Source organism: Grus americana, chromosome 14 (assembly GCF_028858705.1).
Source record: "Grus americana isolate bGruAme1 chromosome 14, bGruAme1.mat, whole genome shotgun sequence".
NCBI lineage: Eukaryota > Metazoa > Chordata > Aves > Gruiformes > Gruidae > Grus > Grus americana.
Window position 1 is genome coordinate 20,938,132 of NC_072865.1, and position 109,801 is coordinate 21,047,932.

At 56.0% G+C, this 109,801-nt stretch overlaps 12 protein-coding genes and 1 long non-coding RNA gene across 19 annotated transcripts; 6 read left to right on the forward strand and 7 right to left on the reverse strand.

Moving 5' to 3' along the window:
* Nucleotides 1–14,171: 14,171 nt before the first annotated feature.
* Nucleotides 14,172–18,747, reverse strand: LOC129212791 (protocadherin-10-like). Its single transcript, XM_054841877.1, has 4 exons — nt 16,246–18,747; nt 15,017–15,075; nt 14,848–14,936; nt 14,172–14,594 (listed from the first exon to the last, which is right to left on the reverse strand). The coding sequence occupies exons 1-4, from the start codon at nt 18,730–18,732 to the stop codon at nt 14,335–14,337; spliced, it is 2,895 nt and encodes a 964-aa protein (XP_054697852.1). The 5' UTR covers nt 18,733–18,747; the 3' UTR covers nt 14,172–14,334.
* A 9,649-nt stretch (nt 18,748–28,396) lies between these two features.
* On the reverse strand, nt 28,397–37,911 carry ZMAT2 (zinc finger matrin-type 2). The gene is made up of 6 exons (XM_054842119.1): nt 37,798–37,911; nt 34,747–34,840; nt 34,102–34,225; nt 32,967–33,040; nt 30,752–30,897; nt 28,397–29,249 (listed from the first exon to the last, which is right to left on the reverse strand). The coding sequence occupies exons 1-6, from the start codon at nt 37,813–37,815 to the stop codon at nt 29,106–29,108; spliced, it is 600 nt and encodes a 199-aa protein (XP_054698094.1). The 5' UTR covers nt 37,816–37,911; the 3' UTR covers nt 28,397–29,105.
* Nucleotides 37,912–37,982: 71 nt separating this feature from the next.
* On the forward strand, nt 37,983–43,517 carry LOC129212933 (histidine--tRNA ligase, cytoplasmic-like). 4 transcript variants are annotated; one of them, XM_054842162.1, is made up of 12 exons: nt 37,983–38,204; nt 38,296–38,415; nt 38,841–38,936; nt 39,673–39,798; nt 39,966–40,073; nt 40,232–40,330; nt 40,634–40,727; nt 40,879–41,006; nt 41,107–41,349; nt 42,166–42,282; nt 42,558–42,704; nt 42,953–43,517. In XM_054842162.1, exons 1-12 carry the CDS (start codon nt 37,998–38,000, stop codon nt 43,007–43,009), a joined length of 1,542 nt encoding a protein of 513 aa, XP_054698137.1. In that variant the 5' UTR covers nt 37,983–37,997; the 3' UTR covers nt 43,010–43,517. The 4 variants fall into 4 exon arrangements, with proteins under 4 accessions (XP_054698137.1, XP_054698138.1, XP_054698139.1 ...); XM_054842163.1 differs by lacking the exon at nt 38,841–38,936; XM_054842164.1 differs by lacking the exon at nt 42,166–42,282 and having other exon boundaries at nt 42,953–43,506.
* Nucleotides 43,518–43,680: 163 nt separating this feature from the next.
* On the forward strand, nt 43,681–58,515 carry LOC129212935 (histidine--tRNA ligase, cytoplasmic). The gene is made up of 13 exons (XM_054842167.1): nt 43,681–43,808; nt 44,697–44,786; nt 46,663–46,782; nt 46,973–47,068; nt 47,640–47,765; nt 49,835–49,942; nt 51,302–51,400; nt 53,961–54,054; nt 54,206–54,333; nt 54,434–54,676; nt 55,987–56,103; nt 56,857–57,003; nt 58,009–58,515. The coding sequence occupies exons 1-13, from the start codon at nt 43,731–43,733 to the stop codon at nt 58,066–58,068; spliced, it is 1,506 nt and encodes a 501-aa protein (XP_054698142.1). The 5' UTR covers nt 43,681–43,730; the 3' UTR covers nt 58,069–58,515.
* A 373-nt stretch (nt 58,516–58,888) lies between these two features.
* Nucleotides 58,889–62,973, forward strand: DND1 (DND microRNA-mediated repression inhibitor 1). 2 transcript variants are annotated; one of them, XM_054842172.1, is made up of 5 exons: nt 58,889–59,045; nt 60,251–60,368; nt 60,489–60,950; nt 61,675–62,073; nt 62,337–62,973. In XM_054842172.1, exons 1-5 carry the CDS (start codon nt 58,962–58,964, stop codon nt 62,351–62,353), a joined length of 1,080 nt encoding a protein of 359 aa, XP_054698147.1. In that variant the 5' UTR covers nt 58,889–58,961; the 3' UTR covers nt 62,354–62,973. The 2 variants fall into 2 exon arrangements, with proteins under 2 accessions (XP_054698147.1, XP_054698146.1); XM_054842171.1 differs by having other exon boundaries at nt 61,675–62,973.
* A 6,352-nt stretch (nt 62,974–69,325) lies between these two features.
* WDR55 (WD repeat domain 55) lies at nt 69,326–71,603 on the reverse strand. The gene is made up of 8 exons (XM_054842173.1): nt 71,552–71,603; nt 71,339–71,481; nt 71,110–71,210; nt 70,944–71,031; nt 70,575–70,754; nt 70,344–70,443; nt 70,074–70,243; nt 69,326–69,918 (listed from the first exon to the last, which is right to left on the reverse strand). The coding sequence occupies exons 1-8, from the start codon at nt 71,567–71,569 to the stop codon at nt 69,597–69,599; spliced, it is 1,122 nt and encodes a 373-aa protein (XP_054698148.1). The 5' UTR covers nt 71,570–71,603; the 3' UTR covers nt 69,326–69,596.
* An 805-nt stretch (nt 71,604–72,408) lies between these two features.
* IK (IK cytokine) lies at nt 72,409–81,481 on the reverse strand. The gene is made up of 20 exons (XM_054842161.1): nt 81,393–81,481; nt 80,638–80,704; nt 80,333–80,425; nt 79,791–79,850; nt 79,062–79,229; nt 78,861–78,975; nt 78,561–78,631; nt 78,402–78,448; nt 77,973–78,136; nt 77,745–77,853; nt 77,250–77,289; nt 76,631–76,856; nt 76,250–76,268; nt 75,674–75,752; nt 75,317–75,397; nt 74,721–74,778; nt 74,212–74,300; nt 73,791–73,899; nt 73,094–73,128; nt 72,409–72,658 (listed from the first exon to the last, which is right to left on the reverse strand). The coding sequence occupies exons 1-20, from the start codon at nt 81,406–81,408 to the stop codon at nt 72,631–72,633; spliced, it is 1,674 nt and encodes a 557-aa protein (XP_054698136.1). The 5' UTR covers nt 81,409–81,481; the 3' UTR covers nt 72,409–72,630.
* Nucleotides 81,482–81,582: 101 nt separating this feature from the next.
* NDUFA2 (NADH:ubiquinone oxidoreductase subunit A2) lies at nt 81,583–83,088 on the forward strand. Of its 2 annotated transcripts, none has more exons than XM_054842175.1 (3): nt 81,583–81,713; nt 81,850–81,956; nt 82,891–83,088. In XM_054842175.1, exons 1-3 carry the CDS (start codon nt 81,607–81,609, stop codon nt 82,980–82,982), a joined length of 306 nt encoding a protein of 101 aa, XP_054698150.1. In that variant the 5' UTR covers nt 81,583–81,606; the 3' UTR covers nt 82,983–83,088. The 2 variants fall into 2 exon arrangements, with proteins under 2 accessions (XP_054698150.1, XP_054698152.1); XM_054842177.1 differs by having other exon boundaries at nt 81,850–81,914.
* Nucleotides 83,013–90,892, reverse strand: TMCO6 (transmembrane and coiled-coil domains 6). Its single transcript, XM_054842166.1, has 12 exons — nt 90,780–90,892; nt 90,007–90,131; nt 89,654–89,763; nt 89,329–89,512; nt 87,468–87,572; nt 86,720–86,805; nt 86,049–86,165; nt 85,269–85,380; nt 85,006–85,180; nt 84,766–84,860; nt 84,024–84,191; nt 83,013–83,572 (listed from the first exon to the last, which is right to left on the reverse strand). Exons 1-12 carry the CDS (start codon nt 90,862–90,864, stop codon nt 83,408–83,410), a joined length of 1,527 nt encoding a protein of 508 aa, XP_054698141.1. The 5' UTR covers nt 90,865–90,892; the 3' UTR covers nt 83,013–83,407.
* LOC129212942 (uncharacterized) lies at nt 86,173–90,511 on the forward strand. Its single transcript, XR_008579322.1, has 4 exons — nt 86,173–86,595; nt 87,805–88,141; nt 88,268–88,507; nt 89,138–90,511. It is a non-coding gene; the product is annotated as an uncharacterized LOC129212942 (long non-coding RNA).
* A 156-nt stretch (nt 90,893–91,048) lies between the features above and the next one.
* On the forward strand, nt 91,049–96,393 carry CD14 (CD14 molecule). Of its 2 annotated transcripts, none has more exons than XM_054842169.1 (2): nt 91,049–93,043; nt 93,962–96,393. In XM_054842169.1, exon 2 carries the CDS (start codon nt 93,972–93,974, stop codon nt 95,325–95,327), a length of 1,356 nt encoding a protein of 451 aa, XP_054698144.1. In that variant the 5' UTR covers nt 91,049–93,043; nt 93,962–93,971; the 3' UTR covers nt 95,328–96,393. The 2 variants fall into 2 exon arrangements, with proteins under 2 accessions (XP_054698144.1, XP_054698145.1); XM_054842170.1 differs by having other exon boundaries at nt 91,049–92,921.
* Nucleotides 96,394–103,705: 7,312 nt separating this feature from the next.
* Nucleotides 103,706–105,618, reverse strand: LOC129212939 (probable UDP-sugar transporter protein SLC35A4). The gene has a single exon (XM_054842174.1). The coding sequence runs from the start codon at nt 105,616–105,618 to the stop codon at nt 104,671–104,673; it is 948 nt and encodes a 315-aa protein (XP_054698149.1). The 3' UTR covers nt 103,706–104,670.
* Nucleotides 103,706–106,874, reverse strand: LOC129212941 (SLC35A4 upstream open reading frame protein-like). The gene is made up of 3 exons (XM_054842178.1): nt 106,827–106,874; nt 106,603–106,680; nt 103,706–106,398 (listed from the first exon to the last, which is right to left on the reverse strand). Exons 1-3 carry the CDS (start codon nt 106,839–106,841, stop codon nt 106,201–106,203), a joined length of 291 nt encoding a protein of 96 aa, XP_054698153.1. The 5' UTR covers nt 106,842–106,874; the 3' UTR covers nt 103,706–106,200.
* Between the last annotated feature and the right edge of the window lie 2,927 nt (nt 106,875–109,801).

Consider the following 109,801-nt stretch of genomic DNA (forward strand, 5'->3'; position numbering starts at 1 on the left):
GCTCACGGAGGGAATGCTGGATTCTCAGAAAAGCAAGTACAGCCCAATGGCAAACACCAGCCGTTCGTCTCCTGACATTCTTTAGACAGCAGAGAGACAGACAGACTTTTCCAGGGATATTTGGCAAGCGTTCGACTCCTGCTGAACTCAAAGCAGGACTTCAGTTATGGGCAAAAGAGAAAAGCAGCAGCTCCAGCAGAACCGCTGCTATGACAGAGGACACCTCCAGCTTCACCATCCCTGAGGTGCAAAGTGCCGCACAGCAGCTTCAGATCAGCCGGCTCAGGGCAACTGTCCCCGTTGTCGGGGATCCGGAAAGAAGAGCCCGTCCTCTCCTGAAAAGCAGGCGAGCCCTGAGCTCACATTATCGGATTTGTATCTTCCTGCCAAGCGGCTCCTTCACGCCTCTTTAATGCAGTTCGGCGGTTAGAGCACGGCACAGAAAAGCCGAGGTCTGGTTTCAAAGCCCTCCTGAAACCGAAAGCTTTTAAAACAGCCTCTCCCACCATTTAAGAGTGCCCTAATGACCGAGAGAGGGACCGCCGTATGTGGTGCCACCGGTCCTTCAGCGGGGCAATGCCGGCGGAGAGGCCGGGGAAGGGGATGACATGGTCGGTCGGCGGCTGGAGCCGTCACCGCCGCGGAGTTTAGTCCTCGCTTCTGCACATCACTTTCAGCGACCACCGAATACCACGGGGTCAGGCTCAGACAGCAAGGAACGGACACCAAACCCACCCCTTTCCGCCTCTTTCTTCAGGACGCTGGCAGAGCTGGAGCCAACCTCCCCCGGCGTTTCCTGGGAAGCTGCCGGCGATGCCGGGTGCTTTGCACCCACCCGCTGCTGGCGCTCGGCCGGTCACTCGGCCGGGCACAGGACCCGTCCCTCAGGCGGGCTGCTGCCGGCCCCCGGCCGCCCAGCGCGCCCCGACAAGCCCAGCGCCTGCCTGCGAGCCCGGCTCCGTGAGCCTGGAGCCGCTCCCGGGCTCCCGGCTTGGACGGGCTCTCCCGCAGCCATCCGCGGGAAGAGCATAGTGGTTCCGGTCGAAACGCGCATTAAAAAGAAAAAAAAAAATCTGCCATGTCCAAGCCAGCGGGAGGGTGCGAAGCCGCTTCTGGATCCCGGCAGGGCCCCTCGCCATTCACAGGCCCGCCGCGGAGCCCGGCCGCCGCGCCCCTCTCGGCCGGAAGTACCCGGCGGTCTTTGCTTCCGCAGCGGCGCGCCGGGCCCGGCGTCCAGCGGTCGGCAGTAGGACGCCGGGCGCGACCAGCGGGCAGCCCCGCCTCGGCCCGCAGCTCCGGGGCCGGGTTCTCCTGCGGGGACTGGCAGCCGGTGCTGTCGCCCCGAGCGGTTCCGGGCTCTCGCTCATCCCCCTCGGAGGGGGAAAGGAGGATCGTGCCCGCTCTCGGCCGCTGTTGGGGCAGGGGCGTACAGACCCCGCGACCCCGCCGGAGCAGCGGCCGCGCGTGTCGTCTTCCTGCCTCTCTCCTGTCGCTGTAGGTTTCTTCCTCAGCCGGCCTTTATGTAGGCTGGAGTGCCTCCGAGTGGGGTTTATGGCAGCCCGGTTTTTCTCACGTGTGAAGAGTTTTAGGGGCTGCCCGATCCTGGGTTCTTCCTCTAAGGGAAGGCACGTCTGCTCTCACAGACCCCGACCGCTGTCAGGCGGAGATAGCCTCCAGCAAGGAACATTTTGGCTATTCATCCCGCGATGAGAGTTCTTGTGATAACCCCTACGCGCCCCCATCCTTCCTCCGTTAACATAACTGACCGCGAGGCATTCGCAGCACCCCGCAAGTCCCCATTTTCCCGGGGGATAGCAGGCACCGACACCCGGCGGTGCGCTGAGGGCTGTAGCGCTGCCCTGCCCGCAGTCACGGCCGCGCTGTGTTACAGCCAACCCGCCCCAGCGTTGGGAGGAGCTGAGCTGGAAATCCTCGCCATCTGCTGCGAGAAAACACATCAGGCACCCTTAGAGGTGGAGGATAAAACGTGGAGAATAATATTTATGGGTGGCAATTAGCACTGACCGAGAGGAAGGGCGGGGGAGATTGGTTTCCCCGTCCAGGGATGAGTAGGGGGAAACAAGGCAGCCCCTGTGAGCGGGGCTCTCCCTGGCCGAGGACCTTTTTGATTTCTGGAAAGGATCTCGAAAAAGAGGACGATTTTCCCGAGAGCTGGCCGAGTCTGCGAGCGATTATGCCCATGTTCGGCCTGAATCCCAGTTTTCTGCACATCTGTGCGGGATCCTGTTCCGGGGATGGGGGACCCCCCGTGTCGTCCCACCCTGGAAAAGCTGTGCGGAGACCAGGCACCCCGGGAGCCCGGCTGGCCGATCCCGTTGCCTTTCACTTGCTAAGTTCATTCCCCAGACACCATTAGGACTACCGCTCGGGAGCAGATGGTTCCCCTCCGTCCCGAGGTTCATCCCGGACAGATTGCATACAATTTATTAATAACCCAACAGATGCTCGGGCACTTTCCAGCCCAGATTATATTTCCTGATTGCTCAAATCCCGGCGTGGGGGACTGTTCATTTATCTTCCGCGGCTCCTCTTTGTGCCTTACCAGCACCGACCTGATAACGATGGAAAGGGTGAAATCCGTGTGTCCCGCCCCGATCGTCCGGGAACTGAACGGGGTCTGATGCCAGCCTTGGTTTGGCTCTCCCGTCCCCCGTGTCCCGGGGAGAACCACCGCTGCGTGCTGCCGGGGCCGCCCCGCTCCCCGCGGGCACAGCACGGACGAGCCGTCGGAGCCCTCCGGTGCTGCTTTCCGCGGTGGAGCTGGAAGATGAGACGCCCTGCTGGCAGCCCACCTCGCCAGTGTCTAGCAGGGAGCGACATGTCATGACTCCTAGTAAACAGCAGGAGTCGGGACTTAATGCCCATTGCTTCCCAGGGTTATGTTATTTGGGTTGCGGAGAGCCAGGTTCCCCCCTCCCAGAGCCGCTTTCCGAACGTTGAGATCTCTGTATCGAGGTGAAATTAAAACAATCCTATGAAGAAAATCGATACTGCCCTTGACACGAACTCCCCCAACCTTGGGCAGTACGGGTAGCGAGACAGGCAGAGTTGAGGGCCAGTGACCCTATCTCCCTCCCGGACACAGGGTCTTAAGAGAGGAGGGGGATGTACGGGAAGAAACTGCTTGTGTCCTGCGAGACCCCTCCCGGAACTAGGAAAGATGCTCTGAGCTCCAGAAAAAATCCATCACAGACCTTTCAGCAACGCTATGTTCAATTTTAATGTATAAAATGGGCTTTTCCTTGCTCTGTAGGGAGAAGCACAAAAGCAGCAGGTTGTTTATACTACTGAATAACCTAAATGCAGGTCTCTCAGGGATCTTATGCAAACCACTTACCTTGAAACACAACCCCACGGGAAAGAGAGCAACGGAGAGATGCATGGTTAATGTTTTACATCTTCAGAGCAGCATCCAAGTGGCTGGCTCAGCACCGATTAGCAATAGGTATCATGGAAGGTAAGGGCTGTGGTTATAATTTCGAATGTAGAAGTCACTTGTAAGGTATAAATAGCAGGATATTTGGGGTTGAAGTTTAGTGGAGCATGATGTAGGAGTTAACTGTAAAGGCTGAGGGCTTAAATTAAGTCTTGAAGCTGAAGGTTAATTGTTAAAGTGAGAGTTTGGAGGGAAACTGCATTTATTATCAGGATGCACGCTATAGTATAATTTCAAAATAAAAATAGGAAGCATGGAAATCTTTTCTGCTCAGTGGCAGCTGGACTCAGTAAAAGGCACTTCACTTTCTGTGAATGCAGGTGAGAGACACTCTTAGCAATAACAGCAGAAGAATATTAAAGTCTTTTACATTTTTCATAGCTCCTGACATTTGCAATATAATTCCACTTCCTTGCCTTCACCGTGCTCCCCATGCCCAACAGATTTAGTGCAGGGGTGAGTTTTCTTCATTTCAGCATCTGTAAATAAAGCGAGAGAATTACTTAGTTGCAGGAAAAAATATTCCTTCCTCCTTGCTCTACAGAAGTAGGGAAGAACTGCATGAAAAGATGCCAGCCAGGCTTGCTGCAGAAAGGAGAATCAGGATGTAAAAGCTGGGGATGTTGCATTAAGATGGACAGGGAGTATGATGTGAAGGAAAGTTGTGGGCTATCAGAGACTGAGCTCTTTGCAATTTCAGGTGGAAACTATGTCATACCTTACACCCTGCTTACACAGCAATTTTCTTTCCTATCCATAGGTTCCCCTAATACCACAGATTCCCTGAAATGTCCACCAGAAAGGGAATGGAGGGAAATGCCAATGCTGGTACAGGGTTCCTGGTCAGATAGCAGCTATTTTATCCGGTTTTCAATGATCCGCCCATCTTTCTTCTTTCTGTAACAACAACTACAAATATTATCCCATGGCAAAAACTCTCATAGGCTGTTAAATTAGACAAATCTCCCACTATAAAGTTTTTCTTTCTCTTTCCTTTGCTGCACGTCAGCTGTGCAGGTCCTGAATGCTATCTTTTTTTTATCTTTCACAAACCTCCTAAATCCATACATCTGCAATGAGTTTCCTAGGCCAGGTCACAGAATAAAGCAGAGAAGGAGCAAAACCAGCAGCAACAGCAACAAAAATATTTTCTGGGTTGATAAATGTTCTTCAATCACTCACCACTTTTTGCCTCTGACAAATTGTCACCACAATGAGTAAATCTTTTAAAATAACATACAAATTCTTATGGAATATATAATTATGTGATCTGTTGATGTTTTGCTAATTTGCAGTCCCAACCTCCTCATTCTGAACTCAAAAAAGGCGAAATATGAGGCCTATCCAAAATAACAAAAATTGCAAAGTAGAACTTTGTAACAAAACAACCAAACAAACAAAAGTCAGAAGGATTCACTTCCTGCATTTTTTTCTTTCCTTTTTTTTCCCCCATCACAATTGCCTTAAGAGTGAAAGGATCAGCCATACTCTTCATCACTTGGAGGACAGACATCCCAATAAAGACAAAATGAAAGTGTGCTCTGATGATCAGCCAGCATATACATGCAAAAGAGAACTCATTGGGGAACTTCAACTCTCCCCAGAGCAAGGGTATGTGGAAATATTTGGGGAAGAGAGAAAGAGATGGGGAACCAGGGCTCATGGGGCACCTACTTGAAGTAGGAAAAAGTACTTCATTACCTGCAGACTTTGCTTCTGCCTGTACAGATTTCTAAACAGGTACCAGTAGTGATGAGGGTGCAGGGTCAGGCCCTGGGAGTTGTCCTTGTACAGTTTGACAGGAAGGCACAATCCTCCCATCGCACAGGTTTTCTCTAAGGTACAAATCTGGTACAAACCTCTCCCCACATTGCAGACAGAAAGGGTTGAATTATCATCAATGATTCCAAGGGCCTGGGCAGTTTGGAAAACTGCTGGGATGAGCTGGTTTGCTTCCACCTCTCCTAGGTCACACCACCTAGTCTTAACTAAAACCTCTTCTCTTCTCAATGCCTCATATTCCTCAAACTTCCAATGTTTAAGCTTAGGTGAATGATCCTGGGCATTGTCATGGCAAGACACTTGCTTCTGCTCAAGCAGTACTAAAATTACGAGGTTGCCTGATGTTTGAGGTGGGAGACCAAAAGCCGGGGCAGCCAGCAAAGCCTGGCTGGTGTGCAGCCAGTAGCAAGGCATGGTTAGTAGAGGCTTTGCAAGGCTCAAAAAAGCTTGGCTCCAAATGAGAGAAACAGAAACTGGTTTGCTTGGTAGCTGTGCAGAATCTTGCATATGTTGTAAACAAATGTGATGCAAATATGGAAATGTCCAAATTGTCTGCTTTCTTGCTGTGGCCACAGCAACATGTCCATCTCTTCTGAGTTAAGGAAAAAGCTGTGATCACAGAATAGTTGTGTTTGGAAGAGATCTCTGGACAACCTCTAGTCCACTCCCCCCTGCTCAAAGCAGATCACCCAGGACTGAGTCAAATCAGTGATTTCACTCTGCATGTTTCTTTCCTTAGGATCAGCTTTCAGCATTTGGAAGCTGAAAAAGTGGATTTGTTTGAGGAGTTTTTTCTTGGTTTGTTTTGTTAGAGATATGTCTGCATCACTCTTGTTTTGGAGGCCTTTCTGTGTACATGAGCTTAAAAATGTTCTCTGTCTTTGTCAAGCCTGCTGTTCTCTATTCATCTTTAAGGCAACAACCAGCTGTATGTGTGCCAAAAGATTTTGCTGAAAAAAACCACATAAAGCAGCAAGCAATCCAGTTAAGCCAATGAATGATAGCCCCACAACCCCAACCTAGAAAACACTGAAAGCTGCATCTAGATTGATACTTAATTTGCCACCAAAATATATAAATAAATCAAGCCTTAAGCACCATGACGTTCATCAGGGAAACAAAAGCTAGTGCAGATTAGCAGCCTCCTCACTTGGAACTAGGGGGAAAAAAAAAAAAAGATAACTGAAGCCTGACTCAGCCCTTGTAGCAAATCCAGATAACAAGGTCCACTATATTTTGCAAACTGCAGAATACCAGGGACTGTAAGTTTCCATCAGCCACCTTGGTTAGACTTGCAGTATGGATACCTGTCCCCGGTGTCTAATTTTTTTTGCCTTTCTCAACCTTTTGGTCTCTTTTGGGCAGAGGCACACTTCGACCCGTCCCACATGCTTATGAGAAGATCTGATGTCTGTGATTCCTGCACAAGGTCTTACTTTGGCCAAAGGGCTTACTAGAAAGCTGTAGCTTGGAGGATTCTGCAGCTGCTTTATCTGTTCCCAAGGACATCGGGCAATGCTGTTCCCCGTTTCTCTGCTAGTACAAGCTCCTTGCCAGGCTCAGTCCACTGCCTTGTTTACCACTTCTTGGCTTTTCCACTGAATCCCAGAAAGAAACTGGGCACATGGTCCTAATGAAAAGCTCGGCATGTAAAGGGAGAATTTATATTTCACTTCTTGCCTTTGCTATTGGTTTTACATGTGATTGCTCATCAGAAACCAATTACCCCAGAAAGGCTTGGGTTTGGGTCCCTACTGATGTTAGCAGGATGAATAGCCTCATTTACAATCTCTCAACTGGAAAACAAAAAGTAATGATAATAATAAAAAAAAGTCTTTTCTAATTCTCTCTGCCCCTGTTGTAATTCACAAGAAAATTAAACTAATAACTCTCTCTGTGAGCGTGTTATGCAGATGCCAGGAGTCAGGGATAAATGGATGAAACTATCTTGGGCAAAGTCCCTGGGGAAGGAACCTCTGAGCAGGCAACTGTTATGCCTTGCAAGATTCAGAGCTTCTCCAGCAACGCAATCTATGCAGAGAGGAGGCTGTTTCATTTTTCTTTCTTCCTTTCCCCGCTTCTTTTTCACTTGAATTCCACCTGCAGGCAGCAAAAAAACTTCTGCGATTTTTTTGCTGGGCTCATTTCCCACTCCATCTCCCTTTCCCTTTTGCATATAGAGGTCTTTTGCGAGGAAAATTCTCCATGCCAACAGAATCAAGCTTTTCACAAGCGGCTCCCAGAGTGGTGTTCCCTTCAGCAGACAGACAGTGCTTTACTAGACAGAAAGCCTTGGGGAAAGACACAAGGGTCCCCACTGTGTTCCCAAGCTCTGTGCTGTGATTTGTCCCTACAGCTCAGATCCAAGTTTTTAATTTATTTTTCTCTTTTTGAAGAAGATATAACATTAAAACAAAGTCTGTAACTAGCCCCTGCTGGTCTCCAAGATAGGAGGAGCAGAAATGATCTTCTAACTCCTCCCTTGTAAGTTTGGAAGTGTTGTGCTGGTCAGCCGTGATACCCCGTGTAGATCCACCCTGGTTTTCAAACACCACAATGCTGCACACAAGACGGCTCAGTAGACTCATCAGATAGGATGGTTTTGTCCCAGCTGGGTGCTGGTGGTGGTGTGCATCATGTGGGTAACATGGAGGGGGCAGTATTTCACTAGGGATTTGGCAGTTTGCAGCATGGTGACTTCATGGATTCAGGTGATGACTGAGTCTGAAAGGGATGCCTGGAAGTGATTGGATCAAGCTTCTGCTCAAAGCAGGGTCAGATTTGATCCAACCTCACTAGGAAACTATAGCAGATATAAAACTCGAGCCAAAGGAGAGGCAGAAAAACGAGCATGATGGTGGAGCCCACAGCAACAGGAGGAGCATGCTGAAGTCTGTTCAAATATCAAAGGAACATGACCATCACGGTCATGGGGCATTGAGGAAGTCAAGTGGCTCATGTCATGTGGCACAGCCAGCCAAGAAGACTCTTGGGGAACATGGGAAAAGGACTCAACCCCAGTTGTAGATCTCCTTACATACTGGGGCAACTACCAGACTATTTTACCGGGGGAAACCAAGAGGAAGAAAAGATAGTTTAGGCAAACAAACTGAATGTAACATTCCATTTCCTGGCTACATAAAAATTAAACTTCAGTTTTAGGATCTGATTTCAGGACTACTTTCCTGAAGTTTGGTCTTCTAGGGAAGATGCAAAGTAAATAGCAAATCTGTTCCTCTGGTCTCTGATAAAATCTCACTGACCGTCAGGTGCTGGGCATATAGGGCTTTATGTCCACTTCTGGTAAACGATTTTTAAGGAAGATCAAGGAGGAGACTGGGGACAAGAGGGATCCTGGAGGTGGGATTCAGCCCCACGTCAAACTCCTTACATTTAGATACCTGGGTGGATATGTTCCATCTGTACTCGGGAGCTTTGGAGATTTAGTCAATATAGACTGAACAACTGTAGAGCAAGAGTTGTGATAAACTGGGTGCAAAAGAGCAGCAGCTCTTTGACAGAAAAATTAAGCCTAGAGCCCTTGGTCCTCACCCTTGGCAGTATGAAAAAACCTTTCTGTTAGTTAAAACACCAAGAAATGCGGACTTGGACTTGAGAGGAGACTCATCAAACCAGCCAGGCTTCCCTGTGATGCTAGAATCTAAAATAACCTCTGAATTTCAGATAGACTTCAGCTGAAAAAACCCCCTCTTTAGAGATCTGAGTTATTGTTTGCACCATGATGAACTCCAGTGCTTTTTAGGGGAAGATTTGGATACAGAAATTCAGTGACTCATTGCAACAGAACAGAACAAATTCAGACAGCTCATCTTTTCTCTGGGTTCACATAGCAATTTAATCCCAATTTTTCTATTTCTCGTGCATCTTGCTATCACAGAGTCTTTGAATCTTGGGCTATCAGAAATCCTACTAATGCTCATAATGATTTTCTTGATTGATGGTTGCTTTTCTTGCTTCTCTTTCCTTCATATAAGTATGATTTATCTTCTGTGCAGGCAAAATATATGATAAGACATTTCTGGAGCTATTTAATGATATTTTCTGTTGTAGACATTATTGCAATGAATGGATTTGATGTGAAGACCTTAGTGACCCTTCTGGGAATCTTCTCTCTCACTTCATTTTTTCTGATGTATTTTTTCACCTGTTGTTGCAGATATTCCTAGCAATGAATTAAAATAAATATCTCATCACAAATGCCTGCAGATCCTCTGGATGTATTTCTGATGGTTGACTGCACAAATGTTTTATTTTTCAATCCGTTTAACATGAACTTGTTTGCCCTGCTTCCTGGCATTGGAGAAACACTTTGAATTCCGACTGCTGAAATAAAAATCACTGCTATTGTTTAAAAAATGCAAAAATGTATCATTTATTCAAATGGAAGATTTGTAAATCATTGAATTTCATGGGAGACAAATCATTAGGCAAAGTGCAGACTGCACTAGAGGTCATATTTAATTTATTTTCAAAGCCTTCATTCATGCTTTTTGGTCCAGTATGTCATAAGTTATTCAATGCACAAAGGTGTCTACTTATGTCTCACAATAATTAAGCTGATTAAGTCATATTATCACTAACAAGAAGCATTAATTCCACTTGAGTGAATGCTGCAAACAGACTCAGTGACTTTTCCACCACTTAGTTTGAAAACACATTATAGGTAAACTGGGGAGGCAAAAGCCTTGCTTAGCCCAGGCCTGTTTCTTCATCTGATCTCTACGGAGGAGTTAGCAACTGATGTTTTCAGAGCAGTAAAAAAAAAAAAAAAAAAAGAGAGAAGGTGAAAAGGAGCAGAGAAAATCAGCACGTGACAATCATGCAGACCATTTTTCAGTGTGGTTGAGGCTAAATTATTATGGCAAAAGCTAAAGGATGTTTATTTCTACAAAACATCTACTGAGATCAAAAAGGAAGCAGGAGGAGGAGATCCAGCCAAGAACAGCGGTCTGTTCTGCAGGATGAGTCCAGGGAGATATTTAAGACACTGAGGCAATGTGAACAGGAATCAGGATGGACATTGACCCAGTCCTGGCTAAATTAAGGCGTGTTCATTCCCGCATCATCTTCAAGCGAGAAGAAAAGAAAACAAAGTCCTGGTATCTTTGGAGACTGTAATTAGCCACTAAGTGCCACAGACTTCAGTGTTAATTAACCACTGAGTGCCACAGACGTCAGGCTGGATCCAGAACCCTTCAAGGTCAATGTGCAGGCTCCCACTGGTCCCCGTGAATTTTAGCTCTGTCCTACCGATACCAGTCCCTTGGGGGAGCTGAGACTGTCTGTATTCATGGCTCTACCCAGCCTAACCTGACTGCATGCAGAGTGCTGTGTCCCTGCTAAGGTTTCCTGGGGGCTTCACTGGCTGCTGTTGGACTCCACATGTGGCAGATCAGAGTAGAGCTGAGTACCAGCCCCCTCTGGGTCCTTTCTCTCTGGCCTCTTTTCTCTCTACCTCTGGTTTCATTTTGTCTCTCTGATACACACTTTCAAGTCATTACAGAGATATAAATAATGTTTCCATCCAAAGAGTCTATTCAGCAACAGCAAGAGCATAAAAACCTTGCCTATTCGTGCTGGTGCCCAGAAGCACTATGTGCCTGCCTCGCATGGCCTGCAGCATTTTGCAGCCAACTGCACCACATGGCAGCTTTCCCGCTGTTGTAGAAGCAAATCTCAAGCTGGCTTGCAGGTCCCTGAAAGCCAGATTTGCCTCTGGATCTCTGAGAGCACTGGAATGTATGAGAGGGGTATATAGAGAGCGTGCCATTGAGTATGTCTCCAAAGTGGCTCTCATGCCCAGTGCATTACCAGAATACAGAAACCAGCTAATGCTCATGAACTGTGCAGGAGAGTAAGCACAGGAAGAGTTGTAAAAATAACTGGTTATAGGGCAAAGACCTTGCATTTTTAATGACACCCTGTCCCTGCGGGAAATCTTCAGAGGAGATCTCATCTATTAGATGGACGACTCTGACCAGGCAAGCCCTTTGAAGAAGGGATAGTAGTGTGGTTGAATTAGGTTTAAGCAAGTGTCCTCTCCCTTAAAGCAAGTCCCTTTTTATTGTCCTTCTTATTGACATGTTAATTGAGAAGAGAGATGGAAACTGAGCTCTTGTCAGTACAGGACTTCCTTCAACTAAGCAAAAAGAGATCCTCAGGGAATGTGAGAGGGGGTGTTGGGGCCTGGGCTGGGTGCTGTGTTGACCCTCAAATCCCTTTTGGAAGAGCTCTGACCTGAGCATGCAAACCTGGGGATCAGCAAGGGGTGCAGGGGTGTATGTGTGTGTGTATATCTATCTCATCTCCTGGGCTGAGGATGTCCAGGAGTAATGGAGACGAGAGGGAGGTAATTTACTGTAGGTTGGCTGAGCCTTAGTTGTAGGGGTTAAAAAATGCCAACAGAATACACTGGAGAGTGACACACGCAGTAAGGTGGCAAAAGCTGTCCTCTTGGTTGCTCGTCTCCATGAATTTCCAAAGACAGGGATGCAAATATGGTTTTGGGGATCAATTTTGAGACCTCCCTTTGGGAAGAAACACCTTGGAATCTGAAACAAAACGCCAACTCCACACACTCATTTAGATCCTGGATACCATGAAGCACGTGTACAGGGCACTTTTGCTGCGTGAGCTAAAACACAGCTAATGGCTTGGCCCTGCTGCAGAGGGGCTACAGTCCTCTCCTGATGCCTGACCAGCACCGCCTGAAGATGGCAGGGAAGATATTGCCAGAGCTAATCTGGGAGAGGGAGATGCTCACTGCCCCCGTGGGGAGTCAAGTCCATTTGATGCTTTTATTACTTCTTGAGATGTTATTAATTTTATTGTATCACTCTACATAATTCACTTGCTCTTTTGAAGCAGTGAAACAGGCGAATGCTGTACAGGGGTCTCAGGCAGTGGTGGTTTGGAGTTCTTTTTTTACCCTTAACACTCTGCAGAGACCACTGAAGAATGCACTCAGCAGCATAAAATCCTTTGTCCTACCGTCTAATTGGGACAGGGAGTATTTCATCTACTGACAGGCAGATGTGAGCTGGGACTGAAGTCACCAGAAGCAGCCAGGTCCCTTTCATGTCCAAAGCGCAGTCCTCCTGGGTCCCTGACTCCCATGGGGCTCTTTTGAGTGTTCCCTGCCCCTTGCTTCCACCAAAGAGCATGTTACCCACTTGTAGACAAGGACTTTTCTGGGTTAATCCCAAAAGCCGCATTGCAGCCTCCCCAAGCCAGTCACTGAGCAAGCAGGGGCTAAGAGAAAGACAGTCACGGCGTGGCCATCTCAGGACGTCATCCAAAGGTGATCTGCTTCCCACATCAAGAGGCACCCCACCAGCAGATATAGGCTTGCCTATTCCCAGGCAGTTGGTCCCTACACCTGGCACACACCCAAGTTATCTCTGCAACTCCTGAGGCAAGCTGGTGGGTGGCTGAGCATCTAGGGGAAAGCTTAAATGAACTGTAGAAAACAATGCTCAATAACCACAATAAGTCACTGCTACCAGATCCAGCCCCTCTCCCCAGTGGTTCAAAGACCTTTACGCCCACCCCTTGGTGCAAAGCCCTGCAGAGTCTCTGCCCAAGCTGGAGCATGGAGCAGGGAGCTGTGTGGCATCTCCAGCACACAGCTCCTCCTGGCCATGACCCCAAAGTGCTCCTGAGTCCAGGGAGGGAGAGAAGGGAACTTTGATCCCCCAGCATCCAGGTGAAATGAATAAAATGAGCTCTCCTGAGCTCCTCCAGCAGCTAAGGAGGCCAGAGGAACATGTATGTCTGCTGGAGCTGAGAGCCCTCCTCCAAGAGTTGAGCAGTGATTCCTGCTGTCATGTGCAGCTCAGGGACAGCCAGGAGCCAGGGTGAGCTATTAAAATACAATTTATTGGTACAAATCAGACATCATGAAACAAACTTGGTTTAGAAAGAGCTGTCATGTTCTGCACAGATGGATTGGAAATGAACTGTCCTGTGACAGGAGCAATTGGCAATGCTGGCAGACAGACTGGGTGGACAGGTGTAGGGTGAGCAGGACAGAGGAGAGAGTGTTCTGGAGCTGGAGTCCTGCCCTTGAGAGCTCCTGACAGCCAGCTAAAAGTCCTCAAAGAGAAGCAGGGTGCAGTGGGAGATGCCTGTCCTATGCAGGTGCGACCCTCAGTGCAGGGGTTCCCCCAGGCATTCAGGACTTGGGGAAAACAGAGATCCAGGTGAGGGAAGGGGGAAGAGGGAAGAGGACCGTCACCTGTGCTGTGGCCCCTCCAATGGCTGGAAACTCTTTGAGATGATGTTGCCTTGGGCTAGAGAGTTACCCAGCATGGTGTCCCCTTGTGCATCTCTCAGCTGCTTAAGCTAACAGATCTGCTGGCTATCCAATCTGTGTGTGCTCCAGCCCATGCTGCTCCGGGAACAAAGACTGGCTGTGTCCTAGACCCTGGCCATGTCCTGGACTTTGGGTCGAAAGCCCTGCAAGCGTTGGGTCAGGGTTTGAAGGAAAGCACCCATAATGGCTGGGCTCTGCACTCAATTCCCAGAGAAGCCGGACACCATTGGCTGCTCTGGACGTGCAACACTTCCCACTGGATCTCAGGGACAGAGCAATGGTCACTGCCCCAGCATGTAGGGTCAGGCTTGACTAAACCAGGCTTGGTCTGCGTATGTTTTCCATGCCTACTGGGACAGAAATACAGGCATGCAGCTCAGTACATTCACACAGCCAGACAAGACAAAGTGACAACGTTTACAGAGATGGACGGTCCCTAAGGGGACATGGGAATGGGTAAACTCAAGGCAGATTTGCTTAAATCTGGTCATATGGACCCCAAACAGCACCTGCTGCCAATACAGCTCTGCAGGATGACGTGGGAGAAATGCCTCCCCCACCCTGCCTATCTTTATCACTTCTCAGTCTCTTGTTCCTTAAATCCTTTCCCCACATCCTGGTGGGCCGCTATCTCAGCAGCCCCAGAAAGTCCTGAGTGGTCCATACATGGAACTGTGTGCTGTGGGTGGACCTAGCAGCTGAAATAATGCGAGTGATTCCCAAGGCCTTGGGTAGAACCATCCAGGCCCAGCACTGGTCACTATTTCAGGTCATTGTTGATGACCACACTATCATGCATGTCATAGTAAGTTGTCATCCTCTTCCTCTTGCCAAAGGTGGAGAAGCTGTTCTTGTTCTCCCGGCCCAGGAAGAGGGGCCCATCTTTGCTGGAAAGCAGAGTGGGGGTGCCGGGAATGTAGACATTGTGCTGATAATCCAGAGCTGGGATGCGCCCCGGGTACAAGGGGCTGTACTGGGGTGTCCAGATGCTGTCGGTGCCTGCCGAAGCCTTCTGAAACTCTGGAGGAAAGATGAGTGTGAGACTGGCTCGGGGTGGGGGTGTCACGTCCATAGCTCAGTGAGACAGTCACATCCATGTCCCAGGGTGCAAGCCCATGGACATGTGTCACCAACTTCCCTTCTGGAGCCTGGACAACCATTCCACCCCACGAAACTCTACCACTGCTAGAAACAGGGAAGTGTCCCCCCCACTGCATCTCCACCAAGTAACAAGAGGGTCTGGTCTTCCCAGACTCAGTGCCGCAATACTAACCAGAGACAGGTGTCACCAGGGTGCACAGCCTCTCGTGATCCTTCTGGAGGGCTCTGCGGATTTCCCCCACATCCTCCAGGCTCTGAGAACTAAAGAGAAGAGACCAATTCAATGCTATGTTGGAGATAACCACTCCATCCCCACGTTCCCCTTCCACTGGATTTGGTACCTCTTCAGCGCAGGTCGCTGCATGCTTGGAGGCAGACAGTCCGTGTTGGGCTGCTTGATCTGGAAAACACAGGGAAGGGTAAAGCTGGTTATCGGGACCCTCTGTACATCAGCCCAGCCCTGCCAGCACCGTGCTTCAGTAGCTGGGGATACAGGACTCCATATCCTCTTTCCCCATGCCCTTTGTGGAGAAGCAAGCACCACATTCCCATCTTAGGGAAACTGAGGCAACGCTGAACAAGCCTATTCCCTTCCGGACTGTCCCCACTTTCCTGCGACACTGGAGTTGTCTGGGGCTTGCTCTCCGTCTCTGGGAGTTTAATTGCCAAGGTCTGTCCTTCTGGGGAGAGAATGGGGCTTTTCCTATTTCTGTTAATTTTAAAAAAACCTTTTTTTGCAGATGGGATGTTAACTTAGCCCAGGTCTCAGGCACCAAAGGGTGAGAGGTGCACCCAATGTCCCAGGGGGGTTGCAAACAACTAGGGCAAAATCCCATTAATATATTAAACAGTGAGTCCAGCGGTGCTGGAGACGTGCAGTGAGAGCCGGTTGGCAGCGAGTCTTGGGCTCTCCTTGGAAGGGCTGTTTTATTAAAAGTCAAATGTAAGTGGATTAGACGCCTCATCACTCTCCATCCTTGTAATCGTGTTTTGGAAAGAGTCTTTTATTGGGAAAATTAAATGTTCTTCATTTCAATACCTAACAAACATTGACATCAAAATCCCACCCTGAACACCCCATTCCCTCCCCAGTGGCGCAGCGGCCAGCCCTGAGTGCCAGAACTGGGGACACAAGCAGTGCTGGCAGGGCTAGGGCCAGCCCCGGGGTGCAGCAGCGGGACACTGCAGACCCAGCCGGCATGAGGGAAGCAGAACAGCAGTGATGCTCAGGCTGTCCCAGCGTGAATTGCTCACCCACACAAAGGAGATGCCACCCCCACCAATCCTACCTCCCCTGGGGCATCTCTGTTGCCTCTAATGGGTGCAAAAGGCAGTGGGAAGGGATTTCCTCTTGCCTCAGCCCAGCCAGCAGTCCCCCAGTAATTAGACCCGTTGGGAAGCTCGATGGAGAGTTTCCCGCTGCCTGACGGCTCCTAGTTCCCGCACTGATCAAAGGCGCCGTTTTTTTCTCCGGGAAAAGCCGTGCCTGGTTTCTCTCATGGCAGAGGTTGAGGGAGGGGGCTGGGGGGACCTGTGGAGCACCAGTAAGCACCACCAGGCATGTCATTACCTGCTTGGAGACCTGGAGATGCTGGCCTGGCCGAGACTGCTTCCCAGGGTCCTTCTCGTTGTTCCGGGGTGGGCTGCAGGGTTTGAGGAACATGAAGTCACTCTGGGCAGACTCAGGACCGAGACAGACCTTGTAGCAGTAGCCCGGGGGGCCACCCCCAGGCACGTCGAGGCAAGTGGCAGCCGTGGTCCCGGCAGGGGGCTGCGCCATCAGGTTGGATGTCTTCAGGCTGTCAGGGGAGGGCCTAGACCCAGGACAGCAGTGGCAGCGGGGCGGTGAGCAGCCATTACCTTGGCGGGAGTGCCGCTCTCCGCGGCACCGAATGGCTGTGAGGATGAGGATGGCAAGGAGGAAGGTGAAGGAGATGGAGCCCAGGGAGACAAGGAGGTAGAGGGTGAGTGGAGAAGATGAGGAGGCCTCTGGAGGGAGGCTGAACTCGCTGAAGTCGGAGAGAGTCTGAGGCATCGTCTCCACTACCGATAGAAGGAGGGACACAGTGGCAGAGAGGGCTGGCTGCCCACCGTCACGCACCTGCACCACCAGCCTCTGCCGGGTTGCATCCTGCTCCAGAAAGGAGCGGAGGGTGCGCAGCTCACCCGTGTCTGGTGCCACGCTGAAGAGGGTGAAGTCAGTGGCCTGGAGGAGCTGGTAGGAAAGGCGAGAGTTCAGCCCTGCGTCTGCATCCACAGCTGACACTGTGCCCACGAGGTAGCCAGGCCCAGCTGATCGCGGCACCAGCTCAGTGGCCACGGAGCCATTACGCGGCATGGGGGAAACAATGACCGGAGCATTGTCGTTCTGGTCCAGCACAAAGATGTGGACAGTGACGTTGGCGCTGAGTGGGGGAAAACCCGCGTCCTGTGCTTGCACCTGGATCTGGAAGCTGCGGATCTGCTCATAATCGAGGGAGCGCAGGGCATACATGTGCCCACTGTCTGAGTTGATAGACACGTAGGTGCCCACAGGCATGCCATGGATGTGCCCATCAGCAATGGAGTAGGACAGGTAGGCGTTTTGTTGGCAGTCAGGGTCCAATGCGCTGACAGAGCAGATGGAGGCACCTGGCGCGTTGTTCTCCATCACGTAGACGCTGTAGGAGGGCTGGAGGAAGCGTGGGGCATTGTCATTCACATCAGACACTGGGATGGTAAGGGTGCTGCGGGTCAGCAGGGCGGGTGAGCCCATGTCCCGTGCTGTGATGCTTACGTTGTACTCGGGCACAACCTCCCGGTCCAGTGCCTGTGTGGTGACCAGTGTGTAGTAGTTGCGGAAGGAGGAGCGGAGCTCAAAGGGCACATCAGGACCAACCTCACAGCTCACACGCCCGTTGTCCCCAGAGTCCCGGTCCAGAACACTGATGACAGCGATGACGGTGCCTGGTGGGGCATCCTCCAGCACAGGCGTGGACACAGAGGTGAGGGTCACCTCTGGCGCATTGTCATTCACATCAAGAAGGTGCACAAGCACCCGGCAGTGCACGGCCACGGCCGAGGGTCCACGGTCCTTGGCTTGCACGTAGAGCTCATGGAGGCTTGCGCGCTCATAGTCCAGGGGGCCCTTCAGCAGCACCTGCCCACTGCGGGGCTCCACGTGGAAGAGCTCCCGGACACGCGGTGGTGCGTGCCCACTGAAGGAGTACTCGATCTCCCCATTGGGGCCCTCATCCAGGTCAGTGGCATTGAGCTGGATGACCAGGGTGCCGGCAGGGGCATCCTCAGGAAGGCTCACGCTGTATGAGGGCTGGTCGAAGGCAGGCACGTTGTCGTTCGCGTCCAGCACTGTGACAAGGATGCGAGCTGTGCCTGAGCGCTCGGGGACACCGCCGTCGAGAGCGGTGAGCAGCACTTGGTGCGCGCTTTGCTGCTCGCGGTCGAGGGCACGCTCCAGCACCAGCTCTGCAAACTTGCTGGTGTCACTGCGTGTCTGCACCTCGAGTGAAAAAAACCCATTGGGGCTGAGCCGGTACGTGTGCACCGAGTTGGTACCCACATCAGGATCCTGGGCACTCTCAAGAGGGAAGCGGGCACCGAGCACAGCGGATTCAGCCACCTCCAGCACATACTCTTGCCAGGGGAAGGTGGGCGCATGGTCATTGATGTCCAGTACCTCCACCTCGACGCGGTAGAGCTCCAGCGGGCTCTCGACGAGGAGTTGCAGGTGGAGCAGGCAGGTGCCCCCGGCTTCGCACACCTCCTCCCGGTCAATCCGCTCGTTCACAAAGAGGATCCCATTCTCCAGGTTCACCTCCAGGTACTGCCTGACCCCAGCCCGTGACACGATGCGGAACCGCCGCGCCGACAGGGTGGACACATCCAGTCCCAGGTCCTCACCCAGGTTGGCCACAAAGGCTCCATGCTCCAGCTCCTCCGGCATGGCGTAACGCAGCTGCCCACCCGCCGGGCGCGGTGCTGGGGACCCGGCCAGCAGGAGGAAGAGGAGGGAGCGGAGGAAGAGCTGCCCCTGCCCGGAGCCTGCCCCGGCCCCCATGGTCCCACAACCCTCCCAGGGACGCGGGGTCTCACCCGCGCCGCCGCGTCTCCCCTGGCCTTTGCTCACCCCCTGCACTTCCAAAGAGTTTCGGGCTCCCGGGGGCGGCGGGGGAGGGCCCTGCCCGGAGCTGGGGGGGGGCGATCTGCGGCCACCGGCGGCCACTTAACCCTTTCCCTGCCGGCTCCGGGGAGGGGATGCAATCCGGGCCCCGGTGCCACACCAGAATCGGTCTACCGGCGCCCGACGCACCTGGGGAGGGGGCTAGCCCCGGGGACGTCCCGTTAACGGCGGTGGGAGCTCCAGCGAGACCGATCGCTGCCCGGGGTACCGGTATTACCCCGCAGATGCCGCGCTCGTCCCCGCGGTAGATTAAGAGGAGCCCGGATCGCGGCGGCTGCCAAATCCCCCGGCCGCGTCCCCCGCCGTGCTGGTCCTAACCTTTACCAGATGGTTAAGCCCCTCCAGACTTGATTACATTTCCCTGCACACCGTTTTCCTTGTAATGCGGAGTTTTTAATTACCGGAGCAGGGAGGATTACAGCCCTGGATAAAGCTGAGCCCATCCGCGCGGAGGCAGAGACCCCCCTCCCACCCCCCCCCCGCTCCTTCCCTGCCTGCTCCCACCTCCGGCACCCCGCCTGCCCACAGCCCCGCGCCCCTAATCCCCGTCCCCCACCGGGCACCCCAGTGCCAACCCCCTCGGGCTCTCGGGGCACGACCCCACCGGACACCCGAGGACCTGCCCCTCCTGTCCCCCTCCCCTCCACCGGCAGCTCCCCCCGCGGGCACAAACTTTCCGCTGGGGAGGCGGGCGCGGATAAGAGCCTCGGGTCCGCTCCGGCCCCCGGAGGGCGACAGACGGAGCCCCCTGCGACCCTCCCCACCCCGGTACCGATCACGGTCCCTCCGCCGGCCGATCCGTTCTCCCCGCAGACCGGTCTCCAACCGCCGCCGCGCCCGGGCAGCTCCGCGCGTCGCCTCCCACCGGCGCCGTCCCCGGGGGCGCTCGGTAACGGGACGGGGTGGCCGCCCCCCCCCGCCCCGCGGCTGCTTAGGGCGCGGATAATCCCCTAACGATCTAGTTAAGGGCTCGGCGGGGCTCGGAGCGGCTTTAGCCGTGCAGTGATATTTCACCGCCTTTGTCTCTGCCTCCCGGTCGCCGGTGGGAAGGGAACCGCCGGCCCCAAACGCCCCCCCCCACCTCCGCTCCCCAGCGGGGACCCGCGTGGGAGGCAGGATCCAGGGGCGACTGGGAGACCGGAGGAGGAAGGAGGCGGCGGGGCTGGAGGGGTTTGTCGGGATGGGGAAAGGGGATTTGGTCCCTGGCAGCGCGGCGCGACCCACGCGGGACGTGCCGCGCTCGTGGGGCCGCCGGTTAGAGAGAGGCGCGGGTAAGGGCGGGGTGGCGCCGCGGGGCGAGCAGGTGGAAGAAGCGGCGCGGCTGGGTCACGCGTGGGCTCGGGCCGCTCACGGGTGGAATCGGGACGGCTCCCGGTAAGTGAAGCCCAGGCTTCATCGGAAGCGTCGATCACGGCCGGCCCGTCCCCCGCACCATCTCCCACGCCAGGGACACCCCTGGAGTCGTCGTTGTCCCCCCCACCCCGCGATCTCTTTCTTTCTCATCCCACAATCCTCCCGCCCCCGGCCCCCCCGGTCCCCCTCCCCGCCCCGCGTCACCGCCCAGCCCTGCCCGGGGCTGGGACCCCGTCGGTGGGATGGCTGGGGTAGGGCTGCTCCGGGAGCCCCCCGAGGGCTGCTCAGACCAGAGGGGGATTTGGGGGGGGACGGACACTGGACACAGAGGTTTTCGGGGGTCTCGTTTCCTCACCCCCCCCGCCCCCGTCCTTCCCCGTCTCCGACTAAGTGCGTTCCGGGAAGATCCTCGGAGCGGTTCTCGCCCTTTTGTTGGATTCAGATTAAAATATTCATTCTCCCTCTTCCCGGGTGCAACCTGCTCCTGGCAGAATCCGTGCACCCCCCCGCCCCCCCTACCCGGTCCTGCGTGTCCTTTTCCGGCTCTGCTCGGCGATGCCCGCTCCCCCCCCCCCCCCCCGCCCCGCAGCTCTCCATCGCTGCTTCCTTGGGGGGGATCCGTCCGTCCCCCCCCCGCATTGCTCCCCTCCCCTAAGGGAGGTCACGGGATAGTCCCATTCTGTTCCTTTTCCCCACTTCCCCAAACCTTGAGGTCCTCCCTCCCCCCCCCAGCTCCCATGATTCCAGGGAACCATGGTCAAAAGTGGGGGGCTTGAGGGGGGGCACAGGCTTGTTCCGAGGATCCCTTTTACTGAAGGGACCTGGCACAGGCTGAGGGTTCTGCAGAGGGATGAGGGATCCAAAAAAGAGCCTTGTTTGGAGGGGCATAGGAGAAGAGGGTGGACAGCAGGATGGGGGACCTAGCAGTCCAGAACCCCTGCTAACACCCCACTTCATGTCCTGTAGATTTTAAGTCCCCTCTTGTGACCCAGGGGATGGTTTGGCTGCCAGTCCTGTTCCCTCTGGGTAAGGAATCAGGACACAGCTAGAAGCTTGTTTTTTGAAGATGCTGGAAGCTAGAAGAAGCGGGGGGGGGGTGGTGTATCTCTCTGAGATGTCTTGGCACGGGCGGGCAGGTGGCCAGTTGCCGCAGGTCAGCACTGATGTGCCTTGGCAAGGCCAATCAGAGAGATCAGGGTGGGAAGTAGCAGGAGATGCCTCAGGTTGAGCCGCCTTGGAAAAGCAAAGCAGAGAGCAAAGGGCTGGGGGACTGTCATCCAGCTCCCCGCAGGCACCAAACCTTGCCCAGCCACCGCCGTCACTCTGTTTTCCTGCCCGCTGTGTTCTGGGGCAGCAGAAGGGTCTGCAAGAAAAGCTGTCCCTGCCAGACCGCACATCCCTTCCCCCAGCTCCCCAAGGCACCCGTCTGCCCAGCCGTGCATGTGGGTTCGCTGCTCCCTTCTTGCTCAAAGCAAGAACAGTTATAGTTTGCAGTGCCCAAGAGGGGAACCGCGGTGGGAGGAGGGTTCTCCTGACTGAAGATGGGAGCAGCCCTGGCCCCGCAGCTGGTAAGTCACTCCCGGGTTGTTTGTGCAGGGTCAGGCGCTGGGGGCTTGGTCTTTGAAGCCACAAAGCTCTGTGCCCTGATCCATGTTCCTTCCCCTCTGAAGCTTCAGCTCCCTGCCTTCCCTCTGGAGGAAAAACCAGTGCCCTGAAGGGGATGGTGGCCATCTCAGTGTGTTTATCAGGGCTGGTGGGGGCACTCTGCCTGCCCTTGGGTGCTGCAAAATATGAAACGTGCCCTGTCTCCTTTCAAAGACACACAGGGAAGGGATGAGAAGCTACAGGCACGAGCTGGAGAAGGGAAATTCATGTTAGGTATTAGGGAAAAAAATCTTCACTGTGAGGATGGTAAAACACTGGCACAGTGTTTATTCCAACCCCTCCTGCTGGGATAGCTGGAGGCTGAGACGCAGACCCAGCTCTGCATGGACACTCCATAGCCAGTATTGACTTTTGAGCATTTTCAGGATATGGGGTCCAGTCCCATTCAGTTTCTGGGTGAGCCCGTTCTGACACCCTGTAGGACACAGACTTCACTGACAGCTCAGGAAGCCAACATCTCTGCTTTTGCTTCAGAAGTGGGGATTTTCTTGCAAGCTCCTGCAAAGGGAGCTGCTTTCACGGCTGGTGTCTTGTTCCCCTTGAAGTAAGAGACCTCGGACCCAAATCAGAAGAAGGGCTGTGTCCCCATTATCCTGAGAGCTGGGACTCACCGCTCTGGGCACCTTCTTAAAGCCCACCTCAAAATGTCCTGTGGGAATGTCTCCTCTCCCCTGGGAAGGACTGAGAAAGAAAAGGGGTCAGTAGCAGGAAAGTAAGGTTGGGCAATGGTGGGATGCTTGCATGGGGGAAGAGCAGAGGATTTGGGAGAGAGGAGGTAGCAGCTCTCCTCCGTCAGGCACCGGTGTGACTGATCTTGTAATACTGTGCACAGCACCTGCGTCTGAAGTTTTCAAAGAAGATTAAAAACTGATTTAAGGCTTGGGAAAATATCTTACAGGGAAAGGAATAAGTGAAACTGCCTGATCTCTGTGCAAAAGAAGCTGGAGGAGGTTTGATGGCAGGGTCAGGGAGGTGGCACAGAGAGGAAAAGCTGGGGACAACTTGACAGTTAAAGGCATGCAGACCCCTGGCTTGAGCCAGGCAGCTTCATGCACTGGAGAGTGAGAGGGGATTGAGCTGATGGTGTCTATGTCTCCTGGTGTCTGCAAATCCATGCGGAACAGAAGATGTGGGTTCATCAAACCCAATTTCCCCAGTGTATCTTGATGAAATGGGAAGACTGGCCCTGGGGAGAGGGGTTCCGATTGACCTCACCTCCTCCAGCAGAAAAACCACTGCAGCTCTCCCTCCATGTGGGTGATCCTACAAGGAATTTGACCTGCTCTTTCCTATGAGAAGAGGGTCCTGTAGCTCCCAAAGGGCTCCAGGGAAGGGACCATAACCCTAATATAGCCCAAACATAACCCTAACAGCTTCCCTTGGCAGGACGCCATGATCCTGTGCTTAGATCCTGAAATCTTTCTCATCTCCTCTCCTCTCCTCTGGCAATGTGCTAAATAGCACCTGCAAATGTTGGAGTTGCGACCCCAACAAGGAGGCCAAGGGGCAGGAGTTGGGGTGGAAGTTTCCTTGTCCTCTCCCCACACACATCTCCTTGCCCAAACAACAAATGGGTGTCTGCATTTCACTTTGAAGTCCCACATCCCTGGACTGGGTTGGTGGTTTCAGGAGGGAAAGGTAGAAAAAGGCACATTCTCTTTTGTCCCCGTATCTGGTTTTTAGCCATCTGCTGCTATGGAGCCATCCTGGATCTCTGGGGATGCATCTCTGGAGAAGAAATTCCATTTCTTCCAGTCCTGGAGAGACATGAGGATGTTTCCTGCTTCCCTGTCCCCCGTTTCACTTACTTTGATTTCTCTAACCCCATTGCCAGGATAGGGACCACCTCTACCATCCCACCCTCCCTTAGCTCCTGCCAGGGGCTATGCGACCCCCTGAGACACCCCCCCCACCCCCCCAATATCCCCATCTGCTCCTGGGTATTTTGCAGATCCTCCAGGTCTCCCTTTTCTCCCCCACCAGCCCTACTTCTTTCCTCTCTGTCTGGGAGATCAGTCATTGAGGGTGTCGACACACATGCACCCGACTCCCCCGGGGAGGATGGGGAGCGTGAAGCTGGGGGTGGTGTTCTGCTGCAAGAAGGCAAAGCTGCCATCAGCAGGCGCTTTGATCTACAGACAATTACAGACGAGTGTAGGACCTCGCTCCGCTCAGCCAATAAATAATGGAATTTGTGCGTTGACACAGACAGATTTCCCCCAAACTGTCAGAGAAAGGGAGACAGAGAGTGAGCGAACAGGAGCCTGAGCGGCTGGAGGGAAGGGGAGAGAAGGGGAATGGATGAGGAGGGCCTGTGGGAAACAGGGAGAAGGGGCAAGGGAGCGGAAAAAAAAAGAATGTTTGGGAAGGCAATGCTGATGGGGAAAGCTGGGCAGGGAGGAGAAGGAGCCTAAGGAACACGTATTTGTAGAGGGGAAGGAAGGAACTGTGGGTGGAAAGGAGGGGGAGTGCTGCATACACAGCAGGCTGGAAGCAGAGGGAAAAAAATATCTGAAGGTGGAAAAGAAAGAGAAGGAGGAACAAAGGCATGGCAGCGCCCCTGGGGCTCCCTGGCTGCCTGGCAGATCACACACTCTCCGAGCAGGGACCATATTCCTGCAGCCCTCCACAGAGCGGCCCTGACCCCGCCGGGCGCTCAGCACCAAGAAGCTGGCAACAGGGAGGCACGCGTGAGTTGGTGAAATGGTGCCACTGGTGTGCAGCCAACAGCAGAAATTCGCTCTGAGATCACAAGTCCCCAGAAAACCTCCTGTCCCCACACTCCCCCTGCTCCTCCCCATCTCCCTCTCTCACTGATCCTTCTCCAGCCCAGAGCTGTTTGTTCTCTGGCTGATGATGTTTTTTTTTACTTTGCTTGTGACAAAGAAATACCTCCCCTTGGCTCAGGAGTTCCACCGCCGAGCCCAGCAGAAACCATCCATCCTTCCAGCAACCCTTCAGCCCAACCTGGCTGCGGCAGGAGATCCGACAGGGATGGGGGCAGCCACTGGGGCTGTCTCCTTCCTCCCAGTTTGTTCCCTCTCGGCCCCATCTGTGGCCTGACCTGGCTCAGCCCCAAGTATTGAGCGTGCAGAGGGTGGCCCAACTTGCCAAGGTCTCCAGGCCAAGCATCGCTTCGCTGTAGGTGCCCCCTGCTCAGCCCTTTTTGGAAAAAACGGGTGTCCAAGTTTCCCATCCAAGCTCCAGATGGGAAGCAAACAGCCCAGGGACCCCCCCCTACAAGTCTCTACCTCAGCCTCCCATCCCTTCCTACTCCTTTCTGCAGAAACACCAGCTCCAACTGGGAGCTGGACCTTTGCCCTGGCACGGATCGGGCTCTCCCCTGGGGACACCTTGTCCCCCTCACATGAGGAAAGCAGGACAGGATACAGATTGGGCCAAGGGTTGACTGCTCGGGGTGGCACTTAGCAAACGAGTGTCTATAGAGCTGGGGGGGAGGGGCAGCAATACTGGCTCCAGGGTTGTGTGGGATGTAGCAGAAGGTCACCCGACAGGCCATGGGACACCTGAGAGCCTGGCAGCCCATCCCCAGCAGAGCAGCAGTTTGGTGGTAGATCCTCCCGGCACCGCCGTAGTGGGTCAAAGTGAAGCAGGAGGAGCAATTTCTGGGGATATCGCCTATGGATGTTGTGTAGCTTCGTGATGGCAAATGGCAAGAGCAGCTGCCTAACTGGGGCAGCGGTAGCTTATGGCCTGAGCAGTGGGAGGACTAGAGCTCCTGCCAAGCTCTTAAACCTCTCTTTTGGGAGGGCGGGATGTAAAACTGGTGTAAATTGCTAAAAAGCTGGGTCTTTTTGCTAATAAAGTTACTGAAGCAGGTAATGATTCAGCTGGCCAAGGCAGAGTAACACACAGGGCCAGGCTGGGATCCCTTCTCCTCCAGAATCACTCTGGGTCCCTGATCACCATCATTTTACTGGGATGGTGGGAATGCTGGGCTGGATCGGGTTGCTGCTGCTGCAGTCCTGAGCAGGACCTGAAGAGAGTGAGAGGAAGGTGGGACAGCAGGAGAGGGCAGGGAGGAGCGGGGCAAGCAGCTCAGTTAGTGCTCAGCCCCTCCACGAGGCTTCAGTCCTCCCTCCCAGGATGAGGCCAAGGAAGATGACAGCTGGGAGAGAAGCAGCTGTGGGGGCAAAACAGATTTGTGTTTTCTCTAGGATCTGCTGTGACACCTGAGTGCTTCTCCAAACGCTGCCATCAATATTTAATGGAATGGAGCCATAGTAGTCCGGCTCAGGCTGAGCATGGTCCCCAGCCTGGCTGGAATGGAGGGCTGCAGGTAACTGGGAGATCCCCCGTGCCACAAGGAACTGCTCTGTGGCCAGGACAGAGCCTAGCACCCTCTGCCCAGGCACCAAGAACAAGCACCAAGCTGGCTCCAGGTACCTCAGAACCCTTTCACGGTGAGACCAGGCAGGATACCCCGGCCTGGATATGACAACCACAAGAAATGTCCCCTCCTTACTCCACCATATCCCAGTTTTAACCCATGGAAGAGCTGTGTCCCCTTTTGGTAAGAGCAAAGTGGGAATCAGCAGGCACGGAGCACCCCAGCCCTGTTTGCTGCTGGGAGGAAGCAGGAAGGAGAGCTGTGGAGCTGGGGCCTCCCTCCCTCCAGTTAAAACCCCAAGCCCTGACCCGCACGGGCACATCCAGCCTTACAATTCAGCACGGAGATGACGAGTGCTAACAAAAAGTCACAGAAACCACTGCTCCAGTGCTGGGGGCAACGAGCAAAGGGTTAACACCCCACAGCAGCACTAAGCAGCAGTGGAAGCAAAGGGTTAACGCGGCGGGTGCAGGGAATGTTATCTCTCTCTTCTCTAAATATTATTTCCTCCTATGAAACCAGCTTTTCATCCTTGGCTAGAGGCAGCTCCCGCTGCTGGGAATCCAGCAAGAGCTTGTATCTGCTGCCGCACACACCACTGCTCCCAGCAAGCAGCCGAGACAAAGAGCCCAGCTCCCCCGGCGAGAGCAGCCCCAGCACTGGGACTGGGTGGCAGCGGTGCAGGGATGCTGGGGCTGGGGCTTCAGCCCAGGGGACGCAGATGGCCTTGGGATGGAGTCTGGGTACCAAAGAGGAACCTCCTTAATGACAGCCCTCTCCCACTCTGCTGTGCCACGGAGGATTTTCCTCCCCATCTCCCAGGGACAGAAGCAGCAGGCAGAGCCAGGCAGGGCCCTGGGAAAGGTGGGGGCAGATGCGGGCAGGGTCCAGCTTGCGGCAGGAGCCATCCCCAGCTCCCCGGGAAGGTTTTTTGGGGGCTGCCCATTTCACACCTCGCCCCTTGGGTGCGGCGGGATGGACAAGAACGGCGGGATGCTCTGTGGGGAAACTGAGGCAGCAGCCACTGGCTTCAAGGTCACAACCTGGGAAAGAGGGATGGTGCAGGGCAGCCTCTGTCCCTTCCCCAGCACAAACCAAATTCAGGCTGCAGTGAGCGTCTGGTTGTCTGCAGAGCTGGTGGCTGGGATAAAATGGCCGCTGCTAAATCTTCTCTGAAATGTCCTAAACTTTTAATGCATATGAAACCACAGCAGCATCCCTTTCGCACCCCGGAGGGCACAAAGGCACAAGCGTCTCCTCTCTCCCATTCAGCCAGAGCCACGTGCTGCAGTCTGAACAGCACTAGGTACGTGGCTGGAATGAAAGTCGCCCTTCCAGCTCGTGTGCTCAGAGAGCGTTTGCCGAAGTCAAAGGATTGCCAAGTTAAAAGGGTCAAACCTCCAAGGACAGTTGTATCTGACTGGCTATATATCATTTCAATAGCATCTTCAACGGGGATTATAATCTGAATTGAAGCGGAAAGACCTGGGGCAATGAAGCTGTCAGCAGTCTAAGATTAAGGAATTAAAACAGCAGCAAAGCATTACAGGATTTGTTCTAGATGTATTCGAAAGAGCAGGCTAAACACATTGCAGCCTTCCCCGCATCGAAAATTTCATACAAGTACAGAGAAGGGCAAGAGCAAGGATCTCATTAATATACATAAAGAGAGAGGAGAGTGAGACAGAGCTATGAAAACCCAGCCACACAAAATATAAATCCTAACTGTAGATGGAAATGAGTCACACAAGGTTTGACTGAGGTAAATAAAAGCAGAAATGAAGTGGATTTAGGGGAGGGCAGAGGTGAAAAGACACCGATAGCCAGTAGACAGGAAAAAAATGGCCCTTAATATACTAAAGCTGGTAAATGCTGGAACGCAGCCCAGCCTAATGGAAATGCAGGTCCCAGTCCTGTCCTCCCTTTCCTTTTCCCTTTCCCTCCCATGTTCTTACACCCATCTCCAGAATTACTTAGAAAAGCCATGAATGATGGCAAGTGCCTGCATAGGGCAGCTGGGCCAGGGGGTGTGGGCACAAGCCTTGCCTTTGCCTCCTTCGGTGGCCCCAGAAGGCCACCACCAGCTCTGCGCAGCTTGGGAGAGATGAGCAGCTCTTCTCAGCGGGAGGCAGAAGCTCTCAAAACAAAGAAGGAATCAAACTCCCACCAAAGGACCCATTAAAACAATCCATTTATTTCTGGCAAATTGCACACACCTTTGTTTCATTTGCTCTATCCTAGATCAGTCCTGGGAAGGAATTTCTCCCCTGCCTTAAAGATATCAAAGTTATGGGACGAATCACAGAGAAAAGCAGTGAAATATCCTTGAGGATAAAATACACAGGAAAGTTTTGGCAACCCAGACTCTGTGCAGCCACCAGCTCTGCTCAGCACAAGCCATAAAGATGCAGGTTGTACCGCTCAACACCGCGCGCTGTGGCACGTTTCCTTCAGTTACGTGATCCAAAAAGAAACGGAATCACTCCCTGCGTCTCACACACACAGCCCGGTTGACAACATTAACACCTAGGGCCCAGAATGACGCCTGGTTGACAACTAGATTAATCCTGAACCAGGCCATCTGTACAGAACTGTTGCACTTTATTGACACAAAAACGTACCCAGCAGAACACTTCCCTGCACACACAAGGCCACAGAGCAGTGATGAGCAGCCAGATCTAGGACACAGAAGGAGATGGGAAGCTAATGACAGGTGGAGCTTGTTCTGCAGCACAGGTAGAGCATGGAATCGCTTTTTGACTCCTCCAGCCAACTTCTACCGGGAGATTTACATACAAGTCCTTAATCAAGTCTTTTAAGAGTTATCCAGAGTCCCCTGGGTAAAAACAATTTTTCAAGAAAGAGGAAAGTCCAGAGCTGCTCAGTGATTCTTTTTGGTTGAGCCAAAACCAGAGAAACCCATCACGGCTGCCATTTCATCATCCTCTTCAAATGTCAGGTCTTCCTCTGCCCGCCTTTTCTTCTCTCTCTGCTTCTCCTTCTTGTAGGCTTTGGCCTTCTCCTCCTGCAGCAAGGGACAGAACAGCAAAATAACGTCAACCTCCTGAGCTGAGTAAGATTTTGAGACACCAGGCACTGCACAGTTAACCCAGGTCGAGTCTGAGGAAATAACAGTCAGCAGAAACCCTGGCCTGCAGTCTCCCAGGGGGAGGTTTCCTATGGTCTACAGACCACCCCAAGAACAGAGTCACATGCACAAGGTGTAGCCAAAAAGAAGTGTCACGAAACTCTCTCTTCTGACCAAACATCAGAAGTTTCATCTGGAATCAAGGCTGAGGCAAGAAGGAGCTGTTTTTAAAGCAGGAGGCCTTTCCCCCGTACGATGCCCTATTCCAGTGACTGCGATGCCGAATGTTGCTGCCTGTTGGCTTTCAGCCTGGCAGAGTGACAGCTGCTCAGTGGAACAGAAGCTGAAGCTCTGAGCGGCTTTGGGGGGTTTTGGCATCAAAGAGTTTGTGCTGCTCTAATCAAAGTGTTTTGCTCTGCAAGGATCACAAGCCCTGGAACAGTGCCAGGCTTGTACCGGGCGACACAGAAGCATGGCTTCGCCTCCCAACTTAGCAACTGCTCCTGCCATTCCCATCACTGTCCGCTGTGCCGCAGCTACCGAAGACAGCCATGCCCTGGAGAAAGCTATGCCAAAAGTTGCCGCCAATTTCTTTGTTGCCATACATTGACTGGGAGTTGCTTTTCAACCCACAGCACTCCCTGTGCTGCCGGGGTACCTGTCTCCTACCTCTCCCCCGCAGATCAGGCTCAGCAGCACCAAAGCCTGCTGGAGAGCAGAGCACAGGGCTGCTCTGCATGCATGCCAACAGAGCACCCCTGTGGAGAGGCAAAGCTCAGGGCTTGGGCAATGAGACTCAAACGGGCAGTGATTGTTAACATTTGGTTGTTATGTGGCTGCTGATGGAGGAGAAGCACCCATAGAAGCTCCTCGACTGTCAGAACTTTGTCGGGTTTTCAAATAAACTTGATATTCATGTCAAAGACCTGACACCTAAGCCAGGGTTTGAGAGGAATCTGCTTTCACTGCCTCCACACACATCTCACACCACAGCACACCACTCACAAAAGCCTTCCACACTTGGGGAGGCCACACAGAAGCAACATGCCACGTGGAGAAGGATGCCAGCAATCCTAAGAACCATGGAAGAAAAGGGACAAAGACACAAATCTGCTTATCAGAGCACACAAATTCAAACACAACTAATGGGAGACAAAAACCAGGTGCACTGTCAGGGCTGTGCTGCACTCAGTGGAAACCTGAAGCATCAAAAGTTATCCTCACACAGAAAGAAGGGAAAGGGGTTTCCAGGGATGGCAGCAGCAAACTTTTTAAAAAACAAACAACAAAGAAACGAAACTCGCTCATAGCAGCAGACAAGCAGCCCATGCTACCAACAACAAGGCTTCTGTAGAACAAGATTAGGAACCAGAGTTGATTTTCTCACAAAATATGTTTCGGGGGGGGGCTTTGCTTTGTCAGCCGTTGCCCAGACTCACCTCCTCGCGGAGTTCCTTCATCCTTTCCTCAAAGTCATAATCCTTCTGCTTCTCCTCCATCTTCTTCTTGTTCACCTCAAAGCGTTTCTTCACCTGGTCCAGCGTGGAACGCTCCACCCGCATAGACATGCCCAGATTTCTCTGGTCTAGAAAACAGGAGTGGAATCAGCCGTCTTCAGCAATAATACTCTCAGCCTTCGAAGATCTGCACGTAGCCCCCCATCCCCAATCCCAATTTAAATACCTCAGCACAGCAGCCTCTTCCTGCCTGTCATCCATCCACTCAAAGCACCGTCCAGAGCCAGACTACACTCATGCACAAGGCCGTACGCCTACGCAGACTGGAATTTCTTATGCCAGAGGGGATGGGCTTTAGGGGGATGCCATAACCTAAACCAGTCAGTAACTGCAATGATCCATACATTGCTCATAACAAGGACAATGATGCAGCCTATTCTTTTAAGGTCCCCTATTAGGATGCTCCCCATCACATTGGTGTTCTGATGTTTCAGGAAATTTAATCTTGAACCAGTGAAAAAAACAGAGGCTGGAGTGTTGAAAAAGGGGCCAGAATAAAACCAGCAAGCTGGCATCCCTCAGCTGTGGGAGAAGCTAAACAAGACATCAGTGGCTCTCAGTGAGAGCTCCTGATTGCACAGGACACTTCCAGCTAAAGCAGAGATAAGGAATATTAAGCCAGACCTCTGATTCAGTGGCTGCTTAGAGCAGATTCCCAAGTTTTCGCTCATGAGTAAGCCTCAGTTGAAGGGGCCAGCCCCAGCAATGTCTCCAACTCGCATCGCCTGTGGATCCAAACAGCCTGTTGACTCCAGCAGCCGTGCACAGGTTTGTCCCGGGGATGCAGCAGCACTTGGAAGCTCAAACTACAGACCAGGAACTAGTAAGAGTGCTGCCAGAACAGCAGCTCTTAACCAGATTTATGGACTGGATCTGAAACTCCTGAAGTCACTCTGTAAATCATATTGTACAGAAGAGCATTGGCTACTTTCCAGCCCCAGTTCAACCCTTCATCTCAGGCCCATAAACAAAGTCATGCCAGGATTTTCGACTCCAGATTCTCTCATACAGACTTGCTGCTAATCTCCCAACATGTCAAACAAAGCACTTCAGCATCCTTCTCCCATTCATGTAAAAGCACATGATGTGCTTTTACAACAAACATGTTGGGTTTTGTTGCCCTAGCCACAGACAACTTGCCCTCAGCTCCTCTTCCAAACCCCCCATTTCTCAAAGGTTCCACCAGCCAAGCGTGCAGGTCTGGATCGCATGCTTCACTGCCTTCTTATAAAGGGGCCATTTGTTGACTTCCACAGGGAGCCAAAATCACCTTCAGGAGTGGAACAACATGCCAAGAGCGTGTCAGTGCATCCTGCTGCTCCTTTACTTTTTCCACTTTCCCCACTCTCTGAACACACCGAGGAGAAGCAATGCGCACAGTCATGAAATGAGTCAGCTCAATGAGGGCACAGTCCTCTTTGTCAAGTTAAACACAGACTGATAAACTGGGAACTCTTCTCTCTTGTATTTATCTTCAGCTGAGTTAACTGCATCATTACAGCAATGGAGAGAAGAACCAGAGAGACGGACAGGACAATAACACCACCACACTGCTGGACCCCAGTCCAGGGTCAGGCTGCCCCACTCCTGTCTCCGCTCATCCCCAGCAAACCACAGCCCCCATCCTTGCAAACTCTGATCCGTACTCCAGAGCTCAGGGACCAGCTGGTTCTGAGCTTCATACTCAACTTCCACAAAGAGAAGCTTCAATCCAAAAATGGGCTAGTCCCATGCCTTTTACTTATCTAAGAATTTCTTTAAAAGTTTTGATTCCGTAAAAAAACCCCTATCTCCAGATGTTCAGAGGAGACATCAGGATTTTCTGATCCCGGGCTTCTCACAGTGCAGACAATCTAAGTGGAGAAAATACGTCCCCCTAACCAGAGTAAACAAATCGCTATTTCTTCTGGGCGTATTCCATGCAAATGGTCCAACACCCTGAAGAAGGTGCCAGGAGATAAAGGCAGCACCTCCACAGCTCTTGTGAGCAAACGCTGCCTCAATCCTGATCTCCAAAGCACACTTTGATCCATGTTCAGCACTCAGACACTGGTGAGGTGTGAAGGAACAGCCCAGAGCATTGCAGCAGCTCTCCAACTCAACCAACCCTTCAACAAGGCAGAAAAATAACCCTTACGTTTTTTGCCATTGATGTGATCCAGGAAGTTAATGGAGTCTTTCACCACGCAGTCGCATACGTTACAGTAATACCTGGCAGGAGAGAGAGAAAACATTAACTCCAAAGCATAAGATCACCTCATCTCACAGAACAACTCTTTGAAATAATCTAAAACATGAAATCTGCACACCACTTGGGGTATGGCTCCTTTCTCCAGGGCAAGAGGGAAGCTACTTCCATTACAGAAGTGTGCAAGGGCACATCCCAGATTGACAGCGCTGCCTGAGTTAACACTGGAGGTACCAACCCTTATGCCAACGACAGAAACCAAATTATGAGCTGATCTGTAATTAATACATCAGCGACAGCATCTTCCCCTTCCAGTCACAACCAACAGGGTGGGATGGACTCTGTGACACCCTCCTCCAAGGCAGGGCTGGCCACGCAGGCCCGATTCCGGATGGTAGCCTGCTGAAGGCTCTCACCTGACCATGAGGCAAGCCCTCCCATCCCTGTCGCTATGGACAGCAGTGCTTTCTGCCCGTCTTAAGAGCTGCTGCAAAAAGGCAGCCAGGACCTGCACTTCCACCCCCGGATGCTGTTCAGGCCTGCGCATCTGCCTGGCACTGCTGGCTATTAGGCTATGATGGTGAGACACTAAAGGGCGTACTCTTAGGATGGCACAAACTTGATGTATTCTTTTCAACCTCTCGATGGCTTAGGATGAGCTAAGAATCCTTTCTGCCTTTGGTTGAACACTATCTGCTCAAACAGTGGCCAAATACGATTCTTAAGCGCACAGATATCCAAATCAGAAACTCCAGTCAACAGCAGAGAGGGTCTCACTGCAAGCAGGCCTCCTGGCTAACAAAACCCAAGCGGGCAGCAGAGCTCTGCCTCAGTTGTTTCTACATGTAGGCAAAGCAATGCTGATGTCAAGTAATAATGTTGGAAGGGGCTCAGCCTGCTGTGTCTCTTCCATACGTTACCCCAGAAGATGCAGTTTAGGTGTAATACAGTGCAGCACCACTGCACCAGGCTGAAAACACAGGAGGAAATCCCCACCCGGGGCACTGTGAGGGCGCTCTGCTGTATCCCAGCCCCCCAGTCTCACCAGCACGACACTGACTCCAACAAGAAGATCACGACCTACCCTCCCATCTCTGACTGAGGAGTAGTTTTGGTGATGACAATGGTTTTCCCCAGCTTCGATTCCAGGTCCACTTTGTAGTCTCGGTGCCGCAGAAGTTCCCTTTTGACAGGCTGAGCTGGTTTGCCTAGAACATATGCAAAAAACCCAAACTGTTTATCAGAAAAGGTCAAGATCGGCATGCTGGACTTCACCTTGCCCTTGATGAAGAGGGGCCTGCTGGGAACCTGTGAACTAGTTGATTCATGCTGAAATTGCACCTTTTTTTTTTTTTTTTTTAGATTGGTAAAGGATGTAATTTCCTTCTCACTATTTCCTGATTCCTATTAGAACTGTGCGGTAGTTGCAGCACTGACTTGGGTCATATTCTGAGATCTCTTTGTTTCCAGGGGCTGATTGTTCCTCTCCCTCCCCAAAGTACAGGCAGAGGCAAAGGTTCTCAAAGGTTTTTGACTTTTGTGGAAAAAAAATAATAATAAAAATTCAGTGGCAAGCACAGGAAAAAGGATCGGAGCAAGCCAGCCTTGAATTGCTGCTATTTCGCTCCGGGATTTCACTTCTAGCTGCTCTCTCCCTCTCAAACTCAAAGGGCTTGGGTGACTCACTGCCAAATGAGCAAAGCTTGCCTGAAGTCAGTACACTACGCACCATCTTTCTTTTCTCTCTCTTCTGTGAGCCGCTTCTCTGCAAGTTTCTCATATTCATCTTTGTCCCACTTTCGGCGGAAGTCCAAGTTCTTAGTCTGAGAAGGAGACAAAGTGTATTAACGTTATTATACAGTTTGACTAGCTCTGAGGGGAGACTGGGGAAAGAGGTGGAACCACTTGGCCTGTGTGGCTGCAGCAGTAGGTTAGGGGCACTACGTTATATCCCCGTGTCCTCTGTTTTCCTATCTAGGAATTAAGGATGTAACTTAAGAGAATAACACCAAGCATGCCTGCATCTACTTCTTCTAGAAGGTTTGCAAAGCACTGAGAAAAATAATGACTTTATCTTAATGGCTCCTGAGATGACCACCCAGGCTTTTGCTTTGAAAAGCAGACACAAATGGGATTTAAACCGATTGATCCAAGACCTCAGAAGTGCCACCTGACACAGCACAGTCCTTAGCAGGTTACACATACCTCTTCCAAAAAGCAATTAAACCCAAGCTGCAAATATCAGACAAGGAAGCTGTGAAATACAACATGAGCTATAAAGAGTGTGATTAAAATGAAGGAGTACGGAAGGCTGCGTACACCTGCTTTGTATGCCTATGCATTACAGGAATGAAAGCACTGGGTTTGCTACAAAATCATAGGAACCAGTATGAGCTTTTCAAGTGAGACATGTGTACAAGCAAACCAGAAAAAGCTCTGAAACGTCTATCTGCCAAGGCAGGGCGTGGAGATACCAGGGAAGCACCTGTACGAAATGCACCCCTGCAGCTTCAAACTGCGGACATGAAGGGAAGAAACACCTCGGAGGCAGAATGGCCCTTGGGCAGCTCCCCAGAGCACTCTACACTGGCAGCAGCAGGAGAAGTTGCAGAAAAAGAAGCTGAATTCAGGTGAAGCTGGCACTGAAGAATACAAACACTATTCTTTTCAGGGGGGATTTTTAGCTAGTCACCAACACTGAGGACAGAAGTGACTGGACAAGAATCCCGTTTCCATTCAAGTCCACTCTCACCAAACCAGCACAGCCTCTTCTCAGTGTCTCCCCGTGTGTGGTTAAGGCCCCCACACCTGGTGACAGTCACAGCTTATAACTCAGACACTTCTTTATTTTCTTGAGAAGATAACTCTCATTTGGTTAGAGAGCCGCATTTCGCTCAGCACAGCAGTAAGAAGCTCTCAATTTCATATTAAAAAAAGGACAGATGTATTTTAAAACACCTCCGGGAAAGAAGGACCCCCACACACCCCACCGCCTTCTATGTTCAGCCGAATCAAGAATCCAATCACAATCCAAAGGAAATAAATCCCATTTGAAGCTATAGCAGCAGCACAGTCATTTAACGTTTTCTCCTCTGGCAATCCTTCAAATGGAACGAACAACTACTGATAGGAATGAAAATGCCTTAGGGAGGCGTAGAAAAATTCTCATTTATTCCCAGAGCTTCTTAAGCACTTTAAGCATGTCATAACAGGTTTTATTAACCACCCTGAGCAAAAGAAAAGAAAATATCACGGAGTGTAAATTAACGTTTGGGGGTATTTTCCAGAATCCAGACTCTCCTGCATACCAGCACATTATCACAAATCATAGCCAGTGGGAGCCCAGGGAGGAGGCGATTTACTTGCTGCTTCTCTCTCCTGTTGTAATAAAAGGAAAAAAGTCTTTCACAGCTCTTTTACCAATCTCCCTCATCCAGGCACAGGGAAAGAAATTAAACCCAAATGCGTAACAAGATTTTGGCTAGACATTATCCGAAGGAACTTTTCTTAACTGGTCTGGTGGAGGCAGGGGTGGCTGCAAGCCCTAAAATCTTTATCTAAGAGCTGCTTTGGGTGACAGAGAGTATTTCCCAAATAAGTAACAGCAATTAAAAACCAGAAGTGCCCCATAGCCTCCTGTTCCCTCTGGAGACAGACACCAAATGATCTACCCTGTATCAGCACCAAAGTCTCTAAAAGAATACAAGATTATCAAGCAGCTGTAAATAAAACACAGGCTCAGTCCCACTCCCAGGCAGACATCCTGCTCCCTGATCTCTCTCAGCACTGCTCACTTCTCAGCAAGTGGCTTCAGGTGAAGGAAAGATTGGCCAAAAAAGCAGAGAAGCACAGTCCCTGCCATGCCGAGAGCCGTCTGGGGTGTTACTGGAGGTGTTTAAACTGGCTTGGCTCTCCAGTCACATTACGCCAATGGCATCCATCTCACTCATCCAAGCTTGGCATTCCCAACACCAAATCCTGTGGGATCCATAAAGGCAGAAAGACCTCACTGCCACATGACACAAACCGAGTAACGTCAATAAAATAATCAAGTTACACGTGAGCCATTGGAGACTCCAGAATCAGAGTCAAGGAAAGGGTGGTTTCTCCACGCAGGGCAGATGGCAGCAAGCACCAACTTCAGCTGGACAGCATGAGAGCCAGCTGGGAAATGGGCAACCCCTTCCCAAAGGAGCCGAGAAGTAGCGGGGCAGGATAAGAGGGGGAACGGAAGGAGGGAGCTGCCCCCACCCCCCCATCGCCCCAGGAGGCTCCTGGGGTGCGCTGGCCCCCCCGGGGGGCTGAAGACAGGCGGGCACCCCCACCCCGGGAGTTGCGGCAGGTTCAAATCTCCTCACGCCGCCTGGCTGAAATAAGGGCTCCTGTAGGGGAGGCCTGGCCCTGGAAAGGGAAGATCGGTGTGGAGTCCACTCTCTTTCTAGCCCTGAAGGCATCGGGGCCTCTCAGGGGGTCGCAAATCTCTCACCGCCCACTTACAGAGGGCACGGCGCTACGAAAAGCAGGGATAGAGCGTCCACACGTGCCTCTGCCCACCCGGGCACCCCCGGCCCAGCCACGTCCCCACCCCGAGGAGTCCTTCACCCCACGGCCTGGCAGCAGGCCCGAGCGCAGCACGGCCCGGCCGTAGCAGGGCGGCGCTGCCCCCCGCTTGCCCCTCCAGAGCGGCCCCAGCCGCCGCGGCCCTGCCTCCGGCACGGCCCAGGGCCTACCGAGCAAAAGAGAAAGCGACGGTCGCGGCCCTGCCGCCGCCAACACCTACCCCACTGCCTGACGCCATGTTGAGGGTGCGGGTGAGGTGACAAGGGAACGGAAACTGTCGCGCGGTGGCGCCCGGGCCGTAAAGCGAGGCAGTCCGCTGGAGTACCAACGAGTGCCCGCCGCTCTAGCCTAGAGCGCCGCGGGACAGTGGCGCTAGGCGGTCACGTGGCCCGGCCGCTTCCGGCTTCCCCGGGACCGGCCATGCTGCGCCTGGGACCGCTCGTAGTCACCGGGCGGCTGCTGCCCGTGGGCCCCGCCGGGGGCCGAGTGAGCCTCTCCCGGTCGCGGTCCTGGCTGTCCCGTCCGACAGGGCCGGTCGGTGACCGCGGCCTCTTCTACCGGCAGGTGCGGGCGGCAGCGGGCTCTGCTGGTGGCGGCAGCCGGTGCCTGGCTCTAAAGACGCCCAAGGTAACGGCGGGGAGCGGGGGCCGTGCCGGCGGTTACCGGGCGTTGTTCCTCCCGTCCCCGCCGCTGACGGCCGCTCTCCATCCCGGGCCAGGGCACCCGCGACCACCCCCCCGCCCACGTGGCGCTCCGCGACCGGCTCCTCGCCGCCGTGGTGGCCTGCTTCAAGCGGCACGGCGCGGCCGCCATCGACACCCCCGTGCTGGAGTTACGGGTGAGGTGGCGCCGGGGGGACCTAGGGGGGCGGCGGGACCCCCTCTTCCTCTTTAGGGTGTGGGGGTGACCCGCACCGGGGCTGTGGGACCCTCCTCTGCTCCCCCGTGGGGTTGGGGGGCTGTGGGGTCCCCCCTCCTCCCGCGGGGCTGGGGAGCGCCCCGTTACCCGGGGCTGAGGGAGCAGGTTTGGGGCGGGGCTGGGGGCTCCCCCGGGAGGGGCACGGTGGGTGGGGGACGGTTGTGCCAGTCCTTTGTGGGGCCCTGTTGAGTGGGGGGATGGGGCCGTGGGCCCCCCTTCTGCCTCGAGGGGGGACGTGCATTGTGTCCCGCCCATACTCTCTGCTTGACTTGTGGGGCTCGGGTGGGGGGCCGGGCTCTGCACCCACTGCCCTGACCCTTCACCAGCCCCCTCGCCTCTCCCCAGGAGACGCTGACGGGGAAGTACGGGGAGGGCGCGCGGCTCATCTATGAGCTGCAGGACCAGGGAGGGGAGCTGCTGGCCCTGCGCTACGACCTGACTGTATCCTGCACTCTCGTGGAGGGGACGGTGGCACACCAAGGTCACTGCCACCTCCACCACGTCAGAAGGTGTTGGGTGGGTCACCCTCACCCTGCCCTGCAGGTCCCATCGGGGTGACGGAAACCCCCTTCCTGCCGAGCAGCAGACACCCCAGCTGTGCTGGCTGTCATCTGTGTGAGCCCACCTCAAACCACCCCACAGTCGGTCTGGGATCTGCAGCGAAGCTGCCCTTCCTGCTGTCCCCTGTGAACGTGCACCAGTATGCTCCACCATACTGGTTTTACCTCCTCCCAGTTACAGTCCCCACCTCTGTGCGCTCCTGTCCTGCCCGTCCCACCTCAGTGGCTGCTCTGAGTGCAGTGGTGTTTGCTGCAGGTACAAACAGGTGTCTGTCCCAAGCCTTCTCCACCTCTGCGTCTCACCAAAAGGCCTCAGCTTTAATGTCTGTGTGTCTAATGAATTCTCTCTGATCGCACCATAAAAGGAGAAAATGACCCAGCAAAGGTCTCGGTTTGGAGGTGCTGATGTACTGTGGTTCAGAAGAAGGAAACTGAGTTGTCCTGGTGTTGGAGTAGCTCAGCGTGGTTCATCATACTCATCATCAGCCCAGGCTGATGATCTCCCTGAAGATCAGGGAGCAGCTTGCAAAGTGAGAGGGAGATGGGGAGCTTTGAGGTTCAGCTTTCTGCAGCTCAGGGGATCTCTGCGTTTCTGTCCTTAACTCCTCGGCCCCCAGGTGCCCTTCGCTCGCTATTTGGCAATGAACAAGATCACCAACATGAAGCGCTACCACGTCGCTAAGGTCTACAGGCGGGACAACCCGGCCACAACCAGGGGCCGCTACAGGGAGTTCTACCAGTGCGTGAGTGTTGTGGTGCCTGCTGTGCATGGGGCCGAGACCGCACGGGGGACTGGTGTGGGTTTTACCGGCTGGATTGCCTTCAGCTGCTGTGGGGCTGTACAGCATGCCTTGTGGAGCCAAAGCACCTCAGCTGTGCCAGGACCCTCTGCCGCTTCTTCTGCCCTCAGGATTTTGACATCGCCGGGCAGTTCGACCCGATGATTCCCGATGCCGAGTGCCTGAAGATCGTGCACGAGATCCTGAGTGACCTGCAGCTCGGGGACTTTCTCATTAAGGTGAGATCAGAGCTCAGCAGTTTTCATACCTCTGCACCTTCCCATCCCATGGGATTGAGGCACAAGGAAACGCCAACAGCTGCAGCTTCCCGCACCTCTGGGGCAAGAAACGACGGTGGGGGGATCTCCCTGAGCTAAGGGTGCCTCTCCCACCCCAGGTCAATGACCGACGGATTCTGAACGGTGTGTTTGCTGTCTGCAACATCCCAGAGAGCAAGTTCATAACTACGTGCTCCACTGTGGACAAGCTGGACAAGGTAAGAGTTGTGCTCGTGGGGAGATCGCTTGCAGCCTGGATGTCTCGGACTGGGCGGTGTCATGGCTGTTCTCATCGTAAAGAGGTTTGCAGCAGTTAAGCTGCAAAGGATTTGGGGAGCTCTTGGGCCTGGTTAAGAATAAATCCTTGGCATTTCCAGTGGCTTCTGTTAACAATTCCTGTGAGAGAGATGCAGATCACTAGTGAGATTGCTGACTGCTGTCTTCCCGCACATGTGGGCTGGTGGAGGTAGTGGGTGATGAGAGCGTCCTGCAGCAGCAGGGGTTCTTCTCTCTCCTTGCAGATGCCGTGGGAAGAAGTGAGGAGGGAGATGGTAGGAGAGAAGGGGCTTTCTCCCGAGGCTGCGGATCGCATCGGGGAGTATGTCCAGCTTCACGGTGAGCACTGTGGGGCCGAGCCCTTGGCCTTGTTCTTCCAGGCCAGGCAGGGCCAGTGACAGAGGGGTGCAAGGCACGTACACGGCTGGCCGGGCCCACCGTTGCAGGTGCTGCTGCACTGGCAGACCTGAGGCACGGCTCGTTCCCGCAGGTGGCCTGGACCTGATCGAGCGGCTTCTCCAGGACCCAAAGCTGTCCCAGAACAAGCTGGCCAAGGAGGGTCTGGGGGACATGAAGCTGCTGTTTGAGTACCTGACGCTGTTTGGCATCGCAGGGAAGGTGAGGAGATGCAGAGGCAGGAGGGGGTGCTGCCCTCGTGGCCGGGCAGCCTGGGTCCCCCGAGCATGCCCAGTGACGGGGTGTCCCTTGTGTCCTACAGATCTCTTTTGACCTGAGCCTGGCGCGGGGTCTGGACTATTACACGGGGGTGATCTTTGAGGCTGTCCTGCTGCAGCAGGAGAACGACCACGTGGAGGAGCCAGTCAGTGTTGGGAGCGTGGCTGGAGGCGGTCGCTATGACGGACTGGTGGGGATGTTTGATCCCAAGGGACGGAAGGTGCCCTGCGTGGGGGTCAGCATTGGGATCGAGCGGATCTTCTCCATCCTGGAGCAGAGAGTGAAGGTAGGTGCTGCAGGTGGTGCATGGGGGAGGGCTCTAGGAAGCCAGCTATTGTTTATTGCAGAGCTCTGCCACTCCAGAGTGTTTGAGGGTAAAGAATTTTGGGGGAGATGGTGGCTCCTCTCATGCCTGCATGTCCATGTCTGCACAGAAGACACAGCCCTTTTCTGCAGCCTGTCAGGATGCAGGCATGGGCAGCTGAGGGCAGCATTTTGTAGCAGATGCCAAGGAAGCATTAGAGACAAGCCCTGAGCTCTGGTCCTGGCTCTAAACTTTGTACCCCAGTCACTTCACAGTCCCCAGGACAGAAAAATTCATAGGCAAGAGACAAAGAGTGATGAATTCGGTATCAGCTGTGGCACTCGCTCTGTGATGAGCACCCTAGGAAAACCCGTGAGGAAATTCATCACTCTGCATTTAGTTCTGAGCTTGTGATTCATAGCAAGTGAGGCTGAGGCAATGTGTTTATACCTGAAGATTCAAAGGAGACGTTGGGAAGATGTCCAGGCCCTGTCTGGGAGGGAAGGAGGAAGGCCAAGGTCCCGTGGGAACAGCAGCACATGATTCAGGAGTTTGTCACAATGCAGATTCTCTGGGGGACTCATTAAATGTGTCCAGGTTTTCTTGTCTGTGCACTTCTTTTGCTTCTGGAAGGTTAGCCTTGCTGAGTAAAGTTCACTGAATGGTGATGGTTAGCTTTTAAGTATGCTTGTTTTGGGGAGCTAAGTTAAGGTCTGAAGACAAGGTGAGATGAGCTTCTGTTGCAAGCTGCAGATTCCCTAGGAGCCAGTCACTCCCAAGGAGTGTGTGTCCCTGCAGGCTTCTGGGGAGAAGGTTCGAACGACTGAGACACAAGTGCTGGTGGCTACGCCTCAGAAACACTTACTTGCTGCGAGACTGAAGCTCATCTCCGAGCTGTGGGATGCAGGGATCAAGGTAAAGTAGGACTTGGGCTTAGCACCAGTACGGGTGAGGGAGGGAGAGCCTGAAAAGGACAGCAAGACCAACTCCGTTAGTTGTGTGTCTCCAAGATCTGGGCCTGTCTGAGATGTAGCAGGCAGAGGAGAACAGCTGACAGCATGAAAGGCAACCACTTGCTGCAGGAATAACGAGGCAGAGTTTTGTGTGCGGGTTTGGTGCTGGCTGTTTTGCTCCAAGATCCATCAGAGCAAATTTTGCGTTAATGATTCATTTTTTCCACTCCTTCATAGGCAGAGATGCTGTACAAGAAGGATCCTAAACTGCTGAAGCAGCTGCAGTATTGTGAGGACATGGGGATCCCCTTTGCTGCCATTGTAGGAGAGCAAGAGCTGACAGATGGAGTCGTCAAGCTGCGAGATGTCGCAATGAGACAGGAGGTGAGAATGCGTTTTTACACCAGGTTTCAAAAGTGCTTCCAAAATCTAGAGATTGGTGAAGGGCTCTGGGTTTTCCCTTGGTGATGTTGTTCCTGTGGGGAGCTGTAGCACAGCTCTGTTGGGCAACTGCTCCAGAAAACCAGTCGTGAACTGCGTTGGTATCCACAGCAAGTCCTTAGGGCCAGATCGAACCGTACTCTGTTCAGGGTTCCAGTGCTGCTACCTCTTCCTCTCCGTTTGCTTTGTAGGTTGACATCCCAAGAGAAAAGCTTGTTGATGAGATCAGAAGAAGGCTGGAGCCCTAGGACTTTTCAGTCAAGCACCTCTGGCCAGAACTGCTGTACAACTGGAACCTCTGAAGGACGAGTCAAGCTTGAGGGTTCCTAATATTGCCGTTGTACAGCCATTTCTATCCGCTGTAGCCAGCTGTGGTGGTGGCGCAGGCACGGATGGCTGTGGTGCAGCTCAGGCAGGATCAGGCTGAGCTCTGGAGTGGGGGGGTGGGATCTGTGGTGTGTTAGGCCCCCACAGGCTCAGGACCTAGGGAGAGGGTGGCAGTGGAGGGTGCCATCCCCACCCCTCTGAGGGCTGCAAGGGTCAGTCCTAGCCTGCAGCTGGGCTCTGCCGTCGAGTATGGGGTCAGGCGCGCTCGGGGCTGCTGGCTGGGGAGCCTGGCCTGTGAGGAGCGTGGGCCCTCCTGAGGGACGCAACAGGGGTCTGGTGCAGCTGCACAGGCAGGCTCCGGCTGGGGTGAGTGTGGAGGAAGTCTGTATTTTTCTATATTAAAAAAAAAAAAAGGCAAAACACAAAAAACAATTCTCGGGCATTTATTTGAGCTTCGTGACGCCGACGCCTCTCCCCGTGGCCGCCTGGGCGCTGAGGCGAGGTGAGGCGCGGCAGTGCGCAGGCGCCGGCCCGCTGCTGTGGCAACGTGCGGGAAGGGCACTGCGCAGGCGCGGCCCTGGTCCTGCGGCAGTGCGCAGGCGCGGTCGCGGTGCGGCGGCAGTGCGCAGGCGCGGGCCGGCAATGGCGGAGGAGGCGGCGGTGCGGGCGCAGGCGGAGGCGGTGCGGCGGCTCAAGCAGGATAAGGCCGATCCCGACGAGGTGCTGCTTGCCGGGCAAGGGGTTGGTGGGGCTTCGGGGGTGGAGCTGGGGAGGGAGGGGCTCGGAGGTTGCTGGGAATGGGGAGCTGGGGGAGGACCAGTATGACTGGAAGCGGGGGTGCTGGAAGACTGGTGTGACTGGGAGTGGGGGTGCTGGTGCTGGTCTGGGGAGAGGGGGCTGGGGCATTGGGGGTGTTGGGAGCGGGAAGGGGGGCTTGGGGGGAATTGGGGGTGCTGGGCTGGAGAGAGGGCTGCTGAGGTGATTGGGGTGCGGTTGGGGTTGCTGGGTTAGGGGGAGGGGGTTGTAGGCAACTGGGAGAACTGGTGTAGGTGTTGCTGGGCTGGTGGTATTGGGAAGAGGGGTGTTGGGGAGGATGGGAGTACTGGACTGGGGTGGAGAGTGGAGGGGCTGAGGCACCTGGGGAGACTGGGAGTGGGAACTGGTGATACTGGTGTTAGATTGCAGAGAAGGGTGCTTGGGGGTGTTGGGTTGGGAGGAGGATGCTGGGAGCGTCGATGCCGGGGTGCGTGTGGCAGTAGCTGGCAGTGCTGGGCCTGGGGGTGCTGTGGCAGCTGGTAGGACTGGAGGCGTGGGGACTGGGCGGGCAGATGCTGAGGGTGATGGAGGGCCTGGGAGTCAGAGAATGGTGGAGGTGTTGGGGGTGCTGAGATTGGGTGCTTGTAGCTGGAGTGGGGGGTACCAGAGCGAGGCAGGGAGTGCCCCTCTGCTTGCTGTGGGACACTGGGAATAGCAGATGTATTGAGGCTTAAGCTATTGGATGGGCTGGGGAACCTGAGTGTACTGGGAATGCTGAGGCTGCAGGTATTGAGGAAGGCCTGTGGGCTGGGCCTGGCAGGAAGGCTTACCCCCAGCTCCCTTCCTCCCCAGATCGCAAAGGAGGTGGCGAAGCTGCTGGAGATGAAGGCTCAACTGGGAGGAGATGAGGGGAAACACAAATTTGTGCTCAAGACCCCGAAGGTAACATCCCCCAGCACACGCACTCATGTGTCTCTGTATGCACGACCTACTCCAATGTGCACACACAGCACCTCCCCACACCTGTGTGTCCAAAATCTCAGCACAGACTTGCCTGTCTTTGTTCTCATTTCCATTTCCCTTTTTGCTTTTAGCAGAAGGGGAGAGAGGAGTGGAAACATCCCTGACAGCATCCGACCCAGATACCCTCCTAACTTTAAGGTTTTCTGGTGCTTTTGTGACAAGCCAACCACTAACTGGTGGGGTCAGGAAATTAAATTCCCTTCTGGTCAAGCTTTATTGTAGCTGCCCAGTGTGAGAGGTCTCATATCTGCCTGGATTGCGCTATTTGAAGTAAGGTCATGACTTGCATCATCCCGATGAGTTTAGGGCTAGGACTCTACAGCTCTTGTAGCACTAACCCCACTAGTACCTGCAGACATTGGCTCTCACAAATCAAGGATCCTCAAGCAGGTCCTGTTCCCCGTTAACCTGGACAGAGCGGATGAAGCTGCTGGTAGGTCGGGTGAGCAGGGAGTGCTGCGAAGTGCAGTGTGTGAGGCTCGTTGTGAGGGAATGGCAAGGCGTAAGCCGGCCAAAGAAAACCAGATGCCCAGCAGTGCTTGCCGGGAATGTTCAGCACATGTTGAAATGTGGGGAGCAAGAAAGGTCTCGTGGCTTTTGGTCTTAGTCTGTGAGGGTGAGTAACCCCATTTACTGAGCAGGTCTGGCCAGCTGCCGACATTTCTGTGTCCGTTTGCAGAAGGACCCTTTCTGCAGGAGTAGCTTTTCAGTCTCCAGGCCCTGGAGTATAGCGTCTGTAATGCAATTTATCCTGACGTTTTTTGTAACTTGGATCTTGCATCAGTAGCAGCTGACCAGAGACCTACTGCACTTCCATGCTGTGGCATGGAGACAGTTATGAATGTTGCTCACAAATAAACTGGGTTCTGTTAATGCTACTGGCTTAGGAAATGCCTCAAAACTGTCTCCCTTGTCCATTTCCTTTATTGTATGTTTTGGTAAATGTAATAGTGGTGCGAGACCTGGAAAGTGGAAGGGTATTTCAGTGTTTAAAGATGCGGAGAGAGGATTTTGCAGCTCTGTGAGTGCCAGGGAAGCACAGCTTGGGTTGCCAGCCTGTCTCAGACACGTCAGTGTACGGCTGAGAGCTGCTCTTCGCTGTGCGACCTGCAGGTGGGGTGTTACAAAGTCCCTGCTCTCTCTGCTTCTTCCTGCCTAACCGCCAGTCCTTAGAAAATGAAAGTGGGAGGTCTAGGTCTAGTTAATTAACAGTGATTTATGTGTTGCTGAGAGCCTAAAGGCGGTCATTGAAATATTCAATGACTCTTAATAGTCAAGAAATTAAAAGGCAGCCCATCCTGGTGAACAGTAGATGGGCACGTCACAAGTATCGCACTTTGACAATATGATTTCTCTCCATGTGTGTTTGGAAGTTGTAGAGCTGCTGCTTGTTCCACAGCTTCAAAGCATGCCTGTCCCCTGATTCCACCTCTCGGGGTGGCTCGTTGTGCAAGAATCTGGCTACAATGTTTGAGTTGGAGCTGTGGACAGATCCTAGCTGTGCTGTCATCCTTGGAAGTTCTGAACTCTGGATGTTGGAGCTGTGTTAGCTCCTCTGTTTCCTGCATGGTGAAACTCCTGAGTCAGACCACGGCATGGCTGAGCTGTGTCCTGACGTTTTCCAGGATTATTTGGTGCTGCTTTTTACCCCCTCTCTGAATATCTGGTGTCTGGACCTGATCTCTCTGGCTTTTGTTAGCAGTATGATAGCTTCTTCACATCACCTCTCACGTTTGTCTCCAATGCATGCCTCTAACCCAACATCTCCTTTGCTCTTTCCCTTACCTCACCCCAGGGCACACGGGACTACAGCCCCAAGCAAATGGCCATTCGTGAGAGAGTCTTCAACGCGATCATCACCTGCTTCAAGCGCCACGGAGCAGAAGTCATTGATACGCCAGTGTTTGAGCTGAAGGTGAGTGAGGACACAGCAAGTTGGCTAAGCTGATGAGGATCTGCAATTGAAAGCTTGCAATGTGTTGAGGGTTGAGTTTTCTTTTTCCATCTCCTGGGTGTCCTCCCTTTCTCTCATTGTTTTCTGTGTGCTCTAGGGCTGATCCCCTGTCACTGAAGATGCTGTTTGTTCTTGTGTCCTTTTGTTGTAGGAGACGCTGACAGGGAAATACGGTGAAGACTCGAAGCTCATCTATGATCTGAAAGATCAAGGAGGAGAACTGCTGTCCCTGCGTTATGACCTGACAGTATCCTGCCACAGCCAGTGCTGAGGGGTCTTATCACCTTTGCTGCCCTCCTTTTGGGGCAGCGCTGTCCAGAGGGCAAGAGAGGAGGAGGAAGGACAGTCTCTTGGCTCTTACCCTGCGCCAACAAGGAGAACGTGAGCAGGCAGTGTAGTTCAGTGGGTGCAGAACCCTTGTTCAGTTATTTACTGTGTGTTGCTTCTGTTTGGCGAAGTAACACTTGTATGCGGGGGTAAGGAAGATCTGGCTTGAGTGGGGTTTCTCCTACAGGAGGGTACCCAGACTAGGCTGCTGCAGGATCCAGCCCACGAGCCTGAGATCCAGCCTAAGGTGGCGTTGGAATATATCTGTAGGGACACTTAACGGCAGCATGTGTGGGCAGTGTCTTGGACAGTTGTGGAGGCCCTGGGGAGCTGTGGCAAGTCCAGCCATCCCTTAGCAGTTGCTTTGCCCCATGGGTGTGCGCCACACTGTGCTGGGTGTGGGGGAGATAGTGAGGACCCAGTGCTGCCTGTGACTGATAACTGGGTGGGGTGATCCCTCCCTGTTCCCATCCTTAACCCTCCCGTCTCAGGTGCCTTTTGCTCGCTATTTGGCGATGAACAAGATCACCAACATTAAGCGCTACCACATCGCTAAGGTCTACAGACGAGACAACCCGGCCATGACCAGGGGCCGCTACAGGGAGTTCTACCAGTGTGTGAGTTTGGCTGTTGACAGGGACACTGCTGAGTGAGGCTGTAGGCTGGGCAGCGCTTGTGGGGATGTAGCACCATAAAAACGTAGGACCAAAGGCTGCGTTACCCTGCGGCGGCCTTCCCTGTGGCTGTGGAAACCCTTAGCGTGCCCTTACGGGTGTGAAAAAAACAGCTTGAGCGTGGGAGAGTGAGGATGATGGCTGTGACACAGGGTGCTAGTGTATCAGGGAACTTTGTAATGCAGCCCGCAGATGCCCCAGGTATCTGGCCTGCTCTGCACTGTGGAGGAGGGCAGCACCTTGCTCCATGCCACAGTGCTTGCCAGCCTGGTAGGGAGGAAATATTTCCTTCTGATCCCAAATCTGGCAACAGTCGAACTCCTGGCTGTGTTAGTGGGACACACGAACCAGGCGAGTGACTCAGCTGTAGCATATGCTACTTCTGTTCCATGCTTAGTCAATCTTTATTTCAAAGGAAGGGAAAAACCCAGAGGCCAAATAGCAGAACAGGTAAGAAAGCAATTTCCTTAGTGACTTTCTCAGATGAGTGTGGTAGCCCTAAGGAATGGCTTTGTTCTGCTGTACTAACGCAGTCCCCAGGGCCTCGTATTGCAAACAAATTCCTGTTTGAGAATATTCCTGTTTCATCATACAACCTTCCAGCTCCAGCTTGGTAAATTCCCATTTCCAGACAACTTGAGGTCTTTCCCTGCTATCTCATCTGAAAGATTGTTCCAAGATCTCACTCCTAGGATAGCTAGAAATAGTGTTCTAATATCCAGGCTAAACTTATGTCTGATAGTTTACTTCTTGTGCAAGTGCAGCTGTTTAAATGGTAGCTGTCATCACTTGATACGGATTCTTCCCCTTTCCCAGATAAACATTTGGGAAAATTTTCCCCTCCTCAGGTCATGTAAATCAAGCTCTGTTACCTTCTCTCCCTGGAGATGCTTTGCTTCTTTGCTCAGCCTAGTAGCTTTTTCTTCATCTTTTCTTAAATATAATTCACCAGCCCTTGGTTGGGTTTTTTCAGTGAGATTTCACCTGTGCCACGTACAGTGGTAGTGGCACTTTCCTGACTCTACCAGACCTTGCCCAACTTCTGTGGGGATTGCATCAGCCTTTTTTGCACTCAGCTGATCGGGGATTAACTGATGTGATCTCATCTCTTTCCTCCTCCATTGCCCCAATTTATTTTGGAAGCTTGGTGAAGTCATGTTGAAATTTACCCACTTAATTAAAATTATTCTTGTACTCAGAATTTCATTGAAGACTTTGCATTTGGGGATTCATAAAGGAGAGTCAAATAAGAGGTCTCTTGTTGCTTCTGTGTTTTATTTCTCTCTGAATATTGATACTGTCTTTGCTATTTTCCAGTCACAGGTACCAGCCTCTTAAAAAATCTTCCTGTTGGGTTTTAGTTCTACGTGCTAGTTCATCTGGTAATCTCTGGTGGATGCCACTCAGGCTTTCTGATTTCTTTTTCTGTCTTGGCAGTTGAAACTTTTTGGTTTTGCCTCATTTGAGATTGCTTCTCTTGTATCCTTCCCTGATCATTTACTTGATGAGCATATGTATTAAAAAAAAGAACATCCTAAGAATCAAGGCATTTGGCATTTAGGTCATACCAAATAATAAGTAGTTTTCTCCTCCCCTTTCTGGGTCCTTTGTTCTGTTTATTTACTGATGATGATCGCTTTACTGTCTCCTTTCTGTTGCTTTTCAAGGATCTCTGTTTCAAAGTGTATCACACAGTAAACTGCTGTGTCAGAGGCAGGGAGCAGGTCACATACCTCCAGAAGCAGAATGGCTTCTCGCAAACTGCACTGGCCCCAACATAGTATACAAACTCTTTGCAATGCAATGGACACGAGAGCACTGCTGCCTTCAATGAAAGAGGGTCATAACCCACATCCTGTCCCTTCTGAATCCTGTTGGTGAGGGCTCGTGCTCCCTTACGTCCCATTTCTGTTACCTTTTGTAAGCAAACAGCTGTTTAACAGAGTTGAAGCTGTATTGTTGCAGCCACGCCAGCGGTGCTGAATTATTCACTGCCTTTTCCTGTGCCCCAGGATTTTGACATCGCCGGGCAGTTCGACCCGATGATTCCCGATGCCGAGTGCCTGAAGATCGTGCACGAGATCCTGAGTGACCTGCAGCTCGGGGACTTTCTCATTAAGGTGAGACCAGGCGGGTTTCTATGTGCCATGGTGGGAAGCAGTGGTCATTGTTCCTGTGGTTTTACGCAGCAGCACCTGATCCCACTTTAACACCCATAAGCCCTGATAGAGAAGTTCGTCCCAACTCTCTGCCTCCTCATGGTGTATGTGCTAAAAGGCTGGGCCTCCGCTCAGACTTGCCTTTAGCTGGAACGCGGGGAGGTTTCCTGAGGCTGCAGTTAGCAGAGTTCTCTCTAGCACTAACCACAGTCCCCTGCAAAACTTCCAGTGGCAACCCACCAGGTGACTGCCGTGTTCGCTGCCTGCAGTAAAACAGGCTCTGGCCCAGGATCCCTGCCCTTGTCCCAGCTCCCGATGGCCCCTTAGTAGGGACATCTGCTCAGTGCAGTGTTGTCTGCAGACTCCTGCCTTCCCACCAAGTCCTTTCTGGGGCTAAGGCCTCTTCCAGAAGAGGAGTCATACCCTACTGTAGCTTGAGTGTCAAAACACCTCTGTTATCGTGGTGGTGGTGGCAGCAAATGGTGCTGGGTGTGCAGGTCAGGATGGGGAAGGGTGTACAGCGGTAGGAGTGCCTGACGGTACAGGAGGGTGGTGGGTCCCCAAGAGGCACTTAGAGCTGGGTCGTTGCTGGGCTTAGCAGGGGAGGTGAGCAGTGCGGACTGGGTGTTGCGCTCCTACGTGCATCCCCCACTGGGAAGGGGGGCAGTGACCTGCCCTTGAACCTGTCTGGGATGAGCTGAAGAGCTGTGCACAGGAACTGCCTGTCTGGCTACTGTGTGTTTGGGCAGTGGTGAAAGCGGATGCTTTTGAGGATAAGAAGGCAGCCCTGCAATGGGGAACAGCAGAATGACCAGCCTGTGGTTATGCTTGTCCTCTGTGAGCCACTGTCTGGTTCATGTTGACGCTGGAGGATTATAAACTCCTGAGCAATCTTTGTTTCTGTGTAATTTAATTGTAGGTGTTCTCACTACCCATGGAAATGTTGAATCCAGCTGAGCCTTTGGCCTCAATTACCTACTATTACAGAGCAGAATTAAACTATGGAATTCACTATACTATCAAAAAAAAAATCATTAGTGAGGTTTTAACATAATCAGATGTCCCTTTGTTCTTATACTGAGAGAGCAGGGTAAGGCACCGAATTCATCTCCTTTAGTCCATGGTCTGTTCCTGAGCTGTTTTTACGTGTGTACATGAGAGGGCTCATAGGCCCCCTTGGTTCTTCTTCTCTGTTGCAAAAAATCTTGGCGGACATCTGCTAGTTTCTCTTCCATGCTTAAAACTAGAGGGGAGAGAAACTGGACACAGCTGAAGCATCTGTTTGAGTTCATAGTTAATGACTTGCTCCCTCTCCCCCAGGTCAACGATCGGCGCATCCTTGATGGGATGTTTGCAGTTTGTGGTGTCCCAGACAGCAAGTTCCGAACGATCTGCTCCAGTGTTGACAAACTGGATAAGGTACGGGCTGGAGCCCTGGGCTGCAACTGCTGCTGCTGGAGTTTCAGTGAGTCTCTGTCCATCTGGGCTGCTCTTACTGTGAGAACTAGCTGGAAAATGCTGATAAATATAGAGTTGTTCTTGTTTCCCCCTTTCTCTGGAGGGGAGGCACGCAGGGCACAGCAGTCACATAGGAAAACTGGATCCTGTGCTTTCTTCTCCAGTATTCCACAAGGTCCTGACAAATGGAAAGGAGGGAGGGAAAAATGCTCTTCACGTGGGAGGTTCAACATCCCAAACCTTAGCTTTCTTAAGGTGCTGCTACTTTTGAACCAGGATCTTGAAAACCTGCCCCCAGACTGGGCGGGGGCATTGAAAAACCTTTTCAAATGCATCAGGTTTGGTTGGGTGGTGTGAGGAGTCACAGTTGTGTCCTGGAATCATAGAACAGCCCAGCTTGGAAGGGATCTCGAAAGATCATCCAATCCAACATTTACTAAAATTTCAGACCTCAGTTGCAAGGTGAACGTGACATAAATGGTAAATCTCTGTGGTAATGCAGGAGTAGAGAAGCACAATCATAATTTATAGTCTGTAATCAGTCTGTAAGGCAGTTAGCTTGCAGGTGACAGGGCTGAGTTAAATGGAAATCCATAGGTGAGTAGGCTGCCAGAGTTGTGGTGTTGCCCAGGTCCCTATTCATAAGTACTGTCCTGCAAGCTGGTGCTATTCTTGATTGGCGATGCGATGTCTAGTATCCCTGCTGAGGACACGGAGTCTGCAGCACGTGCGTGTTGCTGGCCAGGCTGTTTCAGCGTGATCCGGGCACCACTGGACAGAAGTGTGTGCTTCTGGCTGTTTGTGGGACCCTCAGGAGGTGGTGAGGAGCAGCAGGGAGACAGCAGAGAAGCGAGGTGGACGTGTATGGATGAGGTTTCTATATTTTACCAGGAAATAGAGAAAAGTATTCAGAGTGAGAAGGAGTAAGAGATGAAAAACACAGACCTGAAAAATAACCCCAGCAGCACATTTCTGCCTCCTGAGCAGGGGAAGGCTGGTTTGTCTGGCATTGCGCTGCATGTCTTCACACTCATCTGTGCCTGCCATTGGTGCAAGCATGTTTTGCGAGGAACAGGGCTCCTTGGGGCTGGCCTGGACTGTGCAGCATTCTCGCAGGGTCACAGGGACAACATGCTGCTCGGTGCCATATCATCTCTTCTCCTGGTCACTTCATTCACACCTCTGCTGATTTAGGCATGTAGTACAGGTACTTTTGTAAAATGTGCTGTGTGTTGACATCGCTGTTTGTACAGCTTACTCAGGTTTGGGGTGACACAGAAAAGCCCCCTCTACATGCAGCTGCTCCTGTAAGACACAAGGCAGGAGGTACCTACAGGTTTGTGCTCAGCAAGTCGCCTCGAGCACTGGCTGTTGTGAAGGTCTCTGAGGGATTCAGGACCTTATGTGGCCCTTTGGGAGGAGGGAAAGGTGCCAGTGTAGGTACAACTTTTTATTTGCAAGTGATTGTCTTGACTGTAGGCCCTAGTCAGATAAAACATGCTGCAGATCTGTCTATAAACGTGTATACAAGTGCTCCACTAACAGCTAAGGAAGATCTGAAAACTCAGTTTTCTTGGCTCGGGATCCGAAGTAGAATCTGGAGGTGAATTTCTGTGTGTGTTGAGAGTCACATGGGGGACACTGTGCGCTGACTGCTTAAAGGAGTGCTCCTAACCTTCCTGTGAAACCCTGGTAAACAAAGTGGCCTTGTATCTTGTCTCACATGTTCACGTTGCTTTGTTCAAGGATGAACTGCGTTTTCCTTTGGAGGTCTCATCTGATGGTTGAATGAAGCCAACTAGAGGAAGGCGCACTTAAAGTCCTGTTAGCAGTGAGATCTATTGCAAAGGCAGGACCAAAGTGTAGGTTTTGGGGCTGTGTATGCATGGAAAAGCAATAGGAAGGGAGAACTGGGCTTTGTTAGAATGGGATAATTTGTTTTCATACTGAAATGCTGTGATTTATTGCAGTGCAGCTGGATGTGATTAAGACTCTGGTTCTCTTTGACTCCTTGGTCAGTGTATTCTGCTTGCTTTGGTGTTTGCATTACCCAGCCATCTCCTCACACCTTTCCAGGTGGTAGGCATGACCACCAACACTTTCTTGACTGGTGTTTATGACTAAGCACCTAACCAGGGAAACCACAGCAGCAAGACATCTCTCAAACTTGGTGCTTTTACAGACAGATGTTTAGTTCTGGCCAGAAATCAAAACCAAAGTATTTGTCCTGGAGCTTCTAGTTTTTGGGCAGCTTTGCTGACTGCAGGGTTGGGATGCAAACAGATTGTGCAGAGGTATAGGAAATGGAGTTATGACCACATGACCATGCTCTGAGATCTCTGATGTGCTGCTTCTCTCATGCACCTCTTAACCACACTGACACTGATGAGGTTGTGCTGTGTAAAGATCTGTTGAGAGCAGATATGTCTGTTCATCTGTACTGGGCAGAACCACCAGAGACCTTCCGCAGGAGAGACCACATCCCTGGAGCAGTGGCTGATGTTCTTCTCTCTCCTTGCAGATGCCGTGGGAAGAAGTGAGGAGCGAGATGGTAGGAGAGAAGGGGCTCTCTCCCGAGGCTGCGGATCGCATCGGGGAGTATGTCCAGCTTCACGGTGAGCACTGTGGGGCCGAGCCCTTGGCCTTGTTCTTCCAGGCCAGGCAGGGCCAGTGACAGAGGGGTGCAAGGCACGTACACGGCTGGCCGGGCCCACCGTTGCAGGTGCTGCTGCACTGGCAGACCTGAGGCACGGCTCGTTCCCGCAGGTGGCCTGGACCTGGTCGAGCGGCTTCTCCAGGACCCAAAGCTGTCCCAGAACAAGCTGGCCAAGGAGGGTCTGGGGGACATGAAGCTGCTGTTTGAGTACCTGACGCTGTTTGGCATCGCAGGGAAGGTGAGGAGATGCAGAGGCAGGAGGGGGTGCTGCCCTCGTGGCCGGGCAGCCTGGGTCCCCCGAGCATGCCCAGTGACGGGGTGTCCCTTGTGTCCTACAGATCTCTTTTGACCTGAGCCTGGCGCGGGGTCTGGACTATTACACGGGGGTGATCTTTGAGGCTGTCCTGCTGCAGCAGGAGAACGACCACGTGGAGGAGCCAGTCAGCGTTGGGAGCGTGGCTGGAGGCGGTCGCTACGACGGGCTGGTGGGGATGTTTGATCCCAAGGGACGGAAGGTGCCCTGCGTGGGGGTCAGCATTGGGATCGAGCGGATCTTCTCCATCCTGGAGCAGAGAGTAGAGGTAAGTGCCTTTGTTGTTCAACTAAGCATGGAAAAAGAGCAAGGATTGACATCTTTCTCACATACCCCCAGTCCAGCAGATGCTGAAGTGAGTCTTCCTTGCTGCAGTCTTTGATGGAGAAGCCACCTAGCCCTCTACTGTGCTCTGCAGCAGGAGTCAGAACCAGGACATAATCTCCAATTTTCCCTGGCTTGGGAGATGATCCCTGGGGCTCCCACTGGAGACAAGACCCCTGTTCCAGCAGCCCCCAGACATGGCTTGTCCAGCTGGAGGGGGCACTTTAACTCTCAGCAGTACCAGGTTCCCAGGTCAAGTGCCTTAGTGTTCTGCACTGCATTAGGCATCCATGTGACCCCACGCTCTCCTTGGTGAGATGGCACTGCTCTGCAAGGCTGGCAGGGAGACAGCAGCCTCGCACATCTACCCGTCCTGCCCAAGGCACGACAGAGACCAGACAGGGATCAGATGTCCCAGGGCAGGGAGTGCAGTGCTTCTGGGGGTTTCCCAGATACCTTTTTCCTATTTCCTCCTCCTCAGAGTTGCTGTACCAATGTGTTGTCCTCCATCCCAATCAATGGGTGTTAAATAAGTCTTTGTAGGCTCCCAAAACACTGCCGCACATTTCCCTCCCCCGGAGGCCTGTTATGGGGAGTTGTCTGTTGGCAGCCAGACACAACCAGGATTCCTATGTGGAAAGTGAATTCTTCCCCCACCACCTCCAGTCCTGGCCAGGTTTGTTCCTCTGCAGGTGACCTTTTAAAGGCTTCTCCCTTCAGCGAAAGCAGTGGCAGGAAAATGCCACTTTGAGTATCCAGCATCTGCCATGGGAGCAGGTGGCTTCTGACAGCGCTGGAGCACCTCAGCTTGCTGCTGTTAATCAAACCCATAGTCACCAGCTCAGCAGTAGAGCAGGCAGCTGCCTCTATCCAGCTCCTGCTGGGCTTGCTGCTCCTGAGCCGCTTAGAGCAGATCTCTGGGAGGCCCTTAGGTGTAGAGGAACAGTCTCTAGGCAGAAGCTGGCAGGGAAATTGCTCATTCTCAGCACATCCTCCAGTCTGCGTGCATCTGCAGCGCAGGAGGGAGGTTGTGTTAAGTCCCCATCGTGGAACGATGGCAGAAGATGAGATTCTGCTCCAGGATGGGGTCGGTGGGGCCTCCCTGACTCTCATGAGTTTATGCTGTTCATCCCACTAAGCCTGATCCTCTTCACCACTGAATTGATGGGCCTGGGGTGGTGACCCATCCTGCTCATGGGGTGTCAGATATCTCTGTATGTCCCTGGCATCGTTCGAGTCTTGTCCTCTCTCTAGGCCTCTGAGGAAAAGATCAGGACAACAGACACACAGGTGCTGGTGGCCTCTGCCCAAAAGAAGCTCCTTGAAGAGCGGCTGAAGCTCATCTCTGAGCTGTGGGATGCTGGAATCAAGGTATGACGAGGTGATGGCAAAGTCAGGAGCTGCTTTGTCCACTCTGTGCCAGGAATGGACCAGATCTGGCTTTGCTTTGGGAGGAAGGAGTCATAAAGAGAAGGTGGGCAGCAGACTGCCTTCCTGAGTGGAACCTGTCTCTTCTCAGTGTCTCGAATCAGGTGTTCTCCAGGAAGGGCTGGGCAGCAGCATGACTGTTAGCCTGGTAACACTGCAGGGGCTGCTCTGTGTCTGTTATCTGAAGAGAGATGCCCAAAGCAGCCAACACTCCAGCCCCTGCTATGTGGCAGCTGGGATACCATGCTGCTTCCAGCAAAAAGCAAAAAGCACTGCTGATCCTTGCAAGGAGGGGAGAGTGGGGCCAGAGAGGGGCCTGTGCCGTGTCTTCCGCAGGCCAAAGGCACGCAGTGTGGCAGGGCCCCGCTCACTGCCTGCTGCGGGCAGACTCCCTTGGTGGCTGAGTGGAGAAGGGTTGGGTGCTCTGTCGGACTCCTGACCATGTAGGGCCACCACAGGTGTCAGCCCTGATCTGACACAGACTAGAGCTAATGACCTGGTGCTTTCCCAGGATAAATAGTGCCTTGTGAGTACCTTTGAGTTGGGCTGTGTTACTCATTGGCCATAATGCCCATCTTCTCCCCCACCACACTCAGCAGACAGCAATTAGCAGACTGGTCCAGCAGTGCCTGGTTGAGGGGGTGCAGAAAAACAGGCCAGTGCTGATCACGGTGGTGTGTTCTGGTTCTCTTCCAGGCAGAAATGCTGTACAAGAAGAACCCCAAACTGCTGAATCAGCTGCAGTACTGCGAGGACACGGGCATCCCTCTTGTTGCCATTGTGGGTGAGCAGGAGCTCAAGGATGGAGTCGTCAAGCTGCGGGTCGTGGCAACCAGGGAGGAGGTGAGGCCTGTGGTGGCTTGGTGTGAGGGATTGGCTGCTTGACCCTTCATCCCAGCTCAGGCCAGCCCTCCGGACCCATCCGGACCCAGGTCTGCAGCAGTGCCCTCAGGTTGTACGTGGCAAGGTGGCTTTACCGGCCCATGTTTTGAGCATAGTGTCCAAAGGGGAGATCAGAGGAATAAGGCGCTTCCACCTGATGCGAAAAGCCTCTAAGGCTTAACAAAGCTGCAGAAGGTGCAGCAGAAGGTGTGGCGAGGGGAAGGCAGAGGGGCCAGGGCTGGCAGCCTTGATGTGAGGCTTTGGGACTGATGGTGGTGGCCTTGTGGGTGCACTTTTGGAGACCAGGTGAGGTCTCCGTTTCCTCAGCTCCTCTTGACTTGCTGTGGAGCACATGCCCTGGTGTCAGTTTGCTACCAAGCCTCTGTAACAGGTCCTCAGGGTTTTATACATTGGCTTCATCATTAGATCTTTTCAAGCAGTGGTCTCTTCAGTAACACCCCACGTTCCAGTTCCTCACACCATGCGGTTTCCTGGAAGTGTGGAGCACCGTTGTCTCCAGCTCTGGAGAGTTTCCCATCCTGTGGCTTCCTTGAACTCCTAGCTGTTCTTGGTTCAGGAGCCTGGAACATAGAGGGGTGATTCAGTGGGCTGTGTGGCCGCTCATGCTTTCCGTCCAGAGCACGGGACTACGCTGAAGGTCCTGTAGGTGCCCTCTTGGAATGAGTGGTCTTGGCTTTGGAACCAGTAGAAAAAAGAGTGGAAAGAACTCTCATGACCAGGCAGGAGAGGGCTCAGCAGGGTTGCAGGCAGGTGCTTGCTCTCACAGGTTCAGCTCCATGTGTGCTGCTTGATCCCCATAGAGGGACTGGGGACTGCATCACGGTGCGATCTCCTGAGACACAAGGCCACGAATGCGGTGTGGGCCATCCTTCTGGGACATAGAAGGTCGCGCTATGCCAAGCTGCTTGCGTTGTATTGAAGCAACTTTGTGCTCCCCCTGTGTAGGTCAACGTTCGCAGGGAGAGCTTGGTTGAGGAGATCAGGATGCGAACGAGCCAGCCTTAAACCCCTTCCGGACCCGTCTACTCTGTTGGATTCTGGCTGACAGATTTCCTCCTGTAAATGCCTTCGCCAGGCCTGTAGCAGTGGGTGTGGAGTTGGGGGGGCCTTTGAAAGCTGTATTTATTCTTGTCTCGTGCCCTCCCCTTTCCCGGCGGGAGCAGAGAAGCTGTACGGACTCCTGTGACATGCCCTGGCCCTCGCATGTGTCGCTGGAAAGATGTTTTGCAAATGGCTCTGGCAAATGCCGGCCTCCCGTCTGCCATCACTGCGGTGACACGTGCAGCCCTGTGCTGTCAGCAGACCCCAGGGTCTTGGCTGCAGCTTCTTGTTCCTGTCACTTTGAATAAACATCCCGCCCCGTCTCTCTGCTCTGGCTGCAGGGAGGTGACCTTATCCCAAGCAAAATGTAAAGGCGCTGCTCCCAGAAACACAATAAATCTGTCTCTCCTACTCCGTGACTCCTGTCCCTACTTTCTGCCTGGGGCAGGGATTTGCTTACCTGCCTTGCTGAGTGGGAGCTGTTTTTTAAATGTCATGGTGGACAGTTCTTCAGCTGCCGTGCTCCCTCCTCGCCTCCGGATCCCACCGCTGCTGTCGACCCCTGCAAAGCCCCCACCAGTCAGGCCGGGGCTCCCCACGCAGCCCCCGTGGGCTCCCTGTGCCCCGTGAAACATCTCCCTGTGGGTGACTTGGGGTACTCTTTGTCCCCAGCTCCCCTCGCTGCTGACCCACGCATCTCCCCCCAGCTTCGTGCCCCAAACCAGGCAGGTTTTTAAACCCACGCGTGGAAAACCCGCGGGAGCGGAGCGCTGTGGGGTCGCTGCTCCCCGGCGGCGGGGCGGGCGCTACCGGCGGGTCCCCCCTCGCCCCGCCCGGGGCGGAGCAGCCGCGGCGCGATGGGCGGAGCGGCGGCGCTGGAACCTTCCAGAGCCCAGCCCGGGCAGTCGGGAGCGGGAGGAGCGGCCGCGATGGAGGACGAGGTGGGCGCCGTCGGGGGCTGGGCCGGGGGCCGCGGCGGGCGGGAGACCTCGGCGCGGCCCTTCCCGGGGCTGGGGGGGGACACGGAGGGACTCTTGGGGTCCCCCGGGGCCGTCAGACGGAGACCGGCGCCCCCGGGGCCCGTCTCGGTGCGTTACCTCGTCGCGGTGCACGGCGGCGGGCAGCGCCGGAGCCGAGCCCGGTCCCATCCCGCCCCTTCCCCCGCGGTGAGCTGGAGCTGGCGGCCCCGGTGCCCCGCGGAGCCTGTGGCGGTGGTGATGAGCCCCGTTAGCGCCTCATGGGCGGCGGCTGCGGGCTTACCTGGGCTCCGCTGGGGAGGAGCCGGGTCCTGCCTCCCCCGAGGCCCAGGCGCTTCCCTGCCCCGTGTGCGTGTCCCCTCGTACCGGGGGCAGGAGGTGCCCTGTGCTGGGACTCGGCCGTGGGATCTGCAGAGCCACGGCAGGAGGCTCTGTGGTGTGCGTGGCTGGTCTTTCTGCACCCTCTCAGCCGAGATTTCCCCTATATGGGTCCCCACCTTCATCCAAAGGAGTTCTCTGCTCTCTGAAAAGATGGAAATAGAAAGGTGCCACGACCTGGTGATGTATCTGGAGATGCACCAGGCAGAGGTGCAGCCAAACTGCATTTTAGCCTGAGCTAGGCTTAATCCCACTCAGTGTACAGTTTCAGAGGCCCTAATGAGACTTCACAGTGCTTAATGAGCTAAAACCTGATGATGTTACCACATGGATGGTGTCTCCAGAAGCCTGAGGAGGTGCTAGTAGAAGACTTGTCTGTCTTGGGGTCCCAACCTGCCTGGGATCTCGTGATGTGATGGGTCACCTTGACTCTGTGCTCCAGCCCCCTCTTGCAGTGCCAGCCAGCCGCTGCCTGTATTTTGGCTTTCAAAGCCGTTGCAGGTATCCATAGGGGAACACTTGGTGACCTTGTGCTCTACCAAATTTGCTGGACTTAGTCACGTGGAGCAGGTTTGGACAGTGGGCAGGGTAGTCCTTTGGATGCGCAGCGTTGAGGGGCTGCTCAGGTTTCCTGAGGACAGAGGGGTTCAGCGTTTGCTCCTCCATCTGCTGGCTGGTGCTAGGCCTTGTAGTTGTTTCATGAGGTTGGGATGCCCTCAGTTGGGAGGGTTTTTTTGGCTCTTTGGGAGGCTCTTTGCCCAGACGAGCACCAACATCATCTCCCTCCTCAGATGTGGACCAACAGTATCAACCAGGCCAATAAGATGGCCCTGCTTGCCTGGGCAAAAGAAACTGGCATCAACCTGGTGCAGATCAACGGGCAGAGGCGATATGGCGGCCCCCCCCCAGGTACGTGAGAAGAGCATCTCAGTGCTGTGGTGCCTTGGGAACATGGCATGTAGGGTGCCCGGCAGACACAGAGGCGAGGTGGGTCTCACCTGCATGCACCGTGTCATTGTGTGCCTGCAGGTTGGGTGGGTGACCCCCCGCCAGCTGGCACAGAGGTGTTCATCGGTAAGCTGCCGCAGGACATGTATGAGAACACATTGATCCCGCTCTTCCAGAGCGTGGGGAAGCTCTATGAGTTTCGCCTCATGATGACCTTCAGTGGGCTCAATCGGGGTTTTGCCTACGCCAAGTACAGCAACCGGCGTGGCGCCAAGGAAGCTATCGTTGCGTTCAACAACTTCGAGGTGCGGAAGGGCTGTGCCATCATGGTGTGCAAGAGCACGGAGAAGTGTGAGCTGAGCATGGATGGCCTGGCCACCTCAGTGAGCCGGCGGGAGCTGGAGGCCGTGCTGCGGCAGGTCACGGAGGGGGTCCTCAGCGTCACCCTGTATGCCAGCCCCTGCCAGAAACGGGCCCAGCTTGCTGTGCTGAAATACAGCTCGCACCGGGCTGCCGCCATGGCCAAGAAAACCCTGATGGAAGGTAAGTGGGAGGTCCGTGGTACTGTGGGATGCTGCTTGGGCTGGTCTTCCTGGTAACTCTAAGGAAGGACTGATCCCACCTCCAGACTTGGCTGCAAGGTGACTTCAGCCTTGAGATGTCCCTCGTTCTCTCCCTGCATCCCATGGGAGGCCAGCTGTCCTCAGTGGGGTGATCCCCAGCAGTCCTTGTGCACACCTCGTGGTGGTGGGGTAAAGGGACTGCTGGAGGTCCTCAGGCAGCTGCCTGCTAAGAGCAGGAGCATTACCAGTACCAGTCCAGGGCATCCAGAGCTTTGACCAAGTTATTAAACCCTCCTGATGGAGATGCCCTACCCCTCAGTGCCCTGTCCCATGATTGCACTGCCCTCCGATGGGACACGTTTCACAGACATCCAACTGGAACCTCCAGACTCCTGATTTGTACCCATTTCTGCCCCAGCTGAGAAGCATCTGGCTTTGATGTCTTTGCACCTGTCCCTAAAGGCAGGCTGCACCTAAAATCCCCAGAGCTTTGCAGGCCTGAGCCCACCTTGATAGCAAAAGGAGATGGAGAAGCAACTACCCTGCGGCTGCGTGAGGGGTGGAGGCAGTTCGTGCACTGTGGGTCGGTGCCAAACCACCCGTGGGGGTCACTGTGCCAGATGCTGGGCGACAGGGTGGGATGGGGTGATGTTGGAGGGCTGGTCCATGTGCATCTCCTGCCAGCTGCTGCCGGTCTCTCCCAGGGAACATGAGGCTCGGTGGGGTGGAGATGAGTGTGGACTGGCTGAACTCTGATCTGAAGCAGAAACTGCAGTCGTGCGAGGAGAAGCCATCATCCAGAAAGGTGCAAGGGGGCAAGTGCCTGGGGGTCCCCAAGCACTCACCCCTGTCTCCGGTGCTGCACAATGTGCTGGACCGCCTGAACACCCTGTGCCGGAGGCAGCACTTGGGGACACCCCTGTTCCTCACCAAGTGCGTCCAGGCAAACCCCAACGGGTGGCAGCGGTTCTGGTGCCGGGTGGTGATCCCAGGGTGCCCCATGCCCTTCAGTGGGTTCACATGGGTCCGGCAGGATGGGCCAGGCAGGAGCGGGCACGAGGAGGCGAAGGTTGTGCTGGCGTTGCAGGTTCTCTGCATGCTAGGTGAGTCCTCGCGTGGTGTCGGTGCCACCCCAAAGTCTTGGAGCGTCTGTTGGGAGTGCGGAGCTGTGGTGCTTCTAGTGCATTGAGGGACTCAGCCTGGCAGACAGCTGAAACACTGTCACCCCCCCACCAGATGTGACCCTGGTGGCTCTGAGCTCTGGGTGGGATTCCTGGTTGGATGCAGAGGATGCAAGGGGAGGGGGTTTTGGGGTGCCGCTCCCTGCAGCACCGCACAGAGCCTGACGCTTACCTCTCTGCTGCAGGATGCCAGCTGATGTAGGCAGTCGTTCTGCCCGAACCATGAGTTGAACCTGAGCCTTGGTGCTGCTGGCTGCAGGAGCAGTGTGCGAGCCCTGCTGGGGACCTGGTCCTGTTCCAGCTTTGCTTTGAGTTTGTTTGGGTTTGTTTTGAGAGCCGACTGTGGAGGATGGGGCTGCTGGCCTGATTGGTGACAGCTGCCCTGTCCCCTGGCTGGCCTTTGGGGAGAGTTCTGGTTTTTGGGGATATACCTGCCCAGTTTGACTTAAGTTGGTTTGTGTTGCTCTGCTGTGGTGGAGGGGCCCGGTGCAGGTCTTGGGAGAAGAAGCAGCTGCTTGGAGAGACTGCCAGCATCAGCTGGGGAGGCAGAGGGGACCTTGGGGACTGGCCTGGGCTCACCGGGGGACCATGCATGGCTTCAGCTGGCATGCCTGGTTCCTGAGAAATGGCCTCCATTGAGGACAGGGCTGTACACAGGGACCGTCCTGGTGGATGGGGGACGTCCCGTGGGCTGGTGGAGCTGCTTTTTAACAAGGGGAGTGTCTGTGGGCTCTGGGAGGTGCAGGGCTGTTTGCGCTGCGGGGAAGCAGCCGTGGGGTTACTGGCTGTCTCAGGACCAGGAGGTCCAACCGCACACTGTTCACTTGGTATTAAAGTAGTCTGGAAAGCATCATCTTGTGTGATGTCATCTTTTGCTTCTGCATCCTCAGCTCCCTGCTTGTCCAGCACCAACTCTGCACTCTCCCGCTACACCAGGAAGCCTGTCTTCTTCTGTGGCAGGAGAAGAGAGTGGTGGGACTTGGATCCATCCTGTATCCTCCAGGCTCTGGAGCCCTGAAGGCAGCAGCCCCTGGCACCCAGAGCTTCGTGGCCCCAGCTTCTCACTGAGGTCTGTCTTACTGCCTTTGGGTATGCCCCACGCTCCTCTGAGCACCTCTTGATGCACCCTCAGAGATCTTTGGATGCACCTCTGCAACGTTGTAGCACCTTTCTGCTCTTCTCTGGGGCCTCTGAGTGCTTTTCAGCATGTCCAGTGGTCTATGAGTAGTTTCTGATGAGCACCGTGGGCTTCCAGGTTCATTTCGGGGCACAACTGGGTGCCTCCAAGCAGGTAGTTCTCATAGTCCCTTCTGTGCAAAGGACCCGAGTGCCTTGCTGTTAGCCCCCAGTGGCCTTCAGGGGCCTTATTGTGCTCACTAGGGTCCACAGCGCATTTTGGTGCACCTAAGGGGACTCCATGTGTCTTTCCATGCTGCCCAGGTGCCTCCAGGTGCCTTGCAGTGCAACACCAGGAGACTCTGAAGTGCCTTTACGTGTCCTCCAAGGGCCATTCTGTGCTTAGCACCAGTCAACCAGTGCCTTTTGAAGTGCCCCAAAGGCCTCCCAGAGCATGAGGATGTGGCCCATGGGGCTCTGAGTCCATTTGGTGCAGCTCAAATGGCCCTGTGCACCTATCTCTGCTTCCCAGAACTCTACCAGTATCTTCTGACACACATCTGGACCCTCCAGCTCCCTTTGGCAGCACCCAAGTGACATCTTTGTTCCTTTTGGATGCACCCAAAGGAATCCTCCAAGAGCCTTTTGGTGCACCCTCAGGTACCTCCAAGTGCCTTTTTGTACTCCCCGGAGGTCTGCACATCACTCCTGATGTGCACCAGGACCTTCACCATCTGTCTGTGCAGCTGCAAGAGTGTCCGAGTAAATTTTGGTGTCTTCAAAGTGCTTCTCGTTGCACTGCAGGGGCTCTAACGTGCCTTTTCTTGTGACAGCCTCCTCTGTGACTTCTATGGGCCGTCCTGTGCCCTGCGAAGGTCTACTAGTGCCTTTTGAGGCACTCCAGAGGTCTCTAGGGCTATGCTGGCCCTGGGGATGTGTCCCAGCCTTGGTGTGGCTCAGGACCACATGGGAGATCACAATTACCCAGAAGCAGGGCTGGAGGAAGGGTCACCCCAGCTCACAAAGCAGCCAAGTCTTTTAATGAGACACGAGCCTGGCCTGAGTGCCGTGAAGAACGGAACACGCCCCCCCCGCCTCGGGAATGCCATCCATCTGCATCCACAGTCAGCAGCACCACCACCAGATCTTCACAGCTGTCTTAAGATGTATCTACAGAAACATCATATCTTCATCATCTTCACGGGAGGAGCCTGGACATAGAACTGCACAATGGTGCTGGTGGTGGTGAAGGGGTGGCAGTGCCTGATCCTCTTGCTTCAGGTTTCCACCTGAAGCACAAGCCATCAAGAGCCCGGGGCACCAGCTTGGTGCTCATAGTCCACCTCCTGGAAGAACACCTGAGGGGAGCTGCCATGGGTGGGAAGCGGGGCTGAGAGCAGCCCTGGACCACAGGTACCAGTGCAGATGACAATGACAAGGTTGTTGACACAGGTTGCGTAGGGTTTTGAGGCAATGGTGAGCAGGCTGAGCAAGGTCTCAGGAGGAAAGCATCCAGGAGATCTTCAGTGCCAACACAATGTCCAGCCAGTCCTTCAAGATGCAGCACAGGTGGACAATGGAGAGGAGGCAAGATGGAAACCAGCCCAGTCACGGCAGGATGATAGTCCCAGAGACACAACTGCCAGGCCTCAGAAGGCACTGGGGACCTGTTCCAAGCCTTGATGCTGGGGAGCACCAGTGGCTTGTGGCTCTGACCACCCCAGGTGTGCACTGCCTGTACCTCTCAGCTGAGTCAGTGGAGTGGGACAGGGCCTGCACGATCTTGTCCTTCTTCACCCTGAGGGTGATGTCTGTCTTGCCGATGGGGATGCTGGATGACTCCTTGGGCCAAGAGGGAAAGCTGAGCTCTGCTGGGTCCTGGTGTGTAAATCCTCCACTTGCTGCTGCTGTGAGGTGGAGCTGCAGAGATCAGGCTGCTCATCACTTACGTGACTGAAGAACCACCGCAGGCACGGGAACAACCCAGCTCAACTGTTCCTTCCCACCCCTGCCAAGTCAGTACCTTGTATTTGGAGGGTGAAGCCCAACACCATGAGCTTTTTGCCCATGATGCTGTTGAAGAGGCAGGCAATGATGCGGCTGCACTGGCACTCGAGGACCTGGCAGGACGTGCAGCAGCAGGTTGGGCCAGGAGCTGACCTGCCAGTACTGAGCCACCTCCAGAGCCTTGGACATAGACCAGGTTGAGGACATCTGTCTGGAGACAGCTGCCCCTGCTCTGGCAGAGCACTGCAGCCGGGCAGCACAAGCTGGGGACACGACAAGTTCCCTTGGAGATGGTGACACTGCAAGCCTTCTCCTCCACCCCCAGCAAGCAGAGGCAGGTGACAAGCTGGAATCAGACAGAACAAGCACAGGGGCCACCAGAGGTGATAGGGGACAAACCAGTTGCCAGGTAGATCTGTCATAGAATCATAGAATGGTTTGGGTTGGAAGGGACCTTTAAAGGTCATCTAGTCCAACCTCCTCCTGCCATGGGCAGGGACATCTTCAACTAGATCAAGTCCAACCTGACCTTGAATGTTTCCAGGGATAGGGCATCAACCACATCTCTGGGCAACCTGTTCCAGTGTTTCACCAACCTCATCATAACAAATTTCTCCCTTATATCTAGTATGAATCTCCCCTCATTCAGTTTAAAACCGTGACCCCTTGTCCTATCGCTACAGGCCCTACTAAAAAGTTTGTCTTTCTTATGGGCCCCTTTAAGTACTGGAAAGCCACAACAAGTTCTCCCCAGAGCCTTCTCCAGGCTGAACAACCCCAACTCTCTCAGCCTGTCCTCATAGGAGAGGTGTTCCATCCCTTTGATCATTTTTGTGCCTCTACTCTGGACCCACTCCAACAGGTCCATAGAATCACAGAATCATTTTGGTTGGAAAAGACCTTTAAGCTCATCAAGTCCAACTGTTAACCCAGCACTGCCAAGACCACCACTAAACCACGTCCCCAAGCACCACTTCTACACATCTTTTAAATCCCTCCAGGGATGGTGACTGCACCACTGCCCTGGGCAGCCTGGTCCAGTGCTTGACAATCCTTTTGGTGAAGAATTTTTTCCTAATATCCAATCTAAACCTCCCCGGCACAACTTGAGGCCATTTCTTGTCCTGTCACTTGTTACTTGGGAGAAGAGACCAACACCCACCTGGCTACACCCTCCTTTCAGGTAGTTGCAGAGAACGATCAGGTCTCTCCTCAGCCTCCTTTTCTCCAGGCTAAACAGCCCCAGTTCCCTCAGCCGCTCCCATCAGACTTGTGCTCCAGACCCTTCACTGGACACTCCAGCACCTCAATGTCCTTCTTGTAGTGAGGGGCCCAAAACTGAACACAGAACTTGAGGAGTGGCCTCACCAGTGCCCAGTACAGGGGGACAGTCACTGTCTGGTCCTGCTGGCCACGCTAGTTCTGATACAAGCCAGGATGCTGTTGGCCTTCTTGGCCACCTAGGCACACTGCTGGCTCATATTCAGGCAGCTGTTGACCAACACCCCCAGGTCCATTTCCACCAGGCAGCTTTCCAGTTGCTCTGCCCCAAGCCTGTAGCATTGCCTGGGGTTGTTGCGACTGAAGCACAGGACCCATTGCAGGACTTTGTTGAACCTCATACAGTTGGTCTCGGCCCATCGATCCAGCCTGTCCAGATCCTTCTGCAGAGCCTTCTTGCCCTCAGGCAGATTGACACTCCCACCCAACTTGGTGTCATCTGCAAACTTACTGAGGGTGCACTCGATCCCCTTGTCCAGATCATTGATAAAGATATTAAAGAGAACTTGTCTTTCTTGTACTGGGGACACCTAAGCTGGATGCAGTACTCCAGGTGGGGTCTCACCAGAGCACAGTAGAGGGGAAGAATGACTTCCCTCGACCTGCTGGCCACACTGCTGGTGATGCAGCCCAGGACACAGTTGGCTTTCTGGGCTGCGAGTGCACATTGCTGGGTCATGTCCCATTTGTCACCCACCAGTACCCCCAAGTCCCTCTCTGCAGGGCTGCTCTCATTCCCTTCATCCCCCAGCCTGTATTGATCCCAGGGGTTGCCCCAACCAGATGCAAGACCTTGCACTTGGCCTTGTTGAACTTCATGAACTTCACATGGGCCCATTTCTTAAGCTTGTCCAGGTCCCTCTGAATAGCATCCCCTCCCTCAGGCATGTCAACTGCACCACTCAGCCTGATGTCATCTGTAAATGTGCTGAGGGTGCACTTGATCCCACTGTCTGTGTTGCTGATGAAGATATTAAACAGTACTGGTCTCCATACGGACCCCACTCATCACTGATCTCCATCTGGACATTGAGCCGTTGACCACTACCCTCTGGATATGACCATCCACCCAATTCCTTAGCCACTGAACAGGCCATCCATCAAATGTTGTCAAAGGGCTTACAGATGTCCAGATAGATGACATCTGTAGCTCTTCCGTTGTCCACTGATGTAGTCACTCTATCATAGAAGACCACTAGGTTGGTCAGGCAGATGGTCCCACCAGGCTAAATGGTGTCCCAGCCTGGATGCTGGTGTGAACTGGAGACCTTCCTTGTGCTTCCCAGGACTGAGCTGCAGAGACAGCCTGAGGGCAGTGCTGTGGGCCCTGAAGGGGACACCGATGGGGACAGAGGGTGCAGGACCTGTTCACGCCACCCTTGAGCAAGTGTTTACTGATGCACTGGTCTGTGCTGATGGCATGGGCCCCTTCCTCCACGTTGGCCCTGGTCACCTCACCCAGGGTGCTGATGGAGTTGGTGCTGCTGATCCTCTGAGCCAGGAACATGATGGCAGTCTGGGCAAGGGCAGCATGTGGGACCCTGAGCCGCATCTCCCGTGCCACCTGGGAGATGGGGACATGTACCAGCTTGGGGCGCCCTGAAGGCCACGCATTGGGTTTTGGGCACTCAGTGCACATAGGTGATGCCAAGTTTCAGTGGCCTTTTGCCCTGCATGCATGTCATTGCCACCAAGGAGGACACGGTCAGGGGTCATCTGGTCAGAGGCGGCCATGCCTCCAGCCAGGACCTCAACAGGACATGTGGGGCATGAGATGGCACAGGACGCTGCAGCCCCACACACCCTTCTCCTGGTCCATGCTACCCGTTGACCACCAGTGAGATATGTGGGCCACCCCCTGCCACGCCCTAACCCATGGCCTCCCAGGGTCCCTGCCTCCTGGTGGCACCGGGACAGGTCAGACTTGGTGTTGAAGAGCTGCTGGATGCTCTCAGCTGCTCGCACCAGCACTGTGCTCTCCTCCAAGGTGGTCAACCACCAGCCCCACTGCCCAGCGGGGACCAGCTGGCACCCACCGCCCTGCCCAGGGCCCAGCCACCCTGCAGCCCAGGGACGTGCCCTGCCACCGGGCTCCTCCATCACACCACCTACAAGCGGCGGTGCCCGGGCACAGGGTGCTCTCCCCAGGGCCACCCCTGTGCCCCCCACCCCAGCACCCTGCAGGCAGGTGTCCCACACGCACGCGGTGCCGGCGAAGTCGGGGTGAGCCAAACCATCGGTGCAGGGTGCTAGGAACTGAAAGGCACTGGGTTTATTTGTAACAGAGCTGATCTGTAAATTAACTAACAAAGGCTAATTGACACACCGCCTCGGACAGCGGTGCAGGCAGGAGGGGGGCAGACAGGCCCTCAGGAAAGGGACGGACCCCAGGACCCCATGTCACCCCTTGCCCCCCCCGCCCATCCCAGAACCCCCAAACACAGCAGCAAACCCCAGCCCCACCCTCACCCCACCCTCCCAGGGACCCCCAGCCATGTCCCCCCATCTCTGGGCCTCCCCCCACCCCGGGACCCCCCCATCTCAGAGCCACCGCTTCCCCGTCCCCCAGGGATCCTCAGTCATGACCCCCCCAACCCCTCCCCCCGGCACCCTCAGCCACATCCCCCCATCCCTGGACCCCCCCCATCCCAGGGACCCTCAGTCACGACACCCCCACTCCCCCTCCCCAAGGCCCCCCCCTCCCCCAAGACCCACACACCGCCCCCAGCCCCGTCCCCATGTCGGGGCCACCTCCGGGCTCCTCCCTCCCGGGCCTCCGACGCCCCATAAGCGGTGCCCGCCCCGGGACACCACCACCAACCCCCCGCCCCGACACCCTCTGTCCCTTTAAGACCTCGCCGACAGCCCAGCCTGAGTGGCAGCCCTGAGAACCAATCAGAATGCCGGCTCCCGATCTGCCGACGGTGGCTGCAGCACCCGCCCAAGCGGGCATGACTCCGCCCTAGGGGCGTGACCGCCCAGAGCCACACCCCGATGTGCCCACCCCCGGGGCGTGGCCTGCCAGAGCCCCGCCCCGCCCCTCAGTCGCTGCCGTCGCTGTCGCTCCCCCCCGCCGCCTCCGGAGCAGCCTCGGCCCCGTCCCGCAGGTCGGCGAAGAAATCCTCCCCGCTGCCCGCCGCCTTGCTGCTGAGGGCCCGCAGCGGCCCGCCCTTCTTCTTCTTCTTCCGGTAGTCGTCCACCACCAGCCCCGCCAGGGCGGAGACATCCCAGAACTTCACCTTCTGGTCGTGGGCGCAGCTGGCCAGGAGCTGCCCGCCCGGGGCCACTGCCAGCTGCTCGATGGGCTCCCCCAGGTGCTGCCCAACACAGCCCAGCACCCGGTTCGGCAGGATGTTCACCGCCCTGGGGACGGGCCCCGGTGAGCACCGTGCAGGGAGCAGCGCCCCTGTCCCCCACCCGCCCGCCCCAGCGCTGGTTTGGCGCGTCCTGCCTTCCCCTGCTCCTAACCAAGGCTGATCATGTCCCTCACCCTCCCCATCCCACCCCATCCCCCTGACCTGATCACTCCGTCCAGGGACCCCACGCATACGATGCTGTCTGTGATGGGGACCATGCAGTCAACGGACTCGGCCCTCAGAGCGAAGCGGTCGCTGGCGGCCCCGAAGCCGTCCCAGTTGAAGAGGTAGATGGTGCCTTCGCTGGAGCCACATGCCACCTTCTTCCCCCTCTAGGTAACATGGAGGACAGTAAGGCAGAGGCTGAACAAGAAGCCTGGGGTGCGGAGACGGATCCGCAGGGTCCTGCTCCAGGCAGGGCCAGGCGCCAACCTTCAGCAGCGCGACAGACGTCAAGTCCCCGTTCTGCGGCTCCGAGAGCAGCTCAAAGCGCCGCCTCTTCACGTTGAAGACGCCCAGGGTGCCATCACCACTGCAGGAGACGGCAGGGGCCTGTCATGACCATGGGACGTGGCACAGGGCGCTTCCCCCAGCCCTAAAGGGAGGCCCTGCAGGGGTGCGGGGGGGGGGGGCCTGACCCTGGTGCCATGGAGCCCCTGGTACCTGGCAGTCAGGAGGATCTTCCCATTACCATCCACAGCCATCGCACTGATGTACTCCTCCTGCTGATGGGCCTCCAAGACGGCGTCCCCCTTGCGCAGGTCCCACACCTTCAGCACCCCGCCGTCATCGCCCGTGGCAAAGACGTGGTTATCGATGGGCAGCACGCAGTTGAGGGCCGAGCTGCAGAGACCCCAGCCCCACCACACCGGCACAGTCACGGCTCACACCGCAGGCAAACGGCACCCAGAGCATCGGGGACGATGCTCAGCCTCTGCCTGTCCGGCCCAGGGCTGCATGGCTTTGGAGGGGAGGGAAGGGGACGCTGCCCCCGCGGTTGCTGCCTGGGACAAGCCGCCTGATCAGACCTACCCGTGGGCCTTGGGGAAGCGTGTTTCCAGCCGTCCCTCCTCCACTGTCAGGATGTGGACGGACTTGTCCTTGGACACGGTGAAGAGCTCTGGAGAGCCGCATCAGTGCCCCCAGCCCTGGCGTCCCCTGCCGTGCCCCGGTGCCACCCCACATCCCCCGCACTCACTCTGCCCGTCCTGGGAGAAGGCCACGTCCCGGCACGACTTGAGGTGATGCCCCGAAGACCAGAGCTGCCGGTTCTCGCCCTCGGTGCAGGAGTACGAGTACCTGCCAGCACCGGGTCGGGCTCACCGGGGCCCGTGGGAGGACGGGGAGGCCCGACGGCCGGCGCCCAGCGGTTCCTACCCCCGGGTCCCCGGCCCACGCCCCGGCGGAGCCCCCACAGCCCCACTCACAGGTAGACGTCGCCGTCCACGTCCCCCGCCGCCAGCAAGGGCCGGGCCGGGTGCAAGGCGATGGCGTTGGCTGTCGCCTCGAAGCAGATGTCCTCGGGGGTGTCCCGCAGCCGCGGCTCCCTCCCCGCTGGCTCCGAGCAGCCCTGGGGGAGAGCGGGGCGGTGGGGCCGGGGCCGGCGGGGCCGGGGCCGCGCTGCCCCCACGCGTGCTCACCTCCCCCGGCGCCGCCATGCCGGCTCCGCGCCGGGCGCAGGCGCTGTGCTCGTTTGCATAGCACCGCCCCCTCATTTGCATAGGCACGCCCCGCTGGTGGAGCGCGGCAGGAACGTCACGCGTGGATCGGCTGTAGCTCAGCGCTTACGTCGGTGCCTTTGCAAGGCCGTTGTGACGCACCACGCGAGTGGTTCAGTCCCGCGGGTACCTGTGCTGTATTTTGCCACGGCTTGCCCCGGCCTTCTCCCAGCTGCCTCGGTTTTTCCTGCTTTTTAGCCGTTCAGCAGTGGGAGCCCCCACGGGCTCCCTAACTTTCACAGCATCACTCCAGCCTCTTTCAAGGGCTGGGGCTGGCAGGGCACCCCGAGGCCGGCCCAGGGCCCCGGCCCAGCCAGTGGCCACCAGCCACATCCTCGTCCTTGCCCAGAGGAGCTATTCCAGCTCCCCACTGGCCCTGCACTGCCGTGACAAGCTTTGCCCAGTGCTGGCCCCATCACATCCACCCTGCCGCTGGTCGGGGGTGATGGCCGCTCCCATGCCACACGCAGCCCCACGCAGGCAGCCGTCACAGCAGCTTGCACAAGGGAAGGGTCCGAGTCCTCAGCTTCAGGCCACTTCCTCTTGCCGTACCCCACCTGAGGGTCCCATTTCTTCCCCGCACATGGAGGCACAAGTTGCTCAGCTGGGATTATTTCCCCCAAATCGGCTTATTTGCTCATTTTATCTGGGGCTTGACAGGGGCTACCTGCCCCCCACCCCAAAAGGCCCCCAAAATAAGCACCCTTAGCTAGGGCTCGCCCCACGCAGGAGGCCCCAGCCCACGCACCTTCTCCCTGCCCACACAAACAGACCTTCATGCAAAAGTTCTGAAGTTTTATTACAACTACAACATTTACACATCACGAGCTATACAGCAAACACTGGAGGGGAGAGCCTCAGCGCAGCCCCGAAGCGCGTGGCGCGGGACACACGTGCCACCCAGCCTAGAGGAGAAAGTGGACGGCATGGGGGGCAAAGAGAGCACCCCAGCATGCAGCAGGACAGGGTTCCAAGAGCTGGAGGAGGAGATACTGGAGGCATCAGTACTTGGGACGTTTCACCTCAACCCTGGAAGAGACAGAGGGGCAGGACTGAGGTGAGGATGCAGGGCAGACAGCTCCACTGCCCTCCCCTCCAGGCCGCAGCACTGAGGTCCACAATTTCAACCCACAGAACATTGCAGGGAGCCCAACAGCTCCTTGGGGCACCCAGCTAGATGGGGCAGAACTGCCTGGCCAAGGAGGAGCCCCCCAACACGGCCCTGGGGTCTGCTCAGCACCCACCCACTGCTCAGGGGAGAGGTGCCCTGTGGGCTCTGCTGAGCTGAGCAGGGCAGGAGCACCCTGACCGGGGCCAAATGTTCTGCGCTCTCTTTCCAGCCCCACTGCCAGGAGCCAGCAGGGAGGTCTCTGCCCCCTGCAGCCCCTGGGAGAGGTGGCAGGGGACAGCCAGGCCCCAGACCTGCCCTGCGGCCAAGCCAAGAGCAGAGACAGCTTTACTAACCCATCAGCCTCCAACTTCTTCCTCTTCTCGATGATCTGGAAAGAAAGCACAAAGTCCTGTTACGCTCAGGGTAGGTGGCTGCCCACAACTGCAGCAGAAGTGTTGTAGGGTGCCAAGATACACCCGGGCAGAGTTATAGCCCGGTCAGAGCAAGCCAAGGTGAGCTAAAGTTGTCCACAAGCCGCCTGAGGTCTGGAAGACTTGGCCTGTTCCCCCTTTGCTCCATTTTGGCCACCAAAGACCATCTGTTCTCACCTTCCCCTAGCCCATCCGATACCGTTGGGGTGCTCACGGGCAGCTCACCCTGCCAGGACAAGCCCCAGCTCTGCTGGTTAGAAAACAGGGAGCTGCTAACCGTGCCTTGTCCCCTCCACATCCCTTTGGATAGCTCCGAGCTGCCAGTTTGGACACGTTCATCTGCTGCAGAGTGCGGAGCAAAGAGCCCCCATCGGGACTGCTCCCAGGGAAACAGCTCCAAATGCAGCTCCAGAGGCCTCTGCAGTCCTGAACCCCCAAATATTTGGCTGATGTTCTCGCAAGGAGCTTCTGCAGAGCCAGCCAAGCTGCACACACACACACTGGCAGTGCCCAGTAGTCGGGCTGGACCAAAAGCCGTGACTAGGACGGCAAGGGCAGGACTGGGCTGCGCTGGCAGCTCGTGGCCCAAGCAAACAATACTCCAGCTCCGGTCACCCACCGCACTGATCTTCTTCCACTGCCGGTCCAGCTCCGCCTTGTCATTCGTCTCCTTGAAGCGACGGGTTTTGCGTCCCTCAGACATCTTGATCCCGTACTGGAAGGCCGCCCTGGGGAAGGAGCGAGACACAGCTCAGCACTCGCAGGGGATCCACGAGCTGGGGGAACAGACACATCTGCCCCAGCCACAAGCCCGTACTCCAGAGCTGCCTTGGGCCCCTGAAAGCAGTGGCTGGGCAGGAGTCCTCAAGAGTGATACTAAGAGCAAAGACAAGCCACCAGGCCCAGGATCCACAGCTCCTCCTCGGGTCCTCATCAGGGAACCCCCTTCTCGCTTTAAGCTCCCCCAGGACCCAGGTTTGGCCCACATGGCCACCCCCACCCAGAACCCTTGCTCAGCCCTTCCCAAGGGCTGTACTTACTTGGGCAGAGCCTCTTTGTTGTTCATGTATTCGCTGTACTCCTCCTGGGTGTCGAAGTCCCAGCGGCCCAGAGGTCCTTTCTTGTTACCCTGCAGTGAAAGGACGACTCAGAGCAGCTCCTTAGTTGATGCAGCCCTGTGCGCTTAGGCAAGATCTCAATCTCCCAATCTGCCATCAGCCCCAGTTCAACGGGTTTGTGCACCCAGTCTGACCCTGGCTCTGAGATCCCCTCCCCGAGAAGCCCCAGGCAGGGGACTCCGTGGAAGAGGGAGTTGCGACAGACCAGCACACCTCCCCAACACTTCTCGGTCAAGCGCCAGTCTCGCACAGGGTTTGCTCCCTGGGACAGCAGATCCTGCCCAGACCCTGGCATGCGGCAGATCAGTAAACCCCAAAACACATTCAACACCCAGCCCCACTGCGCAACCCCGCTTCTCTCCAGTGGGATCCTCCCAGCCTGCACCGATACCTAGTTCACTGGCTGGTCCTAAAAGCTGATGATGGCATACCTGATCCATTTTGCTGTAGTCCACCTCTTCATCGCTGTCCACGGCCATATCATCCATTCTGTAACGAAAAGAAAAGAAAGAGAAGGGTTCGGAGCGGGTCTGGAAAGGGTTCGGACCTCGGAGCCAGGCTGGTGGGAGCAATCTCTCGCACACAGTTCCTGGACCAGAAAGAAGTTCCTCCAACTGCAAGCCTTGCAGGTGAGCTGTACCACAAGGCATCCAAGATTGCAAATGCTCCTAAGATGACTCTGCCGGCTGAAAGCTGCTCCTCTTCTGCTGAGGAACTGCTTTGCGGCCAGGGCTCAACAAGCACATGAATTACCAAGGAACCCAGCAGACTCCCAGCCACCTCGGCCCTTCCCCAGCACTGAGGGACAGCAGACTCCAAGTCTGAGCAGAGACCAGCTAAGAAAAGGCCAGGTCTGCTAGAACCAAGGACTTGGGGAGCATTTTAACAGTAGGCTGCAACCTCTGACAAAGCCAGGCCTGCTCCTCCCAACGAGCAGTGGGGCTGACATTCAAGTTCTTGCTGCCAGAGAGTGGCAGCCCCTTGGCACACCCCGCTCCCAACCCGCAGCTTCTTGCTGCTTCCTTACGTAGCAGGGTAGCACTCGGCGTAGCTGTTCGACATGCCGAAAAAGTCCCCCAGCTGCTTCTTGTCTTCTGGCTTCTTCAACGTGACAACAGTCAAGGAAAGCACCACCATGTAGCCTTACAGTTAAGGGCTGAGCACAGCCGGCCAAAGAGCCACCTCCTGCCCTAACACTACTGAATTAGAGGCTGCAGAGCTTATGTCTGAATACGGGCAGCATTGGGGGGCATTTCTCTGCTACAGGAGGAAGAGCCCTCGTAAGTGAGGAAGGACAGGCACACAGCTGTACTCAGGCAAGGCCTGCCTGCAAGGGAAGCCCAGCCCTGCAGTTGGCCAGGCTGGCACAAACAGTAAAGGATATGACTCTGCTCCTTCCCAGCCAGCAGCTCCAGCAAACTTCTCGTTGATGGACTTGATGAGCTCCTTGGCTGAGCCGGGTCCTGGGGTAGAGAGAGCAGCAGGCTGAGGTTTTTTGGCAGGAACAGCTCACCACAATACACATGGGGCTGGGCAGAGCCCCCTTCTGCACAATTTCATTGGGACGGGGCAAGAGGCAGAAGGATGGGCTGCATGAGGTAGAAGAGGAGCCAGGAGAACACCAAGGAGCAGCACACCAGTTCGAGCACAGCCAGGGGCGAGCTGATCCCAGTAGACCCTGAATCCTCCTCAGCTTACAGCCAACATAAGGCTGTTTGAGCTGCTCTGCTGCCAGGGAAGGATCTGCATGCACACTCAACCCAGGCTGGCATGCAGCAGCCTGGAGGCACAAGACTTTTCACCCTGAAACCTCACAGCAGGCCATTCCCTCCATCGGCAGCCTCTGGGAAACCAGGGAGCTCACACAGGCCGGTAAGCCAAGCAGTCCTGAAATCTGCAGCCCCATATGGCCTCGCTCAAATGTTCAGCCTCATTCAAACATCCACGCTGCCTGACTCACCTTTGTCGATGTCTGTGGGCTGCAAAGAAGAGGGAGAGATACCATGTCACTTGGGAGGGCTGAAAGCAGGCAAGTGACAGCGCTGCAGGACTTGCAGCTCCACTTTAAGACTCTTTGTGGCAAGCATGTGGAGCTGAGCCATAAAATCTACTGGCTTGTGCTTGTCCTGCCTCATTTGCTGAGGGAGAGGACAAGCACGCAGCCCACCCACCAGCCCCTGGCTGGAGAGACAGCGCTCAGCAAGAGCTGAACACTGGCACGTGTGGGAGCATGACCAGAGACACCCAAAGCCACCAGGGTGACCCCTCCAACCCCACAGCTGCACTCCCCAAAGGGCAGGGATCAGGTGGGAGAGTCCACACTTCACGAGGAGAGGCTCACCTCATCATCAGCCTTGGGCTTCTCAAAATAGCTGTGCCTCTTCTTTTCCTCCTCCCGTTCCCGGTCACGCTCCCTGTCCCTCTCACGCTCCCGGTCCCGGTCCCGTTCTCGGTCCCGGTCACGCTCCCTCTCACGGTCACGCTCCCTCTCACGGTACCTCTCCCGCTCCTTCTCCCGTGGCGTCTTCGCAGTGGAGGGCACATAATCCCCAATGTCTTCAAAGATGCTAGAAGTGGAAAAGAGCCTGCAGTTATGGGTGCTGCAAGAGAAGAGGCCACAACTACCTCCCTTTGAACTGCAACCTAATAAAGGAGCATGCAGCACCAACACTGAGAGCTAAGGATGCCCACTAGAACTTGCTTCTCCATCTGTCAGGGGTATTGCTGCATTTCTGCTCTCTTCTGCTGCCTGGACCTGCTTTTTGTGGTCCAGGACAACAGAGAGCCTCAAGCCTGAAATCAAAAACAGAGCTTGCCTCCAACCTCCTATGAACTGCAGGTCCAAGGAGACAGCTCACTCCAGAAGCACTAAACCCAGCCCTCTCCAAACGTGGGCCAAAAAGACATCCCTTAAGGCAGAGAGCTGTGAGCCCACAGCCCGTGGGCAGGGAGGCACTTACTTCATATCAGCTTCAGGGGGCTTCTTCTCATCCAGCTTCCCTGCAAGGACACAACAGCAGTAAGAGGCACATCATCCACTCCGCCACCTGCACTGTTTCCCTGTCCCCAAACTGGTTTCCAAGCCCCAAGAGCGGCACACCCGGAGGGTGTCCTGACTTCCCCTTCCGTTAGCACATCATATCTAGCCCCCTCAGGAAGCTAATTTGCCCCTCCCAACAGGGCAAACTTCCCCAGGGAAGCGGGCCTTAGCTAGGAAGAGCAGAGCAGCATGAGGTACCCTTGCAGCTGTGATTCCTCAGCAGCCAGTCCCCTGCAGCCCTGATGCAGAACACCCTGCCTTTCCCATAGCGCCCCAAGCGCTGCGTCCTCAATCGCTGTCCTGTAAGCCCACTGCCTCATGGCGCAGGGGAATATGGCAAACCAAAACACATCTCCTCCTCTCAGGACATGCTTCCAGCATTAAGTCCTACTACTCAGTTCCCTTCAGCTCCTACCTTTGTCTTTCTTCTTGAGCTTCTTGTTGCGGGTCCCTTGCCTGAGATAGGAGAGGATCTGCGTCAGTTTGCTGATGACAATGTCGTTGGTGGTCAGCGTGGTCTGTGCCTGAAAGAGAAATCGCCAAGGAAGCGTCCGACTCCCTTGATAAGGAACCCCTCCTGGCAAGACCTGCTCTGGCTGATTCAGACCAATGTGGTCAAACAGCCTGGACACCAGCTGGGTACCTCCATGGTGGGGCAGTCAGCCTTGCTCCGGATCAGCGTGGTTGGGATATCAGTGTCAGCATACTCGTCGTCCAGATCTACCACGTAGGCCATCCTCCCCGGCAGGAACAGCTCATTCCGCTCATAGGACTTGTTCTTGAACAGAATGCGGTAGACGTTGCGACCTGGAGGGGAAGGAAACGTGTGGGAGAGCTGCTCTTACGAGAGCAATGGACAAGCCCACAGTGAAGCATATTTAGTTTATCAGAAACATCAGAATCACCTCCTAAGAGACATACTTCCTCCAGCCCTCAAATTCAGGACACCTATACCTCAGACTCTTCCCCTTCAATGACTAAAGGTTTTCATTCCTCCATTCACCCTCCAGGATTTCTCCCACCTTCATGGCACCACACAAGGTGGGGAACAGCCACATCCACACAGTCTTACCCAGCCGGGTCTTAAATTCAATTTTATTCTCAGGATCTTCATCTTTCCTGAACAGAAACAGAAAAGAAACAGAAGTATTATGCTAAGCATATGCCTCCTCTGCATCCTCCTCTCTGGGAGGCAGCTGCACTCAGGAGTGCAAAATCCTCAACCACTCACTTAGTTTCTTTCTGGGGCTTCTCCATCATTTCCTCCTCTTCCTTCTCCTTGCTGGCAATCTCAGCCCGTACCTGGCCAGAGAGTAAATCCATGCGTTACAGACCAAGCCACGCCACTGCTGCCCATCAGAACCAGTAAGCCCACTTCCACCAGCTTCCCAACCCTTCATAAGTCTTTCAGAAATCCACACTGACAAGACTGAAGCACCCGTAAATGGCAACTACCACCCTCTGCCCACTCTCTCTGCCTGCAGGAGCGGGCAGGGTAGAAGAGGAGCAGCAAGGTGGTATCTGTGCTCACCTTCTGCAACAGCGCAAAATCCAGACCCTTCACCAAGTGAGTGTGCTCCATGTCACCACCCAAGAACTTGGACTCCTGGATCAACTGTCTCCTCTTCTCCGCAGCAGATTTATCCCTGTGCAAAAAAAACCCCGGAGCCAGTTAGGAGACAGCCCCTCTGGAGCAGCCCGGCAAGACAAGGCCATGTGCAGGCTCACGTACGCCTCTGCCGTTGGCCCCACAGCTCTGTAGTTGGCAGTTGTGCTGATCAGCTCTGTTTCTTCGTAGTCCTTGTTCACACCATCTCTCCTCTCCTTGGCTCGATCTCTGTACTTCTCAGCCAACTCCCTCTCGCGTTCTATCTCCTGTTGGCGCAGCTTTGCGTAATAGCTGGGGGTGGAAAAACAGCTCAATGTTAGAGTCACATGTTCACACCTTTGATGTACCAGACAGGTAACAGTCCCCAAGGCCTCACACATGCCCATTCTGCTCCCAACTCCTTCCCCAAAAAAACGTACTAAAGCACCATGGGACACAACATGCCTGGAGGACACCAAACAAGATGAAACTGCTGCATCAAGGCTCTTCCAAGAGAAGCTCAGTCTTCCCTTCCAAAGGGAAAAGGTCAAGCGCAGTCCTACTGCCCAGATGTGCCGCAACAGACAGTCCCCAGTGCAGACGTCCCACTGCTGCCCTGCTCTGCCAGACACCCTCCTGCTTCTTCTCGAGGTGAAGCTTCACCCCCATCCTGCTGCTGCCCTCCCACATCAGTTCCCACAAGCAGTGACAGTCACTCAGCCTGAGCTCTTCTCACTCTGCTTGGCTCCAAAGCCCCAAAACAATCCAAACCACTCAGGGTCCTCTTGGGTAGCCCAAGAGCTCAGAAGCTGGTTCCATGCACAGGTCACGATGTACAAAGACAAGTCCTGATGCATTGCCTTCCCCATTTACCTTTTCTTCTTCCTTCTGCGAGCAGCTGGATCTTCATCTTCGTTGTACTCCCGGGGCATCCTGGAAAAGGGCGAGAAACCACACGTACAGTCTACAGAGCCGCACAAACGGGCAGCGAGACAGAACAGTCCCTCAGACACAACAGGGCACCGAGATAGATGCTCAAAGATGGGAACAACACCGTCCCATTTCTCCCTAAGTCCACTCTGTCAGCAGGGAGAAGAGGGAAAAGCACTGATTTTCACAGAACAAAACCTAAATCTATCTCCTGCACAAAGCATCTTAACAGCCATACGGGACTTTGCTATTTAAAACTGTCCTGATCCACCTGTTTCTCCACACACACGTACAGCTTGAGTGGACTCGAACACAAAGCAAGGCTGAGGTCTGTTCCTCAGTCCCTGTCTGCACACTCATTAGCAAAAGCCCCTTGAAATACTCCACCGCAGAACGCAAGGGGACAGAGTCAGGCAGGAACAGGGCCCCAGAAGGAAGGCAGCCGTGCTTTGTCCCACAGTCCCGTGAAATGAGGTCCTACTCACTCATGGTGGCGAGATTTGGATGGTGGCGCAGATGTTGGCGCAGCCCGCGGGGTCATAAGAAGCTTTCTGAAGTCTTCATTGGTCAGCTTGGACCTGCAAGGAAGAGGGAAAACAGAAACCGTCGTCTTCCAATAAGCTTTGGCAGCAGAGCATGTCCTGTGTGATGGCGTCGGACACGGGGTCCCCATGGAGGGAGCCCAAAGGCTGCATTGCACCGGTCACTCCCATCCTTAAGATGGAGGGATTGGCCTTGGGTCCCAGAGTCCTGTCCCAGTCCTGTCCCAGTGCCCCGGCACTGTACTCACTGGTGGAAGGAGTGTGAGTCGTCCACATCGTGGCCATCAGGGGCCAGAGGGTTGGAGAACGGCTCGTCTGGGGAACAGGAGGAAAGAGCGCTCAGAGTCTGCCTACATGGATGGCTTCAACCCCCACAATCCTCCCACCACACCGCTCCTCCACCAAGCCCAGGCTGCCGACACCCCGGGCTGGCCTCACCAGGGCACGAGGGATGTAGGGGTCCCAGGGTCACTACCCACCACGAGCCCTTGCCGCCCCCCAACACAAGTGATGCTGCGCCCTCCCGGTGGGTGTCCTAGTGTCTCCCTGGGGGCAGCCAGGACTGCCCTTGCACCCCCTCCATCCCCAGAAATGCCCTACTGCCCCATCCCCAGCGAACCCGGGGGTAAATCCCCCACGCAGAGTTTTACCCCCAAACACGCCCCGGGTTTGTCCCCACACCCCCCCCAGCATCTCCTCACCCCCCGGCTGCCCCGGAGCCCCATGCCAGGAGGTGCTCCCCAACTTCCAAGGCTGTCACCTTCCCCGAACAAGGACTGTTCATCCCAACAGGCTGGGGGTGCCGTGACCCCCGGGGGTCCCCCCACTCCCCCGCCGCAGCCCGGTGCCAAAAACACAGGATGGGCCTACACCCCCCCCCGCCGCCACCGGGCCGCTCCCTCGGTCCCCAAGTGCCGCGGCACCCCCGCCCGCGGGTCGGCTGCCCCAGCCCCCGGGGTGCCCCGGAGCCCCCCAGAGTCCCGTGTCCCGCCGCCCCACTCACTGTCGCGCTCCGGCATCTCGCCCCGCTCCGCAGCCCCGCTCCGCAGCCGCTCCTCTGCTCCCCTTCCCAGCACCCCCCGCGGCCGCCCGGCCGGCCCGCCCGCCCCCCGTTCGCATTGGTCGACCGCTGGCCCATGGGCGCAGCGATTGGTCAGAGCTGTGATTGGCGGGTGTCGAAGCCACGCCTCCATGTTGTTGTCAGGAGCAGAGAGAAGATGGCGGCAGCGGCGGCGGTGAGGGGCATCGGGGGCGGGCTGGGCCGTAGCCTGCGGGAGCTCCGCATCCACCTGTGCCAGCGCTCCGCGGGCAGCCGCGGCGTCAGGTGAGCTGGGGCTGGGAGCCGTAGGGCAGGGGGGCCGCCCCGCGGACCCTCGCAGCGAACGGCCTGCCCGGCCTCCCCGTGCTCGGTCCCAGCGGGCTCAGCCACGGGGGTCCGCCGTTCCTCTTCCCGTCTGCAGAGACTTCATCGAGCAGCACTACGTGACCCTGAAGAAGGCAAACCCCGATTTCCCCATCCTGATCCGTGAGTGCTCCGGTGTTCAGCCCACGCTCTGGGCTCGGTACGGTAAGTGGGGGGGGTGCCCGCAGGGGAGCACCCCCTGAGGAGAGCTGGGTGCGAGCGGCAGGGCCGCGGTCTGCAGCAAACGGGGGGTTCGGCGATTGCATTAAGGGACGCCGATGGTGGGAGAGCAGCTGTCCGGGAGGCAAGGTGGGTCTTCACTTCAGAGAAGCGTGTTACTGCTGTGACCTGGGGGGGGGGGGGGGGTCGGGCAGAGAAGGGACCCGGGGCTCAGAAGGTGCTTTGCCAGCTTGTGGCCGTGATCTCCCACCTCTGTAGGATTCCTACACAGAAAAATGTCTCTGTTTTTTCTTTCACCGCATTCTCAGTGAAATGCCAAGGAGGGAGCAGAAAAGTTCCTATGCAAAGGCTTTGCTTTCTTCCTAAAGCCATCTGGGCTCAACAAAAATAATTTAGAAACTTTATTTCAAAGAGGTGCAATGACTCTTTAAGCACAAGTTTCCCAGTGTGAGCACACGGGCCAATAGAGCCTGCTGGTATAGTGCCTGTCTCTTGTCTGTGCGTGGCTTGCAGGGAAATAGTCCCCCATGCAGGGGCTGCTGTAGGAACAGCAAGTTTTTCAGCACTATTTTACTGCAGTGTTGGTGAGCACCTTGATGCAAGCAGGCCGAAAGCCACCAGGTTGCTTTGAAATGCGGTGCTGGTGGCTGCTGTGCAGCAGAAGTTAACAGAAAGAGGCAAGGAAAGGTGTTGGGCTGCATTGGTTTCTTTCTAGGGGAAAGGCTGAGAATAAAGAGCAGGTGGAAATGATAACTCAGGCACAGACTGGGGAGAGGTGGGTGTGAAAGTGTGGTGATGGGAGTCCAGGCTGTGGGGCCAGTGGCGCTTGGGAAACCTAAAGCAGGGTTTTGGGCTGCCCTTTGCACCAGAAGAGGACCAAGGAACCCACGCCCTCTCTCACCCTCTGTCTTTTCTGCAGAGTTTGGCAAGGAGAAGAGCGTGCCACTGAACAACCTTACTGTGGATGAAGTGGCCAAGGCGTTGGAGAACGTTGTGAAAAGCAAAGTGTGAAGACGGACAGTAAATATGCACATGCTGAAGACTTGACTGATGATCTTTAATGCAAAACGTGTATCTTTAACTTATCAATCGCATAAATGCAATATGCTTACCCTGAGCTTCATGAGTCGGGTTTAAAGCCAAAAAGAGATGTTGGAGGGATTCAGCAGGTTTATATGCTGCCTCCCCGGCATCGAGAGCCCATCTGCCCAGGCTGCAGCTCAGCTCTGCCCCTGTGCCAAGCTCTGGGGAGGGCATGGGGTTGCCACGTGGTGACAAGGACAGAAACAGCTGTATCTTGTGAGGACCAGCGTCCCCGTGCAGCCAGCACTGGTGCTTGCAGCTGGCGGTTAGACCCATAACCAGCCCTTGGGGAAGCAGGGCACAGGGTGAACTAATGGTTTACTCCTCCTCGGAGGGAAGGGAGGCAGCGCAGTCTAGGGGAAGGCAGACAAGGTGGGGTGGCAGGGACTGAAGGTGGAGGCTCCCAGGGGCTGCACGACCATGTCCAGCAGTGCTCGTGCTCTCTCCTGGAGTTGTGGGGTGCTCTGGTGCTGCTCAAGGGCCTGGTGCCCGCCTTGCCTGATGAAGTCAGCAGCAGCCTGTGTGAGAGGAGAGGGGTGAGAGCTGGCTGGCTGTTACAGGTGATCCTGTCTGCCTGGAGACACTACTGCACAGGCCGGGGAATGGGCTTGAGGGCATTCCCCAGAGCCTCCCCAGGCACTCAGGCCCAAGCCAGGTAAATCCAGCCATGCTGATCGCTAGCTGGGAGTGCGCAGAGCTTGAAGTAAGTGCAACTGAATCGAAATAATCCCCCCATAATAACTGCAAAGGGAACAAACAACCTGCCCAAGATCCAGTAATTTTCAATGAAAAGGAACTCCCCAGAGACACCAGAAGGGCTGCTGCTCTCAGCATCAGACATGTCTGGGTGCTGAGGAGTGAAGGGCTAGCATGCCAATGACTGAAGGCAGTATTACTTAAATAATAACAATAATCCTTGGCTTTTGTGATCTCGTGCTTGATTCTGGGGCAGGCCCCCCCTGCTCTTACCTCTGGGCAGTGCAGGAAGAGGAGATGCAGCAGCTCGAGGCACTGCCCCACCACCTCAGGGTCAGGCAGCGTGAGGGTGGGCAGCAGCAGGGGCAGGGCAGCCTGCTGGTGCAGCTGCTGGCAGTAGGCTGGCCCCTTCTCTGCAATATTGCACAGAACTGTCAGGACCTGGATGGAGAAGCCGTGAGAGCGAGTGAGCAACGTACACTTCATTAGTGGGCAGATTCCTGATGGGCTTAGGGCTCCAAAGAACTCCCCGTGTCCTCCCTGGAGGTCCTGCCAGGTGCTTCCCAAAGCGATGTGCCCACCAACCAGCTGGATGTTGGGTGCTCTTTAAAAGCCTCTTCCATCCCCACCCCACAGCGCTGTTCATCCCTCTGCCAAGCAGATGCAGCCATACCACCCACCCCTTGGCAGTGCATCACCCCAAGACCCCCTAAAGCTTTAGGGTCTTCCAAAAGAAGGTGGCAGCAACCTCCCCGGGGCCCGCTCCAGGTGCTGGCCCAAGTTAACATCTGCCTTGGGACCCCTCTTCTGCTGGGACAAGAGTCTGTCAAGAGTAAATACAGATGTAGTGACTTCAGGGGAGGCAGGTGGTGACTCTACCACAACATGAGACCTTCTGCCAAGCTGTTGCTACCACCTCAAGCCAACCTTCAGCTTGAGCATCATGCATGTGGTATTCACGTTCCTAAAAGTGCAGCGCTTCCCCTGAGACCTGGGGTGGGAGGAGAGGTCTTACCAACACACTGGCCATCTGGGAACATGGCAGGAGCTGCAGCAGGGCTGGGAGCAAGTCCAGGGAGAGGAGAGCAGAGCAGAAGAAGGGCTCATCCGCTAGTGTGGGCAGAGAAGGAACGTGTCAATAAAATTGAGGTTTCTGAGGGAGGTCTCTGTAAACAAGATGCTATGAGTCTGCCAGCAATCAAGGCAGGTCTGGGCAGCAGTTCCGGCTCTGCTGACAGCCCTGCGGGATGCTCACCTGTGAGGTTGTTCAGCAGCCACAGACACTCCTGTACGATGAACGGGTGCTGCTGGAAGAAGCACTGCAGGATGAGGAAGAGGGTGATGAGCAGGCGCTCGTCCTGGATCTGGACTTCGTAGCTCGTCTCCTCCGTGAGCAGGTTGCTGAGACACCGCAGCACTGGGCAGACAAGCTGTGACAGTGGGAAACACAAAGCCCTTCAGCCGGATCGCATCCCCACGGCAATGCCAAAAACGGCGAGCACCCTGCCTGCGTCTTACCAGCTCCAGGCCCTCAGGAGCCTCTTGGGGGATTTCAGAAGCCAGGTCGAGCAAGAGCGAGGTGAGGGCAGGCAAGGCCCCCAGCGACAGCAACACCGTGTTGGCTGTATGGCTGCAAAAGGAAGGGACAGCACGGTTGTTCTCAGCACTCAGAGAGGGAAAACTGCTGCAGCCCTTGCCAAACAATGGGGGCTGCAAATTTGGAGCGCTCTCCCGAACCACCACAGGGCTTGTTTCATGTTTGAATAGCAGTTTGTTTCTGAGCTTATGAGAAAGTTTAAAAGCCTGCAGAAAACAGATCCACTGGAATTATCTGTGCGGGTCTGTAAACAACAGCCCCGATCCTTCGAGTAGCCACACGTTCCTTTCTGCTGAAGGAGATGGCACTGGAGCAGCCATGCTGATGCAGGCAGAGATTGCTGGCAGCAGCCAGCCCGGCCAGGGTCAGCCCCTGAAGCTTGAGGATTCAGGGAGCTTCCTTTGGGGAGTGCTGGGGACAACTCCAGACATGGGGAGGTGATGGGGGGTGGTTTCAGAGGACCAGGAACAGCCTCCTCAGGTTTATCACCTGTTATCACCCTGTAAAGGAACTCGTGATCCTGCAAAGAGCATGTGTGTGCTCAGATACGAGCGCGGGAATGCCCAGGATGGCAGGGAAATTGGTTTCCCAAGGGAAAGGGGCAAGGGGAGGCAATCCAGATCCCCTCGCAGGACCCCGAGCCTTCGTCCCTCTCTGGCTGCCCCCAGGGAACTCAAAATGAGGAGAAAAAGCGTGTTTACCTACAAACGATGTAGTGGAGACACCATGCAAACTCCACGGCTGCTCCTATCCCAGCCTTGAGGCCAGAGCAAGCCAGTCGAAGCATGTGCTGGGGGAGCACGGAGTCCAGAACCAAGCTGGGGTCAGAACGGCAGAGTTAACAGAGGCACAGGACAGAGCACCAGCAGGACAGACAACTGACAGGGAGATGCTAGCCCTGGCTCTCCCCCGTACTGGGGGCCACGTGCTCCAAAAACACACCTGGAGGAGCCTCTTACCTAAGGGCTGCAGCACCTTAGGCACCACTAAGGCCCAGCACAAGCTCTCCCTGTCTGTGGCAGGGCCTGGGGACACTCGGGGCACCTTGGCTGGGGTCACATTTTTGGCATTGTGGGCTGTCAAGCTGATCTTTTGCTTTGCAGAAGGAACACAGCCAGAATTTCCCTGCAAGCCTACCCTGCTCAACAATGTCCTTTACCGAAATACCAGAGCTGTCTGCTCAGATGAGGCTGAGGGAAAAGAGTTGAGACCCGCGCCCTGATCTGCAACAAAACCTCCATAGTTCTGGTAGGATTCTGCTCTGAACTATTAATATCACTGGGATGGGAAAGGCGTCATTGTCCCTGGCATGCAAATACCACACCGGGCCCCAGGGCTCATCCTGATTCAGGGTTAAGGGGCTCGGACTTACGGTATGATCTCTGCGGGGGCTTCCTTGGCCTGGAGGAGTTGCGAGAGGACGTAGCCCAGACCTTCCAGCACAGCCTCGTGCGGGGACTGCAATCAAACGGAACAAAGCTAATTCTGCATGACAGAGCCAGGGGGATCCCAGGGTGCCAGCTGCTGCGCTGGTGGGAGGGCGATACCTCCTTGTAACGCCAAACCAAGCAGCTGAGCTGTTCGGTCTCTCCATGCCTGGGGAAGAGGGGGCACAGCAGGGGACCAGGAGTGATAGAGCAAGCTGTGGCCACACCAAAGCTCAGCTGTCCCCCTTCCCCGGGCTCAGGTGGGCTGCAGCTGTAGGGATCCAGGAGCCCAAACACAGCAGCAGAGCTGCTTTGGGCGTTCAGATCTGCACGTGACAGCCCTGCTCACTGCGTTGGCCTCGTTTGCTTGCTGGACCCAAGCCTTACAGAGGGGAGAAGCCTGCAGCTCCCCGTGTTACAGACTGTTTATCGGTAAACCACAGTTATGGATGTGAAAGATTCAGCTGGAGAAGAGCACAAAGAGGTGATCTGAGCCCTGAAAATGGAGTGCAGGAGAGTCTATGAGAGACCCTCTGCAAGGGAACAGCCCTCTGCAGAGGGGTCTCTGCCCGTGGCCACAGCTGGAAGGAGGGCTGGTAACTTGGTACTGCCAGCCAGTGTCTGAGGGGCATAAGAAAAGGTGTCTTTCTGGGGTGGGGCAGGGGAAGGGTGCAGCTAGGCTGCTTCACCCACCTGGATGCAGGATGCCAGCACTGGAATGATGCCCTGAGGCAGAAGCTGCTTCCTCACAGCTTCACTTTCCACTACCAGGTTCCCCAGCGTGTACAAACACAGCTCCTGAAACACGCCCGAGAGAGCACAGGTCACCTCCTCCGCACTCCCCGGTGGGACCCTGGCCACCCAGCAAGGCCTCTAGGTCGCTGCACCCCAGGACTAGGGCACACACATCCCCTGAGTGGGGCAGAAGCTATCTTCAGAGGGGTAAACATGGATGGATACTGCTGGGCTCTCCAGCTACCCTGTTCCCAGTTGTATCGGCTTCAGTTTATCCTTTTTCTATCTGGCTCAGGTTGGGATCCGATCACGTCTACTTTGGAGGTTTTTCAGGGTTCTAATTATTGTGATGACATTTCCCTGAGACCTCTCTAATTCCACAGTATTCTGGAGACTGCCTATGTGCTGTATTAAAATGTGATCATCACCTTGGGGCTGCTCCCCATCCTGTCCCTTAGCTCTGATCCCATCTGCCTCCCAAAGGAGCGCTGTGCAAGGTGCACTGCTCCGCAGCTGGCAAAACACACGGCTGTCCCAGAGCTCCTTCACCCGGATCAAACTGCACAGCTTGGAGCCACAGGGCCTTAGCTCATCCCCCTGACCTGGACAAACGCCTGCCTCATTGTGTGAAGGTAAGCTGACAAAGTAGCTGTTGCTGCATCCCAGCCTGCAGCTGCTCATTTATTTCATTTTTCCAAGATCTTTTAAAACACTTAAACTGACCTGCATCTACTATTTCTGCTTCACACACCCCACAGACACCAAGGTGCCTCCTGTCCAGGCCCGGCCTGCGTCAAAAGGCCAGACCACACGTCTGATAATGGAGTCAGCTGCTGCAGCCTGCAGTCCTGCTTCTCCAAACAGGGCTTGGGGCTGAAGAGGAGGAACCCGTTGCAAGTAGGGCAAACCACTGCGTCCTGGGCTGCAGCAGGAGGATTTGTCTGGCCCGGATGAGGCTTAGGGGCATTTACGAGCAGCCTGCAACTACCTGGAAGGAGGTACAAACACGATGGAACCAAACTCCTCTTGGTGTTGGGACACGGCACAGTGAAGGGGGTCTCCATATTGCCAAGACTTGGCCAAACAAAGCCATGCTGACCTGGGCTAGCATCGGGGACAGTCCTGCTCCAAGGGGAAGGCTGGACTAGAGACTTCCAGAGAGTCCCTTCCCACCAGCCACGTGAGCCATGTTAGGCTAAGGCTGGCCAAAATTGGTCAATGTCCAACCGCTACCAAAGGACTATCAGGTGCCAGAGCCATGGCAAACAGAGTCACAGATTGGTAGGGGTTGGAAGGGACGTCTGGAGATCATCTAGTCCAACCCCCCTGCTAAAGCAGGATCACCCAGAGCAGGTTGCACAGGATTGCATTCAGGTGGGTTTGGAATCTGTCCAGAGAAGGAGACTCCACAGCCTCTCTGGGCAGCCTGTTCCAGTGCTCGGTCACCCTCAGAGGGAAGAAGTTTTTTCCTCATGTTGAGATGGAACTTCCTGTGTTCCAGTTTGTGCCCCTTGCCCCTTGACCTGTCACTGGGCACCACTGAACAGAACCAAGCCCCTTCCTCTTGACACCCACCCTTTAGATATTTATAAGCATTGATGAGATCCTCTCTGTCTTCTCTTCTCCAGGCTAAACAGACCCAGCTCTCTCAGCCTTTCCTCATATGAGAGATGCTCCAGTCCCCTCGTCATCCTCGCAGCCCTCTGCTGGACTCTCTCCGGTAGTTCCCTGTCCTTGAACTGGAGAGCCCAGAACTGGACACAATATTCCAGATGTGGCCTCACCAGGGCAGTGTGAGAAACACAAGCACAGATCTTACCGTGAACTCAACACTGTGTCCCGAGAGGTAGGTGAGGAGATAGGGGGTCACTGGCAGACAAGCCTCAGCCACAGCAGGGTCACTGGAGTGGGAGAGCTCATGGAGACAGCGGGCTGCCTCCATCTGCAAGTCAGCCAGGTTGCTGGTGAAGAGCCCGATGAGTGTCCGGACGCTGCCGTCCAGTCTGGTGGAAACCAGAGGGTGCTGTCACCTCCTGCCTTCCCACCCTCGGCCACACACCAGCCCACCCACACAACGGCTGGGACAAAGGGCCGCTCTGGACGTGCCCTCGATAACAGCCATGCAGTGCCAAACTTGGGCTGACCTGACAAACTTCTGCTGAGTCTCCTTGTTCTGCAGAGCCCAGTGGAGGTGGCTGAGCGATCTCTTCCTGTCCTCTGAACCCCTCTGCACGCCTCTGAGCAGCTCAAGAACCTATATGAAAATTAAAAGATGGGTGAATTTCAAGCAGACTCGGAGTTAAGATTTCATCCCGTTAATCCTGAAGGCAAAGAAACCCAGGGCGCAAAGACGGTCACAGAGAACCTTGCTGTTTCTCACCATATCTGGCAGTGACTCAGAAAACACTCACAAACCCACCTCCGCTCAGGCTCCCCCGCACGCTGGGGACCCCCCCGTCACCATGGAGAACGTCATGCTTTTCGTCATGCTTTTCACCTCATCCTCCGAGAGAGGGTCCAGCACGATCTCTGCTCCATCCTGTCCACCCTCCTCCACTGCGGTGTCCTCCCGCAGAAGCCGCTTGCTGACCAGCTGCTCCTGCCGCCGGGCTTTCCTGAGAGCTGTGATCGAATTGGGCCTGTCACCACCTGCCTAGGTCAAGACGCTTTTCCATCCCACCAAAGAGCCTTACTCCTTTTAACAGGGAGAAGCTGCCGGTTCCTCCTTGTGTGAGACAGGGAGGGACGCGCAAGGCAGCGACTGCGTTTAGACCTTGCACGCTGCGGGGTCGGGCACTCATCAATGTGTGAAGCCACAGCTGGGCAAACCGGCATCAAAGCAGGACAGAGGCGTGAGGACCAGAGCGGCCGCCCCGGCAGGGACCCAAGGCTGGTTTTACATAGGCAGGACCTTGGAAAACCCAAACTGCAGGGAGGTGGTGGAGGAAATGGGGCATCCAGGGCAGAAACCCCACGTGGATTAATAAAAATAGGCTGTAAAATGCTTCCCCGAGTGGGCAGGGAGCCCAAAGACCCCAACCATCCTGTGCCCCCAGGGATGCGCGGCCGGTCAGGGCGGGGGGCCGGGGCTCTGTTGGGGCCCCGCGGTGGGGCAGAGCTGGCGGCCGTGGGGGGTCCCACCAGCGGCCCCGCCACCCGGAGCGGGGGCGGCACAACCCGGCCCGGCCCCGAGACCTCGGCCCAGGGCCCGGCCCCGTCCTGCCGCGCTGCCCGCTCTGCTCCCCGCCAGGCCCCGGCCCCGCCGCGGACCTGCCTCTCGCTCCCGCCGCCGGGCCCGCAGCTCCTCCGCGCTGCAGCCGCTGGGCCCGGGCCTGTGCCGCCGCCGGCCCCACATGGCGCGGGGGGAGGAGGAGGCCGGGGGAGGGGGGCGGGCGGGCAGGCGGCAGGGCCGGGCCCGGGGCGGGGCCGGATCGCGGAGGCGTCGCTGTGGCCGCCGTTGCCGCTCCCGGGTTCCGCGGCCAGCCCCGGGAAGGGGGGGCAGGGCCCTGCTGTCGTCCCCCGAGGGCTCGGCCGGCGGGTCCGCCTGCAGCCCGGGGAGCCCCCGGGCCCGGCACCCCCCTGTCCCCCGGCTGCCAGCCCGGGAGGAGCAGGGTCAGCCCTTCCCGGGCAGGGGCTCTGCTGGGAGCTTGGCCGGCCGCACTGCGTGGCCAGGGCAAGCGGAGCCGTGTGACTGGGCCGCGGGGAAAGCGTGGTGACCGTCCTCGGTGCGGTCAGCGGTCACGGCACTGTCCCCAGGGACGGGGCGTGGGGACATAGACACGAGTGTGCACGGCCAGGGGAAGCCAGCTGGATGATAAACTCTGGGCTCAGGCAAAGTTTCTGCCCCCATAGGGCTGGATTGCATGTTTGTTGAAGCCAAAAAAGCCCAGACATTCACCAGAAACATAAGACAACACGTCTTGGTGTCCTGGGATCTTCCACAGTGGTGAGGAGAACAAGAAATTCATTACCCAAAAGATGGCTCCAAAACCGCGTCTTTGAAGGAGGATGTGGCTGGCCACTGATGAGATAGAAGAGCTTGTTTTCCCCTGCAAAGGCATTTGGGACGATTTGCAGCTGGTGGCCAGGAATGAGCAATTAGAAGGTACCAGGCCCAGACAGAGCTGCCGACCTCACTGAAAGGAGTAGCGAGGAGAACTCGGAAAGGCTGCCACAACTTTTCCACGATGCACACAGCAGCAGTTTCACGTAACCCAAGGATGGAGAAGAGGAATCACGGAATTGCTGAAACCCTCTGCAAAAGGAATTGCTCAAGGAAAGGCAGCAGAGCATTGTGGCACTCCACCCGAGATGCCAGGAACAAGAAAACGAGCTGCAGTAGATTTAACAACCAAAAGGAGACCTTCCCTTCACCCATCCCAGCAGCAGAGTGCCAGAGTGCCTGGGACAGGCAGCTCCTGCCCCAGCTGCTCTCGGACTGATAGTGTCTCTCTGTAATGCCACATTGACAACAACAAACTGGGAGTTGCATCTTCTAGCTGTGCAGTTTCGTTGCCTTTGTGAAACCCTTTCTGAAATCCAACGTAGGTAGAGAAATCCCCAGGGAAGAAAAAAATCCCTGATGGATCTTTCCAAATGTCTGGTGGTCTCCGCTTGCTGGTGGACAGTGTTAACATCTTGGTGTAGGCACAGCCAAAGGAGCATGGGGCAAGTGACGTGAGTTCCTCTGCCAAGCCAAGTAGCCAGCTTGCCAAGGAAGCTGACCTGGGGTGAAGAAGTTCCCTTTGCAACATTGGGCTGCGCACACAGCAGATGGGAATTTGTCCCATCCCCATCCCACGTGGGACACAGGTATCTGGAGATGGTCTGGATACCAGGTATAACAGCACCCCTCTGCATTGCTGCTCAGCACCCCATGGGCTCCGAGGCACAGCAAGCCCAGAGCATCTAGAAGCAAAGGTGTGTTTGGGCTGGTCCCAAGAGTGCAGTTCAGGCACCTTGACTGCACTTTCTTCCCTCATCCTTCCTAGGAAAGTGAACAAAATTGGCGCTTAGACCAAACCCCTTCCCAGCCTGCAGCCCCAAGAACCCCTTGCTGCAGGCAAGTGAAGCAGAAGTGACTTGGGTGGTTGCTGCGTGGCACGTTGCTTCATGTGGTGTAGCCAGCCCCATCCTGCTCAGGAAGTCACGCAGCGGGAGCAAGGGCAGTGCCCGGGAGCCTGCCTTCACATGCCCGCCAGCTAAACACAGGCAGGACGGGCTGCAGGGCACCAACGGCAGCTGGAAGACACCTGCAGAGGCACTGAGGTCTCATCCGGCTGGAGGCAGGGGAGGATCAGGCATAGGAGAGAGCTGAGCACTTGCAGAGCCTTTGGCACTTAAGCCTTGGATTTGGCAGCAGCTAGAGGAAGCAGCCGTGAGGCAAGGAAACATTTCAGCGCGAGCTGGTTGGTGAGTCACTGGACAAACGCACACCCGCTTCGTGCTGACCCTCAGCGAGGGGAACTTTGCACAAGTGCTGGAGGAGAGCTTCTCCCTGGGAGAGTGGTGCAGCCCCGCGACGGCACAGAGAGGTAGGGAGGGATCTGCCCTCGGAGGTTTTTGAGACACAGCCGGAAGAAGCTGTGGCTGATCAGGGCTGGTGCTGGCAACAGACCTGCTCGAAGCAGGAGGTTGGACTGGAGACCCCCCCAAAGACTCCTTGCCACCGCCCCATCTGGGTGCTCGGACAGAGCTGAGTCAGCGCATTCTTAGGAGCCTTTAATCTTTGCTTGCTGCTTTTTTGTAATCTGTTGATAAGACTTTCCCGTCAGCTGGACAGCAAACCAATACCGGGTGCTGACAGGGATGCAGACAGTCCCTCAGAAATTATTTTCTACTGTCCCCTTAGAGGCTGGTAGTGAATCAAATTGCTGGGTGAGAAAAAGGAAAATATGAAGCCCTCTGTTGCAATTTCCTGCCCTAGATTACAGAGCACGCCATGCAGAGAAACAATCTTCCCATCCTGTGGTCAGACTGATTTATCTGGCTTCACTGTCCGTAACTCGGACATTTCCAGTTTCTCTTGATCCATGGGATTTCCTGGTCGCTTAGACGGGAGTCTGCAGCAAGGCAGCCCAGCAGGAAAGTGCAGAGCCCGGTGGCTGCTGCCCCAGGAGGAGCCACCCTGCCTTGCCGAAACCCTGCTTTTGGGGTGGGGTGAGACCAGTGCCAGAGGAGCAGGTGGCACAGGCGTAGCTCTTGGGTGTTTGTACTGGTGATTTCAGCTTTGCCCTGCGTCATGGCTTAGTAGCCAGGCGGGTGCTGATGAGGTGTGCTGGACCCATGCAAAGGGCAGTTGGGCAGGAGGGGTGAGGGCAGCGCTGTGTCCCTGAGCAGTGGCTCTCTGGGGCTGAACCTGCCCAAGCCAGCTCTCCACTCGGCTGGGTCTGAGTGGTCCCCTCAGCTGCCACAGGAGCACTGCCTTTCACCGTTGCTCTCCTCCTTTCTAGGTTGTTCACCATGAACGTGGCTGTTCTCCTCCTGCTGGGGCTGGGGCTGTTGGAGGCAGAAGGCAGGTGTTTCTTCAATCGCACTCAGGAGCACTGTGTGTGCTACCGCCTGTCCCAGGAAAGCCTAGGCAGCATCATCCAGTGCCTCCCAGCCTCTGTCGTTGAGTTTTGGGGGGGAGAGCTGGAGAGATATATAGACTTCCCTATCAATGACCTGGACCCCTCTGCCATTGACATGCTGCACTCCCTTGTCATCAGGAAAATAATTTTTGGTGATCTCCTGGTGCCTGAGATACTCCTCGCCCGAGTTCTGAGGTTCTTCTCCTACACCCAGGTGCAGGAGCTGGTGTTTGAGAGCTGTGTTTTCGAGGGGAGAGGCAACTGGGGTGAAATGGCCGGCAAGGACTTGCCTATATTGTCCCTGCACTTTCACAACGTGACATCTGCCCCGCTGACGGGCCGCGAGCAGGACCTCTCTAGTCTGAGCAGCTGGATGGAGACCCTGCAGGACCTGGCTGTCACTGGCTCCCATGTCACCAGCCTGCCCTGTGACATCGGAAGGGTGTTCAGGGCTCTGCGTTCCCTGGACGTGGCACAAAACAGCCTTGGGGATGAGAGCTTGATGGCCACCTTCTGCAAGGGGGCTTTCCCTCAGCTTCAGGTACTGAGTCTGCAACGCAACAACCTGACATCCTACCACAGTGTGTGCAAAAGTGTGCAGTTGCTGCGTGAGCTCCAGCATCTAGATCTCAGCCAGAACAAGCTCATGGCAGACCCATCCTCCTCCTGCCAGTGGCCAGTGTCCCTCCGAATTTTCAACTTGTCCGGCACTGGCTTGGATGAAGTCCTCACGCCTCTGCCTCGTAGTCTGGAAGTGTTGGACATGAGCTGCAACCACCTCCATGCTGTAGATATCTCCCTCAGCTCCCTGAAGAAGCTCTTCCTGAGCCAAAATATGCTGCAGGCTGTCCCCTCCATCAGGAATTGCCCCATGTTGGACACCCTCCGCCTAGACAACAACTCGATCACAGAGCTGCCATGGGATGAGGTGAAACTCCTGGAGCACCTGCGGGATGTAGCTGCAGCTGGCAACCCCTACAACTGCTCATGTTCTGGGGCTGGGGGGCTTCAGGTGCTGGCAGGCATGGGGCACCTCGGGCAGGGCTGGCCCCAGGACTACAGGTGTCACTCCCCCCCTCACTACCAGGGCAGGCTGGTGAAGGATGTGCCGGTCTCGGTGCTGCAGTGTAACAGTGCTGCGGTGATTGCCCCTGTCTGCATTGTCCTCCTCCTGCTCGGCATGGCCGGGGCTGTCTGCCTGGTCAGATCCAGGCCCAGGCTCATCCGGCCCTGCTGCAGAGCGTGAAGGGGAAGTGTGACCGTTCCCACCAGTGCTTCCCCGCAGGGGCTCAGCCCCAGGGGCTGCAAGGCCTGGAGTTCTGTGGGAAGACTTACAGGACCCCCAGGTGCCATTGAGGGCCTCTCTTGGTGTCCCCAGTCCAGGCTCCCCTGTGGAGCAGCACTGTCCTCAGCATTGTCCCACACTGGCTGTGGCTTTGCCCATCAAAGTTTTGGGGAAACCTCCAAGTAAAGCCCCTTGCCATGCCCTGTCCCAGGGCTGCACCCTCCCAGAGAGGTTTTCCTTATGGCCAACTCTAATTCCCCAAGCCCCAACACACACCCGTCGCCCCCGTGGCATCACCTGCCCTGAACAGGAGGAGTTCAGCTACGTCGTATTTGCACCGCTGCAGGCAGCGCTCAGATGCCCCAAAGCCTCAGTGGGGTCCGGTGGTTCCCCCCAGACCCCTCCTGCACCTTGTAGCCCTGTGGCCCCCAGCCCAGCTGTCCTCGCAGCCTCCACAGCCCCTCTGCTGATCCTCCACCTCTCCTCACCTGGGGCCATGGCTGGGCCATGGCTGTGAGGGTGTCTGGTTTGTGAGGTGTCTGCTTAACTGCTGTTCAGCATAAGGGAAAAAACACAAAAGATGGGAAAATGAATGAATGAAACACCCCTATTCACAAACGCTAACGAGCGGGAGGTAATAGAGACAGCAACCAAGACCCAAGCTCTCAAGGCACTGGTGGAGGAACCCCTCAAGTGTGACCTTGAAAGGGTTCAGCCAGAAACTTTTTAACTGATAAGAAGAAAATGGGTTTGTTCTGGGTTCTGGGTTATTCAGAAACCATTTCATAGGAAAGAGAAAATTGATTATGGGATGCTGAGGGAGATCGGGGGAATGCAAAACTTACTGAGGAATGCTTACGGGAAGGATCAAAGGGAGGATCACGGTGGGTGAGGAAGGAACAAGCATGGCAAAATGGTGACAGGGAAGAAGGGGGCTAGTGGTAGGTAGGCAGCACTCACCTGGCCGAGCCCTGTGCTTGGTCCCCATGATCTGTCCTGCCTTCTCATTAAAATCCATTCCTGGGTATTTTCTGTGTGCCCTCACTCTGTTCTGTTTGTGCACACGTGAGTGTGACCTGTGAGCAAACGCAGGCTGGACTAGCTGGCGGGTGGGAAACCGGAGTGTGGACAGGCCCAAGGCTGGAGCTGGAGAGTGGCTACATAGGGCCCAGCCGTGGATCCGTGACGAGCTTGGGGTCTGCTGCGTGCTCGAGGGCACACGGGTGTGCACCTGCCTGTGGGTCGAGGGTTGGGGTGTGGGATTGTGCCACCAGCCCATGTCAGCCCTGAGCAGCTGGAGGAGGGATGGGGCCGTGCCGCCCCCGTGCTTGAGTTGGTGGGAGCACCGTTGGTGGTTAGGTGGGTGCTAGCAAAGGCACAACACTGCTCTGCTTCTGTAGACCCACGTGGACGTGTGTACACCGGGTGTCTGCGTTTGCATCTCAGGGATTGGTGCTCAGCCTTGCTACTGGCTGGACCTGGGCATAGGGAGCTGCAGCCGCCATCTAATGGATGAGGAAGGAGAAATCCCTGTGTCTCAGAATCCCAGGAATTTGCTCTCCTGTAGCAGCACCCATGCGAGGCACAACCCCACCCCTTGCTCTGCTCCCCACAGAGCCCCAGGTGCTGTTCGCTCCATTTGCAACGACGGCTTCTGCCCAGCCTGGCATCGCTCTCAGGCCTGAAGACATTTGGGCAGGCAGGGGCCCAGGGGGGCCGGGGCAGCGCTGTAATCTCATTCTGTAGGGGGAACCGCGGCAGCCGGAGGGACACGTGTGCCTCCTCATTGTGCCTGGTCCTGTCGAAACGCAAGGGGCAGGGGCTGTCCTGGGACCTCCCTCCTGTCTCCCACGGTCTGCATTTCCACAGACACAGAGATCCTCAGCTTCAGCATTTCTTTTGTGCTTTCTTGGTATGACTGATCTCCAATAAATGGGGTTCTGTGGTTTGCAGTTGCTTCATGATAGTCCAAAGTCCCTCTTCTCCTTTACCCAGCTTGCAAAGGTGTCCCTCTTGGAGCCAGGAGCACACCAATGGTGCGAGTGGGTCCCAGCACCCACCTGCCTCCCTTGGCCCTGCTGATTCCTTGGCCAGTGGGGCTCAGCCTCCAGAACATGGTGCCTGCAGGCTGGACTCGGTCCCTGTCTGGCTCTGCCCACACGACTGTGCCTGACAGCCATTAATAATGCAAGGGAACATGATCGCCCCATGTAACCCCATCCCCTGCCCTGTCCGAAACAGGGCTGCTGGTACTGAGCTGGCCATGGACGCTGGGGAGGTGAGTGCCATCGTGGGGGACATCACAGCGTGGTTTGGAGGGATCTGTCCCCTGCCTTCGGTGCGATATGGCCAAGCACTGTCCAGCTCCCCAGGGGCTCATCCAGCTCCTGGCAGGTGCTGGGTGCGTGGGGCAGGACCCGGCTCATTCCCCCTCTGCCCTGCGTCCCGGCAGGCCGAGCAGGATCTGTGTGTACGAGCAGCCGTGGGACTCCACCGGGCAGCAGGTAGAGCTGGGGCTGGGGACACCTGCCTTCAGTCTGAACCCCCACGCCAGGGAACCGGGCGAGGGTGGCAGCCACAGCCGTGGTGGCACTGGGACCACTGGCTACAATGGTGGGGTGGGCCTGGGCAGTGGTGATGGGGAGGGGGCGTCCTCCCCACCCTGGTGGCTCTGAGCACTGTGGTCATAGCGGAAGGGCTTGGGGATGATGTGGGACCTGGGACCTGGCCCCAGGCTGCAGTGGGGGACAGAGCTGGGGCAGGTGGGATGACCCCCCCACACCACCTCACACTCAGTGTTTACAGGGCCGGGGGAAAGCTGGGTGGCCAGCAGTGAAGACCCCCTGCAGCTTCTCTTTGCTGGGAAGGAGATCCAGGTGAGAGTGGCAGGGACATGGACATCAAGGGGACAAGGGTCCCCAGGGAACCAGGCAGGAGCCCGGGATTCTGTCCCAGCCACCTGCCATGCTCAGGACCCAGATGGGTGCTGAGGTCTTGGGCTGATCCTGCCCTACACCCCTACGGGCCCCTCACTTGTGGGGGGCTCCTGGGGGTTACCAGATAGCAGGGGAAGGGAGGGGGTGTCCCCCCACCCCTGCCTGTGCCAGGTCCTCCATGCCACCCCTGCCACCTCCATCCCAGTGTGCCCAATCCCTCCTTTAGCCTGTGCTGGTCATACTGGGATAGGGGAAAGCTGAACATTATCACCCTCCCTCCCTCATGCCAGGACAGCTGCTTGACTGTCGATTGTGTCTTCCACTGGGATGCAGGACAGGTACTGTGGGCCCTGAGTCCTTCTTCTGCACTCCTGTCCCCAACCAGATGAACCAGGGACACGCTGGCCCAAGCCGTGGGCTGGGGCACCCAGCTGTGGTCCTGGAGGCACTGGGCACCGCTGCCAGCTCCTCAGGTGTCACAGGCAGTGCTGGGGACCTGGGTCTCGGTCCTATGTGTGGCTCTGCTGGTGTTCCTCACCTCTTCCCTGGTTCCTCTTGGGTGCTGTGCTGTCTGTGCATTACTGCCCATGCTGTGATCTCTCTGATGTGCTGTGCACCACTGTGCCATGCCATCCATGCCATGCCATGCGTGCTGTGCATCCACACCGTGCCAGCCATACTGGGCTACCCATGCCATACCACCTGTGCTGTGCTGCCCGATCCATGCCAATGACCTCTGTGCTGGGCCCTCTGCACCGCGCTGTCCGTGCCGTGCCATGCTGTGCTGGCTGTGCCATGCCATTGCTGCTCTGCTGGCTACGTCTCTCCTACCAGGAGAAGGTCCTGGAGTTGGCAAGACCCCAGCTGGCCCTGTTTCCCCTTGGCTACAGCGTGTCCCTGCTGCTGTGGGACCCCCATGGCCCTGGGACCCAGCTGCCATTCCAGAGCGTCATCTGGCAGGTGAGGGCACAGGGCATGGCAGGGGAGAGGTGACAGTCCAACTGCATGGTGCTGGGCTCGTCCAGCTGACCCCAGTCCTGCTGGTACGGGTCTGAGACCCAGCCACGGGTGCCAAGAACCAACAGCTCCCAGCTTGACCAGCTTGTCCCCAGGTGATCGACATCGTCTTCCAAGAACTGGAGGCCGTGGGGGGCGATGCACAGAGCCTGCAAACTGTCAGCCTGGTCCAGGTAGGGCAGGAGCAGGGCTGGCCAGGCTGCTCTGGGGTGGGGGTCCTGTCCCCCCTTTGCTGCTGGCTGGATCCTGCTGCTCCAAGGGATGTGTATTGCCCCCGTACTGGCACCCAGTCCCCTATGCTAGAGGGTGACCAAGGGCTGGAGACTTTTGGATCCAAATTTTCTCACCTCTTCGCAGGACTTCCTAGGCGTGGGAAGCCTGGGCTGCCAATGGGGCGTCTCCCAGGCTCCAGCAGCATGGTGGGAATGGAGGGGGGGGGGGGGGCCTCTAACACCTTCCTGCCCGCCACATGGCTGGACTTTTCCTGCCAGCCACTGCTCCCTGTGGCCTGAAGGTCCCTCCAGTGGGTGCCTGGTTGGCACAGGAGTGATGCCATCCCTGCCAACAGACTGGGCACTGCCCTTTGGCTCCAGGATGCTGCCGGGGACCTGCCAAGCTCCACAAAGGGCTCTGGCGTTCCCAGGTCTCTGCCTTTTCCCTGGCCCTGGGGCTGGAAATGCTGGAAGTTACCTCGAGATCTCTCCCTTCCCAGCCCTTATCTGTGCATGGCCACAAGCAACCTGGGGACCCTGGTGAGTGCAGGATGCCAGCAGCCCCCTCTTTCTGCCCCCCCACCTAATGCAGCCCCATTCCAGGTCTGTGCCCCCAACAAAGCCTGGGACCTGCTCCGTCCTGACAGCCGAGCCCTGCAAGTGATGGATGTCGCACCCCTGGGCCTGTAGGTACCCGATGTTCTGTGGTTGGGCAGCCACTCCTGTGGGGCTGGTACCCCAACATGGAGCATGGGGCCCAGCCAGAGGACAGCCAGGCATACCCCTTGGGGTCCTGGGCATGCAGGAGGTGGGTGGATATGACCATCCTTGCTCGCTCTTATCTCTCTGTACTTCCAGGATGGTGGAGGAGGCAACGGAAATTGCCGTGCCCGATGCCCAAACTGCCATCAGTGTCTATGCCTGGGGGCTGGGTGCCATCTCGGCACTGCAGCCCCCAGCACATGGGCGCTCAGCCATGCAGGGGTGAGGGATTTGGCTGACATCCCGCAGGGTCGGGAAGGATTTGGCCATGGGTTGCCGGGCTGGCTCCAGGCACCACTGCAGCCCTGCTCACACACCAACCTCTCCCTAGTGCCAGCTGCCTCTTCACTCTCACCGTGGAGCAGGAGCTGGAGGGCAGCAGGCGCCAGCGCTCAGCTCTCAGGATCCTGGCATCCCCCGGGCCCTGTCCCAAGCTGTATGTACCAGAGCTGTGGCTCTGCACTGGTACTGGGACTGAGCTGGGTCCCAGCACCCCTGTGGTGCCTGCTGTGGGGTCTGGGGGGAATTTGGTACCCAGAGGTGAAGCAGGAGGGACCTGGACACCACAACAGGACCCCATGGCTGGGAGCCAAGGGGTTGTTACCACCCCTTAGGGATGCGGGCTTGTTCCCAGCATGGCCAACCCATCCTCGGGCTCTCGTGAGTTGGGGCTCAGCCTGCCCAGGCATGCGGGTCCTAGCCCCGTCCAAGGGTGTCTCTCGCCCCACACTCAGGGCACCGGCCACCAGCCACCCCCCGCCTGACACCGGTTGCCTGCCCTGGATGGTTGAGCGCCTGCTGGAGGGGAACAGCCTGACGTTCTTGCTGGTGTGTGTGACGCTGCCAGGTAGCCCCTGGGACTGGGGCGCTGCTTTGGGGTGCCCCTTCCCCACGGTTTCCCCCCCGCCCTGCCCCACACCTGGTGCTTGGTCCCTGGCCACTGCCTGGGGACACCCACAGTCATCAGAAGCCAGACACAGGCTCTGCTCATCCCTGTCAGCCCTGACCCTGTGCCAGGCAGCGGGATGTCCCTGTGCTGGTGGACCCCAGTGGCCCCTGCCCAGGGCTTGCCGCTCTCCCAGACCCCTCCAGAGAAGAGATCCTGGCAGCACTGAGGTTGGCCAGACGGGTGAAGGGACTGGCCAAGATGATCTCAGCCACCCTCTGGGACCCGGCGCAAGAGATTGCAGTGCGTCGAAGGGAGATCCGAGGGCTGCGGACAGAGCTGCTGGCTGCAGCTGGCCTCCCCGAGCAGAAGATGGCCATGGCCCAGCTGCGGAGAGCCCTGCGGGAGCTGCAGGTGGGGGAACGCCCCTGGACACCAGATGGGACCAGGATGGCACCAATTCCCCCCGGCTGAATGAAGTCTAGACTCCGTCCTGGTGTCAAGACCCTTGTCTGGCACTGAGGGCTGGGGGCTGCCTGCCTGCGGGGCGAGATGGTGGGGGTGGGATGTGTCCCTGGAGCTGTGCCATGTCCGAAGGTCTCCAGCACCCTGGCAAGGACCTTCAGCCTGTTTTTCCAGGTACTGAAGAACCAAAGGTGGGAGAAGAAGCAGGCAGCGGCCGAGGTGCTTGGAGCAAGTCAGATGTGTGAGCCCAGTGCCAAGGTGGGCACAGCTCAGGCCACAGCCTCATCCAGAGACAACCCAGGTGCAGGAGAAGCCCTGAATCCTGGTTGCATCCCCATAACATCTCCTGCTCTCACAGGACCAGGTCTCTGCAGGGAATACAGCACTGGGCCAGCAGCCTGGGACCCAAACGGCCCCAACCAGCCTGGAGCCGCCAGGTCCAGAGCATGGGGACAGGCAGGTGCCCCACGCCTGGGTGGCAGATATGTGGGCACGGAGCATCGCTCTACATGGTGGGAAGCAGCTTTGCTCAGGGGCTGGAAGACGCCTCAGTCCTTCTTCTAAACTGGCTTCTTCAGCCCTGCCATGTCACACACGTTCCCCTTCCCTCTCCCCACCCAGGACCAGATGCCAGCAAGAGCAGCCAGGGAGGGAACAGCCGAGCCCAGGGGAGCACAGGGCAGGGCTCACTGGAGGAGCCCTCACCCAGCAAAGTGCCACAGCTGTGGCCACTGACCAGGGGTGACACGGTGAGTGGGAGCCCACTGGGTCCCTGGCTGCTGCTCGTGGGCAGGGGCAGCACCCAGGGCCTGCAGTCCTCTGCACCGGCAGCACGGGGTCCCCAGGGAGTCCAAGTCGACTCTGCTCTCTGCCAGGCAGGGAGCCAGCACCAGCCATGCCCGTCCCTGGAGGTCCAGTACGCCCTGGCCAAGGCACAGAGGCAGCGGCTGCAGGCTCAGCATTGCCTGCTCCTCCAGCGAGAGCTGGGGAAGGGGACAGTGCCAGGCCAGGAGGCGACCAGGGAGGTGGGCGTGGGATGAGAGCCCATCACTGTGGGCTCCAGACTCTCCTCCTGCCCGGGCTCTGCTCCCCCAGGGCAGGGCAGCCCCATGGACCAGAGACACCCCAGAGCTGCCCTGTCCTCGTCCCTGTCCCCTGCAGTGGGACACAGCTCGCTGGCAACAGGAGGTGGCCACACTGGGCCTGAGCCTGGAGGCAGCGCGGAGGGAGCGGGAGGCGGCTGAGTGGTACCTGGAGGCCTTGCTGCACAGCCACCAGCAGGAGAGGCAGGCCTGCAGGCAGCACCTGCTGCAGGTGGGCAGGGAGGGCTGGGGACGTGCCTCCAGGCTACCAGGGCTATGCCAGGCAGCGCCAGGTGTCCCCACAGGTGCTTCGGGACCAGCAGCGCCTGGCAGAGGAGCAGAGGGAGGCGCTGGACCACCGGCACCGGGTGCTGCTGCAGGAGGTGCTCCGGGACGCTGCGGAGCTTGCCGCTCGCAACCAGGAGCTGCGGGAAGCCAGACGGCTGGGCTCAGCTGATGCCGCCACACAGACGCCCTGAGCCAGCACCCCAGGGTGGTGGGCACTGCTGCCCCAGCAGGCAGGCAGGACGGGGTGCCTGCAGACCTCTGCCACCCCAACCCCCCCCTCCCTGGAACGAGCCACCAGCCCCGGAGCCAAGGGACTGGCCAGCCCCAGCTAAACCAGTCACATAGGGAAAGGCCTCCCACCCTGCTGGCTGAGAGCTGCTCCCTGCAGAAACCTGGCCTCCGGGAAGATGCTTGCTGGCAGGAGGGGAGCACTACACCCCTCTACCCTCACAGGGAAACCCTGCTCTCTGCTGGGGAGGTGCCTGTGGGAGCATGGGCTCAGGCACAGCCCTGCAGCAGGAGGAGAGCAGGCATGGTGGGAAGGCTGGCGACCCCCAGGCTGCTGCTATGCGGAATAAAGTGGGTGCCCCCTCACTGATGAGTGTCATCAGGCTCGGACATGCCCCTGGCCCCCAAACCTCGTCCAAGCAAAACAGATGCCTTCCTGCAGGGAGGACAAACACACACGTGCTGTTGAACCACAACTTTAATAACCCTGGCTGGAGCCAGCGGTGACTTCTGCCTGTCAGGAACTCACTAGCCACAGCATTGGTACAAATTCAGGTGCTCTCTCCCTTTTGGGGAGCAGGTGAAACAGTTCCTGCACCCCTTATTTCCCATCTGCTCTGCATGGGGAGTGGGGCCTACAGAGAGCAGCCCTTCAGCCAGGGGCTGGGGCAAGGGGTGTGCCAAAAAACCAGAAAGAGGTGGGAAAAACACCTCTGGCCATGGCATGAGGCTCTCCAGGCAGCAACACTCAGCTCCTTCCCCAGACCTGGAGGGAGAAACCCTCTTCCCACCTCACCAGGGGCTCTGAGGGGTCACAGGCCAGCAGGGGTCACCTCCCACAGTGCCGAGGCTTCCCTGAAGCCAAGGGCTGGGGATCGGCTGGGCATGTCGGATGGACATGGCCCCCTGCCACGGGGAAGCACCATCCACAGTAGTCAAAACAGCGTCGGACCAACGCTGGCCTGGCAGTGATTGTGCAGCAGGGCTGCCCGTGCGCAGAGCCCACAGCACAGCAGAGATAACCACTGCGGGACCATTAACAGGCACAAGAAACAAGTGCGCTCTTTGGTGCGGGGAAGATGGGGGAAGCAGCTTGAGAATGCAATACGCCACGTGAACGAGGTATCCAGGACCCGCCCTCGAGGCTGTGCCCGCCTGATCACACAGGAACCCCGTGGCACGGAGCCCCACTGGGCTGGAGCAGGGCCCAACCTCTCCCTGGAGAGAGGGATGGGGCACTCCCTCCCCAGCACTCCTCCATGCTAGCCTGGTACGCACCCAGCAGGAGCGGCTCCCTGCAAAGTTGGGTGGGGAGGCCGACGGGCAGAGCACCGCTATGCTTCTTACACCAGCCCCAGCAGAAGCGCTGAACACCCCTGAGGAACGACTAAAGACCACCCTGGTGCGTGCAGGACAGGAAGGCAGCAGCTATCTGACCCCATAGTACAAGTGAACAGCAAGGCCAATGCACGAGACAGCAACGAAGAAAAGGAGGGTGAGCTGCAGGTTGAAGAGGGTGACAGACAGGAGGGCATTGACCAGGATAGAGCAGGAGATCACGAAGAGCCTGGTGATGTTACTGCTGTGCTTCATGACCACAGACATGATCAAGCCGTTCAAGGCCTGGCTGACCACAATCACTAGCACCCAGGAGGAGAAGCCCTCCAAGAAACCGCCTTCTGTGCCGCTCCAGAAGTAGCCGATCAAGTTGAACAGGACCCCAAAGAAGTAAAGGAAGAGGTTCTGAAGGCTGAGAGGCAGCGCCTGGGTTTTCAGGATGGCTTCTGTGTAGACAGCAGACAAGCCCGATATCAGGCAGTACACAGAGATCAGCAACAAGCCGAGCAGCGTGATGTGCAGCTGCATCTCAGAGGGGCTGCCAGGGTCTCGCAGGCCGCCACAGCTGTAGCTCACCCCAGCAGCCACCAGCAGGAAGAGAGCCAGCCATCTGCGCATGGCGAGCTGTTGGCGCAGGAAGAGGCTGTAGAGGAGCGCGGTGCTGACGATCTTTAAGTTACTCAAGACCTGGTAGGTGCTGGGATCCATGAAGAGCTGCATGTGAACCACCAGGTTGTTGTTGGCAGCATAGAGCAAGGCAGAGAGGGCGAAGGGGACAACGTGGCGCCATGACACGGCAACTCCCAGCAGCTCCCGGTCCCAGGTCAGCAGGAACAGGAGGGAGAACACCAGTTTTGTCAGCTCAACAAGAACAACGACGGACGTGGAGCTGAAGGGGATCATCCCATCTACCTTGCACAGGGTCAGGAGGGGAGCATGAGAGCCGTATATGGCTACAGACAACACCAGCATCAGTCCCCACAGCCCCCTCCGGAGCACCCAGTTTGCAGAGCCAGCAGCATTACCAAACAGCACCATTTTCAGGTGGTAGCCAGCAAAGGTGAGCTGCTATCAGCGCAGAGAAGCCAGACAGACTCACACCCTAGAACATTCAAGAAGAGACCAAATACCATGAATTTAATGAGCCTGATTAAAACAGGATGTTACCTGCTACATTTCTGATGCAGTGGGAGAGAATCGTTTTGTCTTTTGTTAGGAAGAGAACTACAAGCCTCCCCAGGAAGCCACAGGAAGCATGTTCCTAGGGAAAAGCGTGCACTCAGTGGAAGGGCGTAGGGGTGGTGAGCGTGATGACATGTCACAGGCAGCCTTTCAGTCTGCAGGGGCACAGAGAAAGGTGAGGGGAAAAGGCAGCTGGCAAAACACTGGCCACCGATGCATCCAAGCTACTGTGAGTTAGTGGAGCAATCACCGCTGTCACGATGCTCTAATAAATACCCCATAACCAGACCCGCTGATGCTCACGATGATGTGGTGTAAAGCCCTTTTCCAGTGGAAAAGAACAGTGTACGTGATGTGCCTCTGAAAGCCCCAGGAATCTTCTCTGCCTGCTAACTAAGGAGTACCATTCCTACAGTCACCGCTGCGAAGGGCTCCGTGCTAGTCCCGACCTTTTTTCAGTGAACTGAAATAGTCCCGGACTGTCTTTTCAACGTTGGGGACAGCATAGTTCTGAGCAGCATATATCCCTGTGCAGGTCCCAGCCACGAATCCCAGGACGGCCGAGAAGCGAAGTTTGGCTACCAGGTAGCCTGCCAGGAAGCCTTTGAGAAAGGGCGATGCCAGCAGAGAGCCATTCTGTGGAAAAGAGCAAAGAGTGAGGCCGCCAGGCAGGGTGGGCTTGTGTGGGGAATGCAGAGCAGGGACGCGACGCACCCCAGGGATTTTTTTTTTTTTTTTTTTACGAAGCACCCTGAGGATGGGTGACTGGCCCACACCGAGGCACGCAGGCCGCCGGCACAGGCCAGGGAAGCGGTTTACTTGCCCCACACCAGCACGCACCTCGTTCTCCACCCTGCGCTGCAGGCTCTCCAGCTGGTCCTTCAGGAAAGCGAGGTCCTTCAGCTTGGGCAGCGGGTCCTGGGGGAAGACACGCAGGCTGGTGTCCGGCAGCGCCCGGGGGCAGGGAACCGGCCCCGCGCTCCCCGCGCTCCCCGCGCTCCCCCAGCCCGGTTCCGCCCCGCCTGAGCCCTGCCCGGCCCTGCCCGCCGCACCGCCCCGCTCACCTTATCGTCCGCCATCTTAGCGCAGGCGCCGCACGCCGCGCAGGCACCGCCCGCCGCTGATTGGGCCGCGGGGAGGCACGTGACGCCCTCACGCACACCCCCTCCCCTCCCACGGCCCGCCCGCCAGGCGCCATCTTGAGACGGGGCGGGGGCTGGCGGGGCGCGGCCGTGATGGCGGGGGTTTCTTCTCTCTCCTGAGGGCCGGCCCTGCCCCGGGGCGGGAGCCGCTGCAGCGGAGCTCTGGCTGGTGCTGGCGAGGCCCCGGGAGCGGTGGGAGGTGCTGGGGAAAGAGATCATGAGAGGAGCTGTTTGGCCTGTGTGGGGGAGGGAAGGGCCTCGGCGGGCCTGGAGCGGGGCTGGGGGCTGCGGCTCCTGCGGCGGTGCCTGTGGCCCTGCCGTGCCCGTCCAGGGCATCCTGGGACAGCTGGGGCACGGGGTCTTCAGCACAGGCTGGGTGCCCACGTGTGTGTCCATGTTCTTGGAGGGATCCCTTCGTGTGGCCGTTTATGTTGCGAAGGTCTGAGGATCAGCCCAGCACCCGCCCTGAGCAGCACAGGGGACATTCCCCACCCTGGACCAGCACCTGGCAGAGAGGAGTCTGTGTGGCTTGCCAGGCATCGGCAGAGTCTTTGATGGAGCTCGGTGTTCAGGAGCCCCCTTGTCTCTGTCCCAGAAGGTGCTGCTGGGGCTGACTGTAATGCTGGAGTGGGCCCACATATGGCTGCCAGTCCACTTCCCATGCCTGCCCTCTTTCCCCACCCAGCCAAAGCCCTGCCTTGCGGTCGGACACATCCTGGCACTGAGTGTGTGTTCAGGTCTGTGGAGGGAGCGACAGGAGATGTGTAGGGCCCTGTGAGGGGTGCAAGGAAGAGGTGCTGACAGATGCTGGTGAAGGACAGCATGGTGTGGGAGCAGCATTCTCCTGCCAGCCCGCAGGGACAGTTCTGGCAAGTGGAGAGCACTGCAGGAATGTCACATCTGCTGCACAGTAAGTGACAGAGGGACTGGAGCAGGCAGGGGCCTTTGGGTCACAGCCTTTCATAGAATCCCAGACTGGTTTGGGCTGGAAGGGACCTCAAAGCCCATACAGTTCCACCCCCCTGCCATGGGCAGGGACATCCTCTACTAGCCCAGGTTGCCCAAAGCCCCATCCGACCTGGCCTTGAACACTTCCAAGGATGGGGCATCCACAGCTTCTCTGGGCAACCTGTTCCAGTGCCTCACCGCCCTCACAGGGAAGAATTTCTTCCTAACATCTAATCTAAATCTCCCTTCTTAAGGCCATTCCCCCTTGTCCTGTCACTACGTTGCCTTGTGAACAGTCCCTCTCCAGCTTTTCATGATAGAAACCCCAGTCCTCCTCTGCCTTCATGCCTCTGAGTGTTGTGCTGTGGCTTTTCAGCGTAGCTCAGGAGTTAGCTGAGGTGACAGGTTTTATGGAGCTGTGGCTGAAGGAAGAACTGAAGGGAGCTGCAGCCTGGCAGTGATTTTGAACCCAGAGGAGCCGATGAGTGTAGGACACCACAAGGCTTCTGGCACAGGCAAGTCTCAGCCAGGGGTTGTGTGACTGCGCCTGTTGCACACAACAGGATTTTATACAAGCATCTGGTGAGAGGGACAACGTGAGCGCCTTCCTGGTGGGCTCTGGTGTGTCGGTGCAACACTCCGAGGAGCAGCCAGGGTCAGCTTCCAGCTGTGACCCCTGTGAGCCAGTGACTCTATTGTGGGACTGGTTATCTGTGGTTAGTACCACCTTGAGTCTGTTAATAGCGAATGCTTAATGGTCTTCTACTAAATACCAACTCTGGCTTGATCACCTCTCAGGTAAAAGGGAATTGACACCACTTGAGCACCCCTTCTGTGTCCCCCTCAGAGGTGGAGCACTGGGGCACTGCAGAGCTGGGGACCCCTCTCCATCTGTGTGTGCTGTGGTGCCTCCAGGTGCTCCAGGCCAGCAGAGGAAAGCCAAGGGCCACCAAAAGTAACCCAAAGGTAGCCCACAGGTGTTGATGTGTGTGCCATCCTTGTACCAGCAGAGCAGGTGAGGAGGAGGTTTGCCCCATAGGGTGGGTCAGGAAGAGCAAGCTGTCCCCACAGCCCATGCAGGAGACAGGGCAGCCCTCGGCTGAGGGGGTGCTGTCCCTGGCACGTGGAGGGGAGCTGAGCCCTGGCGTGCAGGGATCGCTGTCTGCAGTGTGTTCATTAGTGAAAAGCTCTGTGTGGGGGTGAACATGTGCTAGTGCAGCTCCAGCCTAGAGAGATGGAGTGCACAGAAGGGTAGCAAGCAGCTTCCAGGGTAGGGATCTGTACCAAAATATTAAGGGCTTGAGTCTGTCTCATCCTGTCTCTACTCCTGCTCTCCTGGACAGTCCTGGCACTGGTGTGGGCCTGACAGACAGCTGTGCCGGAGGCTCCAGGGACTGGTCCTGTGGCTGGTGTCGGGCACAAGTGGCAGGACGTGCCTGGTCCCAAGTGCAATGCCTCATCCTGTGGCTCAGGATGCCTCCCGCCCTCTTCCTGGCCCTAGGCTGTAGTACCAAGACAGCCATCCTTTTCCCAGTAGCGAGGGGTGGAGGCAGTCCCCCCACTCCCTGGCTCTCTGCTGCTGCTGATTTCAGGGCAGAGATAACTGTCACTGGCCTCAGGAGGCTGTGTCCAGCCCAAGGGCAGTACTAGGAGCAGGAAAAAAGAGACAAAACGTGTTCCAACCTAATTAACCCGTCTTCCTCTCCCTTTCATGAGCAGGATGTGTTTGTGCAGACAACACTGTGGTCCTCAGTGGTCGAAGCAGTTCAGATGTCAGTGCTGTTATGCTGGGGATGGACGGTGACTCAGGGTATCCTCTCCACATCTGTATCTCCCATGGTTACTCGGGTTGCTCCTGCCCTGAACAGCTTCATGCCAGCAGCACGGCTGGCTATGCTGGCTGGCTCCTGCTCTTCCTGCAGACCCCAGTACCACAGGCCAGAACACAA

Coding starts and splice junctions, on each gene's coding strand:
- LOC129212935 (XM_054842167.1), top strand. CDS start 43,731: ATGGCGGAGGAGGCGGCGGTGCGGGCGCAGGCGGAGGCGGTGCGGCGG. Junction 49,943..51,301: donor TCGGGGACTTTCTCATTAAG/GTGAGACCAGGC, acceptor CCTCTCCCCCAG/GTCAACGATCGGCGCATCCT. Junction 57,004..58,008: donor TCGTGGCAACCAGGGAGGAG/GTGAGGCCTGTG, acceptor CCCCCTGTGTAG/GTCAACGTTCGCAGGGAGAG.
- LOC129212791 (XM_054841877.1), bottom strand. CDS start 18,732: ATGGGGGCCGGGGCAGGCTCCGGGCAGGGGCAGCTCTTCCTCCGCTCC. Junction 14,937..15,016: donor CAGCGACCTGCGCTGAAGAG/GTACCAAATCCA, acceptor TCTTCTCTTTAG/TTCTCAGAGCCTGGAGGATG. Junction 14,595..14,847: donor CCTGGTGACACCTGTCTCTG/GTTAGTATTGCG, acceptor TCTTTCCTCCAG/AGTTTCAGAAGGCTTCGGCA.
- NDUFA2 (XM_054842175.1), top strand. CDS start 81,607: ATGGCGGCAGCGGCGGCGGTGAGGGGCATCGGGGGCGGGCTGGGCCGT. Junction 81,714..81,849: donor GCGGGCAGCCGCGGCGTCAG/GTGAGCTGGGGC, acceptor TCCCGTCTGCAG/AGACTTCATCGAGCAGCACT. Junction 81,957..82,890: donor CACGCTCTGGGCTCGGTACG/GTAAGTGGGGGG, acceptor TCTTTTCTGCAG/AGTTTGGCAAGGAGAAGAGC.
- LOC129212941 (XM_054842178.1), bottom strand. Junction 106,399..106,602: donor AGCGCAGGGTGGAGAACGAG/GTGCGTGCTGGT, acceptor TCTTTTCCACAG/AATGGCTCTCTGCTGGCATC.
- CD14 (XM_054842169.1), top strand. CDS start 93,972: ATGAACGTGGCTGTTCTCCTCCTGCTGGGGCTGGGGCTGTTGGAGGCA.
- LOC129212939 (XM_054842174.1), bottom strand. CDS start 105,618: ATGGTGCTGTTTGGTAATGCTGCTGGCTCTGCAAACTGGGTGCTCCGG.
- LOC129212933 (XM_054842162.1), top strand. CDS start 37,998: ATGCTGCGCCTGGGACCGCTCGTAGTCACCGGGCGGCTGCTGCCCGTG. Junction 39,799..39,965: donor ACAGGGAGTTCTACCAGTGC/GTGAGTGTTGTG, acceptor TTCTGCCCTCAG/GATTTTGACATCGCCGGGCA. Junction 41,007..41,106: donor TGTTTGGCATCGCAGGGAAG/GTGAGGAGATGC, acceptor TGTGTCCTACAG/ATCTCTTTTGACCTGAGCCT.
- TMCO6 (XM_054842166.1), bottom strand. CDS start 90,864: ATGTGGGGCCGGCGGCGGCACAGGCCCGGGCCCAGCGGCTGCAGCGCG. Junction 87,573..89,328: donor GACACAGTGTTGAGTTCACG/GTAAGATCTGTG, acceptor GGCGTGTTTCAG/GAGCTGTGTTTGTACACGCT. Junction 84,192..84,765: donor CCCAGATGGCCAGTGTGTTG/GTAAGACCTCTC, acceptor TTCTCCATCCAG/GTCCTGACAGTTCTGTGCAA.
- WDR55 (XM_054842173.1), bottom strand. Junction 70,755..70,943: donor CGCTTCCCCAAGGCCCACGG/GTAGGTCTGATC, acceptor GGGTCTCTGCAG/CTCGGCCCTCAACTGCGTGC. Junction 69,919..70,073: donor TCCCTGGACGGAGTGATCAG/GTCAGGGGGATG, acceptor GCCCGTCCCCAG/GGCGGTGAACATCCTGCCGA.
- IK (XM_054842161.1), bottom strand. Junction 74,779..75,316: donor GCCGAGTGCTACCCTGCTAC/GTAAGGAAGCAG, acceptor TTTTCGTTACAG/AATGGATGATATGGCCGTGG. Junction 73,129..73,790: donor AGTGGAAGAAGATCAGTGCG/GTGGGTGACCGG, acceptor CTTTCTTTCCAG/ATCATCGAGAAGAGGAAGAA.
- DND1 (XM_054842171.1), top strand. CDS start 58,962: ATGGGCGGAGCGGCGGCGCTGGAACCTTCCAGAGCCCAGCCCGGGCAG. Junction 59,046..60,250: donor CGGCCGCGATGGAGGACGAG/GTGGGCGCCGTC, acceptor CTCCCTCCTCAG/ATGTGGACCAACAGTATCAA. Junction 60,369..60,488: donor ATATGGCGGCCCCCCCCCAG/GTACGTGAGAAG, acceptor GTGTGCCTGCAG/GTTGGGTGGGTGACCCCCCG.
- ZMAT2 (XM_054842119.1), bottom strand. Junction 33,041..34,101: donor CCTCAGTCAGAGATGGGAGG/GTAGGTCGTGAT, acceptor CTCTCCTGCCAG/GTATTACTGTAACGTATGCG. Junction 30,898..32,966: donor TCACATCAATGGCAAAAAAC/GTAAGGGTTATT, acceptor CCTGTTTTCTAG/ACCAGAGAAATCTGGGCATG.